The 104,813-nt window shown below is 42.2% G+C and overlaps 3 protein-coding genes across 9 annotated transcripts; 1 reads left to right on the top strand and 2 right to left on the bottom strand.

Moving 5' to 3' along the window:
- The first annotated feature begins 295 nt into the window (after positions 1-295).
- On the top strand, positions 296-34,601 carry TMEM63A (transmembrane protein 63A). Of its 3 annotated transcripts, none has more exons than XM_061991517.1 (23): positions 296-404; positions 2,536-2,732; positions 5,727-5,806; positions 7,315-7,378; positions 9,286-9,323; positions 10,741-10,883; positions 13,010-13,061; positions 14,236-14,344; positions 14,686-14,756; positions 15,617-15,697; positions 16,269-16,392; positions 16,748-16,881; positions 19,177-19,314; positions 20,746-20,899; positions 21,673-21,779; positions 23,383-23,469; positions 24,107-24,169; positions 25,198-25,360; positions 26,438-26,543; positions 28,734-28,901; positions 32,311-32,426; positions 32,852-32,914; positions 33,484-34,601. In XM_061991517.1, exons 2-23 carry the CDS (start codon positions 2,547-2,549, stop codon positions 33,652-33,654), a joined length of 2,418 nt encoding a protein of 805 aa, XP_061847501.1. In that variant the 5' UTR covers positions 296-404; positions 2,536-2,546; the 3' UTR covers positions 33,655-34,601. The 3 variants fall into 3 exon arrangements, with proteins under 3 accessions (XP_061847501.1, XP_061847503.1, XP_061847502.1); XM_061991518.1 differs by having other exon boundaries at positions 305-364; XM_061991519.1 differs by lacking the exon at positions 32,852-32,914.
- Positions 34,602-45,134: 10,533 nt separating this feature from the next.
- On the bottom strand, positions 45,135-77,044 carry EPHX1 (epoxide hydrolase 1). Of its 4 annotated transcripts, none has more exons than XM_061991512.1 (10): positions 76,632-77,044; positions 59,374-59,462; positions 57,648-57,832; positions 55,684-55,864; positions 53,283-53,510; positions 51,963-52,092; positions 51,291-51,505; positions 48,731-48,839; positions 47,669-47,794; positions 45,135-46,169 (listed from the first exon to the last, which is right to left on the bottom strand). In XM_061991512.1, exons 3-10 carry the CDS (start codon positions 57,825-57,827, stop codon positions 45,944-45,946), a joined length of 1,395 nt encoding a protein of 464 aa, XP_061847496.1. In that variant the 5' UTR covers positions 57,828-57,832; positions 59,374-59,462; positions 76,632-77,044; the 3' UTR covers positions 45,135-45,943. The 4 variants fall into 4 exon arrangements, with proteins under 4 accessions (XP_061847496.1, XP_061847495.1, XP_061847494.1 ...); XM_061991511.1 differs by lacking the exon at positions 76,632-77,044 and adding an exon at positions 68,532-68,831; XM_061991510.1 differs by lacking the exon at positions 59,374-59,462.
- A 99-nt stretch (positions 77,045-77,143) lies between these two features.
- Positions 77,144-83,350, bottom strand: SRP9 (signal recognition particle 9). Of its 2 annotated transcripts, XM_061991514.1 has the most exons (5): positions 83,188-83,350; positions 82,710-82,762; positions 82,325-82,405; positions 80,558-80,626; positions 78,258-78,277 (listed from the first exon to the last, which is right to left on the bottom strand). In XM_061991514.1, exons 1-4 carry the CDS (start codon positions 83,257-83,259, stop codon positions 80,572-80,574), a joined length of 261 nt encoding a protein of 86 aa, XP_061847498.1. In that variant the 5' UTR covers positions 83,260-83,350; the 3' UTR covers positions 78,258-78,277; positions 80,558-80,571. The 2 variants fall into 2 exon arrangements, with proteins under 2 accessions (XP_061847497.1, XP_061847498.1); XM_061991513.1 differs by lacking the exons at positions 82,325-82,405; positions 82,710-82,762 and having other exon boundaries at positions 77,144-78,277; positions 83,188-83,335.
- Between the last annotated feature and the right edge of the window lie 21,463 nt (positions 83,351-104,813).

Genomic DNA, 104,813 nt, shown 5'->3' with positions numbered 1-104,813 from the left:
GGTGGCTAATTAAAAGGGACACGGCGGTGCAGCAAAAATGACAGCAACTTTCGCCGCGGTTATTTCACTACAGGGTCTCTTCCCTCAGGGAGCGGCTTCAGGGGCTGGGAGAGGCCAGGGGCAGCGCTATCCCGAAGGCAGATGGCAGCCGCCTTTAGGGCTGTGCGGCTGCATGAGGCACGGAGGGCGGGAAGGCAGGCGGGCAGCCCATGGCCGCCGCCCCGGTCTGTAACCGCTGCCCCGGCCCGGCGCGGCGGCCGCGCTCGGCCCAGGCACGCATGCGCGGCTCCCAGGACTTGTTGCCGGGGCATGTAACTTCGGGGCCGGGACAGTGCTTGGGCGTTGGGTTCCGTGTGGTGACGAGGTGAGAGGGGAGGGGAGAAGCCCCGGCCGCCCCGGCGCAGGTAAGGGAGGGCAGGAGTGGCACAGTGTGCGGACGGGACCGGATGGGGCTGCGTGAGGCAGCCTCGGGGAAGGTCCCGCCGCGGGGAGGGGAGAGGGCGACATGAGCCCTGAGAGCGGGGGTGCCTGGGCGCGGGGTAGTGCTGTCGGGACCGGGACCAGGACCGGGGGCCGGGGCCAGCCGCCTCCTGCTCCGCCGCCGCCCGACCCTCCGGAGGAAACAGCCGCTTTTCCTGGGCCTCCCGTCAGCGGGGCCGCGAGCGGTGTCTCGGCGTGCGCGGGACGGGGGCAGCCCTTGGCGGCGTCCCCGCCCTGTGGAGGGGCGGTGCAGCGCGGCGGGGCGAGCTGACCCCTGCGCAGCCCACTCGCCCCGAGGCCAGTGCGGCGCCAAGGGGCTGGCTCCCTCCGCGAGTTGTGAGCCCCGGGGTTTCGCGCTGTCCTGGGGAAAGCGGCTCTGCCAGCCCAGATTTCACGCCCCTCCCTGGGCCAGGAACGTGGTCGGGGTCCCAGGCAAATCACAAGGGAGGCGGTTTCTCGTCCCTGGTGCTCGCGTTCCCGCGGAGGGTCGCGAAGTGCCGCTGGTCGCACGCTCGTCAGGCGGCCGCAGCGCAGCTCCACCCGTGGGAGGTCTCGCCGTTCTCCTTATCTTCCTGACAGCTGGCTTACTTAAAAGTAATAGCTTCCGAGTACTGGAAACTATGTCTGTTAAGATTCACCATGTTACTTGAAATTTAGCACGCAGTCTCTGAAGTTGCTGTGCTGAAGGTTTCCAAACTGTGTTGAAAAAGACTCTTTGTTTTTCTGTCAGCACTGAACTTCAATCCTTAGAAAGCAAGCACAGATTCATGGCACAAATTGTGTCTGTTTTGGGTTTGTTTTTTTTTTTTCCTGTGAAGAAACATGTCAGCTGGAACAACGTTTCTTCCTCCACCGAATTACACAGCCCAGCATTTAGTAAAAGTTGTTTTGGGATGAGTATTATCCATACTGGTTTTCTGCAGCTTAAAAGGAAAGCTTGTAGTCATTCGTATTCTTGTTTTGGTTTTGGTTTCAGCATCAGTATAGTGTTGTCAGAGACTACACTATATCAGCATCCAGTATAGTGTTGTCAGAGACTATCAGCATCCAGTATAGTGTTGTCAGAGACATGTGCATACCTCTTACTGAGGCATGGTATCCCAACAGTAGTGTCCTTGGATCTGTGTCATGAGGAGCTACAATATTTGCTTTCAAATGATAGAGTTTTTTGGGTATGATTTCTTTCTGAATTTATCAGTGAGAAGTGTGTTCTGCATGAAGTATGCTTTTTGCCCAAAATGCATGGGAATCATCATGTTAATAAGATACAAGAAAATAAATGTTTGAGTGGAAATCCCCAACATCCATCGGCAAATACCTGCCCTAGTTAAAAGACCTTTTTATCAATAGCCAAATCTTGTGCATTTTCTGTGTGTTACTACGTTATTTGAGCAGGTCAGTTGACTAAAATGAGGTAGATGGCTGTTATCTTAGAAAATAAGAAATATTCATTATTGTTCATGATATATGGTAATTACTGTGCTGGTCTTTCAGTTGAATTCTGCTTAAAAAGAGCAACCACAAAACATTCCCAGAAGCAGGTGAGCCTGTGTATTTGGGTAGTAGTTATTTTCTCTGGAACTAGTGCTGAATTTCTTAATAATATCGTGGTCTTGACATTTGACTATGAAGTTCACACATGCTCGTCAACTGGGAGCAAAATCTTAAAACTGCTATTGTTGGAGTATTTAATGCTGCTTGTTAGTCTTAGAATCAGAATCTGGGCTTGAATAAGTAGTTTGATGTTACAGATGAGAAGATAAAAGAAGTCTGGTTTTGTGTGAGACTCCTGTAGTCTTCCTTAGATGCCCGTAGAGAATGTAGTTGGTTAGATGTCTGGAATTCTTGCTTGGCCACTGCTAGTAATTGAGGCTGTAAGTTATTATGAAATATTTTACAGACAAAGATTGTAAAAGGTGACTTTGTTTCTGAAATAGTTTCCTGGTTTACTCTCCCTATGCTCTTATTAACTTTTAATGTTAGTACGTCTCTCAAATACCAGGCAGGCTTTTCACATCGTTGTTTCACTGTTTCTTTTCTTTTTCTTTTTTCAAGAGAAAGACAAGATGAACCCTTTCTTTTTTCTGGATTTTGGACATTCTCATCTAGTCTACTTCTGGAATAGAACTATACCTTTCAACTCAACAAATGAGACATACTGCTACAGCACTGCCCGGGGCAGCACGGTGCTCCAAGGAGTAACTTTTGGTGGAATCCCAACAGTCCTGTTGCTTGATGTAACCTTCTTTTTTGTAAGTCCATTTTTTGTTTCTTATACTGAAAATCCTTCTGGCCTTCTCAAAAGTTAAATTGTTTGGAATTCTCTTATTCTCTTATTTATCAGGTAGGAGTTTGTTTCCAAGAGTCTTCAGAATAATAAATGTGCCAAGGCCATACTGGGAACATAAAAGCAGTTTCAAATATTAGTAAAGATTCACTTACATATGGGGGTGACTGTGTCACTGTAAGTTGGATGTGTAGCTGTAGGGAGAGTGCAATATCATAGGCTCTGTTTGTGGGGTCATTGAGAGCTTTGTAGTGGTAGCTAAAACTTCTGTGTTTTGTCTTTCCTTACTCTGGATTTAAGTGCTGGGTACCTTTTTCAGGAAGGGAACACCATTGCTAACTTCTTCAAAATACAGTAGGGAAAATCTTGTAATTTCATAATTTTTTTAAATTGCATTTCATGAAGCTGTCAAGGAAATAATGTACTGATCAAGTCAATCCTGACCAAAGGAGGAACAGGGTTTGTTGCTGGTCTGGAGGCTCCAAAACTTGAGCTTGTGTGGAGGCTTGAAACTCCAATAAAACTTAGGGTTATTTCTGTGTTTGGTCCAAGTGTTCTTAAGCCAGCAGAAAAAGAGCTGTAGATCTGAAACTGGCCTGATAAGTGAGGTTTCTGGTAGTAGAATGAGACTAAAGGGATCACTTAGTTCCTGATTTCTAGAAAGCCATTGTGAGGAGACTTAAAACTCCCTGTGTAAGATATGAGCTGGTAGTTCTGCAGGAACAGAGAGGATGTTCATAAAAGTTATGTAAGTGCATTCTTTGCTGTTAGTTTGGTACACGCAGCATGCTTTCGTGAATCTATTTTCCAAGGATGTAGAGTATTTACTGCTCTGTGTAACTAATTGCACAGCATTTAATAAAGATTGAGTTGGAGCATTTAGGGAAATATATTTTATTTCATTAAAGCTATGGTTCAATTTTGAGATACAGAGTCTCTGTTTTTGAGTTCCTTGCCGTTGAACTCTCCTCTCAAACAGCATTAGGACAGAGTCAGATGCAACGTCAAAGGCCTCTCTTAAAGTACCGAGTATTGCAATTTATTTAGCAGCTCCTATATTCCTACATTGCTAACATTTTTACTGCAAATCCCTTCAGTAACTATCAGTTGATGGGTTTCTGAATATTATTTCTAGGCTGGTTTGCTAAGCAAGTGAGATTTATATATTGCATTGTCTTCTCATTTTCGTTTGGTGCTTCCTCCTCATAACTGTAGAATATGTTAGCCAATTTCAACCAAAATTGCCAAAGAGTCTAGAGAGCTTTCCTTCTTACACGAAGCTTAATGGCCAGATGAAGGAGGAAGATCTAAATTAATATTCTCTTTTGGGAGGAAGGCTCTTGCAAGAAGGTTTTGTTCGTTGTGAAATGTGGAAATGAGCCGTGTAATCTTGACAGAGATAATTTTGACATGTATCCTGTCTGGCCAGCTGTTATTTGCATAGAAGCCAAATAAGTTACATCACTAGAGCCACTTTCTAGCCAAACAGGTATGGGATGTAGGTGGGGCAAGGAGTAGAGGGCATATGTTATGTATGCATAGAAAACAGGTCTTGTTACTTCTGCTTCATTGCTTCAAACAGAGCAACTTGTTACAAAAAAATACAGAAAAAAAAAGTCACAGAACCACAGAATGGTAGGGGTTAGAAGAGACCTCTAGAAATCATCTAGTCCAATCCCCTGTTAAAGCAGGTCTACCTACATTAGGTCACACACGAACACATCCAGGTGGGTTTTGAAAACCTGCAGAGAAGGAAACTCCAAACCCTCCCTGGGCAGCCTCACCCTCACAGGAAAGCCAGGGCTACCTCACCCTCACAGGAAAGAAATTTTTCCATATGTTTAAATGGAACTGTATGAAATACATAGCAGTGTGGGTTTTTCTTAGCCTCTTTGAACAGGTGAAAATACAGGAGGGAGAGAAGAAATACAATGCAGAGGTCAAATATAAGTATCTAGGTTTTATGTAATAATAAATTGCTTTAACTGCAGATAAAAATAATTCTCATACTTGAGAAAGTTGTTGAGCTCCTTACAGTCTGTTTAGATCACTGTTTAAAAATAAAATAAGTTTTTAGAACATAAGTTCTATAAAATTAAAGCTTTGAGCCCCTCACTACAAGAAAGACCCTGAGATGCTGGACAGTGTCTAGAGATGGGCAGTAAAGCTGGTAAAGGGTCTGGAGAACAAGTCTGATCAGGAGCAACTGTGAGAACTGGGGTTGTTTGGCCTGGAGAAGAGGAGGCTGAAGGGGAGACACCATCACTTGCTACAACTAACTGAAAGGAGGTTGTAGGGAGGTGGGAGTCGGTTTCTTCTCCCAAGTAACGAATGACAGGACAAGAGGAAATGTCCTCAAGTTGCAACAGGGGAGGTTTAGGTTAGAGATTAGGAAGAACTTTTTCACTGAGAGAGTTATTAAGCACTGGCAGAGGCTGCCCAGGCAGGCAGTGGAGTCACCATCCCTGGATATATTTAAAATCTATGTAGCTGAGGTGCTGAGACATGGTTTAGTGGTGGGCTTGGCAGTGTGAGGTTAGTAGCTGGACTCAATTTAGTCTTTTGCAGCAGAAAGAATTCTATGATTCTAAAAACAAGTCTTCCATCATAGTTCTGGTCACTAAGTAATGAGTAATAGTAAAGGTGTATTTATGAAAGTTTTGACTTCCTCTGAAGTACTGCTTACTACTTTTCCTGTGACAAACCTTCATACAGTCGCAATTCAGAAGTATTTTCACATGCAGTTCTCTTCTTTCATCAATTAGAACAGGAAGGCAGATGTTCTGGCCCTTTGGTCCCAGACAAGTCAGTTTGTAGCATGGCAACCACTGGGTTGATTAACATATGACAGTTGGTTTAGGAGCTAGGACAGCATTTTCTGACAGTTCCTATGTAGCTAAGAATAATTATTATGAAGGAGAAAAACAAATATTTACAGATGTTTGGTTTTGTTTTCTAGGTTTTAATATTACTGTTTTCCATTATAAGAAAGAGATTCTGGGACTATGGTCGTGTCGCTCTGGTGTCAGAAGCTGAAAGGTAAAAAAAGAAACAATGCAGTCAGACTGATTTGTTAAAACCATTTTGGGAGCATGGAACTATGTAAACAGGGCTCAAATTAAGTGCATTTGTGTCAGATATGTTTGTGATCACATGCTTGTTTTTGTGAAAAATGTCGTCCTGCTGCTTTGTGTGAAGTACATCCCACTCACAGGGTTACCCTTTGTAGTGTCACTAATAAACCTGTGTGTTTGCCATTGTCATAAGTTTCATTCTACAGTTGTGGGTTAAGGAAGTGGAGGTAAGAAAATGGGCTACCTGTCTGCTAACGTGCCAGGTACCTACCCGGTGATGTTTACAGTGTGTTTCTGTGATAGAAGGATATTAACTGTTTTGTTTATCTTGGCTCAAACCCCAATATCTTCCCCAAGCTCTCTATGCAGCCTATGCCATAATATTTCCAAAGGGTTTAAAAAAAGAAAAAGGAATATGTCACTGCAGGTTTCTGAAATTCTCTACTGATTTGTAGTTTGGGCTGTTCAAAAGATGTCTCTCCCTCCACTTATGAAGTGGGTGAACTTTAGTTGCAAGCTTCTTCCTGGTGTTAGTGGTGTAACTAAACTGTGGTAAATTCACAACTGAGCAACAGGAAAGGACTCAAATGTGGTTTTAGGTTTTATTGGGTACTATTGTGAAAAGTAAATGGTATGGGGGGAAAAAAAAAACCAACCCAAAACAAACCCCTGAGCAATAACTGAGACAGCCAGCTTGGGCAGCAAGAATCGAGATGCTCTGGTACAGGCTTCCACATGGGCTGTAGGGGTCTACATGGGACAAATGAGTCTTTGAGCAGTCAAACACCTAGCTAGGAGCCTGTGTTATTTTGCTTGCTGAACTGAGCCAGCTAGATCAAAATTATCATAGATACACCTATGAATACACTCTGTTTTGACATGTATTGCCCTGTAATTATGGGCACATTGCCATCGCAACGGTTTTTTTAGCAACAACCTCAAACCAGGTACTTTTATGTACTTGAGAGTTTACAGGATCTCTAAATGTTTTGTGCCTTGCAACAGGAATGAATTTATGACCTTGCAAGCAAGGAATTTATTTGTGCCCAGAAATTCTGAATAGTGGCTGTAAGGTGAAGGAAGAGAGGTGAAAGTATAAGAGGTGATGTAATGATGCATATCTGAACAGGAAGCTACATTGCAAATCTGATCCTGGCTAGGCTTTCCAAACCTGTGTTACATTGTTTTGTTGGGATATTAAGTCACAGGAACATAAAACATTGTTTTCTTTCTAGTTCAGTTAAATGCTCCCACATCAGGATCCCATGTATTCTCCCTTTTCAACATGGGACAGAGAAAAAGTTTCTGTAGTTAAGTGTGTGCTACAAGGTGAAAACCACAGCTTCTATAAGCAAAAGTGGTTTTTCTAATACTTCCCTTAGTTACTTCAGAATTGTTGAAGTTGGTGTAATTCTGTGGAATTGTGTTATCTGTCATTAAAGATACTTAAAAACATCATTTAATGTATTTTAGTGAATCAAGATACAACCGATTGTCAACATCGTCATCGGTACCTGAAGATCTTGAATATGATAGGGTAAGTATTCTAGAGTGTTGATATTGTTTTGTTAATGTAAACTCTTAATGGAATATGTTGTAATTTGCCATCCCACCTAGCCTAGTGAACCAGTCATTACACTGGAAGACTATTTACGTGCAAAAATTAGTAACAGGTTGTGTGTTGTGCTTTTATGGAACCATAGGTAATCTCTCTTTGTTTCCTGACAGGCAATTGCCATATCTCAAAGCAGTATCTGGTGTCATTGTTTTAAGTCAGTTTTTAAGTTAAGAATTATGTTAGAGTTTCAAAGAGAAGGTAGGGAAGGAAAAAGACTGCTAAACAATTTGTGCTGAAATAACAGTTAAAAACATTACGTTATGTTCACATTGCAAGTAATATCTGGTTGGTCTTCATAGTACGTTATCTTCCTCATTAAGATGAAACAACTGGATGCAAGAGGGAGGCTAGTAATAATGCCATGTACTCTTAATGTTACAAGTGGTTTGGAATGGAAGATAATTAAAAGTCTGGCCAAAAAATTGGTTTCATGGTATGGTCTCTCTGGTATCTTTGAACCAATCCCTGTGGAACTCCACTGGTGACAGGCCTCCAACTCAATTCTGTGCCACTGATCACCACCCTCTGGAATCTGTCATTCAGCCAGCTCTCGATGCACCTCACCATCCACTCATCCAATCCACACTGTCTGAGTTTTATGATGAGGATGTGATGGGATACATTGTCAAAAGCCTTGCTGAAGTCAAGGTAGATGACATCCGCTGCTCTCCCCTCATCTAGCCAGCCGGTTATGCACTCATAGAAAGGCTCTCAGGTTGGTCAAACAGGATTTCCCCTTGGTGAATTCATATTGACTCCACCTGATAAAACATATGAAGGAAAAGATGGTTGTGATGACATTCAGGATGAGTTGTTCCATCACCTTTCCAGGGATGGAGGTGAGGCTGACTGGCTTGTAGTTTCCTGGGTCGTCCTTCCTGCCCTTTTTGAAGACTGGAGTGACATTGGCCTTTCTCCACTCCTCAGGCATCTCATCTGTCCTCCATGATTGTTCAAAAATGATGGAGAGCAGCTTAGCAACTGCATCAGCCAGCTCCCTTAGCACTCCTGGATGCATCCCATCAGGTCCCAGTGCTGGCAGCCTACATTTTAACATTTTATATGTGTATCAAATCAGTATCTGGCATTGCAACTAAGCGATTGTCTGAGCCTCAAAAGCAGACTGGTGTTTGATCAGGGTTGCTCTGCTAGTAACATTGCTTTCTTCATCTTTTTAAAAAACCCTAAAGCAACTTTATCATTGAAACAGTTGAGTGAAAATGTGTCTCTAGCTCAATATTATTCACTCAAGAGGCCTTTCAAGATGAGATGTTTTTTGAACCATACTGGAACATTGAGTGAGATATGATCTCTACTGTGCAGTTTCATAGGAGGATTTGTAAACCTAGACAAGAAACCTTTCTGTTAATGTAATCATAGCATTGTTTCTAACTACCATTTAACTGACTAAGCTGTATTAGACTTTCATGGAACTTATCCTTGAAACTGGGGACTCTCTGGAAATTGTTTTGGAAAAAAAACATAATCCTCTAAAAAAAATCCTTAGAAATCTCAATCTTGACTTCTCTTCATTGGGGATTGGATTTGGACACACTTGTGTAAATTTAAGAAGCCCAAGCAATAAACATGCAAGTAATAAAAAAAGCCTCTTAAATACTCTCTGGAGACAGATATGTGAAGTACTTTGTAAAAAGTGTATAGAGTATGAGATATTTTTCTGTATGTTTCTAAATTGTGATTTCAGAGGAATAAACTGCCAGCTTTTTAGCTAAGAGATTGGCTTAATAGAAACACTTCTCTTAATTGTGCAGAGGCTATGTTTTTTTTGTATACTAGCTCCTAAAAACTTCCTTCTTTATTTATAGGGGTTTTGTTCTTGGATGACAGCTGCTTTTCGCATGCAGTAAGTATATGAAACAGAAATAGTCACCTATGGTTTGTTTTGCTGCTTTTTAAATTAAAAAGGAGATTTGCATTAAAAAAATATGTGAGTTTTTTGGTTTTTTAGCTCGAGTAGATAGAATTTAGCACAGTGATACAGATGTGTCTCTGGTGGTGTGGAAAAAACAAGATGAATTTATGAGAATACAGTTGTCCTGGTGGCAGCCCAGAGACTTCTTGATCTCAGACAGTGTGTGAACCTAAGGGAATCTATGGCATGTATATGAGTTCTGAGCTAATAACTAGACTCTAGGCTTTTACCCTTCAAAGAGTACTGTGTGGGTGTTCTCCTGTTTGAAGCCAGTAGAGCCCCAGGCAGGAAACAGGCTTTCCCTGGAAGGATTTCTGTGGAGAACTGATGGTTTAGTTGGGGCTGGAATTGACTAGGAAAAGCCCACTCTGCTGTTTCCCAGACGCTGAGTGTTAGATGTGTGATGTTAGTTCTTTGTATCTCTTGGGGCTTAGTAAATAGTGATTTCTAAAAATCAGTTTCTAGCAAGGGCACCATCGAGACAAAAAAAGGGTGGGGACTGAGCATGTCTTTCTCCATTTTTGCTAGTTTGATTCCTTCCTTTTCCAAGGACTCCTTTTAATGATCTATCTTGGTAACAATGGATAGATGATGAGAGTTTATTCCAAAGCCTATTAATATCTTCTCTTAATTAGATCTCATAAGAGTAAGGTGATTCTGTTGTAATTTTCCTCTCGGGGAGCTTTTATGGAGATGAGTGATCACTGTCACAGGGTGATCTTAGTCTGAGAGCAAGATTTCCCACTTTTTGACTGTCATAAAGCAGGAGGTGACAGCAAATGACTTTGTCATCTTGTAGACTGATTAAAAAAGAACTTATATTTGCTTCTCAGATTACTTGTTTCCATCTTAAATGCCCTAATGTTAATTGTTGTATGTTGATATTGCACGAGGAAAAGACTCTTGGAACTGAAATTTATGCATGAAAGAATATAGCCATGTTGAAAGACTCAGTGATAGAACAAGGGATAGTGGAAAAAAGCTGGAACACAAAAAGGTCCATTTAAACATAAGGAAAAACTATTTCACTATAAGGGTGAGGGAGCCCTGTCACAGGCTGCCCAGGGAGGGTGTGGAGTCTCCTTCTCTGGAGATTTTCAAGAGCCAACTGGATACATTCCTGTGAGACCTGACCTAGGTGAACCTGCTTTAGCAGAGGGGTTGGACTAGATGATGAGTAAAGGTCCCTTCCAACCTCTGCCATTCTGTGATTCTGTGAAAATGGATAGGAATTGATGAAGATGTCAGTGGCTAGACAGAGAAATTAGTCTATGTTCAAAAATACTAGCACTCCCCCAAAGCCCCAAGGATGTGAAGCAGACTGAATGCTTTTCTGTCTGCCATGCAGCGACGACGAGATTCATGAGAGGTGTGGTGAAGATGCCATACATTACCTTGCCTTCCAGCGTCACATCATCTGTTTGTTGATTGCTGTCAGCATTTTGTCTGTATGTGTCATACTGCCTGTCAACCTATCAGGTGATCTGCTTGGTAAGTTGGAGTTGGTGTTTGGTTTGGTTGGATTTTTTTTCATATTCTGAGAAGAATTTAGCATTTAGAGTCGTTGCAAAAGCTTTTAGGATTTTTTGATTTTGATAAACTTTTGTCGTTTTAGTGTCCCTCCCCCTCACCCCCCAGTCTGATGTGTGTACTGTTTTTGGGAAATTTTTGAGAGAGTAGAGTGTTCTCTAAATGTCTGGCAAAAACTTGTCACAAACAAGATGGCAGATGACATGCAGACATAGGTGGCTACACCTAGAATGCTCAGGGCAGGATTAACTTAACTGGTGTTTAACTGGTGCCCTCTTAACTGGTGTTTATCTAGGCACTCTGTACGATTTTTATTGGTGGTGATTGCCAACAGAAGCTGTCTTCACTGTTGAGAAATATTTTTCCAGTGTCCAGTCTGAATGGCTTATTGCAATTTGAGATCGCTAGGGAGAATAGCTTATTCTTGTCCTCTTTGCAATATCCTTTTATCTGCTTGAGAATTATCGTCCATCTGTGCTTTTTGCTCTCTTTAATAAACCAGACTAGTTAATTTCATTATTAATGAGAAATGGTTTCCATTTGGCTGATTGTATTTGTTTTAAAATTGAGCTGGACTATCTCCTATCGCTTCTTTCTGTCTTGGTTTGCGGCTCAGAACTGGACACCAAGACTTTGTCAATGCTGACTAGACAAAGAATTATCTCACATTTCTTGCAGTCTGGTCCTGAGAAGGTCTTCCAGTGTGACACCTACCTCTTTCCATTACTAACTTACCCTCAACAAATGCAATAAGTGTGTCCTCTAGTTTGCCATTCAAGTTGCTGATGAGAATACTGGTGGACAGTACTCTGTTAAACCCTGCTTAAACTTTCTTCTTTTTTTTGATAATGAGCACTTACAAGCCAAATTTATGCTTTTTTCTATTGGATCTAGCAACAGGACAAGGGGTAATGGGATGAAGCTGGAACACAAAAAGTTCAACTTAAATATAAGAAAAAACTATTTCACTGTTCAGGTGAGGGAGCCCTGGCACAGGCTGCCCAGGGAGGGTGTGGAGTCTCCTTCTCTGGAGGTCTTCAAAACCCACCTGGACACGTTCCTGTGTGGCCTGATCTAGGTGAACCTGCTTTAGCAGGGGGACTGAACTAGATGATCTCTAAAGGTCCCTTCCATCCCCTGACATTCTATGATTGACTTTGTATCAGTCTTGTCAAGATGATGCTTAAACAGTTATTCACTGTTGATAATCTGATCTAGGTGAACCCACTTTATCAAGGGGTTGGACTAGATGGTTGTTAGAAGGACTTTCCAACCTCTACTCTTCTGTGAATAGATGCTCTCTGTTATTTCAGATGGCAGTGTGACTGGCCTTCTGAGGCAGAATAAAGCTTTGGTTTTCAAGCATTAATTTTTGTGATGCTACAGCTGAAGAGCAAAGATGAAGTTATAATCTCACTCCCCTTCTTCCTCCCATTTCGCCATCTGTGATTTTGTGCATTTGTAGTTCTGTCTGTTGTGATCACTTAACTTGCAATGTAATTTAGTCTATGCTAGAATATTGTTCAGCTTTCCAGATAAGCTCAGCTCTTTTTCCTTGGTGAACATGTACTCAATTTTCACTCACTTGCATTGTCATTTTTTTAAACACTTGACAGTCTAGAGAAACCATCTCATATAAAATGTATCACTTTTGACCTTAATAAGGTTACCAGCAGTGTTTTGTCAACGCTGCATTAATGCAGTTTTTTAAACTGAGATAAGAAGTCGGTGAAGATGGAATAAAAATGTGAAGGAAATATGTTCCCATCCCTAAACAATGTTGTTAGTGGATGTGAAGGGAGATTCAAGAGAGAAAGGGGAACTGTTGTGAAGATCTGGTATTCAGGTTTTTGAAATAATCTATTGTTTCTCTTGATGGGCTGAATGTGGGGTTTTTTTTTCCAACTTTAAAATGCAATACAGCATAAACCAACATGGACTATTCTTCTGAATCTTTTAAACAATGAACACTAAGAGGTAGTGTATCAATATTTAAAAAAAAATAGAATAAAAGCTGACTTCTGATAGTTTGCATATGAATGTTGCACCAGTTAATTATGCTGCTCGGGGTTTTTTTTTCTTCCTAGATAAAGATCCTTATAGTTTTGGAAGAACAACTATAGTAAACTTACAAACTGGGTAAGTAATCTTGCAGAGTACTTCTATTGCTTGTGTCTGTTTCCCAACATAGTCTCTAAATGTGTGAATTGATACTTGCAGCGTGGCTCATGGGGCAGGAATTACTTATTCATGCTTCGTCAAGTGAAACTGCGATATCTGCTTCAGGCTATGTAGTTACAGTGCTGATAGGAAATCTGGAGACTTGGCTTCTACTCTGTCAGCTCATACTTCTTACACCACTTGGTGTTTCTCTTGGCTAATGACTGTACATCTAGCAATGTTATTTTCAGAAATTTCTGAAGCTGTACTTCAGAAGGCAAATAAAGCTGACGGCTTTACTAGAATGTGTAACTCACATGGTTTAAATTTGCTTTAGATTTGTGTGTGTGTGCTTAACTCCTCCATCCAAGATCAAAATTACTCCAAGATCAGAATTAAAATTACTCCTCTGTGTTTTAAAAACAGTCTGTAAAATAGTCGTGACACTAAGATGTACAGTTTTTCTGGTTTATGACTTGATCAGTCCACATCTATCCATGCTGCTATGTCCAGTAGAGTTTCTGCCAACACACTTCGGGTTTCTTAACCACGTTATGAATTCTAGTGAGAGTAATGAGGATTTTTTGTTTGATTGGGTTTTTTTAATCTGTAAAATAAGTTTCCTCTACTTTAGGTTAGTTGTAATTATTAATGCTTTTTGCAAAACTGAAGAACTGTTCATAGAACAGAACTTCCTTAAGCTTTGAGGAGAGAGCTATTGGAAAAGTGGTATTTACTTCCTCTATTAGGCTGTTTTCAATTTGAGTAAGGATTTTGTTCAAGGAGAGTTCAGTCATCCTCTCAGCACAGTAACTAATGAGGCCAATAAAAAACATTATTGCAAATAGCACAGTGTGTGCTATTGGTCATCTGAATGAGAAGGTGCAGGATAAACACTACCTAAAAACATCCATGTCATAGGATATCTGTTTTCTTTGTAAGTTTGTAACCCATAGAATTTATGATAAGCAAGTAACTCTAATGGCTATCCAAGGGGTATGTGTAGTTGTGACTGACTACCAGCAACTATCTTTCTCTTCTTCTTTTGTGTTCAGTGAGAGGTTCTGATCTGCTTAGTGTTTTGATTGCTACTTGTATCAGTTGGACAATTAGGTTTTCCTGTTTCTTATATTCCTAACATTTTGTCCAACAGTAATAATCTTCTTTGGCTGCACACGGTTTTTGCTGTTGTTTACCTGATTCTGACTGTTGTCTTCATGAGACACCATATGAAGTATGTCACATATAAAGAAGAAAACATAGTAAGTTTCTGAAAAAGACTGTACAACATGTTTGCAAGTGGATGATGCTGAGAAAGCAAATTGCTAAGATGCCTTTTGCTTGCTAGAATGTGACATAAGTGTGAAGGAATTTGGTGAAAGCAAAGCTCCACTGAGTGAATTGTGAAAATGGTGGGGGGTCGGGGAGGGATTTGTGAAATTTTGTTGTAACCTGTTACCAATGTAGATGGTCAATGTGGTGCTGTTTTTAATTGATGCAGCTCATCAAAATAAAAATTTCCTACCTTTTTCTCCTCTACAACACAGCTACTTGTGCTATATCCCTGCCTTCCTTGAAACTGGAGCTGTGTTTTCTCTTGCAGGTTAAGTGCACATTGTTTATAACTGGTCTTCCAAAAAATGCAAAAGAAGAGACAGTGCATGAACATTTCACGTAAGTTCTGTGGTGGAGTAGTATCATTAGGAACAGGAGCCTTAAAATTGTCCTAGTAGCTTTACCTGCCCAAGCAGAAATGGTTTTAAGGTTTGGTTTTGTTTTTATTTTACTTTTGAATGGTTTGTGTTGGAAGGGACCTTAAAAAACATCTAGTTCCAACCTCCTTGCCATAGGCAGGGACGCCTTCCACTAGACCAGGTTGCTCAAAGCCCCGTCCAACCTAGCCTTGAACACTTCCAGGGATGGAGCAGCCACAGCCTCTCTGGGCACCCTGTGCCAGTGCCTCACCACTCTCACAGGGAGGAACTTCTTCCTTACATGCAATCTAAATCTACCCTCTTTTTAGCTTAAAGCCATTAGCCCTTGTCCTATCCCTACATGCCCTTGTAAAAAGTCCCTCCCTGGCTTTCTTGCAGGCCTTTTTAGGTACTGGAAGGCTGCTGTAAGATCTCCACAGAGACTTCTCCATATTGAACAACCCCAACTCTCTCAGCCTGTCTTCATAAGAGAGGACTGTTTAAAATTCATATTGTAGAATCCATCTTGTAAAAGCCCATCTTATTCCTTAGACAGAACTGAGTAAAGGCTATATTTCAATGAAGTTAATTAGCTGATCTTAAAATTAGAATGTAAGAAAGTGACTGTGCATCCACACTTTCCATTCATACTCCTGTGTGGCCTTTACTTGGGAATAATACTGCACGTCTCATCTCTATCTGGAAGTCTCTAGTCTATACCTCATTCGGAACTGAAATGAGTGGTTGTGATGTCAGTTAAACATCAGTTGTGCTCTTTGAAACAGTTTCTTCATCCTACTTTTTGTTCTTTATTGTTCTCATTTACTGTGTCCTTTTCAGTGCTGCCTACCCAACCTGCACCGTGGTGGAGGTCCAGCTGTGTTATGATGTAGCCAAGCTTATTTATCTCTTCAAAAAAAGGTATTTTTGTAGTCTATTTGAGTTTAACCTAATTTGATGAATGCCTTGCCAGTCCTAAATCAACAAATGCAGTGGTACAAAGCTTGCACTCGGTAGAAATGAATTCTGCTGTTGAAGTGTTGGCCTGGACTTTAGTTAGATTTAGCTGTGATTTTAGGTGACTTGTGGAGTTCAGCCTGTTTCTTGTGGGTGTCATAAGCTGTGTGCTGCATAAGATAAGCTTTGACTTGCTGCTTATTTATTTAGTTATGTATTTGATTATTATGAGGCAGTGTGAAGTGGAAACTATTGAATTAACTCCAGGACCGTGCTTCTTTGGCTGAAGGTGCTGGTCACAGGAGAAGAGTGTTACTTTCTGTGTTATACATTGTTGTATTTCATGGAACCCCACTACAAGTGTAGGCTGTATAGCGCTATTACACACTTGAAAATATCATATACTGAGTAGCCCAAATAAGTTATGTGACTTTGGTGACTGATTAATTTATTGCTAGTCCTTGACATAACTCTTTTTTTCTCTTGGGGTTTATTTTTTTCTTAAGCTTGATGTTGGTACTGTTTTCTTGTCCAGAAACCAGGCAGAAAAAAGCCTGACTTACTATGAACACCTGCATCAGAAATATGGCAAGCGGGTCCAAATCAACCCTAAGCCATGTGGTCAATTCTGCTGTTGTGAAATGAGAGGATGTGAAAGGGTAAGAGACTGTTCATTTTCAGCAATGACTAGGTAGATCAGAAGAGTAGAGAATAGGTTTTATGTGGTATCCTGTTGAGTTTCAGAAAATTCTTTATTCGTTTATTGCAGGTAGCTCATTGTTCATGTCCTTGCACAGTACAGCCAAGGAAATCCCCAAAACTTTTAAAATGTAATCTTAGTACAGAAATTGAAGTACAAGAAAAACTTCCTGTCTTTTTGTCTTCCCTTGTGATGTGATTTGTAATTTGTGAACGTGGCATTGGCAAGAGAGAGTATGCTTTGTGTAAGCTGTATTTTGATGAAGGTGTTAACCATCTGGTACTTGGATGTAACAGTCATCAATTTCCCAACAGGAGGATGCTGTAGATTATTACACCAAAGTTAGAAATGAGCTGCTGGAAGAATATTCAAAAGAGGAACAAGCTGTTCATAATAACCCACTGGGAATGGCTTTTGTAACATTTCAAGAGAAGTCCATGGCAACCTAGTAAGTTTTATCTGCTGTCTTGTTTGTTCACTTTTAACTGTAACAGTACTGTTTGTCTCACTTGTCAACAAGGTGGTTCTTGGTTCTTCTTCCATTTCTCTTCATAATTTTGTGGATTTGGTCTGCTTTGCTTTCTGGTAAGCTTTCCCATAAGTGTGCATGTAGCCTCGGTGCTTTGAGTGAAGAGAATATTTAAAGGGTTAAATGTCTCTGAACATTTATTGGGGTAAGAAGCCTTTCTCTTCTGTGTGGGATGCAATCTGTCAGCATAGATTAAAGGTGTAGGCCAGGCTAATTGGCCCTTGAATATGAGTTACTGATCTTTCCATTTTTGTCTGTGCAAATGGTCCAATTACCAAACTGTAACAGTGGGTTCAAATTACAGTGCTCGATGGTCATCTCAACAAAGTAGAGTTGGGGACTGACCTGGCCATAGGTGGTAGGTGCACGCTAGGTATCTCTTACTTGTTATTATAGATATATGTTGTAGGCCTAATACCAGCAGTTGTTCAGTGCTTTTTACCCATTGGTTTGTAGAGAAAATACATGTAGCCTCTTGTTTTCTATTGGCCCTTTGGGAGCATCTTTTAGTAACACAAAGCAGGTAAAAGGAAGCAGAAGAATGTATTATGAAAGTCACACATCATGTTTTGCTATTCTCACAGCCTCTATGATTTACATTGTCTGCATTCTTTTGATCTTTAAGTCACGTTTGGGAGCCAGTCTTTTCAGGCTTTTGTTTTTTTCAAGGAAGTCCAGAGTATGGAATTCCTTGCAAGAATTTGAGATGCTGGAGAAAGTTTTGCTTGCTGCTTTTAAACTGAGTGGTGATTGTGTACTGAAATCTGTCACCTTCCTGATTTTGTAATGTTGGACACCATATTTCGAGAATATAGACACAAATGACATTAGAAGATGTGAAACTGAAAGAAGAAATAAGCACTGAAGTTCTTTGTCTAGTTGCTGACTTGTCATATACAGTTTTGATGGGGGAAGTCTTTCTTTGGGCATGTGTTCTGAGTTGCACTGCACTCTGAGTTGAATTATCAAGAACTGGAAAGATTTCAGTTTGTTTTGCCTGGAATTGATACAGTGAACTCCATCCTCTGGAGGATTAGATTAGATTCCATGTGAGGCTGAAACTACCATTAAACTGGAAAATTCTTTGGTGCCTTTAGTAGGCTCTGCTTCACAGAGCCCTGAAATAGGAAGGGAGAAACAGGAAGGTCCATGGAGTCAGGTGCTCGTAGAAGCTTGGTAGGGCTAAAGCTTGCTCACATGTTTGTTTTGAAACATGAACTGTCAAAGTGTAATTAATTTTCTTAAATACTTGCTGCTGCAAGCTTCTGGCAATTTGACATCACTCCTTGAATTCTGGTAAGGTGGGGATCTGGGATTTGGGGGTTATTTGTGTTTCTTTGGTGTGTGTTTCTGTGGTTCTCTGTTTTCTTTATGTTAAGGGTACAACTGAGAAATAAGCATGTAGAGGAATTTTAGAGTCTACCCATTCAAATATTTCTTGTTTCCGTGCTTGTGTAATAGACCTTATCTGGAGTGGAACTTCCTTGACACAGTAATACACACACACTGGTACTGCCTCTGAATATGTCTCTCACTTCTGTTGCTGTGTTTTGAGAAGTCTTTGAAAGCATTTACTCTGGGCACGTTTAAATTTTGTTTCAATACGTCGATTGTCAATCAACTCTTAATACTAGAAGATAAAATTAAGTGGCATGATTATTTTAAGAATGGGTGAAAGAAGCCAATATTTTGAACTGTGAAGAGTACCAGAATGATGAAACAGTTTCTCAGAATTGGTACTGGAGACAAAACGAGCTAATTTTGGTACTAGTGTAGTGAGAGTGCAGACTAATCCTTTGGTCTGCTTTGATTTGAAAACAGTTGTAGTTACATAAAGAAGTGCTTGGAGAACTGACTGTCCTTATTTTTGTTTTTAAAATAATCTCAGGCTTTGAATTATTTTGTATTTTTTTAAATACATGTCACTGCTGTTGTTTGTGTTGGTAGAAGCTCTGAACATTTCAAGCCAAGAGTGCTTTTTGTTTCCAGCTTGCGTCAGATCTCCCAGACCTGTGATAGTAGCTTTGTATGATGGCCTTTGCATGCATAGTATAATGTTGCATTATTTTCTAAGAGCTATCTTGATCTCTGGTTAACTTCAAAACAACCCTTTATCATTTTTCTCTGTCACTCTCATTATATATACGCAGTGTTTATATATGCAGGTGTTAAAACTTGGAAAAATCCTCCTTTTCTTTCTTTTCTTCCTTACAGTATCCTTAAAGACTTCAATGCTTGTAAGTGTCAGAGTATTAAGTGTAAAGGAGAACCCCAGCCATCATCCTACAGCAGGGAGCTGTGTGTATCAAACTGGGAGGTTACATATGCTCCTTATCCTGAGAATATTTGTTGGTAAGATTCCTGTCTCGCATCCATTCTTTGATGATAACGTAGGTTTAAAATGGGGACAGGAGAAGGAGCTGAGTGCATTTTTCTTTAACCCTAAACTAAGGCTCTGTGTAGCATTTAGATGCGGCTGATCTGCATCTTTATTTCTGTTACTGGTGATTTTTATTGTTGTTGGGCCTCTCAGAGGCTGGCTAGAGTTTTGCCACCCCAAAGATGTGGTAACTGCAGTTCCTGTGAACTCAAAAAAACATTGCCAAACCAGCTCATTAGTGTCTGAGCCTCAGTGTGGGGTTTTTTTTGAGGTTAATGTATATCTACTGTTGAGATCTGAGGTAAGCAACTTGGTGATAGTGCTGAGTACTCTGCAAGCATGTATGTATTTTTGAGTTGCCACATGACAGATATAACTTGATCTGCTCTGTCAACCATGGTCTCTCTTTTAACGTCTTTTTATTGACCCAGTAAATTTCCCAGACTTTGCCCACTGCTTATAGGAGAGCGTCAGAAAATAGAGAAATGCTTTTTGAATTAAATGGTTCCTGTGCTGCCTTCTGTCCTTGCTTGTGAGCTAAAAATGACTATAAACCTTTTCCAATTGCTTTGCAAATAGCTCATGATTGGGTCAATATAATCCCCTGCTCCTGTAACAGTAGATTTGTTATGACACTTCCATTGCCCAAACCAGAACTGTGTGAGATGCAAACACGCACAAGTTACTGTATTTCACCTATATGTGACTGTTTTGTTTTGGGTTTTTTTCCCCAAGTAAACTTTTTTCCCTATTGATTTGACAGAAAATGACTTTTAAGGGGACTCTGCCATCTATTGCTAATAATTGGGAGGTTTTCTCTAGAACTACAATTCTGCAGCTGAGAACAAAGTACGGAATCTTTAATCATAAAGCGAACAACCATGAGTCTTAGCCGTGTCTTTCACAGCTGTGTTATTCTGAGACATGAATTGAAAACCTCTTGCAAGCTGCTTTCCAAGTAGGGTCAGTTTAATCCACCTTGTTCACAAAAGGGTTCTTGCACACACGGGCTTTGTTTCCTCATCTTTTTTTTCAAGCGCTGTCTTATGGACGTGGGAGATCTTTGAGACTCAGTGGGCTGAAGCAGTTACAAAGCTTTTCTAATCATTGATGAGAGGGGAAGTTGGTGAGGTTTTGTTGTGGTGTTGTGTTGTCTTGTTTGTTTTCCATTCTTTTTCTTGTCTCCCTTCCCCTTGAAGAAGAGGAGGCACAGGGATTTGCCGAATTACTAGGTCATGAAAAGAGTTATTTTGCTATATAATTCTGAGACTGTGAAAGCTCAATTTAGAAAAAAGCAAGGCCACCTGTTACTTGTCAGGTAATATCTGTATTTTTCAAACAGCAAATGCTTACTGCTTGGGGTTTTTTGTCCTTTTGATTTTTTTTGTGTGTTTATTTTCCAGGAAAAACCTTTCAGTGCGTGGACTGAAATGGTGGTTTAGATGGGCTTGCATCAATTTGCTGCTTTTTATTGTGCTGTTTTTTCTTACAACTCCTTCCATAATCATCTCAACCATGGACAAGTTCAATGTCACTAAACCTATTCACTACCTTAATGTGAGTATCACCATATGTTTGGATGTAGCTGTGTAGCAGACCAAAATGTTGATAAACTGATAGGTGTGCAGTAAGACAAAGGAACTGTGTCTACCATAGAATGGTAGGGATTGGAAGGGACCTTTAGAGTTCATCTATTCTCAGGGCTGTTTTACGTAACTGCTGATCAAAAATCATGTCCAAGAATCGGGTCTTTAGTCCTCTTTTGTCCCTTGATAGCAGGCTGAAGTAATTTCATCTGAAACTTTATAAGTGTCTTGTTTGTTTGCAGTAAAAACCTTGCAACCTAAATTTTGTAATAAAAACCCTTCAACAAAAGTGGAATTTCAAGTCCAAATTGTGTTTTGAGTTTTATGATGAGAAGGGGGGGAATTCAGATTTTAAACTCTGAAGTAAAATGCCATGGGTTTATTGTGCCTATTTTATTTAAATCCAAATGGCATATATGCCTGGTCCTAGTTCGACTGTAGCTTGAAATGTCTTGTGAACTCCTCATTTTAAATACTTTCCCAAGCTAGGGTAAGCTGCGGGGAAACTGCTTGTGACACTTAACTCTCCTGGAATTTAATTCCCAGTCCTACTCTTGTTTTCTATCTTGCACCCCTGTGCTGAGCACTCACTCGTTTTGAGACCATGTCTGAATATAATTCCCACAGTCCAAGCTGCTATAATTTACAAAAAGAAAACTATTGCAGCCTCAGTTCTACCACAGCTGCCTGAAAATGTTTTTGGTATTCATTCTTACTTTCTTTTCTTGTTTTTCCTCTGACTAGAATCCCATCGTCAGTCAGTTCTTCCCAACGCTCTTGCTCTGGTCCTTCTCCGCTTTGCTACCAACAATTGTTTATTACTCAACTTTGCTGGAGTCCCACTGGACAAAGTAAGCAAGATTTTTCTCTGTTTTGACCTTATCAGCTGAATCAGCTAAAGTAAATGTAGAAAGTGCTTGTCTTTCATAGAGCTATTAACTGCAGACCTCTTGTACTAGGGAATGTCACGTTCTTGTCTCTTTCTAATGTTAGAGCCAACACTTAGGAATTTAACTTGTAATTGACACAGCGAGTGCGAATCCTGTGGTCAGATTACTTTTTTTTCCCCCCTGGCTCCCTTTGTGTTCAATCAGAAAAATATGTATGAGCAGGCTCAGGGGGTGTAGCTTCAACAGGAACATGGAAGTGCTTCTGATCCCACTAGCCTGTTCTTTGGGAAGACAGGAGATATGAGTTTGGATTGCTTCCAGGCTGAGAACATCAGAGAAACCCACACTCTCACTTAAACAGAGAGTGCTCCAACTACTGGTAGGCTACTTATAAAAAGAGCAACCATCTTTCTTGTTGTTTTGCGTGGAAAAAAATGATCTGGGTCTAACTCTTGGTGCGCCACTGAGTTACTGTTGGATATTATTAGTGGTGATCCGAGGTGGGAACAAGGCCCAGGAGATGTATTGATGTGAGATTTCAGATACAACCAGTGTGCTCCGGAGGTGTCAAGTACAGTAACTTGGAGAACTCAGCACAGCTTTACCAGATTTCATCCCCAGTTTGCCTACAGTCAGATAAAAGCATGATGCTGTGCACTGAATCCCAGCTTTATCCAGTCTTTTTACATAATACCTGCAACCATTGTTTGTTTGGTTTTATATTCTAAGGTCAAAAAATGTTGGACTTTTTTTTTTTTAAGACTTCATGTTCAAAATCTGCTGGGTTTGGGGCTTGTTTTTTTTTTAGTAGTTGCAGTAGGCATGTGAGCTTTGAGCCCTTCTGAATTGGTTGCAATAGTTTTCTAAAGTCACTAGCAATCACAGATCTGATTTCAAGCCTTGATATGGTTATGCTACTGTGTCTCACTGTGCCTGAGGGCTACATAATCCTATAATAAAACCTCTCTAGGTTTAATGTCCTATCAGATACCACCTTTAACAGTCTGAATTGTTCCTAGTGATCACTATTGCACTTTTCTGGCAACAGTGTGTCACTGGATAGATCTTCCTGCTACTGTAGTAGGGGTATAGCATTAGTAGTGTCATGTTCTTCCCAAAGACTTGACACTTGGCAAGGACACTCGAGTAGCTTGTCCAAGTGTCTGGTTTCTTGGCAGTGGTGCCCTTTTACGAAGTGCCTAATCTGTCCTGGTGTAACACTTGAAGAGCTGTTTGTTTACAAGCTGCTGTGAGATGTGAGTATCATTGGATGAGAGACCAGCTGTGATTGTCACACATCCCCTTGCTTGTGGTGCAGACCTGATACAGTCCTAATCCAGAGTCTGGATTAATGTTCAGAAATGTTTTCTTTGCCAAAGGAGATACTGAGAGCCTGCTTGGTCCAAATTAGAGAATATTTCAAAGGTGTTTATTGTGTGAGTGTCAGGTAGCAGTGTGATATGGTAGGGGAAACTGGAAGTCTGACGGGTGCTGACATTCTTTGGCCATGATCCTTCATGTGTGGAAGTCTTTCCTATGAGTTTCTTACTTTTTATATTGGCAGATCTTCAGAGAACAGAATCATGATGCATAAAGTCTACATATTTTTGATCTTCATGGTACTGATTCTGCCCTCCCTTGGTCTGACCAGGTAAAGAATCATAGTTTAACAGAGTAACGTTTGAGTATTTTTAATCATATAAGACAATTTACTTCTGTTTTCTAGTGCTGGTTGAGGTATAGTTCGTGTACCCCCATTCCCCCCAGTGTGTATGGTTATATTACCATTACACATTAGATTTCAAGGCTCATCTTTAAGGCCTGTGAGATCCTCAGATGAAAGTTTTCAAAGGCTGAGTTTTCTTTTGGCAAAAAAAGGTGAGACCTTGTAAGATCAATGACTAATGGAAAGTTGCCCACACTCACCATCACAGCTGAGAGCTCAGCTTCCTGACTCTTATACTTTGTTTATAGTTGTCCTTTTCTACCACTTCTACAGTATTAGACTGTTTCCCTGGCTACCCAAGTAACATGTATTTGTCCTATCCATGTCATAACTGCTAAAAATGAATCATTAAAACTTCACACTGAAGTTTCTGTTTTGGTTGATCCTGTATGGTGTTTTTTCCTCATTTCTGACTACCAGTAACTGTGGTAAAGTAGCGTTCAGATTATTTGATTAAAGCCTTTCTATCCACTATCCTGTTCTGAACTACTTAAAAAGAGAGGCAATTTTACAGAGTACTGAGCTGTTGGAGACTGAATTATATTAACCATCTTTCTTTCAGCCTTGATTTCTTTTTCCGTTGGCTGTTTGACAGAGAATCATCTGATTCTGCAGTTCGGCTGGAGTAAGTATTAGCTGCTCTTCACCAAAGGAGTGCTTGGGACTTTTTGGGGGTTTTGCTGTTGACTAACCATGCTTAGTGTTCACTAAAATTTGCTCAGGGATGGTACCCTGTGGGATAATCATAGAATCATAGAATGGTAGGGGTGGAAGGGACCTTTAGAGATCATCTAGTCCAACTCCCCTGCACAAGCAGGTTCACCTAGATCAGGTCACATAGGAACATGTCCAGGTGGGTCTGAAAATGTTGAGCTTCTGAATAAGGGGAGGTATTTCTTGCTATAGCATTTCTTCTTGCTAGTTAACGTAAGCAAATATTCCATAAAGAGAGAGGTGTTTTCCCCAAACCTTGCAAATCTTGTAGAAGATGAGAAAGGATGGGATAATATGATGCAGGTGAGAGGGGACCAGAAAATGTACTGAGGATTTTTGCATGTCATGGACAGAGGATCTTCCCAAGGATTACAGTGAGGCCAGATAGCTGCAGCAGTTTTTCTGGATTCCATTTACTCTTGCTTTTAGCAAACATGAATGTTTTTACACCAGCATTGCAAATTTGCTGATATTATTTTAAGCTCTTGTGACTGTGACTGCAGGGAGAGAATAGAATCCAATTATTAGGACATGAGTTTCCCAAAGCTGTTTCGAGGTCAGTACCAGGAAGACAACTAGGAGTAGTACTGATCTAGGAGAGACAGTTATTCTGTGGTAGTCTTGTCCTCAGTTGCTGTTGCGGGCATCAAAGGATGCTCTTGTCAGCTGCCCATCAGACTGCTTTATCTTTTCTTGAGCAGTATATTCCTCATCTGAGCTGCAGTTCAGCCAAGCTCTTACACTGTATTATGCTTATTGAGTTTATAGCTATATGATACTCTTTTCCAACAAGACCATCAGGAGTCTTCTAGTCACTTCTTATGGTGCCCAGTGCTTATCCTTGCGGGAAGAGATTTCCAGAGGTGACAGGGATCCACTGTATGGTTGCTGTCTTTGCTTAGCTGCTTTCCAGTCAGTGTCTGATGCCTTTCCTTGCAGATGTGTTTTTCTGCCTGACCAGGGAGCCTTCTTTGTGAACTATGTGATTGCCTCTGCTTTCGTTGGCAATGGGATGGAGCTGTTGCGCCTGCCTGGCCTCATCCTTTACACCATCCGCATGATCATGGCCAAGTCCACAGCTGAAAGGAAAAACATTAAACAGGTACTGGAGACCCTCCTTAGCAAGAGGAAATTAAATATCCCATCCATCCAGAAACAGTGGGAGCTCTTGTCCCTCATACCATTAATTACAGTCTCCTGTCATTTTCTTGGGGGGCCTTTGTTTCACTCATCTTCAATAGATTCGTATTCCCTTCATTTGCACCACAATAGTGGGAAGGTATTGAATCAAGTCAGAGATGGTCAAAAATAAAAACCCAAGCTCTGTGTTATTCTCTTCAAAGCTCCAAGTCAGAAACTTAGGATTTGGATTTGATAGGATAATTCTGATTTGATTTTTTTTAATCATACAGCCTAAACTTCAGGGGTTTAAAATCTATCTATAGGGTTTTTTTCTGTCAGATTGCAGGTGTGTGCAAGTTATTTAATCTGAACATACACCTAGCAAAATAGATATTTATATATTTAAGTGGTGGACTTTCACTTCCAGATGATGTGTCACCTTGCAGCCTGAATTCCAGGTGTTACAGTAGGAACTTAAGCCTGTATACAGCAGCCCCTCTTTTTTTATTACTTCTTTTTTTTTCTTTCCTTTTTATAGGTGAGTTCCATTTTTAAAAGTCACTTCTGTTAACTGCTGCATATTACCCCTTGCACTGGTTGAAATGATTTATATTGATTTTCTCATCCCAAGAGGGAAAAGTGGGAATACTGACCACACCAAAGGCTTGAGATCTTGAGCCTTTCCCTACTGGGAAAGCAAACACAAGGAACAGCAGAGGTTCAGTGGAATCTGCAGTGAGGTGAAGGTTACGAGTTTGGCACAATTATCTTCTGCCTTATGGTTTTAAGTAGTTGCTTCATGTAAATGAAAACAGATTCCCAGAGGAATTACTTTATGGCTGTGAAAGAAGCAGCATCTTTTCTGTGAGTACAGGTGCTTAAAATACATAATATTTCATCCCTGTAATTACATCACTTACACCTCGTAGGGAACTAAGTGACCTCTCAGGGAGAGAGAACAAGAGATGGTGAATTGTTGCTTTAGTGAATCTGTTCTTGACTCCTGACACACTGGCAGATGACAAGAGAGTTTTGAGTGTTTTGTTTTTGATCCTAGCAACAAGCATTTGAATATGAATTTGGAGCAATGTATGCCTGGATGCTGTGTGTGTTCACTGTCATCATGGCCTACAGCATTACCTGTCCCATCATTGTCCCGTTCGGTAAGTTTTCTGATGAGCTGTGTCACTGTGTGAACAGGATGTGGGTACGTGGGAGCTTTGGAAGGCCCAGTTCTGCATTCCTATTCCAGTTCAAATGCTGATAATCTTTAGGACTTGGATCCAAGCTTCCTTCCCTTCTTGTGGAAAAATGGCAGAAGATGTTGAATTAAGTAGTACTGCTTTTGGAAGTTGAAAGTATATTTGATGTCTATTAGGTGCTTATTTTATTTCTCAAGTTTGGGTGTAGTTGCTCTGGTGGTGGTTTTTAATAGTTAAGTGTAGGAGTTTAGATCAGTTTGGGAATGAGGGGATTGTCCTTGAGGTCTGGGAGAATCGAGCTGCAGAGGGCACCCAGCCTGGAGGTTCGCCTTCATAGAATCACAGAATAGTAGGGGTTGGAAGGGACCTTTAGAGATCATCTAGTCCAACCCCCTTGCAGAAGCAGGGTCACCTCGATCAGGTCACATAGGAACATGTCCAGGTGGGTCTTGAAGACCTCCAAGGAAGGAGACTCCACAACCCCTCTGGGCAGCCTGTGCCAGGGCTCCCTCACCTGAACAGTGAAATAGGTTTTTCTTATGTTTAAGTGGAACTTTTTGTGTTCCAGCTTCATCCCATTACCCCTTATCCTGTCACTAGCCACTGCAGAAAAGAGGGATGTCCCAACCTCCTTAAGCAGCCAAACTTGATTTGAGATGTTCTGATCCTTGAATCCTTTAGGCATGTTTGAAATAGCTTTTGTCCTAGAGTTTGGCTGATGTATATAATAAGTACAATGAAGCACAGAAAGAAGTGTGTTGACCCAGTAGCAAGAAACTGGAAGACTACTTGTCCTTTTTGCTACTGCAGCTCTTCTGCATTGCAAATCTAAATTAAAATCTAAATTATCTAAAATTCCACACCCTGAACAAGAATGAGAAAAGGGTCTGTGATCCTCACTGTGCTACAGACAGCTCCATGGGGTGCTCCATGGTCCTCACCCCTTGGGATGTGCCCTAACAATGTGCTGACTGATATGCTGGAAAGTGGTCTTGGTGAACATCACAGCTGCCCTTGGATGGAAAGGAAAATGCTCTGGAAGATTTGCTGGCCTAGAAAACCAGTTCCTTGGGAGTTCTGGGCATGTGCATGGAGCACAGCTACCCTGTGTTGTAGATGGCATTGCAGTCCTATGGGCCCCTGAAAAAGTCTCCGGGTCTGAGTCACAGACATCCTTTTTCTGGGATGTTTCTCTTATTCAGTTGGCTTACCCCTGTCCCTTGAACAGGACTTAACATTTCTACCTTAAGTTGCCTGTATTCTGGCTTTGACTACTTTTTTTCTTCCTGTACCAGCCAGTAAATCCTGTGTGGATGTGCAGGGAGCCTAGCAATCTATCTAGAACTTGTGGATGGTTGTTCATCCTTAGTGACTGCAACCTGATCTACATCTTATTTTATTGCATTTTTCATTCACAGAGGTTCTGGACTGTCGTAAGAATTATGTATAAAGAATTATTTCAGCAGCTACAGATATTTTCCCTCTGGAAACCTGTTTATCAGGCACAAGTAGTACTAAATAATTTCTATAATTTTAGAGATACAGTATAATTAGCTAAATCAGATATTGTTGAGAACTGGTTTAATCAACAACCTTGTTATTGGGAGAATGTGGCCAATTTTTGGTAACAATGTAGTTGATATTAATTTATCCTTGGTTTTGTGTGCAGTTGTAAATACCTGAATGTGTTATGGCATAGCAGAGAGGGTGCAATTCATAGCTGTAACAATTTTTGAGGGAGGAGGATAAGAAATAGCTGACTTGAAATCCGGCTGTGAATCTGAAGACTGAGAAGCAGGCGTTAAACCCCCATCAGACCTTTCTTCCTTACCTATAGGGTGGTGGAGGAGTTACCAAGTCTTCCCTGCTGGCTTGGCCTCATGTGCCAGCACTGGTGGGGAGCTCTGGGTTCTCCTTGGGAGCAGGAGAGGTGCCACGGAGGAGTGTGTGGAGAGGAGGAGCGATGGGGAGACGGGGATGCCATAAGCTCAGGAGCAGGCTGCTATCATGCAGCTGGACCCCATTTGCATTGCAGCTGTATCTGCCATTGGTGCCTAGGCTTTCAGTCACTTGTTTAGCGTAGATCTCCTCACAGAATTGCTGCTTTTTATCAAGACTTCAATAACCTCTCCTTGGCTTTTTGCCTTCCAGGTTTAATATACATACTCCTGAAGCACATGGTTGACCGTTACAACCTTTACTACGCATATCTCCCTGCCAAGCTGGAGAAGAAGATGCACTTTGCAGCTGTGAATCAGGCCCTTGCAGCTCCCATTCTCTGCCTTTTCTGGCTCTATTTTTATTCTTTTTTGAGGCTAGGTAAGTGTTACCTTTTTCCACCCAGAAGCTGCTCCCAGCTGTCTGGCCAGCTTTCCTAAATTATGTGAGAAGTTTCACAGGCTTTGTGGGCTTTGCATTTTTGCTTCCATCAATGGAAAATCATGGTGGTTACCTCTGGTAATTGTTTAGAATTATACAACATTTGCAGTCTACAGAAGTTTGCATAAGATACTCTCATGAAGACAGCTGATACATTAACTTAAAACTGTTAGCATGGAGCTTCATATTTCATTTTATAGGTCATACGCTCCCAAAGTCTGTAGAGTTTGAATTGGCCACTTGGGCTGTGAAGTGACAGATGATAAAAATCATTAAATGAAACAAAAATCATATTCAAAATTAGCTCTCTCTAGTAAGATGGTCTCTGGCCTCACTACCTGCATTTGTGTAGCCTGTATAACTTTTAATTTGCCTAGGTGCTGCTGCACAGCTGACGTTTAGGAATAAAGCCCAAACCTGTTAAGGTGTTGGCTAATGCTCGTAAGTGCTGTGTCACTGCATCATCCGTCAGACTTCACAGGGAAGATTGCAGTGAGATGGTGATATATTGCAACTTGAAGCATGAGGTTTCATGTGTAATTTGTTTTTAAAATAGGGGTGTTCTGTGGTTTTTTGCAAATCCTTGGCATTGATAGAATTGGCTGTGGTGTGCCAACAGCTTTGACATCAGAAAAGGTAGGCGATAGCTTAGGGCTTGTTTCCGTGGTATAGGAGGAAGCATTTGGCATGGAACAGGGCTGCTGATGATGTTGGAAAGAGTTGAACTTCCTTTCTTGGGAAGGAGGCCCTTGGTATCTGACCGCATTTTGCCCTCTTCTCTGCTTTCACAGCACTGATGACAAAAGACCATGCCTGTGTTGTGTTTTTTCTAGCATACCGAGCAGTTAAAAAGATGTTGTTGGCAGGCTGTTGTCTGACTTTAGAGATAGGTCCCTGTGGATGTAAGAAGCACTTGGAACTATTGCTTCAGGCTGTCCTTGGATTTGAGCAGATTCCCTGCATTGCTTCTATGTTTGAAAGCTTTTTTTACTTTGTTTCTAGGGCTGTGTTTGCAACCAGGAAGACCAACAAATCTGTGTGCTCCAAAATCACAGCAGAATTTCTGGAGTGTGCTTTAGAAAAATGAACTCCAAAACACACAGCAATTGACTCTCTGCTTTAGTTGGTAGGAAGGAAATCCAGGTGTAGTAAAAAGTAGATCTTTATGATAATGGTTTCTGGTTGTGCATCTGTGGTAAAGCCATCATGAACCTTGGTAATGGAAAGCACAGGCTGGGTTACCATGTTTGGCTTGGTCAGTGCAGAGGGTCCTGTTTACAGGATGATGTTCAGTGATTTGTCAGTCTAGCCAAGAGCTATCTGTCTGAGAGGCAGGAACTTGAGATTTTGATTTCATTGCCGTCGATTTCATTGCTCCCTCTTGTGCCAAAGAGAAGGAAGGAGGGGGAAGAGTGCTCTGCTGCTTTATCTGCAAAATAAATCAGTTTATGGTGTGTGAAGTTTGATTGCTTAGTCATAGTTTGCCCAGCGTGGATGTTTCAGTCTGGTTGCAGAGTGCAGCGATGATACCGTGTTTTCTCACTCGTTAGATTAATTTAAGATTGGAAGCATTTCTTCCTCATTATATGCATTTAAGGCTGGAAAAACCTCTATCCCAGTTCTCAGTCGGGATCAAATCTCCCTTGACTGCACACAGAAGGTGATTAGGCTCTACTGGTGTCATCTAGTTCCTTCCTCATCTCTCATGCCATCCATGCACCCGACACCTAAAGCACCACGGGGCCTCTTGCCACAGTGGAGGCGATGGTGCTCTCTGCAGATGGTTCAACCCCTGTCTCCTGGGAGAGTCACTTCAGCCCCATGTTCTCCAGAGCTGTTGGCAGGGAGGAGTGCTGAGGGCACAGGGCAGGAAAAAAATTGGATTTTTTGAGGTGTTTTCTTCCCTGATCTCTGCTGGTTGCTTTGTGGGTCACACCATACGTTGGCTTTGGTGTAGATGTGCCTCACCAGCCACTAAATACTGGCATAGCCTACCCTTATAAAAACAACCTTTTCTGAAGGAAGCTCCAGAACACCCATAGGGAGGTTTTTTTCACTTCCCTTTTTGGTTTGAATAGTGACATGTTTGAGGGTTTTTTTGGCTTTGGTTTTTTGCATGTGTGTGGGTTTTCTCCCCTCGTGAACAGATCTGTGCAGGGCTTATATAACCTGCTGAAAAGTAAAACTTGGCTATTTTGTGCCACTGCATATGCTGGGGTTACCACAAAAATATTTGAGGGTTGGTGTTGCCTCTTTTGACTAAAGAGGCTTGGAAACACTTAGGTTTTGTGGTTTTTGTTTGGAGGTGGTGGGGTTTTTTTCCCCTCATGTCTTACTCAAGTCATCTTTACTGCAAAAGGAGATGAATTTCTTCTGAGTTCTTCTGACCGCGGTGGTCCTGGAGAACAATGTCACTGTGACCACTGTAACTTCTTCCATACTAGAGGCTGCTACCATGCCCTTTCCTACAGTTTTCTCACTTCTCTGAAGAAAATCTTCCCTTGCAGCTTAGTTCATGTTTACTCAGTTTTTTTCTCTTGCTCCTTTTCCTTGGAACCCTCCCAGTTCTGCCCATATTTTATCATGGTGTCATACACAGAGAAGACTGCTCGAGTGGAAGGCTCAGTGGCACCAAATAATTTTGTATAGGTTCCAGGGACTTGTGCTATTTTTTTCCCCTCTTCCTGTGTTTTGTGATGGCTTCACGCTGTTGTCTGCTTTCCACTTTGTAATCATCAGCTGTATTCTGCAGTGCTACAGGCTTATTATCCCTCTTATCTACGCTTTATTTTTCCTTTCAAATTGTAGTTACTTAGTTTTCTACATTGTTTCATCTTGCTCTTCAGTTTGGGGTTTTTTTTCCTTGAAAGAGGGTGGAATCATTAATCTAGCAAGGTAATTTTGATCTCTTTTCTTCCTTCATTCTTTTGAGTTGTTTGCAAGCTGTCCAGTTTGGTGCCATCATCATATTTCGTAAATGAACTCTGTTGCATTTTGCAGATAATTATTGAAAGTATCTTAGAAGCAGGTCCAGAGTAGATGACTGATGGGGAAGGAAGACAATTACTCCAAGTCTTGTTTATCGTTCAAGTGTTGTAACTGCCTTTCTTGGCCTTTAAGGAAGCTTGGAAAACAGCTTTCTCGGCAGTTTTACCAGTGAACGAGCTTTGTGTATAATGAGGTTCTCCTGTTTGTGGCTGGAATTGGCGTGCCCAGTCCCCTCAAAGCAAAAAAAGACCCAACAATGAGGCTTCTGAAAATGGGGAAGATAAAGGAAAAGTTTGTTTGGGTTTTGCTTTTTTCTTCTGCTGGGTATTTTTTATATTGTATTCTCTGGATATTTTTCTAGGCTTCAAAGCACCTACAACCATGTTTACCTTCCTAGTTGTCAACATCACAATTGTTATCTGCTTGGCCTATACTTGTTTTGGCTGTTTCAAGTACCTGAGCCCATTGAATTACAAGGTAAGTGATGGGTACCCAGCAGCTTTCAGCAGTTACCTGTGTGCCTGGTGTAGCACCAGCTGTTCCTACTGGGTTCTTTGTGCCTCCCTGTTAGTGGCATCTGTCCGCAAAGTCTCCTTCTGGGAAGATCACAGAATGATCAGGGTTGGAAGGGGCCTCTGGAAGTCATCCAGTCTCAACCCCCTGCTAGAGCAGGTTAAGGTGGTGGGCAAGGGCCGGTAGCAGAGGTTGGTGGTTGTCAGGGTGAGCAGGAGCCGAATTTGAGAGGAAAGAGCCATATGGAAGAGGTACACCAGAGGACTGAAGGAGTGAGTTATCAGCACTGTGCAGAGAGATCTGTCAGATTTTCAGGTGCTCATGACCTCTGCATATTAACTTACCAATTTGATGTCTCTGTTCCTTTCCCAACCTGTGGCTGGTTACAGATAGAAGACCCACAAGGTGAACGAGGAAGCGACACAGATGTACCAACCGGCCCAACCTCTTCTGTAAGAAGTGACGAGTTACTGATATTCTCTTACACGTCTCCTAGAAACCCTTGATTTCCCCACCCTGCTTACCGAAGAGCTTGTATAGGATGTGTTAGCTTGAACGGACTGTGGGACTTCCCATAGGCGTGTGGCACCAGAGGGTTCTGCAGCTGGGTTCCTGACTGCCCAGGCTGTGTTCTAGCGGTGCCTTTGGCTGAGGGTTTAGGAGTAGCTGAGACACGCTGCTTCCAGCAGCTCTGCTGTGGGCTGTGTGCTGGGCACAGCCTTACACTAGGCACATCCTTGCACCTGGGCAGCTGCCAGGCACAGGCAGTTGCCACTGCTTTGTGACTTGGAAGGTTGTGACGTGTAGCAGGTCTGAGCTGCCATGTCGCTCAAAAGTATGTACGTAGGACTGAGGTGGAAACAGAGGCCTTTGTGCAAAAAGGCCTTAGGTGTTAAGGTGAAGAATGTTAAATGGATAGGAAGAAGAGTGGTGAGGGTAAATACTATCCTAGGTGAAATTAACCCAACTTTACCAGTCTCTCAACAAAGTATAGTAAAGTCCCTAACACTTGTGATTTCAGATGTACGTGCCCCGAGTTTTGCAGCCTCATTCCACAGAAAGGACGGTGCTTGCCCCTAAGGAGCAGCAGTCGTACGGCACCATGGACACCACAAGTTCCCAGGCAGAAGGAGCCCTCAGCTGCCCCGCCGGACCTGCAGTTACTGAGCAGGCGTCGGGAGGTTCGCTCTGAGCGCCAAGGACTGACACAAGGTGGAGCACTTTGCCCAGGTTTCGGAGAACTAATTTCCACTCCCCGACACCTACTAAGTATTCTGGTTTATTGGCATACTCCTGCCTACAGAAGAGGTACAGAAATAATTCATCGTGTGGTCTGCAGCTGTGCTGGGAGATGAAAAAGCAGATGCCTTGGGACTAATTGTTTTCCACAGTCTGCTTGGTTTGTGAAACAAACACGTTGAACGCAGAGATGCTGATCCTCAGGGACTTCACTTACACGATCTCATCACTTGCCTTATGAAGATAACTTATGCTGCATATAGATAACCGGTCACCAAAGCAGATGCAGCTGGTACAGCTGTCATTTATTTATTCAAAATAATTACTGCTTTTTTTAAAAAAAACAAAACCCAAACCAACCCCCAATAAGCCCCTTTAGTATTTATAAACCTCTTGGGATGTGTTAAATCCTGAGGCAATGGCACTTTTGATGAAAATGCTGTTGGTGTGGGTGCTGAGAAAGGTGTGTGGGAGTCTCTCCTCTTGTCACCCAAAGTGGTGTAGACCCTGTTACTTTTTTTTTTCCCCTGAAAAGAGATGAGGGAGTTACTGTGCACTCAGGTATTAAGGGTACCAAAGCAAAGACTGGTGTAAAAAAGGGAGTGATTTATGTGATACAATTGAAATGTGGTTTTTTTGGAGGGTGCTTAGGTTCACTGTTTTTAAGAGCCTTCCACAATGAAAGCTCACCTGCCAACAATTAAGGATGTAAGCATTTTATCTTTCTTTTAATCTTGGGTCAAAGGGACAGGTCTCTGGGTTCCCTCTATAGTGCCAATTACATGAGCTGCAAGATGCTAAGTTTTAAAAATATGTAGTAGGTGCCAATTCATTCCAAAGTGCATTGTGTCAAAGTGTAACCAAGGATCACAAAGCAATAAAACACTGATTTAGGAGAGATTTTGGGCTGTCTTGATTGCTTTTTTTTTTTCCATTTGTGCATTGAAACAGTTCTTTTGCTAGATGCCTCACAGCAGGATTAATGTCATGAACTGTTCATAGGAGCACTGTCACGAGGCTTAGAATGACACGATCGCCCATGAGACATTTGAACACTTTTAACTTTCTCTAAGGGATGGATCTTGGCAACCTTTGAGGAGGAGGTTTGGTCCCTCCCAAGCCCCTCTGTTTGCCTGCTCATCATTAAACTGTTGGTTCCTAAACTTGAGGGTGATCTCATTAATGTTTACAGATATGTAAAGGGCAGGTGTCAGGAGGATGGAGGCAGACTCTTCTCAGTGATGGCCAGTGACAGGACAAGGGGCAGTGGGCACAAGCTGGAACATAAGAGGTTCCAATGAAACACAAGGAAGAATTTCTTCACTGTGAGGGTGATGGAGCACTGGAACAGGCTGCACAGATGGGTTGCTTGAGTCTCCTCCTCTGGGCACATTCAAAACCCACCTGGATGAGTTCCTGTGTGACCTACTGTAGGTGGCCCTGCTCTGGCAGGGGGGGTTGGACTGGATGATCTTTCGAGGTGCCTTCCAACCCTTGAGATTCTGTGATTTTTTTTCTGTGAAGCAGCAACATCTTAAGACTGGAGTAGAATTTGTGCCATAAATATGTGTGTCAGTGTCTTGCAGGACTGCCTTCAGCCCCTTGAGACCAGTACTCTGGACAAATGCTGAAAAGGAGGCCTGCCCTGCTCCAAGCAGGACCCTGCAGAGCTCTGCTAGCCCCAATGACAAGCCCATCCTGTTGACTGAAGGCACATGTAACTCCTGGTTCTTAAAAGTCCAGTGAGGAGCTCTGCCTAGTGGAAGGGCAGGGATTTGTGTTAGACATCTTTATGCTGTCACTTCAGTGTTGCAGTTTAGTCAGAGGCTTGCCTACGTGGTGGGAAGGGTTTTGATTTTAGCAGTGGTGGTATGACTAGAGATGGAATGCACGCTGAATATCCTGGGGTATTTTAGCGATGTGGTCAGACCAAAGGTGGGGTGTCCCCTGCCACTGAAGATTGTATTCAAGAAAAAGGAAAACCAACAGATTCCTCATTTTAAACTTGTCTCTGAGTCTCTTGTTCAGATATGAGGACAGGAGGAGACAAAGCCTGTTGTAATAATTAGATCAGAAGCCTGTGATTGTTCTAACTCGTTGCTAGCTGCAGTACCCCACTTCATAGAGGTGGCTGCAGAAGCAGTGGACACTTATGTGTATATTAATTGAGGAATCAAATGATTCAGAGACCATGCTTGACCCGTTTACAGTGCTGGCACTGCAGGGTTTTTACCTGCTGTGGTATAGCTTACTTTTTTGAACAAGTGACTTTTGATATTTGCTGTGAGGTTCTCTATGTCATATCAAGGACAAAAACTGTTCTGGTGATTGGGTTTCCTTATGCTTGGAAGGCTGCTGAGCCTTGCTAATGAAGCTCCTATGGCTGGCACTGGTTCAGTACAGCCAGGGCCAGCTCTCCTGTGAACTTGAATAAACCCACCTCCAGTCGTGCTAACGTGCAGCATGTGGAAAACCTGCTAGGTAAGGGGAAATTGCATCTTGTTAAATAGTCACTGCTGGCATCTGAGGAACCAGTTCACGTGTTTGATGGGGAAACCACCTGCGTAATTCATTTACCACGTAGCAGCCGTTTTTGTTTGCCATTGTACTCCGCTGCAGTTAAAGAAGTGGCTGTTAAGATGTCAGGACATGCACTAGTTTGAGTAAAGGCTGGAATCACCTCTTAGTAAATTATCACCAGGTCTCTATGTACAGCAAGACACAAATTGAAGGCTGGTGAATCAGCTTTGCTGTGTTGTGCTTGCTTCCCTAGTATCTTTTGGGTCTCTCTGTGAGAGCTGGAAGTAATTAGGAAATGGCACTAGCTCTAATTCATTCCTTCATGCCGGTGAATATCTCTGAGAGGATAAAATTAGATCGGCAGGAGAAACTCTTTGCATTCCTTGCTGAGCCTCAGAGAAAAGCTGAGGGATGGAAGCCTCAACAAATGTGGATATTGGCTGCACTGTATTTGAGATTCGTCTTTAAAGCCATTGCACATTCTTTACTGTTCTTTTTATAAGTCTTTTGGCAGGAAGCCTAAGCAAATGGCCCAGCTGGAGTTAGTGCTTGTAGCTCCCAGAAGCCATATTTGTTGAGACCCAGCGCCTGCTGCTTGCCTTGCGTTGCTCAGTTGGAGCAGCTCCGCTCCTCCTGCGCCGTGCTCCCTGCCGGGCTCTGAGGTGGGCTGCGGCAGCCGCCACCAGCCCCGCTCCCGGGGAGTGGGGGAGCCCTGCAGCGGGAGGCGATTCTCTGGGACACAACCCAGGGGACGACCTCTGAAAAGTGGAGGAATGGAGCTTATTCTGTTTTGTACAATTCACTACATTTGTGCTGAGACTTGACCATAGATGGTTTTCTCCTGTAGCAAAGGAAATGCTCTACGGTATGCTGAGGCTTAAAAAAAGCCTTGACTTGTTTTAGACACACCTGTGCCAGTGAGAGCTTATTCTGTAGGTATCCCCTGAACTGGTTCACCTCCAGCCCTGTTGCAAGACCTCCTCCACACCCAAGGATTGCTACTTCTCATTTGCATTGGGTGCACACGTTCAGGCCTCGAGATCCTTTGGGCTTTTCCCATGGCCGAAGCCAAAAGCAGATCCCTGTGCTGGTTCAGTTTTTAAATGTTTCAGTGTAGCACCAGACCGTGTTCTTTCTGTCCCTTTAGGGAAGTTTTGTTCCCAGCTCAGCTTACCTGCAACGCAACTGGGAGTTTTGTCACTCTGTGATTTACAAAGAGTTCACTTATTAGTGTTTGTAAGCCTTTTATGCTTTTCAGAAGTGGACTTGCCCTAGAAACAGCAGACCATGGAGTTGTTCTCCTGGCTCTTGGTGAGCATGAGGTGAAAGGCCCAAGAAGAATGGGATCTTTTTCTGTCACTAACACAAACCCAGTTCATTGAGTACAAAACACACTTTATTGTCTCTAAGCTCCAACAATACAAGGAAATTTTAATTCCAAATGGTGGCCAGGGTCATAACTTTCAAAGAGGACCTGTGTCTTAACTTCTTAAAGTGATCCTGCAAATTCCTTCTGTGCCTCATCTAGACAAGACTGCCCGACTGATTCTGCTCATCACCTGTCTGTGACAGCTGCAAATGCCTGTTTCAGATATTTCAGAGGTACAGAAGTTGCTCCTTCTTTCTGAGGACAGCTGTCTAACAGATCAAAACAGAAAAAAATGATCAAAAGTGGAGATGCTGAAGATTAATGTCATTAGAATGGAGCAATTTTCCCTCTAAGGTTTGGGTTCTTGGGTTAACTCCTGGCCCTTGCTTTGTATCTGACATCCCCTTGCTTCAGCCTTGCATCTCAGCTGCAGCAAGTGCAACTTCCCTACTTTTCTGTGCTTAAACACAGAGCCCCTGGGTTATCTTCACTTGTCTTTTGTCTGCAGAGTCTGTGAGCATTTGTTGCTGGGAGAGAATGTCTACCACAATCAGCTGTCTTTCTGCTGCCTGTACCATAAGTAGTTTTTAGTTCTTTTGATGAAACAATGAACGTATTAACTGGCATAGGATGTGAGGCTGCTTCTCCCTACTCAGTGTGCCTCTGTTGCTACTCTCTTCCAACCAGGAGCCTGTAGTCACCGTTGCAGGGTGACTCTTGACTCCTGGTTGAAAGCAAACAATTGCTTTCCTGGAGAAGGCTTGTTTGTTCCCTTCCATGGCAGCTTACTTCCTGCCTTCCTGGGTGAGTTCTGCTGTAGCAGGTGTCTGATCTTGTCACTTTTGAATGGATTCTAAGTCCCACCTCAAGACCAACTTTTATGGATAGTGGAAAGGAATATTCTGGGTGTTAAGTAAGAATTGCACTAACTTAAATGTATTTCCAGCTTCAGTTCTGGATGGAGTTCACTAAAGTTCTGCCTTGGAATTGTCTACAGATACCAAGTTTGTGGTCCTCAGCAGGACAGAGCCTGCTGCCCTCGTTACTGTTTCTCTAAGATGTGATAAATGCACAATACATATAACACACATTTGGTGGTGTCATCTTAGAGCCTTAAACCACTTTTATCTTCAAGACTGAACTGATGACTGTGGTGAGATCTTGAAGGAAAACAGCCTCTTCTGAGAAGTCACAGGACAGCGGTTGCAAGATGTGATGTCTTTGAACACTCTGTACTAGATCTGTGCTCGATATTCAAGTGGGAATGGGTGGGACTGTAAATAACCAAGGAGAAGAGGGAAACTTTGGTTATCTGTTCTAGACTCAGTTGGTTAAGGGCTGGTTAATGGTTAACAGTTAATGAATAGTTAATGAAGACACTCTTATAAAAAGTGGTGTTTAAAAATAGAGTTCTAGTGTGCCTTCAGGTACTTTGAAATAAAATAGGAGCCAGAATTTGTTGCTGTCTCCTATCCTTACTGCTGTGAGGTTGTGAACCTCCAGTTTTTATGTGGTGACACAAAAAGGTGAGAGTCGGTGACTGCTTTTGGAAGGGATCTCTCTGCTCTGCTTCTCAGGTGTTTTATATTTGGAAAAAAAGTTTGCAGTACAGGATGAAGACTGAGAGCAGAGGGAATGTCAGAGAGATGTATTTTTGTACACAGCTTGCCTTCCTTTGCTATGAAAATCCTTCCTTGCATTTAGCAGTGGTCTATATTTGGCTTTTCAGATCGATTGTTCCAGCCTGCTCTCCAGAAATGAAAAACACCAAGTTGTATCTTTCAGGTGATGTTAAATGACAAAACTTATTTTCAGTTCTGTTTTTTTGTTCTTGAGGCAAATTATCAGTATTTTTTTTCACTCCATCTATAGACGTAGACAAATAAAACCAGCAGCTCCTTCCACAGAGGAAAATGGAAAAGGAAGTGAGTCAAAGAATGGGTAAGTACCGTGATTTGATTGCAGGCATTGGATTTTTTTATTACAAGGCTCTAGCTTTAGAAAATGGAGTAGGGTTTTCCTGTTCTTTTATATTTGACATCTGTAACTTCAAAATTGTTCCTAAAATAGGAAGAATTCCTTCTCTTCGGAGACCAGAAATCAGAATCTGAGGGGAAGGGGGAAAAATGAGAAATAAATCAGTTGTGCACCTTTGAAGAGGAACTATTTAAGCAATTATTTCTGTCATGTAGCTTCAAAAGGGAGAAAAAAAAATCATAGTGCTGACCTGTACTTGGCACTGCTGAGGCTGCACCTCAAATACTGTGTTCAGTTTTGGGCCCCTCACTACAAGACAGATGCTGAGGTGCTGGAATGTGTCCAGAGACAGGCAGAGAAACTGGTCAAGGGTCTAAAGAACAAGTCTGAGGAATGGCTGAGGGAGCTGGGGATGTTTAGTCTGGAGAAGAGGAGGCTGAGGGGGAGACATGATCGCTCCCTACAACTACCTGGAAGGAGGTTGTAGTGAGGTTGGCGTTGGTCTCTTCTCCCCAGTGATGAATGACAGGCCAAGAGGAAATGGCCTCAAGTTGTTCCAGGGGAGGCTTAGGTTGGATATTAGGAAGACCTTTTTTACTGAGAGGGTTATTAAGCATTGGAACAGGCTGCCCAAGGAGGTAGTAGAATCACCATCCCTGGAGATACTTAAAGATGCACAGCTGAGGTGCTGAGGGACATGGTTCAGTGATGGGCTTGGCAGTGTGAGGTTAGTGGTTGGACTCGATCTTAAAAATATTTTCTAACCACAACGATTCTGTGATTTTACTTAGGCTCAGCTGGAGCAGGGCTGCAGCCCCAGCTTATGAAATCACACTGAGGGAGGGAGGCCATAGAGTGGGAAGAATGTTGCCTGGGCTGGGCCTGTCCCTTCTGCCGAGGAAGGTGTTGATATCCACCACTAATATGAATACCTCAGGATAGGACCTATCCACATAGTCTTGTGCAATGGAGGGCTAGGAAAGAAGCAACAGGAAGCAGGTCGTGTTAAAAAGGGAGGATGGGGTGTTTGGCTGGAAGCCAGTATCTGCTTGAGAGGCAGAAACTGGTTCTGCATTGAACGTGGCATGGATACCAGTGAGGAGCAAGTCAGGGACTGGGAAGAATTTTGGAGCTGAGGGTGCAGTTTCCCTCTCTAGGGGTAGCCAGAGCCCGCTGCTCAGCCCTGGAGGCAGGAGGCTTTGCCAGCAGGACGCCAACCCCTTGCAGCTGCAGGGACAGGCAGCAAGAAGTGGTGTGTTTCCCTCCTTGTACCTCTCTGGTGCTCTTGAAACAGTCGTGGGCAGTCCTCTCATATTGTTAAGTTTGGCATGTTGGTATCTCAGACTAGGTAGCCAGGCAGTGGAGTGCAGTTTTGTCTTCTCACATCTCTGCTCACCTTTCCTCTGTCCTGTGCTCCCTCTGCACTGCTCAGCTGCAGCGGATGGAACCATTGCTGCCAAGGGGGCTTATCTTTCATTTAAGAAGATGGAAACTCATCTCTTAAATCTCATTTATCATTGGTCCCATCCTCAGAACTGCAGACACTTAAGTTATGAAATGCAGGGACAACACGAGTATCTGAACGTCTTAAACTCCAATCCGGAAGGTATGTTGAAGGCTGATGTTTGGACTACATCTAGCGAGGGGAAGGAGCTGTCACTCAGAGCAGATCTGTTTAGAAATACTGCTCTCCTGAAGACAACTGACAATTGTAATGGGGCTAATTCTTCTAGCAGCATTGGCATAACACCAACAGGGCTGTCTGGCACTGCACAGGATATTTCTTCCAGGGAAGAAAACTAATCCTAAGATGGTTTTAGCGTGAGCTATGTTCCTTCAAGTGCAATTACAGCAAGTAAAACAAGTGGCATCATTTCTCAGTGTTTTAAAATAAGCTACCCTGAAATCAATATGGATTTATTCCTTGTGTCTTCCCACAGTATCCAGAAGGATCTTTCCATTCCTCTCTCAGGCAAAAATATATCTTCCTTTGATGCATATTATGCATTGCACTTGCTGTAAAACAGAATGCACGTTTGATTGACTGTCTTGAAAGGCTTCATCCCTGCCCCCAGGCAGTGCCGCTGACTCAGTGCTGAGGAGTAGTGCCCCACATGGATCTGCCTCTGAGATGTTCCACTTAACAGATTCTGTTTTTCACTAAATGATGGTTTCACTTCCTTTTTTCGTTCGAAAGTGTGATTTCCAGTCATATTTTTTCATTCATAATCTGAGTACCGCTTGACTTCTTGTTAAATGAACATGAAGACTTGTTTAGTTGTGTAAGAAAGATGTGTCCAAAGGCTTGGGATCGTCAGGATTTTATGGTTTGTAGTTGGAATATCAGAAGTCAAATTAATTTGGGGTGGGAGTTAGTTTTACCAGGGGAGTATGAGAAGATGGAAGTGTGAGAACACCTTACTCGTGTTTTTCCATCCCAGAAGCAGACACTTTCCAAAGCACTTCAGTTTTGGAGCTGGGAGGAAGTTCTGTTTGTTTTTCTGTGGTTCTGAACATCTTCTCTTGATGGGCTGTAACTGGCTAATTAAAAAGCAGGGTTTAGGACAGCTACTTCTGGTTTCAGGGTGGGATAAATGCATGTTTTGGAGCAACCTAAGGAGGAAGGGCTTTTAGGCCAGCAAGTTTCTTTGAGCAGAGACTTTGAGGCAACTTTGGTCCAGAAATGGAAGCATCACCAAGAAATGCTGAATTCACCAAGAATGATGCTCAGAATGTTTTGAACATCAATGTGTCACCAGATGCTGGGTTCCCCTGAAGGCCATAGCTACTCCTTCAAAGAAAGAGCCACGTTCCCCAGAAACAGTTCCACCAGGCCCAGAGCAGCCCCTTTGGCAGTGTTAGAAGAAACTTACTGTCTGAATGGCAGGTGCTCAGGTGGCTCACTTAAAACAACAGAGCAGGGAGTCCTTCCTTCCTGCTTGTTACTGTTGCAATAATCTGATATGCAGTTACTTGCTAAGAGGAATGTTAAAACTATTTCTGATTACCTGTTGCACTGCTCCCTGTAGTACTGTACCAAACAGTTGCCCATTAGCCAATACCAGAGTGTATCAGAAGCGAGTCTGGATTCACTCAAGGTGGTTATCAAATCCAAATCTGGGGCTCGTGGGAGAGTTGCTCCCTGAAGGATGAATGCAGATGCTATGACTAGCCCACAAACACTTCATTAGCATGAAACCTTGCACTACAGGCAGTGGGACTGACTGCATTTTGCTAAAAACAGATGACTATTTTGAAAAGGGGGGAAGGGAATAGATGGCAAGCTTTACAGCTGGCACAGAGATGAACTTTATACTCTTTCACAGTGTCCTAGTGTCTCACTGAATCTTTGTATATAAGTGTGGATAAGTAGGTGATGAACAACAGCTGCTGCTGGCTGTGAGCTTAAGGTTGGAGAAGTGTGACACTGGAATTCAGAACAAACTTTGCTGTATAACAGGTGTTTAATGGTCATTGTTAAGCTTCTACAGTCTACAGACTCCTAGGTGCAGATTTTTTCTCTTTGGACAGTAGGTAAACAAACACATTTTTGTGCTGGATTTAGTGTTTTGGTGCCTATCTTCTATCCTCAGCAAAACTGACAGTGGGGACTTTGTGGTAAGCTGAAGTGCACTTACAGAATCATGGGATGGTAGGGGTTGGAAGAAGTTTTTAGAGATCATCTAGTCCAAACCCCTGCTCAAGCAGGTCCACCTACATCAAGTCACACACTAAGGGATCCAAGTGGGTTTTAAAAGCCTCCAGAGGAGGAGACTCTGCACCCTCCCTGGGCAGCCTGTGCCAGGGTTCCCTCACAGTAACCAAGTTTCTCCTCAAGTTCAAGTGGAACTTCCTGTGTTCTACCTTGTGCCATTGCCCCTTGTCCTGCCACTGGACACTATAGAAAAGAAACTGGCCTTCTTCTTTTGACACCTGTCCTCTAGGTATTTACAAGTGTTGATAAAGTCTCCTCTCAGTCTTTTCTTCTCCAGGCAACACAGCCTCAGGTCTCACAGCTTTTCCTCCTAAGAGTGATGTTCCAGTACTCTCATCATCTTGGTAGCCCTCCACTTACCTGGCATGCAGAGTGAGGCAAGGAAGTGCTTATTTATTGCCTATTCCTTGTCTCAGATTGCTTAGCACCGTAAGGCATATTTAATAGATGGAAAGGTTCTGTCCAGCTCTCGCTGGTGCCTGAGCCTGGATGAGCTGCTGTAATGCCAGATCACAAAACAGCGCTGTGATGGGCCTCCTTTCATTAATGCTGGGCCTCTTCAAGCAGGTCTGCTCCAGAAGGGAGAGAGAAAATGCTTTGAGCCTTCTGCTCGCATCTGAAAATGGGTTTGGCAGGTATCACATAGCAAATTTCCTTCCCACTTACTTTATCTGCCTTGCAGCTGAGCAGTCCCCAGGGAAGTATTTGGTGATATCAGTATATGGCAGTGCTCCCCAGCACCACAGCAGATGTCTGCATGTGCATTAAAGAGGAGAGAGGATGATCTCCAGCTCTGAAGTATAAGGCCACACAGGGGAGAGAAGTGAGGCAAAACCAGACAGCCAGAGATCAGGACCTGTGCAAGAGGCAGCACAGGGGTGCCTGTAACAGCTGTTGTTGTCAGAGGTGGGTGATTCTTCCTGAATAAGAAACTTTTTTTCCATGTGCTGCACCTGAAAGAAGTTGGGGGATGGTCTTCCCTGAGAAAAGGCTATTTTTAGACAAAGTGGAGGGTTCTGTATTCTTGTCTATTCAAAACAGTCTGGCCTGAAACATCTAATATTTTGAAAATGAGAGAACTTTTGACTAGTGAAAGCATTTCTGAGTAAAGGTAGGATTGGCACACACTATGGGCCTGGAAGCAGTGAGCTGCCAAAGCATTTAACTGCAGCTTGAAGGTCTAGGGCCACACTGCAGCCACCTCTTGTAGGGCAGCCCGAGCACTATTGTGCCTTCCTCTACCAGCACTTGGGGGCAGGAGCGTGGGAGGCAGAGGAAAGGGAGTGGGAGGTCTCACCTCTGCTCAGAAAACTGCTCCAGGCTGTTCCACAGCCCCCCTTGCCCTGCCATGGTACAGAGCAGGTGTGTTTGAGCACTAAGATTCAAACATGCCCAGCAGAAGTGTCGATTTGCCTTCTGTGAAACAACTGCCATCGTATTCTTGAGTTTAAAGCCCTGTGGGATGGAGCAGGGCTCTGTTGGACTGGCTCTTATTTCACAGCTTCCATTTCAATTAATATTGGGAAATAATACTAATCCATGCAAGTGTTACTGGTGGATTGTATTTCCCTGTGCTTGCAGGGGTAGGGAAGTCTAGCAGAAGTGACTGGAGAACAAAACCAGACTCAGAATCAGTCATCTGGATACAGTTTAAGAGTGTTTGAAGCTCAGCTGCATGCACTAGGGACTGTTGCTGGCAAAACCACACAGCCCTTCAAATTCAATTTTCTTTGAGCAGTTTGCCTTCAATCTGACCTCTGTAACAGATACAGAATCGATAGGTTCTGGTTTGACACTTCTCTTTGCTGTCACCAAGCAAAGCCTCAGTTGTTATTCAAAAACGTAATGCACATTTCTTTTCATGTTGAATTAACCACGTTTTTATTCCTTAGTGAGAGGTATTTACAGTACCCTGCAGAAGCAGTACAAAGCCACAGAGTCCTCAGCCTAGCCAGGGTTATGATTTTTGTTAGGAGACCAAATTCAGTGTGAGGGGAATTTGGGCCATAATTCCTCCTACCCAAGCCCTGCTCCTGCTCCGAGCTACAGGCCCCTGGGTGTGTCAGTGGCTCCTCATGTCTGGCTGTCCCAGCAGCCTGATGTGGGAGAGCTGAGGTTCCTCACAGCCAGGAAGCAGTTTAGCAGCCCAGGCTGAAGGAGAAAGGCAGCCAGCAGTATCCAGGTGGCTGGTTTGAAGGTGCTGTAGATGATGGATGCTGATTAACCCATGCACTCCTGCAAGTCAGGTCTTGCTGGGCTGCTCCCCATTCTTTATGTGAGGAACGTCGCACCAACTCAGGTCTTACTGCTGCTGTGACAAAAAGCTTTTCATTGGTTTCATTGGTATTAGTTGAAAGGTATTTTCTTCGGTTTCAAAGCGAGAATCAGGAATACTGCAGAACAGATTTCAGAAGACTGTGCTTGGGGGACAAGGTAACCAAGTAATCTTCATGCTACTTTTGTAGTCTAGTGGAGCAGAAAAACCAACCCAAAATCATGACCATATCTCACTGAAAGACATTGCCTCTTTCTCACCGTCCTCTCTCGCATCTGGTCAAGAATGAGATCTGATTACATGGACTACTACAGAGGAGGATTACAGTAGGGAGGCCTGTACATGTGCTAAGCTGTAAGTAATTACCCTGCTGCACGTTAGGAGAATTATTCTCCTTTCTTTCTCCAAAGTTGCCCTTTCTCTACTTTCCCAACAAACTGCAGAATGTCTTCAGCAAGAAGTTTGGGTTCCTCCAAAGCTGCGAAGTGGCCACCTCGAGGCATGAAATGGAAGGAGACTATGTTGGTATATTTCTTCTGGGCCCAAGCCCGGGGTGTGTGCATGATTTCATTAGGGAAGGAGGCAACACCAGTAGGTACTTGTACTGTGAGCCTGAGAGAGGAGAGAGAATCATTTTAATCTTTCAAACACTTTACTCTGCAAGAAATGCAAACTCCCAAGGAGAAGTTGTTCTTAAACAGTTGGGCACACTAGTGTTAGGCAAGTGAAATGTGACTTCCAGATCCTAACGATGAAAGCTAGACAACACTCCCATTCCTGGAAAAACATCTTTCTCTGCATATATGAGGGCTATTTTGCAAGGGATCCAGGGCAGGAGAGTTAGAAGCAGAGCGACAGAGAAGAGAGCCTGAGGAGGTGGTAGGTGTTAAGCATCCTCCTGCTGCATTTGGGGCTTGTGTATCACATGTTGAGCAGAAAGCACACAAGTTGACAAGAGCTGGAGGGACTTTTGCAGTGAAAAATACAATTAGAACATGTTGAGCCTGGCAGGTTGTCAGGGGAAGAATTATCTCGAACTGCTAGAAAGGGGAGGAATAATAGTAAATCTAGACTAGTTCATAGGCAACATTTCTGAACACAAGCCTTGACCCTTGCTTCTAACTGACAGGAACACACTCTACAGAACACTTTGCACTTTATTAAGTGTAGGGAAGACAGTGGATGTGAGAGGAAAGCGTCTTAGAAAGATGTTATAAACAGAGCAATATTTCCTAGGTTTAAATATCCTGTACACATAAGCTGCAGCATCAGAAGTGACAGACTTTAAATACAAAAATTGCTGGGCATGTAACCCCTGAATGCCTGGGAACAGAGTGCCTGATTTTACACAGGACTTGGAGACTCCTTCCTCTGGCCATGTAGAAGCTCATATAGCTCATCTCACGTAGGCAGAACCGGAGCAGGATACTGCCCACAGTGTAGCCACAACAGCTTCAGGAACTGAGTCAGCTTGCTGGGAGCATCATTTCACAGCTACATAAATACCACAACACTGAGCTATAGCTGCAAATATCTCAGGGCAGGTTCAAGCTTTCCCCAGTACTCAAGCTGACACAAGTATATACAACCGAGCTGAGGCCTTAAACGTCTGCACTGCAGGAACATCAGCCTTACTGACTTTCAAGTTATGCAGTTTGTCAGTATACTGCAGTTGTTTTCAAAGGCAGGACTTAGGCCTTGTGCTCTTCTGTGGAAATAGGCAAACTGTGTCCAGAAAAGTACTAGAACTATAATCCAAATAAACCGTAAACTAAACTGACTGCATGACTCAGTCACAGGCTAATTTAGTAACTGAAGTAAAATCTGGAAGTTCTTGCACCTGCTCTTCCCTCATTGCATGCACCATGAATGGGAGGTCCTCAAGCAGTGCCTCCTGTCAGATCTCCTTGCTGCTCGTTCAGGATTCTTACCTCATGACCACGTTTTCCAAGCAAAACATGGTACATCAACTAACAGACCTGTCAGTTAGCAGAGGAACGCTCTGCTACAGCCTTGTTTTTCTGCAGCCTTCAGAATTTTTGAGCAGCTCAAAGATAAACAACAGAAATTCATTTCAGGGCAAAGTACTTGAAGAAAAAACTCCCACTTACCTTTCATGTTTCTGTGTGCCTATCCCCTTTTGAAGGTTTTCTTTGTAGAAACGCATTGAGGAGACTATACAGCCTGACACCCAGTAGATCATGATATTGGTGAGCAGATCATCCAGGTTAAACTTCCTGCATAGGTAAGCCCAGAGATTGCTTAGTTAGAACTTAATATCATCTTGCATTGCTTTAGCAGGAACTTTACTTGGGTTGGGTTGTAAGACAAAAAGTGACAGGGATAAAAATAGTCAGTTTGATTAAGAGAAGAGTTGAGTGGTGAAATGTGCCGCTCCCTCTGCATCAGCAGCCAATTAAGCACATGAAAAACTTTCACATACAAACTAGGAAGTGATATTTTCACTTCTTCACAGAGGGCAGACTCCAACAAGCACCTTATTCTCCAGTATAGGTGTCTCTACTGTCCCTAGACCGGGAGGGTAGGAGCAGAAAAACACGTGGGACAGCTTGTGCCATTTATTATTCATCATTTGAAACGCTACCACGAGCCTTCCATGGAGCTCTTGCACCAATGTGTGCTGTAATCAGCGTGTGTTCCCTACCCAATTATTAGCTGTGTGCAATACAAACATTTAACTCACATCCATTGTCACCAGACTTCTTTGTAAGTTGCCCCTTTGGCTCCATATCCCTGACCAAGTACCTAAGCAATTTTCAAAGGGGACTTTGTGTCAGATTTCTGCTGCCATACTGATCAAGCTAAAGCAAATTAATAGGGAGTTAAGTATTAGTATTAGAGTGGATCATGAATTCTGCTTCCTGGCACCTTAATATAGGCTAAACTTTTGTTGTTCTGTCCTAATGAGATTCTTCTGCCTAGGTCAGGTTTTAATACCCAGAAGTTGAAGGGTGCATCTCTTTCTGGGAGATCAAAGAGGGAAGGGAGTACATCAGCCTTCATGGTCTGTTTGCTTCTTGGCATGCTATGGCACAGCCCTACACCGTTTGTGGCCACTACAGGCTTGCTACAAGGTGCCAGGCCATCAGTTCCTTCGCTGAAATGCCAGGCTTAGTCATCTCATCCAAAAGAGTGTAAGAAGCAGCACTTACCTCTCCAGTCCTCCATCCTCTAAACTGCGGAATTCCAGATCAGTCCATGTAGAAAACTTCTCCAAAATGTATGCAGCCAGTCCCACAGGAGAATCATTCAGCCCACAGCCTGGAAAGGAGAAATAAAACTTCACCTAGATGGCGATATCCAGCTACTGAACTCAGGATGTTACAGGAGCGGCCCATTATAACACGAGGGTGGTAACAGCATAAAGCTGTTCCAGCAGCTGAGTGCTCACATAAACAAATTCAATAGTAGAACAAGTTGGAGCCATTTATTGTTGAATCATAAACTAATAGCATCTGTAAACCAACAGGCTCCATGTTAGCTCACACTGTATGTTTTTGGAACCGATGGACCGGTATTGGATTGCTGATGGCTTTTTTTTTTCTTGTAAGCTAATAAGATGAAGTTCTATGTGCCAAGTAGGGTTGGCTTCCATTAATCTGGAAGTTGTCACGTATTAAATAGCATCACAGGGCCCAACCCCACATGCCTACACATGACCGGGAGAATTTGCACCAATCGTCTAACAGCAAAAACATTTCAAGGATTACTAGAAAGTCATTAAGAAAGGTCAAGGCTTTCTAAAAAGTCTGTCTTCTGCATTAGCAATAGCCAACTGCCCTCAAATAGAGCAAAGCTAAATGCACTTTTTATAGTTTGTTTTTCTTGGACAGAAACAAACCCACACCTGCACCTGGAACTTTGCTAATGCATCCTAGTGCTGTGAAACACAGGGACCATAAGCTCTCCTAACTGCTCAGCAAAACCTTACATAGAGCTTTTTCTGAGGAACAGCAATATAGTTGAAGATCCACTCATGCAACCCAACCTCCCTGAAAGACGCCTAACGTTACAGCTAGCACCATTTCATCAGTAATTACTATTTAAACGTGACAGTTGAGTTCCAGTTATCAAACAACTAATCCTGGTAATTGAAAGACAAAGTGTTTGAAAGAGTGCTATCAGGCACACCTTCCAGATCTGCAGAATTACACAAGCAATGCTCTGTTCTTGTGTGCTCACTGTGGACAGAGTATATTGGTATAGACATTGATCCTAATGGTACCTGGAATACAGGCACTGCCTATTTCAGTTGAAAATTAATCCAAACTCCATTCAGGGAATAAATGCAAAAGAATAAATGTAAACTCTGTGCAAGCTAGTCTGATCAAAAGCCATCTCTGGAACAATCAAGAGTATAGTAGTAGCAAGCATTGTGTACGTATATATATATATATATGTGTGCGAGTGTATGTGTATATATACAATGTCTACATATCTATATCTTAAGAGCCAGAGGCAACTGCCCTGCTAGGACAGCTTGCAAGGTAGCCCTGTACCACCAGAAGTCTGAGTAAGACTAGGGTAGGCTCCACAGCTGTTCTTCTTCCAGCAGACTTATGCTGCCTTCTTCTGAGTGTTTAATGGGTTCCCTCTGGGAACCTGCCACCTGCTGTGCTCTTCTCTTTTTTGTCCTCAGAATTGCATGAATGCTTCTGCTCCAGCTCCCAAAACATGAACTGGCTACTGGTGTCCAGTCTGCACAGTCCACACGTTACTAGTGGGGACAAGAATGAGCCAGAAAACCAGAGCAGAAGGAGCATGGCTGAGCATCTGTCAGCTACCAGCTTCTTCAGCTTTTCTTAAAGCACCAAAGGAATGAGAGTGATTTTTAGAAACCAAAACTCAAAGGAAGCAAAGTTATTTAAAGTCCACAAAATCATTTTTTGGCCCACATATTTTAAGAATACCTGCTTCTGTAGGTAAGCTTTATGGAAAACCTTTAAGAAATGGTTTCCTTAGCTATGTTTTTAAGAAAATCTGGGAGTGAATTGCTGTTGCAGTAAAATATATTCAGTATTCTTGACTCAGTTGTCCAATCCAGTTGCAAAAAGGATGTTTTTAAAATAGAAATACTTAATAATACTCAGATACTTCAAGTAGTTAAGAAATCTGACTGACTCATCTAGAAAGAACGTTCATAGGTACCCTACTTTTTTTTTCCCTTTGAAAGCCTGCAAGTGATTCAGAACAATGAGTGAAAATGAAATTTGATTTTACTTTTCAGGTATTACTTATCCCTATAAATAAGCTACATGGTGTGCTGAGACAGCTGAAAGCTTCTTGTAGTTTACACCACTTGAATGTGACCCAGTCCCTGTGAAGAAACTACCTTTTGCTCTCAGCGTAGCTGCGCTTCAATTTGAAAACTGTATTTGAAACTACAACTACAGTCCCTTGTGAGGGTAGAAGTGGGAAAGTATTGAAGTGGTTTATTTATGAAACATGAAAATTAGGTCAGTGGCACTTGAAGCATGCTCAGTTCCCACGTGCAGATTTATTGCTTCGGCAAGCTAAAGTGAGCGCAATGCTGCGTACCCACAGGTAACTTTTATCGACTTGGATACAGGAAAGGAGCTCACTGTTTGAAATCTCCAACTTTCTCACTTCAGTTTCCCTGACAAAATCTAATTTTCTGCCTGTTTGAAGCAGTACATTTTGTTTTGATGAAAGCACAACTAAGCCAAACGGAAAAAGTTGTCTTTGTTTTACCGGCAGTATCAGGCTTCGTAGCCTGTATGTGAGAGTAGCCAGACTCCAACAGGATCCTGTAGAGCCCTTTTTCCAGGAAGGGAAACATCCTCCTGACATCTTCATCCCGGAAGCCAAAGAGCCCTGGGAGGTAGCGGCCCAGCAGAACCGAGAGCAGGTGAGTGAACCCCATGTTCGTAACAAAGGCGAGATTTAAATGGAGACCTTTCATACGGCTGGAAACAGAAAGACAGAAAAAGCGCCCCCCAGAGTAACACACAGTAACACACAATTTGAAGTTGTTACATTTCAAATGTCATGAACAGAAATAGACATAGTCAAATTCCAACCTGCTAGTTACGCCATGACCTTAGCTCCACTTTGTGGTGTGGCCTCCCACACAAAAGTGACAAGTCAAGGGGGCAACTGTCAGTAATTAACACACACTCCTGGGCACCAAGACATAAATCCTCCTTTGTTACAAATACTTCTCTCACTCCAGACCTCAGTGCTTCTGCACAACTGTTTGAAGGAATGGTTATAAACTAAGGTATGTAGTTTTGGATCACTGCTTAACGCTGAAGAAAGAAACTGCACGGTGCTCGTACAAGGACTTGGACAGGAACCCTCAAGCGGGTAAGAAATAACTATTCAAAGAATAAATGAGCTTTGCATGCCACGAGGGGTACTCACTCAGGAGCTATCTGGGCCAGGTTGGTGCAGATGAGCCAGCCCCAGTCACCACCTTGTGCATAGAACTCGTTGAATCCCAGTCTGAGCATCAATTCATAAAAAATAGAAGCAGCACTTACAGAGTTAAAGCCTGCATTAAAGAAAGAGTGTTGCATTAATTCCAACTACACTTCTGACCATGCAGCATTTATTCTCTGCACACAGGCAATGACAAACAAGTTCCTAAAAATCTACAAGTCCACTTTTCCTTGACTGACCAACTGTATGGAAGCCCTTGTCACATCCTCCAGGCAAGGTCTAGAGAGCCAGCAGAAACGCAAGGAGAAAGCCCAGCCTTTCTTACAGACCAGCCTTCTCCTAACCTCACCACTGCCCATGCACTAGCACAACCGAGGGACTGCTGGACTCACCTCAAACTGTAGTCACGCTCTAGCTGAGCCCTGACAGAGGCACTGAGCATCACCCAGGGAAAGTGCTTCCATTTTGTCTACTCTGAGCACAGTCTTATCTTAATGACAGTTGAAAGCTTCAAGTTTCTAACTAGAAGTGCCCTACTCCACTAAATGCTGATGACATAAATCAAACCAGGGAAGGAGAGAAAAGCAAAACCAACCTTCCCTGCATCATTCACCTGCACACAGTACACTTGGTAGCACTTAAAATACTAATTGTTCCAATTTCTTGCAGTTTGTGTTTGTGTAACTTGGAGCACAAGCTGAGGCAGCAGGTATGTGGCTGCAATCTACCATGTAGATACATGAATGGATTTGTTTCAACTGTTGCTTCTCAGCTACCCATAGAATCATAGAATGGTAGGGGTTGGAAGGAACCTTTAGAGATCATCTCGTCCAACCCCCTTGCAGAAGCAGGTCCACCTAGATCAGGTCGCACAGGAACATGTCCAGGCAGGTCTTGAAGACCTCCAAGGAAGGAGACTCCACACCCACCCTGGGCAGCCTGTGCCAGGGCTCCCTCACCTGAACAGTAAATGTTGAATATGGATTCCAAACACCCAGAAGGAACAGTAACAAATGAAGTTTTTTTCTTCCTGCTCACCCCCACACAATTCATTGAGGCACACTTTCATGAGTAGTCACTTTGTGACTTTTTATAACCCTTTGAAAATTACTTACAACCATTCCTGAAACTAATTAATGGTGTAACTTCAAGTCACACTCTTACCTACCTCTTCTCACTACACACAGGAACTTTGTTTCTACACTAGGAAAACACGACCTTTCTGTTACTGTCCTGCCAACAGGAGCTGTCTCTCTGAGAGACTAAGACTGTGTTAGTTCAGTTTCTTTCCATACATCATACCTTCTTTGTGAGGTGCTTCTGAGAAACCATAGCCAGGGATAGATGGGCAAATGACTTCAAAAACATGTTCATCACCGAGGCCGTGGCTTGCAGGATCCGTCAGGAGAGGGATAATTTTGTAAAACTCGTAAAAGGAACCAGGCCAACCATGAACCATTAATAATGGCTTTGCAGCCTGGCCTTCAGGCAAACGAGGAGGCTTCACGTGAACAAAGTGGATATCGATGCCTGTAAAAATAAAACAAACAATTAACATGCCCAAACTTACCATGGCACTGAAACTAATCGCAGAACAGATTCCAAAGAAATCATTTCTCAAGTCCTTTTTTGGTGAGCGTGAAAACACACAGCACTATGAAAACACACAGCACTTCCCCTCATTCACTTATCCAAGCACCTTAAAGTACTTTATAATGGAGGTCAGCATGTTTGGTTTAAAATAAATTGGTAAATTGAGACATGGAAGTTCCCTAATGGTAACACAGTGACTCACACAGCTTAAAGGCAGAAGAGACGATTACATCATTTAGTCCATGAGCCCTTAAATTTTACCCAGATGTTCCTATATGGCACCAGACAGGCTTCAGCCAGCCACAAGTTTTTCTTCTTGAAAGGCACACAGTTGCGATGGGAAGGCCTCAAGAGACAGAAAATCTATCATAACTAGCAGCTCTTTTGGAGGATATTAATCCCTTTCCTTGGTTTGTGTGGGCCTTACTTTCCATTTGAATGTGTCTGCCTTCTGTCTTCAGACATTGATTCTAATGTCACAGCAAAAGCTGTGTAAGCAAAAGTAAGTGTTCCTTGTCTGTAGAGACCTCCTGTAATCTTAACCGCTGAAAAACCACTCATGATGAATCAAAGATTTGGAAAAAAAAAAGGCTAGTTAAAGTGTTTGGTTTTGTAGCTCTTTCTACCTTTTCTCCAAAGCTTTCAGTGTCTCTTTAAGTGACTAAACCAAAAGAGGAAAAGATGTTCTAATACCAGTCTCCTCACTATTTTAAAAAAAGGTAAAAATTGCAGTCCTGTTTCCTTTGGGATCCTTCCAATATGTAAGCAGTGGGCTTCACACAGCACTGCACTAGTTGCTCTGGGTGAAGTGCTGTTCCTCAAATCATTCAGGATTTTGCTTTCCAGGAAACAATAATTTGCTCTTACTAGAGCCCAAATGCTTCACTTCTTCATGTATTTGAGCACATTGTACTCATATCAATTCCAGCTGACCAGCAACCCCATCCTCTTTCACCAACTGAGATTTCCCCATCCTTGACAACTCTGTAGATTTTTGTATTCTCTGAAAAACTTCCAAGTGATGACAGAAGCTCAGAATCTAATACACAGCATGTTTGATCTTGTCTTTTCATGTCTCATCTTCATAACTATTCCTAACACTGACATTTCTCTTCCTGTGCTATGCATAGTGCATTGTCCTCAGCTTCTTTTCCCTTTCTTGTCTCAAGCAACACCTTTTTTTAAGGAAAGACATTTTGCTTTTATCTTTTTCAGCACTAGCCATACTATATACACTTAAATGAAATCTTTATGTTCTAACCAATAAGTATCAACCATTTGTTGTCCCAAATCCATTTAAAATATTATGGTGAACTGCCCCATTTGAAGTGACATAACAATTATGGGTGCAAGTAAAAACATAAAGGCATAATCTCATGCTTGAATTTTGCCATCACATGAGACAATTGCTGCACTCTAAATCTCCAACTGTACCCTCAAATAACCCAAGCACAATCCTAATTCAAGCATTGGCAATGCCTGGTTTGACCGAGCTCCAGCACTAGCAGACCTTTGCTGAATGGCCTCTTTCAAAAGGTACCTATGCTTTGAGGAAAAAGACAAACTCTTCACTCGCAGCACATCAATCCCCAGGGAAAGACATTCTGCTTTTCTAGGCACACAAATACTTGAAGTGGTGCAGCAGAGCTCGTCTGTGCTGCCAAGCAGGGACAGCCCGAGCAGCCAGCAGGCCCAGCTGAGGAAGGCTGCCAGACTGATGGCATCACCCTGACAGCAGCAGCTGGGCAACTAGATGGAGCAAGAAGAGGTGTCTGCGGGTATTTTTGCGTGATTGCACGCAAGTCAGGGAACATGTGGACATCTTAGGATCCACTTTCATTTCCAAATGCCTGTGTTCAGCTCCTGTTAACACCAGCTGACAACCCATCCATGCATAAGGGAATTCCATTTGTCATTCCTTGTTCTCAAGGCTTCGGTTATAATGAAGGAGTTTGGCACTAGCGCTGAAGCAGCAAGAATGATCCATGCCATGGCAGCCAGGGAGGGAAGGCCCACAAGACACAGCCACAGCATTCCTACCGCTGAGATCCCTTGCAGACACAATCACATATTAGCATTTGTTTATTTTTTAAGGGGAAAAGCCACACACCTTGAATCTTAGTTTTGAATTGTGGGTACTTGTTGAGGACTTCAACTTGTTTCTTCCAATTGAACTGGTTTTTCCAGTAGGAGACAACCTTCCTGAGATACACCGAGTTCACCCCATAATGGAAGCAACTGTTCTCCAGTGGCTCAGTGAATCGAGCCTGGTCAAGCCTCCTAAATAAGTCCTATAGGGAAAAAGAAAGAAGAGACGTAACAAACATTTAGGTCTGCTATCTTGTGCTCTACCGTGCATGGTTTCTAGTTATTCCACGTGAAACAACAGCAATGAAAACAATATCTTTAAAAGTCAGATGTGCATTTTGCTGATGCTCTGTCAGCTGTTCCAATTATTTTTCTCCTCCAGATGGCCTCCTTCCTCTTCCACTTACAGCTGGTCTTAACACTGTCTTGTTTTTCCCAGGCCCACAGCCATGGAAGACACTACACTCTTCTGCCAGTGCTGTGGCTTCATAGCTTAAGTCTTCTTGCCTTTCCCATGTTACCTGTGAGCCCAGCCTCACAATCAACATATCAATCTGACCCAAACCTTTTGCTCTCCTTCCCAATCCAAGCAACTGGATGTCTTCACTGGGAAACACACTGAGGGATTTCACATGGCCACAAAGCTGGTGAAACTAGACTTGAATGAAAGTTTCGCAATCTAGAATAGCTACAGAAGTGACCTCACTGCAATTCAAGGCTACAGGGGATGCTGATGGTACTGCAGAGTCAATACAAATCACTCAGCAGAGGACAGCCAAGATGTGAACAGAACCACAGAATAGTAAGGATGGAAGGCAGATCTTCAAACTTCTGTGGGGTTTAAACCCAAAGAGCATCTTCTAGCACAGTGATGGAGATAGCTTTCACTGACTAAGATGAGTTAGGTGCACACACTGGCTCATGCCTCACACTGATCAGGCAGGCTCAGTCTAGACAAGATATTAGTATGTAAGCTCACTGTTGTGGCATTTGACGTGTGTACAGAAAGCATGGATTTTTAAATGAGGTTCTAACATATCTTAACATACAAGCTTTTTTGTCCATGCTTGACACCTTTTAAAGAATGGTTTAGTACCATACGTTAGCATAACTAACTTCTAGTTCATGTAAGAATATATATAGAAAGGGTTTTCTATCAATGGATTATGTTGCAATAGCTGTCATAATACGGAATTGCATGTTTCAAAACCATCTGTAAGCTAGAAATTACCTAGCTTTTATTATTGGCTGCAGTGTAAGGGGAAAACATACTGGAGATCAATGTCCATTGATATTACTAAAGGAGGGCAAACAGAGCATTAAAACCTCCAGGCCTTGCTGAGAAAATAGGAATCCGTTATAAACGAATAATATGAGCAATCCCATAAGTACTGTTTGGACCACACAGATCTATCAAATTGTGCAATCCCTGACTTACACACAATCGAAGTCTTGCTGTCTAACAAATTCTGTAACACATGTGTTTACTGTAATTATTACTGTGGTATTACTGTTGACCAAACTAGATCATTAATTCCAGAAGAATCAGCATCCAACACAGCTGCGAACATAAAGCAGACAAGAAAATGAGATATTTGTAATTGCTTTTGAAAGAAGAGGGGGGAAAAAAAAAGATATTGTTCTTAATCTGGTCTACAGAAGCAAACTGAGGAAAGTGCACAGACAGGAATAGAGAGTTATCTGCAATATGATTTCTACGTTTATTAAGCTTTTCAGAGTAGATTTATTTATTAGCAGCCTTGCAACAGCCATCTGAGAACAGAAATTGTATAGGAAGCTGTGAAATCTGCCTATCCATACCTATCTTCTGAAGCACTCAAAAACCCCTTCCCTCAAAGTCCTGGATGTCACTGCCCAGTCTCATAAATGTAACTATTGGTTCCATTTTAAAATTACTTCCAAAGAAGTTCTACATTTATTTTGCCATTTCTTTCTTCTTTCTCCCTATTATAGAGATTTGCTTACACTCAGCTCTTCTTCTGTAGTTTCCACTTTAAAAGGCCAAACAGTTGCATCTTCTTCAGTGTCAGGCTTTTGTCCCCTGCCCCACCATCCCTCTTTGAAGGGTAGTGGCTCTTCTTTCTTCTTGGAAAATAAGAAGTAGATGATGACTGCCCCCAGAACCAGGAATACTTCGAGCAGCATAATGCCTGCAAGAGCAGAACAGGACCCCGGTTAAGCCCAGACAGCGGAGAGACACGTGATGTACTTTGTAAAGACTATTGAGTTTTACTTGCTTTTAAAGACAGGATTCAATCCACATGATGTTCTGTCACTCACAGGACATCAACACTTCTATAGAGTTTCAGAAACAAGATGTTTTAACTCACACAACTTAAATAAAACATTTAATTCCTCCTCATTTAAAAGACATTTAGTAAAAACAGAACACAAAGCAAGTCAAGAGATCACATGGCTTGGTAATTAAATAGTCCTCTGATTAAAGGTGCCATGTTGGCTTCCTCAGTGGCCACTGATTGCTGCTAAACTTCAACAGTAAATGAGGTGACTATGGATATAATCCCAGTTTAATGCTTTCCCTTCCTCTGAGGATAATTCCTCTAGATTTCCCACAAATCCCAAAGCAGAGCATCTCTTGCATATCTATTGTTACAGAATGGGAAGGGGAAAAAAAACCCAAATTAAAACCCCAAGACATATATTGGAAAATAAAAAGCGAAGGCATAAGGACAACCACCTTGTACCTCCCAGTCCACCTGGGGAAGTGGGGCAGGGATATATTTACATAACCCTTGAACAGCAGAGCAAAGTTTAGAAGGACCTTCCCTTTCTCCCTCTGAATGTTTTAAAGAGAAAACAAAAAGCCATATGAGTGCTTCTCTTGGCTCCAAAACAAGCTTTCCCACGAAATTCTGTCAAAGTGAAGAAAAACTTGATTTGACAACAGATCTGCATCACAGGACTGTTGTGCTTTAGTCAAACAGAACACCTTAACAAAAAGAAAAATTCCATTTGAACTGTTTCATGCTGCAAGTAGGAAAAATAGTTACTCAGACGCTCTTTAATAATGAATGTATTCAAGGATCCCTTTCAGGATGAGAAATGTTTGTGAAGTGGTTTGGGGAACAGTGCTGTCATCATTTTAATGCAGAATTTCAAAAAAAATGCTGTGTTTCAAACACCCATTTGCTGGGGAATTAATAAGACATGAAGTATTTCAAAACCTCTGTAGGCCAAGGATTGTTTATAACACGTTAACAGTCTTCAGTCTACAGAGCTGGAAGGTTTTGTTGGTTTTACTGCTGTAATTTGATGTTCTGAAATTGCTCAAAGATATTGCTGGATCAAAACAGGAATTGGAAGGCAAGTAAATGGCAGTCCATGTGATTATAACAGGAGTAAAACTGTCTTGTCAAATGCCCTTATATGTGACAGGATGTATTTTGGTCAACTTCTTGAATTTAATTTTCTAATGCCTGACAATAAATAAGTAAATGGTCAAAATAAGCACTCACTAAAACATTTGTACACAAGTCAGGCACTATACAGACAGGACAGCAAGCCACAAAAATGTATTGTTTACACATGCAAGTGCTACGGCTTTGAAAAGTGACCTGGAATTCCTTAATGCTCAGAGGCTGGAGAAATGAGAATGATAGGCCCTGGAAGTTCTCTGGAGCACAAGACAACAATCTTTTCCCACCTCCACCATACCCGGGCCATAACTTACCCCAGAATTAAAAAGTTTGTCTGATTTCAGCCAGCCTCAGCATATAAACCAATGCAGTCTAGAAGCCTCCAGAGCACGACTAAATTTTACTGCAAAGTAGAATTGGAGGGGCTTTTAGAAACCTCAAAGCACTTTATGTAGAAATAATACCTACCACAGTATTTAATAGTATTTCTATTACTAAGTCTTCACAGAGAAGAACAGCTACTTCCCTGAAATCACAGCACAACTCAGGCCATGTCTAGACTACAGAGGTTCACCAGCATAACTATGTAAACACCACATACAAAAAATTCCAACTGTCAGCCAACTTCAGTAATTTTACAAAGCCCCACGACAAACAGCTGTGCCAAGAGACGAGCGCGCTGCTGTCAGCAGCAACCTCGTTGTTCAGGCAGGATGGTTGTGGTACCTAGAGAAACACAGGCCTCTTTCTTCTGGCTTATGTTGTATCAGCACCATGGCCTCTGCCAAACTGGTGACAGAAGCACAGCACCCAACACAGAACTGCTTTACCCAGAAACAGAATCCCAGCCCATGCTCCAGCAAAAACCTTCTATGTTGTAAGTCACTGTAGTATCCTGATCTACAAGAAAACCATTCCTGCTTCCCCCATCTTTTCTCAGGGAGACTTGAGAAACCAGAATTCTTGCAGCAGAAGACATGGGAGGGATTGTGTGCAAACACACGTTTTGCCTTCAGCCTGGATGGCATACAAAGAGCTCACTATGTGAAAGATATTGATTTGTGCAATTAGTTCCAAAAAGACTTTAGGATGAGCTTGTTTACAATCCAGCAATAAGCACCAAAATCAATTTCAGGTCTCACAAAGGCTCTGCCTTCTTCAGCAGAGAACTGGGGCTGGTGACAAATTGATTTGCATGAGATGTCATTTTGACTTGGAAGAAGCTGCTTCTGATACCGGTTGGATTACTTTTCGCTAACAGAGATAGATCCCAAGTTGCTCACTATATTCAATTGCTCTCCATTTCCTTCAAACTGCCTGTGGATTTCCTAATTACAACAAACATAGGGGCCTAGAGCTTGAACTAGGCTACATTTTCTTCCAAGTGCACAAGAGGAAGAGAGGGGGCAAAGCACATCAGTGGTATTTTAACTTGCACCAGTTTGTAGCTCACTCAAAAGGATCACTTTGCTAGTGATGAGTTACTGGAAGGCAGCATGCTCCTGCCAACCTCTCTGGCCTGTGCTGAGAGGAAACCACTTACAGCAAACGCATTCAGTGATTTCCCAAGTTTGCCATTCCAGTTAGTTCTCCAAAACTCCCGAGTGTTATTTGAACAGCACGCAGCAGCCTCAGCGGTGACGCAGCTGCACCAGAACCTCCTCTGCTAATCGCTACCCAGCTGTTGCGAGACAGAAGTTATTAGCCCCTTACACTCATTCCACGATACAGCAGTACAGCACCACAAATGTGAAACCAGAAACAGGTACAATAAATCCTTTCTATACTTACACTTTTCAGAGATGTAAACAACAAAGTGATTATTCTCCGAAGTCTCCTGATGCAACCATGCTGGTGTGTTGCCTTTAAAAATTACTACTTCAAAGGGAGATCATGGTTTGGTTTGGCTTTTTCCTCTTTTTATATGACCAAAGGCAAGACCTCAGATGGAAACATTTCCATTTCTTTCATGGTCAAGCACTTAGGCTCCAAGACTTTGCTGTACCCTGGGGCTGATATTGTTTGTAGACAGCACTTAAATACCTTAGACAGTACTTTTATCCTAGAGTCCAAGGAAGAATGTTTTACTTTTGCTACTTTAAAAACATGTTTTGAAAGAAAAATGTTGAAGCGTGATGGATTGAGTAAATGGCCCCAAAACTAGTTCCTCTTTAAGAAGGTCAAGTGTATCTCAAGAAATACACTGTTTGCAAGAAAGCCCCAAAACTTTTTTACAGTATGTTAATGCTCCTTGTTGAAAACACTCTTGACTTTTGGAAATTTTTGCATTCTGATTTGCACAGTTCTCTCTTGGTGCATTAACAGCAGTGCAAACAGCTCTCAAATTATTATTTACATCAAAGCTATCCCCTGTCTTCATCAGTATCCAGTAACAGATGCCCTAGAAAACAGTGCTGTTTAATTTTTAGAGAGGTCAACTATAAAATAGCTTAATGGTAAAATCGTCATCTTGTTCTAGTAATCCATTCACCTTTGCCTTGCAGCATTAGAATCCATCTGAAATGTGTCATTGGAGAAATAAGTGACTGGAAAGACTTGCAGCCTAACATCTGGAAACCCATTTTGGCCCAAACGCTACGCGACCCAGCTGCTGTAGCTTGAAAGATGCACAATACCCACAACTCCGAGTGGTGGTGTTAAACCCTGTCACTCCAAAGCAGGTAGTGCATGGATGAAGCAAAACCTCTGAGAGATCCTGCTGCTTTCAGACACAGGCGATCATGGTTTGGAGTTAATAACTTTTGCTTTCCAAGGTTGGTTTACTAGCAGACTGCGACGTAGCACAGAGCACTTAGCACACTCTGATGCCGTCAGATACAAGGTTTATTGATTAATAATTACTCTGCAGGAGAAATAATAGCTCCATTTAGAAGTGATGTTTCAGTTCATCTTTGTTCTGTTAGATAAACTCCCCTGTTAGGTTTTACAGAAAAGGCAACCCTCTGCCGCAGCATCTTGGTTTACAGATCAGTTTGTCTGAAGAGCAGCAATTGCAGGCTACTCTTCCCAGCAGGTCCAAAGGAAGAACAAACCACTGAAGGACATGGAAAAAAAACCCTCATGTTCCTTAGCACTGACAGCCTAAAAGGGAGTAAAACACAGCACAGTCACAGAAGCTTCACCATCAGTCCACGTCCTACCAATGCCAGGCATCACCTTTTTTGTCATTACATAACACCAGAAGCAGATAGAAAACATCTGTGTAAGAAAAGCTTTCTATTTATGTAGTTTATGGAGCATTATGACAACCTTCAAAATAGCTTAGCAACACAGGAATTGCTTTGCATACAACCGGTAACGTCTCCCAGGTGAGCCTAAACAGATACATTAACATTGTAGGAAAGGAGGAGAGGTAGGCATCGGATGAAATAAAGCATCCTACGCAGGGAAGCAAATCAAAGACAGGAAATACAAAATCAACAGAGTTTCTGACTTGTCTCAATAAGAAATATAGCATTTACATTTTTTATTGCCACACAATGCTATCTCCAAAACAGCATGAAGAGATGATATCATTCTGTTCCACAGTCTTTCTCTAGACTGTTCACAATCAGGAATTAGTCAGTACAGCAGGAACCTATTTGGAAGACAATTAGGTTCCTAAGACCTCCCCAAAGGAGGAGGAGCCACGCTCCCTCCCAGGGGCATGGCTAGGCCTCTCCCTAGGGCAGCGTGCCCTAGGATAGGGGCGGGAGTAAGCCTTCCTCCTCACACAGGAATGCCTCAGGCCTGCGGCAAGGAGGTACTGCTACCCTGCAGCACTTCACCTGCTCTGCCCCTTGGACAACAGGAACAATCAACACAGAGACAATTCAAGGCTCTGGGAGCACCCATAGGCAGCACCCAGAACTCATACTTTGGGCAGTTTGTCCCCAAGACACTTCATTTCAGGGGATTAGTTGAGCATCTTATGCAACATATTCCCACCTGATTTTTCCTAGAATACTACCACAGTCGAGTGGTCTCATCTCTTTAGTTCTACACTGAAATCTGACAGGCATCAAGATCCAAACCTAGCTAAACGTAAATGAAAAGTACTAGGGGGCTAAGTCCACTGTTACCCATGTTGCCTTGCCCAGAGGCAGCATATTTCTGCAACCAATGAGTGGTCAAAGCCTGTATCACAATCACAATACTGCAGACAATGTTTTTAAAAGGAAAAGATTTGATTTACAAAAATATGTGTTTAAGCAACATTACTTGCTCTTTCAAATCCCTGTCCAACATATTATTATGTGATGCTTAAAAACAGGTCTTGTTTATCTCAGTGTCCATTATTTTGCTTCTATTATGCTTGAACAAACCCACTTCCTTGAAAGACTCTAAAAAAACTCTGTGGGCGGCATAAACCCAAACTGGCAGAATCCATCCTAGGATCTGTGTGATGCCCATTGTTGTGATCTAATGACTATCTGCACAATTCAGGGCAAAGGTGATCCACTCTTCATAGGCAATAATTTCTATTTAGGACTCTACACATGAAAGAGCTGCTACAGGATTCTTACATCAACACTGGTCACGATAACCAAGGGTGAAAGAACTGTTTAAACTCACAGAAATACATTTGATAGCTATAACATTCGGTTTAGATCGTGCAAAGATTTCATCCCATTTATCCTGTCCAGCCTTCACCCTATTTAATGACCCTCAAAGTCCAACAACAACAGAGGCTTTTTGCACACATATAGAAAAGTGACAGATGCCCGGCATACAACTCGGGAGTGAATACAGATGAAAGCTGAGTCTCCTAGACAGAGTGCTCTCAAATGACGTTACAGTTAGAGAAGGATGCCATCGTAGTAAAAACGTTTTAAAACAGTTCTTAGCCACTGTCCAGCCAACTAAATGATACAGTCCCAATACAACAGACTCCAAAGCACATCTTGAGCTTTACTTCAACATTTAATTTCTAGCATCTGAAAAGAAATTATGAAGAGCACATTGTTCTGTTTCTCCTTCCACCAGAGTTTCTAGCAATAATGAGGTTAACCTCCTCATCCTATGCCAATACCCATATTTTATGGAGGGGGTGGCAAAAAGTGCAGATGAACCAAAAGTGTTTGGTATTACAGACAAGGAAATGAGATTGAGGTAATTGTTCCTCAGGCCCTAAGGGAAATTTGAGCTCTATTTTTAGCTTCCCCAAATCCTCCAGGACTAAAGAGTAAAAGGTTGCCTTCCTCCCCTACCTCAGTATTCTTGCCAATGTTTTGCCAAGTCTAATCGCTAGATAAGACTCAGATTCATCCTGAGTCTTATCTAGCTTGGTGGTAAGGCATAGCGTGTGTCCTTCTGTTTACTGTGGGATTTTTCCATTAGTCTAATTCTCTTAAGATCATTCCATGAAATCCGAGAGGGAAAGATCCTCTCTAACTAGCAGCTTTACAAGCTTTTTGTATTAGCACCATTAGAAAACCGTGTTACTAAAACCTTCAATTATTAACACATGCAAAACTGACGTATACGTGGTGCCTGAGAGGGGGGAGAGGAACAGTGCAACCAGTTTGAAATCTTGCACTCCCAAGTACATAAGAACAAAGTACATGACAATCTTTCAGTTAGAAGAAAGTGTGGAGATGGAAGTGAGTATAAAGACTACCAGAGGAAATTTCTAGCAATCTGCAAGACAGTAAGCTGAGGTACATGCTGTAAATTTAAATTAGGGTCACGACTCCAAGTAGTAAGGGCAGCATAGAATGAAAACGTGTATGACAGTGTAAAAAGGAAAAATCCCATTTTTTTAATAAATTGTGACTATGGAAACAGGAAGAGGTAGAAACTTGTTATCTCTCTATGAAGACTTCCTTCTCAAAGAGAAAAAGAACTTTGAATTGTGAGAGAGGAGGAGAACAGATGGTAGTCGTCATTTTCTGTCAAATACTGCAACACCAAAAGGATGTGCCAGAGTAAACATGTAACAAGAACAATTCTTGCTACTTCATCTCTCTTTCAATTAAAACTAAATATTTTAATTCTTTTTGGATTTAAGGACTTCAACTATTAAAGTGTACTACCTGTACCCACCAGATTAGAGCAATTGACATTCATGATGAAGCAAACAAGATAACTAGGTCATTCAAGGTAGCTGTATTTTTGATTTGTAATACATAGCCATTTAACCCAAGAGAAAGAATTGTTTTCTATAGGACAGCAAAGTAGATCCAGGATACAGATACAGTAGGTAGCCAGGGCACACAGAAGAAACTGGTAGAGTACTAGTTACATGCTTTTAACAGCAGAGCTCACAGAAGAAAATATAAAAATTAAAAAAAGAGAACTGCTGGGTGCAATAAATATGAGAAGAATTGCTTGAGGTAAGGAAAGAATTACAAAGTTTTCTTCTTAAAGTTGCTTTTACTTGTCTTATGTATTACACCCTATTCATCTCCAACAGATATGTTTAAAAAAAAAAGTCTGAGGAATGTTGGAGAACAGCTCACTTTTCAGAGGAGAAACCTAGACAATGGCTCCTGTTCTTTACTCTAGCAGGATCCCTCCATAAACATGACCACAGACTGTTTCCTCATTCTGGCAAATGCACTAGAAGACGGCATCATAAGCTGTTGGAAGTAAGCAAGTAACAAAGCATGGCCACCGTGATGTCCACAAAAATATTCCCAGATGTGTCAATCAGAAAGCTTTTAACCAATAGCAATATACTTAAATATATATCAAAGCTGATAATGCCACTTTAAAAAAGAAAGCCCAAACATAAAACCCGGGGTATACTCAAATCATTATGTTAATCACTCTGCAATGTCCAGCATGACCAAGATAGTAAAGCAAATGCCACTTTAGAAGTAGCTTTTCATGCTTTGTTCTTTATGTAAATATCCATTTACAACGATGCTTTTCATTAAAAATAATGTCTTCAGAGGAGGAATCCAGGACTTTTTCAGAAGGAGTATTCAGAAGGGGAAAAAAAAATGTATTTTCAACATTAATTACAAGCAGACCAAAGCTCTTCAGAGAGAAGCCAGACGCTCCACTTTCCAAGTGACTTTTCTTCAGGGACTTCAACAGTAATTAGAGATCTATTTGCCACAATTGGAACTTGCACATTAAAGATGACTGCCCTGGTTCTGGGATTGTGCACTGCACCAAGAAAATACTCTTGAAGGCTCAATGAAGCAGTGCACGCTTTTTTAAAAGTAAGGCTTTACCTCTGCTCATCTGGCCACAAAATTTCAATACTCCAAATATAATACAATAAATACGCATAGGAATATGAAAGATAACCAATTAGTTTTGCCTAGAGCTATATGTTATAGCTCACCTACCACCCCCCCATCCCTGCTTTGCTACTTCTTCACTGGCAAATTACTTGATGAACTGTTACTGAAGAAACAAGGAATTTCTTTGAGTATTACCTTGCTGGAGTTATTACTCCAAACTTTTTTATTTACCTGTTGTAATTACTTAGAACAAATTGTCCATGCATATTCTACTAAGAATGTTGAACTTTTTTCACAGTACTTACCATATTGAAATACTCTGGTTCTATGTTTAAAAATACTAGGTAAGTGTGAAAGCTTTTCTGAAACCCCAACTAAACAGACAGGCTGAAAACATGATATTAACTCTACAGAATGACGAAATACAAGTAGTAGATCAGCATCAGGGAGGTGGGTGGGGAAAGGCCTCTTGAAACACCTAGTAATCCAAAACCTATTTTGAGTCATTCACACAGACAAATTGCATGTGGATTCTGGCTGTGCTGGTTATTACCAGCTGTGCTCTATTTTAAATTATTTACTTAAAAAAAAAGAAATTCAGAAGAAATAACAAGCAGAGTTTAAGTAAATCATACACAAGGTTTTATATACGAATTCAGGATGGAAAAGATGTAGAACAAAGAGTCATAAACTTGACACTAGGCCAGAACTTTGCCCACAACGACTTCAGCTCTGACGAAGACCTAATCCTTGTCCTTGGACAACTTCAACTGTGGATTGATTTTTCAAAGCTGCCTAATTGCTTTTGGTGCCTATCTTCCATCGATTTTCAGGAAGCATTAGTAATTTGTGCACTCAAGTCTCAGTTTTAGCTTACTTCAGACAGGAGTAATATCCGTTTCAGAGAAGCGCAGAATCTCAAAAGAATAGTGCCAATCAAAATATTAATCCTGCATTTGTGGCTATGTAAGTGAATTTGAGACTGTGGCTTCTAAGACCGATTCTACCTCATGGTTTCACCTATAGCAGCTAGGCACTTTTTCTTACTTTGAATAAAGCTATGCTATGAAAATAAGTAAAGAGAAAGCAGCCTAATTCAATAGAACTGGAAAATTAGGCAATGCACTTGATGATGATATGTTTAAACAAAGTCAAAATCCTAACTAAATTCTGACAAACTCAGTGAAACTTGAGGAGAGAGTGGTCATTTGCTTAGTCTTTGCAGATTGCTCAGTTATGCAACAAAATACGGTCATTAAACTTGAAAGGTTTTGCTCTTATCCTTAAAATGCTTGCTCAGCAAAAGGAACTATGTATATGGACCTCATTCAAACAATTTTCAGATTTGGCAAATGACCCGTAAACAAACAAAACAGTTCAATTTCATCTTCCCCTTTAGAGATGAGGAAAGGAAAATCCAAACTAAAACCAGACTAAACCATTTATGCGCCAATAGTTAAAGCCACTTAGTCTAACTAAACCAGGAAGCCTGGCCAGATTCCCAAAGAACACTACATAAAATTCTTGTTTCCATAAGTATTGTCGGCAGTTAAGACCAGCTTATCAAGAACCTTAAACTGGACAAACAACCTTGGCTCCAACAATCTGTCGGGGAATGTCCCATCTACTCTCCCCCCAGAGAAAGATGATTAGTGCCTTCCTGTTCCTGAAATCAACCCCAAAATCACCACCCTATTATTAATACTTTAATAATGCCCATCGTTAAATGGTATTTCGATACTACCAGCTTGGTAGAGGAGCACACGCTCCTTAAAACAATGGTATTTAGGGCACGTAGGAGCCGAGCCCACTTTCAGCAGTCCCCGCTTCCCCTCTCTCTCAGTTCGACGTCTGCTGGCTTCGGCAGGAGGCACAGCACGCAGAGTAACTTGTAAAAACTCATTTAATTTGCTGCATGGAAAGCGGAGGCCAGCGCCCTGCCCTCGCTCGCTCGCTCCCTCTCCCCTCGGCGGTGTTACCGCTGCGGCTCTGAGGACAGAAGCACCATCTCACCCCCCAGGTCTGGAACTTCATAAACACTCACGGTCCCCGCCCTCAGCGCAGGATGGCCCTGCCCGCCGCTACACGAGCGAGGCGAAAGCTGACCCGCGCGTTAAACAGTTGCCTTGCCGGGCAGCTGCGGAGCGGCTCGGAGCGCTGGCCGACTGAGGCATGGCGCGGCCCGGCCGCGGAGGGGTTTCGCGCCTTTCCCCGGCGGCTGGGGAGGAAGCCCGCGGCGTCCCCTCGCACCCCGCCCGACAACCACCCGCCGTTACCTGCCGCGGCCGGAGCGGGGACCGCACACCCCTCTCCTGGCAGCGCTGCGCTGAGCGCCGGGCCGCCTACCGGGAGAGGGACACGGTATCGGCCGAGCCCCTTCGCCCAGAGCCCGCTGGGAAATGTAGTTCCTGCGGCGGGGACGGTGAGCGCCGGGCCGGCACCCGGCCACAGCTGAGGCCCACCTCGGCTCGCCACAAGCTGGGCGTTGCGGGCCGCCCGCCTCAGCGACCACCACAGCCGGCGACGAGCAAGCGAGCGGCCGCGAAGACACCCGCTGCCTGGGCGGTGGGTAGCGACGGGGCTCTGAGGCGCAGGTGAGCACAGAGCGTAACCAGCTTCGGCCCAGCAAACGCTCACGCCCTGTTGTAACGCAGGGTTAGGACACAGCCAAGCAGCAACTATTGAGTGGCACCACGTGTGAGCTGCCTCTATAGCTTCTTGACCAATCTCACCAGCACTTGCTGCACTGTAGCAGGACTGACTTAAGAAACACATTTAGACTTTTCCAGCTCCCCAGCTACTGCCCTGTGTGGGACACCTACGTGCCTAACAGAATGAGCACGCTGAGAAGGCGTGCAATGGGTGCTCTTTCTCTGAACCTGTGTTCTCCAAGGCCTGTCTTGCAAACTCTGTCAGATCAAGCCTCAGAAGGTCAAGCTGTAACAACTAATCCCATCAGTAAGAATGTAATAAATAAACAATTGAGAGGTTCTTCCATTCAATCTCATTTCTCTTCTATCACTTCCCTCCTAGGCTCCAATATCAACTTTTTTTGGTTTTTGCTTGTCACCTCCGTATCATCTTAATTCTCCTGTTTGGATTGTTGAAGAAAAATCGTAACAAACAGACTTACCATCACAGACAATGATTCCTTTCACATCTTTCAACCTCTTCTACCTAATCACTCCTAACAGCTCAAGCAGGCCTTTGCCCAGAGAGTATCTGGTGCAATCCTCATGCAGTTTTGCTATGAATAGCCATAGTTGCTAAATTTAAAAACTAATGTTTTAAAGCAACATCTGCCTAAACTGTTTTGTAAGTAAGGCTTGTCTTTTTGTTGTTGTTATTGTTTAGTTCAATGCCAAACATGCTGGCTGTGAGCTTGGGGCATTTAGCTTTGCCAGCAGCTCCATACTAATTTGCTTGAGATGCCAGGGGTATTAGTAGCATCCCATCTTCCTTCTGTAGGATTACAGGGATTCCACAAGCATACAAGTAGGACTGTGTTGAACTTCATGGTGAAACATAACTTTTATCAGATGATAGGTAAAAATGCAGATGTATTATTTCTCACCTTGTTACAGCACTTTATTACAGGTACCAAATAGATACTGTATCTGACTATTTTAGGTTAACAGTTGCTTTTCTTCTATCCCCTATTTGTTACAAAATGCCAACTCCAGCCTCTACAATTTGTTAAAAAAGTGGTTTCATCCTTTATCCACGCTGTCCCACATTCTTAGACCTTAGGTGTCTTCAGTCCTCCAAGAAGGCACCTTCTTGCCTCCCTCTTTCTTTGCTTTTGTGAAACTGACAGGGTAGTTCATAGTTTGAGGCTCATAAGCTCAAACACACAGAGAACAAAGGAAGGTTACATAAGATTTATTTCTTTACATTCATTTCTCCTAACTAAAACTGGTTTGGCTGCGTATTGGAAAAATTGCAGTTTGCCACAGAGATGCAAATAATACTAAAGCCAAAAGGACCTGTGGTACTGTGTCCTGTAGTACATCAAGCAGAGCATAGCTAGCTGGTCAAGGGACATGACTGTCCCACTCTATGCTGCACTGGTGTGTCCCCACCTCAAGTACTATGTGCAGTTTAAGGATAAGAAGGACATCAAACCATTACAGTGTGTCCAGAGAAGAGGGACCAAGATGGTGAAAGGCCTTGGGAGCATGACTTGGGAGGAGCAGCTGAGGTCACTGGTTTGTTCACCTTGGAGAAAAGAAAGGTGAGGGGTGACTTCATCACAGTCTACAACCTCCTTATGGGGGGGCAGCAGAGGGAGAGGTGCTCATCTCCTCTCTCTGGAGATTAGTGTGGTAGGAGACAAGAAAATGGAGTAAAGGTGTGTCAGTGGAAGCGCAAATTGGACATTAGGAAAAGGTTCTTCAGTGAAAGGGATGGACAGTCACTGGAACAGGCTCCTCACAGATGTAGTCATGACCCCAAGCCTGTCAGAGATCAAAGAGCGTCTGGACGATGCCCTTAGTCATATTGATTTAGTTTTAGGTAGTCCTGCAAGGAGCAGGGAGTTGGACTCTATGATCCTTGTGAGACTCTTCTGACTTCAGATATTCTATAATTCTGTGTAATAGAAATGGAAAACATCATCAACTCTGTGGTCCAGTATATTTAGTTTTGCTTTGGAGCTGAGGTAGAAGCACATTACCTAGCATTATATCCCTCTTTAAAGCAGCTGGAGCTTGTTACAGCAAACGGAAATTAGGTGAAAAATGTGGCCATGATAGAAACTTCTGGGACTACTGTTGTGAAGGAAACTTCAGAGAGTCCTGACAAAGGTTCATATAAGCACAGAGAGACCAAAGCAACAGATGTGGTTGGAGTGTTTATCTTACAATATAAAGAACCATTTTTAAAAAGAGATATTGATGATTAGTACAGAGAATTGCTGATATCTGATGACTTGCAGACTGGTAGACAGTCATCAGATAAGCAAAATAACATAAAGTAGTATGCAGTTTGCATTACAGGGAAGTAAATGAATTGTTACAATCTGTGTAGATACTCCAACACAGAGTTTGAGCTGAAGAGTCTTCTCATTCACTGAAGCCTACGTGCTCCCTTTGATATCAAGAAAAGCTATATTCTTATACTATTATTGGATAAACAAGTTGGTCATGCAGTTTATTGTTAATGCTGCTGCAAGACCTACACACACTTCATGAGTGTGACCACACAAAATCCCCCCCTACTGAAGCTCAGATTTGAGAAGCAAATTGTCTCTTAACACCCTGTCCTGGAGAGAGTTAGTTTTCTTCCTAATAGCCTTTTTTTTTCTTTCCTAGTACTGTGTTTTGGATTTAGTGTGAGAATACCATTGATAGCACACTGATGTTTTAGGTGTTGCTAAGTAGTAGCTTCCCTAAGTTAAGGACTTTTCAGTTTCCCATGCTCTGCCAGCAAGCAGGTGCACAAGAAGCTGGGAGGGAGCCAGGGCAGCTGACGCAAACTATTATCACTTTTCTTGGGTTTTATTTCTCCCTCTTTTTGCTATATTCCTTTTCAGTACAAATATTATTAGATATTTAATTATATTTTATTTCATTTTAGTTATTAAACTTTTGTTACCTCAAAGTTTCACCTTTTTTTCCCCTCAATTCTCCTCCACATCCCACTGGAAGTAGGAGACGGAGAGCGACTGCCTGTTGCTTAGTTGCTGGCTGGGATTAAACCACAATACACCCATGAGTAGAATGTAGCAAAGATGCAACTGTAAAACAATCCTCTTCCCTCAAGACAACAAAAAAGTCACTGTAATCAGCTAGAGGAAAATAAGATGAACACAAAGAGATCTTATTAACATTTACAAATATCCAATATCCAATTTAACTGCTGGCTCTTCCACTCCCATCCTTTTCCTTGCCCCTTTTGGGAGCCCTCAACCACTCCATTTCACCTCCTGTGGCACTTATTTGATCTTTTGTGAAGCCACCTCAGCGCACTAACCAGGCAGAACACCAAACCAGCAGCTCTTCTGAACAAGGAGTTTTCTGATGCACTGGTAGATTCAAATGGTTCAGGTGAAGCTCTGAACTGCACTAGGATTGGGGTAAAAGAGACAACAGCTGGCTGCTGATTCCTGTTGTATCTACTAAAGCTGTTGTGGAATCCCAGTCTTTGCACATTTATTAGATGATCAACAGGGAATATTGCTGCTGTGGATAAGAAGCTATTTGCAAAGGAGCTGTTTGCACTGTTAAAAACATGGTTGGTTATTTGCATATTTAAATATAGTTGTATGTTATGTGGGTCTGCTGTGTGACCAACAGAGAGGTTTGCCTCTGGGCACAAAGGAAATATCCCTGGTGAACTTGTTCATTTCTTTGGTCACTGCCCTTGGCCATAAGGTAGCACTCCCACAGCAAATGTGGTTTTAAAAAAATAAATGAAAAATTATCAGTCACTCACTCAAAAAGTCAGTTTCCCTTCTGCCCCAAATTTTTAAGTAGGACATTGACTTTCACACGGACATGTCCGAGGCATTAGTTCATCCTCATGCCTGCCAACCCCTTCAAGTAACAGATGCCTTTGGGAGGCAACATCTTTAAGCCACACACAGAGTTTGCCGAAGCTCATTTGTCAGTGCCCTGAGGCAAGCCTTTCATCTTTTAGGCACATAATGATAGCAGAACTGTATTCTAGATGGCTGTATTTACATGCATGAGCAATCCCATTAAAATACATACTTTTGCTAGCCAATGTGAACAGCGAATTCTCACTACCAGCCAGCAAAGCAACTCTGTTCATGTCCAGAAAACTCAATCCCTCCTCCAAGAAACCAGTCTTTGAAATCTTGCTGTAAATGCATGTAAGATTCTGCTCAGTAGAAGCAGAACAATGTCAATTAGTCCTTTTATGAACAGATACTACTTCTAGACCAAAAAAAAAAACCAACCCAAAACACAAACAAAACTTCAAAGGAAATTAAAACGCCCGATCTCTCCCAGACCTCTTAGTATGACTGATGTTTTAAGTTAACAAAATGACTAAGAATCACCACAAAAAAAAAAAGGGGTGGAAGAATGTGAGCACAAAAATCAAAACCTGATAAAAAAACAAAGCAAAATATCCCCAAAGACGATCTGGATTTAAATAAAACCCACTTTAATAAATGCCAATGAGCAGTGTAAGAGAAATGCTACACTCTTATACTATGATTCTATCAACATGCACACCACCTATGGGGAGCACTAATGGGCTGAGTGGCTGGGTTCCTGCTAGAGAGCATTTTTACCTAAGAGCACTCAGAGATAGCACTTGTGACTTATGGTGTTCTTAAAACCACAGAAAGTAATTGCATTCCCATTACAGGGCTCTCAGAGCACACACCTATAAAAACTCTGGCACAGTTTAAGAAAATTAGCACGTACTTTCACCAGAAACAAAGACTACATTCAAAGACAATAAGGCCTGTACTTGCATGAAGTTAACCACTATCACACTGTGACCATGTTCTTCTTGGCTTGGCTCCCACAGACTTCAGTTGTAGATGGTCCAGTTTAAGCCCACATTCTCCTGAGAGCATCAAGTCTAATTGGGATCTCCACAAACTCGCATAATAAGCAGGGGTTAGCAAACCACTGTGCTTTGTCTTCTTCGAAGTAATCTGCATTTACAATACCATGGCACCATTCTCATCTCAAAGTAACATTTCTACAGGCTAAAAAGCCCAGATCTGCCTTCAGTGTGTAGTAATTAAATACTTCAGCCTAGCATAAAGGAGGGGAGGTTTATCTGGAAGCCAGTCTAAAGAGCCTCCTTACTGTAAAAGGAATAAGAGATGAAAGGCGTGTTTTTATGCCATCCCCAGCAACAAAGACAATCCAACTCTTGCTTGTATTTAAATATTGGTCCTTGAACTCTCAAAGCCTTTGTAAAAGATAAAATCTTTACAAACACTTGTGCTACCTTGAGTCATGCAGCATCTATCTTTAAGGTGGTATCAGCTTTTCAGAATAGACACCCCCACATACATCACTAGTAACTTAAGCAAAAAAGCAGATGTATTTCTTTGTAGACTAGTTTCCTTTTAAAAAAAGGTGAAGATCCTGTAAGAAAGTTGTTTAACAAGAAGGCTCCTTAGATATGCTTGACCAAAAATAGCTGTTTCACTTAATTAGATTTAAAAGTCACCTCAGCACAGAGCATTGTGTAAAGAATAATAGTTTTCAGCTAGGCTCCTATTCCCTAAGGTCACCCTCTAATGCTTACACACCCTTGAAATAAACTGGAACATGTGCAGAATCTACAATCTAGATGAGTAAAAAAACTCCTAGGTGGAGAAAAAAAAAATACACCTATTTGCTAAATATTCATTATTTTACTTCAGATTTCAAACTTAATTTAAAACATGTCTAGAGTATTATTTCTGTGTTATAGTTTTATCTTCCCTTAAGCCAGGAAGAGAAGTGAAACAAGCACAGGTGCATTAGGGGACAGCAGCGTGTTACTGTTCTTACTCGGGATGAAGTTCTGCCTGTAGCAAGACGGCCAACACAGTCTACAGATGACAGAATCCCTATGGTAATAAATGATCGTCTAAGTCATACTGACCACATCTGTCAAAAATCAGTGTTCCTTTACATTTATTACAGCAAAATGCTGAATATTACCCCCTTTTATACTGCAGGAAGAAACTTACCAGGATGAAATATAAACAACTTTGACAAGTTAAAACATTTTTAAAAGCACCTGCTGGGCTTCAGTTCCATTTCCCATTTTGACAGACACAGGCACCAAAGCATTAAATTTTCCAGGATAAATCTGTTACTCTGAAAACCATTAGGACAAGACCTTAGTAGAAACACAGACCTCTTTCATAAGGATCTCTAAAACAAGGACTTGATACCAAGACTCTCACTTCTACAGATAGTTTAAGGATCATCCTGTAATCCAGAGCACACTTGCATAATGGACTACATACAGGGAAACTCAAGGTTAAAACGCCTGAAGGAAAACAGAAGTGATGTAGTTACATGTAAGAGAGAGCTTGGACATCAAGTCAGCTTCAGTGCTGTGCACTGAGGAAAAGCTGAAATCAAGACACTTGGAGAATCCAGGAAGTGAGAACACCAGAAAAATAACTTCCATGCGTAAAATAATCCAATTGCTCTCTACAATAAGATGACCAATATTCTTCATTAAACTACTCTTAAAACCAATTACTGAAGATAACTAACACACAGCACCAAAATTAATTATAGCAAGGAAAAACATGCTTTTTTTAAATACAATTCAACTTCTGCAAAGGAGGGTACCTGTCTGTGACTGCACAGGTTGTGGATCTGCTCTGCGCTGCTTGCAGCCTGCAATTGGCACAAACACCTGGCTGGTGATCAGAAACATTTGCTGATGTGCTGGGCTGCCAAATTCAGAAGCAATGTGCTCAATCAGCCCTTAGGTGCAGCAGCCGTACAGAGATGATTTTTTCTATCGTGTACCAGTGGACACTTTCAAGCAACTGGCAATATGATGGCTTAACTCACTGGAATAAGTGTATTAGGAAAGTGATCAGCGTACATATGCACACACCCACACTCTCAACAAGAGTGTAAGCATGAAAAAGCAGAGTCTTGAGTTCACAGGTTTTCTATTATCTCATGAACATACTATTGAAGTTGCTGAAAATTCCAGGACAAAGTTAATTTCCAAAAGTCATCTGTTTTTTTTAAACAGTAGCTTTATCAGTGTTCTTGTGTATTATTAGTGCACGGAACTACTCTAGTTTTTCTGTGAGTTTATGGAGAACAAACTTAACACATACTCTTATGAAAGTAGCATTAATATTGCCCTTCTTTTTTACAGAAGTAATTTCTGAATCTAAAAAACTAAAAATCCGTTTCTCTGCCTTTTCTGCTTAACAACTGCTACTCTAATATATGTTACTCTAATTGTCCTCCTCGAAAATCTGAAATATCTAGCTTAAGCCTTTCAGCCACTTGGCATGCCAAGTCTGTCTAGTCTTCTCTTCCCCTTTATCTTCTGTGCAAGAGCAAATACTACTCAAGCCTTCTGTACTTCAGTTCACAGAACACATCTGCACACCAAACTAATTTATGAAATGGCCAAAAAAACCCCCAAAGTACCACACTGAAAGAACTGCCAGCTTCTCAACTGCCAGTTGAACTGCCTAAGCCTTTGCTTCTATGACTTCGTATAATAACAATTCCTACTGCAGGACAGTGCTTTTGACAAAGAGATGCCTTTACTTAATATTGCAAATACCAAGAAAATAATTTGTATCATCAAGGAAAGTTTTCAGAATTACAGTATCTTATTAAACTATGAATAAAGTCTAGTCTTGTCTCTGGATTTATTTGTATTTCAAGAGAAAAATATTATATACATACCAGTCACTCCTGTAGTCTCGAACTGGAGTCGTCATTGGGAATTTAGCACCGCAGTATTTTCCAATATGCACCACTGTATGTTCATCTGAAAGGGTACTCTAATGCAATATTCAAGTCTGGGTTTTTTTCTGAGCTCCTTGGCAAATGTGGGAACTCCGCTGCTTCTGAGTAGCTCAATTATTTTTATGTAAGTGACAGCAGGTAGCTATTTAAGTACATTGTTTTGTTATATTTAAATTAAACTACAGTCAAGTCTTTGTATGGCTCTGCTTTACTTTGGTGGCTTGGTTTAACCCAAAACATTAGTCCTGGAAAAGCCTAGTCATATCAACAGCATAATTATATTAAAATATTAATCTGGTTTTAAGTATGCAAGACCTAGTCAAAGCAGGTATCAATTTCAGCTACCAGGTTTTCAAGCAAAAAGCCTTTGCAAAAGACAATTAAGGCTTCCATTACCCTCCCAGAGGCAACAATGAGAAAAAAGTCTAAACCATGGGAGCACAAGTCTATTTTTTGATAGTGGCATTTAAATATTTATTAAGCTGGTTTACATCTATTTATTCAGTTGGCTGACATCCATCTGCCACACATAACATTTGGAAATGCACAGTTAGCAAACTGCTAAAACAGGCGAGTCTGGACAGTGTTTGGTTGCACTTTCTCTATTAACATAAAAGGCAGGAGTTTCTAGAATGTGTCTTTCTGATATACTTCAAACCCTGCCTGAAGCAAGGGTGGAAAAAAGGTACTCCCACTAGTATAAAATAGTTCAAGTATGGAAAGAAAGCCACTGATTATTTTTAATAACAGTATTTGCATAAGCAGAAAAGAAACTCCCAGTTTCTCGCCATTCTCTAGCAACATTCAAGCAAAGTTTTACTGTAATTTTTAAAATACACAAGTTTTGTTATTTAGACAATATAAGAGTTCTAGAAACTGCATCATGGACAACATTACACAGTTTATGACCAATATCAATTCTAAAAACTAAAATCTTGCTAGTGATAGTGCTAATACAAATTGGCAATTTTAACATTTTGGTTCAGAAAACATCCGTTCTTCTAAACCCCACTGATGTAGCTGATGTAAATACTCCTTAGATCCAGTCATCATGCTACAGTACCAGTCAGGTCAATAAACCTTCTCACTGTGAGAATATGCCAGCACAAGGCACAAACACAATGAAATCTGTATGAAATTTTTAGTAACTTTCCACAGCTATGCCTGTGGCCCACCAAATTCAGACTTAAGTACTGTAGATGTAAAATGTTTGCTTGTCTTCTTAGCATACATGTAATAATAGTTTTCTTGTTCGATTCCTAAAAATAAATATAAGCTTTCCATTGAAAGCATTTATTTTCTTAGCTTTCCGAAACAGAGTCTGGAGGGAAGGAAATGCTTCAGCCTTGCCATCGGTCCACTTCGGTATGTAAAAGCATCTCCTGTCCCAGCATTCATTCAAATCCAAGAGATATTTTCTTCCAGTGAAATGTGACCAGGGCACTCCTATTATATCCAGCTACTCAGTCTGTTTCCATGGCAGCACTGCGGGATTCTTTTGCCACCATCAGTCGCATCAGCTGACTGTGGAATTTCTCTATCTTCTTTACATCTTGCGCCTGGTCCGTTCTGTACAGCAAACACTGCAAGAGAAAGTTTCAGATCAGATTCCACTCAAACTAATTTTATCCTATTTCTAGTGTTCTCAGAACACATAAAACAAGGTAAGTACTTAAACGTTCACTGTGGCACGTTTTGCCTGTGAGGTAGCATCAACACATGCCTGCCCTGTTTTAAAATATATACACATCTGTGTTTACACTTAAGTTTCTCTGGAAGGCTCATGCCCTCCATTTTGAAAACAGGTAAGCTCAGGCTTTAGCCTAGTTTCTTCTCTCATAAAGCCCTAAAACTTGGGGCTTAAAGCTGTCTTTAGAAAAAAAATCTGTTTGTTGTTTAAAAACAGAACCAGATTTTAAACATTAAATTTCTTTCCTTTTCTCTATATTGTGAAAGTAAGCTTATTTTGCCTCTCACAGGCCTTAATGTTACACTGTAAAGTCAGTTCAGTTATTTCCCACTGAAGAGGACCCCTTCCCCCAAGCAAAATCTGTTTCCAAGATAATCCTAAATAAGGAGTATAGCATCTGATTAGGATAAAGAGGAACTCCTTCATATCACAAGCCTATAAATGCAAAAGTAATGACAGCAATACACCAGTGAGTTATCACAGAAAGACCGCTTAATCTGGGTTTTTTGTACAGACTAAGTCATTCCCAACACCTGTACTATGACTGCCCTGGCTGACTTAACAATGAAAAAAAACCCAGAATGCTCTGTTCTTAAGTGCTGTCACAGTAACTTTTGCTAGCATTAAACTCCTACTTTAATTCAGAGATGAACAGGAGAAAACAGGGGTTTTTTTTTCCTTCAGCTGTATTATTTCTACAGAATGAGCATCAAGGAAAACTTCCTTTCCTGCCTTTAGAAAAAAATCCCTAACAAAACAAAATCTGAAACCAATCCCCTGTCCCCTCACTGGTGTAACAGCTTTCCATGACTGGAAACAGGTAAGAAGGCCTATCACTGAAAAGCATTAACATTCATAAATCACCTGACTCCAAACTCCCCTATGGAAGACTTCAACTAAACTGCCTTTCACTTCCTCTTGTTATCAGTGCCCTACACTCAGCATCTCACTCACACTAAGCCCTATTATCCTAACAAGTGCCATTACTGGAGTTTCACATCTCTCCCAGGCATTGGAAACACCAATGCAAGACTACTTTCTCTGGAAAAAAGAAATTCGATTTTTTCCAAGCTATGAGAAGAGCAGACTACTGTTGCTTACTCTGGACTGCAGAAAAACAACAACTTGGCTATAACATCACAAACACCTGACATGTCTCTCTCCCTGCTGCCCACTATCTCACATCCTAACCCCCGCCACGCTTCTCAGCGCCCTCCCAGACTATTTAGAAAAAGGACAATCAGTAAACACAGCTGCTCCATCTCCTTGTGCAGCAGCCCTCAGAAGGATGCCACAGAATTCCATGTTCTTTACAAGTTCCACAGTTTTTACTGAATGCATAACTGACACCATAACAGTGATGTTACCATGTCATTCAGAAAATGGGACCTCTGAACTGCAAGTGAACCTTGTGGCCCAGTCTCCTCATCATTCCACTATCTCATCACATGACAGGAGGTCAGGGCATCCCTTTTTTCTGTGGTTACCTAGCAACAGGACAAGGGGTAATGGGATGAAGCTGGAACACAAAAAGTGCCATTTAAACATAAGAAAAAACTATTTCACCATGAGGTTGAGGGAGTCCTGGCACAGGCTGCCCAGGGAGGGTGTGGAGTCTCCTTCCTTGGAGGTCTTCAAGACCTGCCTGGACATGTTCCTGTGCAACCTGATCTAGGTGGACCTGCTTCTGCAGGGGCATTGGACTAGATGATCTCTAAAGGTCCCTTCCAAGCCTATCATTCTATAATCATCATGAAGAAGGAGCTTAACCTACAATTGGAAGTTAGCACTGCTCACAGCAAACAAAAAGGACCACACTCACAATAGTATACACATCTGTTTGAAGATGCTTCTGAAATGCTTCAGCAGAAACTATCAAGTCATTCCATGAAGCATTTTCACATAGAGGGTCCAAGATGTTTGTAGCACTCACTTTCCTTCTTTTCATAGAATCCTAAAGTGGTTATGTTGACACTCATAAAGAACATTGAAGTGTTAGAACTTCCCCCAGAACACGTCAAGTTGAACCACAGACCAATGTAAGTCACAGACACAGCAACTAGAGGTGGCTGAGCACAACAGGTTTTAGAGAGCTCCCAAGATGACCAACAGCAAACTGTAAGCCTGAAAGAGGTACAATAAGCCCTGAAAGGAGAATATATTCTGTACTTACAGCTACATCATCCGTTACTTTGATACAGAGGTTCCCATCACAATGTCGGTATTTGAGAACAACCCGTACCTGAAATGACAAACATTTTAAGAATTCACATTCATGGCAAACAATTCTTAGAACACATATGAAGGAAATCTGCCCCAATTCAGACCACCTTTTATTGCAATAATGTACTGCTTCACATTTGTACCACCTCAGCTCTGGTGGTCACCAATCCTACGGCCCAGATGGTGTGGAAGACATGAAAGAGATTAACTGAGTGGGGTAAGCTCAACATTTTTACTTTTTTCTTCTATGGAATCTAAACTGTTATGTAAAAAAGTCACATTTCCAGTTATTTCAGTTGCACTGCAGATAGATTTGAAATGTTCTGATGTTCTTGAAGTGGAAAGGGAAAATAAAAAGAATAAGGCTTAAAGAATAATTAAAATTAGAGGACTTAAGAGAGTTCCTCCAAACTACATTGCTTTCAGGACTCAATAAGATTAAATTTGAAGTCAGAAAGCAAGCATTCAACTTCTCACTAAAACAATTACTACAGTAATCACCTATCCTAAGCTTTAAGATATACAAAGTCCGTCGGGACTCTCAAATCACCAAAGTTCTCAAAGCCACAGTGATAAGAATCAACACCCTCAGCAACTGACTGAGCTTTAAATGCTTCCTCCTGAATAAGGAACTGGCCACAGACTTTGTATGTATTGTTTCTAGCCTCAGCAAGCATCAGTAACTAGAAACAGTGTCCCTTTGAGAACATTTTGAACTCTCACTATAAACAGGTCTTTGTTACACAAAGCCACTCGTGCTAATGGTCAACAACCTCCCTGACTACAACACTGTTTTGAAATTCCTGCTCCAAGATACATCTACACAGATTTATCCTTGTTTGACAAACTACTCTTCTGACCACAACAGCTGTGTCATGCACAGTACAGCTCTGGACTGAGCAGGCCGAAAATCCAATGAGAGGCTGCCAGAAACAGCAGGCAAGGACTTGATGGAAAACCTGCTCCCCCAGAAGACAAGGCCACTCGCCACCAAGTGCCAAGACCCCACAAAACACACATACCAATGCTGCAAAATTCTTGTTCTGCCTTCAGCCTCTTGACAATCCCCAGCCTATACAAAAGCTCCTCAGGCTAATTCTCTGGCAATTTAAAAGGGGACTTGTGTTGTGACTCTTGGGCCTTTATAAAGCCCTTTGTAAATAGACAAATTTATTGCTCTTGGAGAGGAAGAGTTTGTCTCAGAGGCCCCTTAGAAAAAGGGGAAAAGCATTCCTGGCTGCAGTGGCATCCCTCCTTTTTCAGGTAATCAAATGTTACAGAGCATAAGAAGGTAAAACATGACAATGTTATCAAGTAAATTGGTGGCAATTGTGTATGAGATGGTCACCTATGCCAATGAAAAGATGCTGGAACACAAAAAGTTCCACTTAAACTTAAGCAAAAACTTCTTGGCTGTTCAGGTAAGGGAACCCCTGGCATAAGCTGCCCAGAGAGGGTGTGGAGTCTCCTTCTCTGGAGGTTTTCAAACCCACCTGGGACACGTTCCTGTGTGATCTATCTAGGTGAACCTGCTTTAGCAGAAGGGTTGGACTAGATGATCTTTAGAGGTCCCTTCCAACCCTTCCATTCTGCATGATTCTGCGTGTGTGCTGTTAATCATTACTTCTGAAGGTTTCTTCATATCCCCTTATTTTTGAGGGAGAAAAATCAGGCCTTTATTTCTGAAGTTTTCTCAGGCATATGAATTACACATTACCTTTTATGCTGCTTTCTGGCCGAATTACAATGCTTTTTCTGAAGGCTGAAGTTATGTTTAACATTTGCAGAAACTACACTCCTGAAAAAGTTATAGAAACAAAAAGCAGCTGTACTCCAAGAAGATAATTCCTAGAGCAGTAACTCTTTAGGAAACAAATACCTCCCTGATCAAAATGAGACTGCAAGCAATAATGCAGTGTAAGAGCTAATGAATGCTTTCTTTCCATTTTTTAGTAAGACAAACATCAATTACAGTCTTCAGTGTTACAAACTCATAAATCAAACCAATTACCGATACACTCTTCAGTCTACAGAACTCTTAACCCCACAAGTATACACTGTAAATAAGCACAAAATCTCTGAAGCTCGGTTCTCGATAATACCTGAAACACCGGCCCCTTTGTACGTTTTCGGGGCGCTGAAGGAGAACTTCCTCCTGCTTCGTGGAAAAGATGGTCAGCTGCAGCACCAGCAAGGAGCCCTCTTTCTTGCTGGTGCGCCTTCTCTCCCTCCCCGTGCAGGCCCATATAACTACAACTCGGGAAGCCCTTCCAATCCGTCCCCGCCAGCCGCCCCCGCGCAGCCGGGACGCGTTCAGGAGCGCTGCCGTCAGCAGCACAGCCCCTGCGAAACGCCGCAGTAGGCTCCAGGATCCGGCGAGGGCGGCCGTTTGGTGCTCAGGAGCCCGCTGGCCTGCCCGGGCGACCAGCGTGCACAAAGCAGAAGCGTCAGACTCAGCAGGCCATGGCCGCCCACCGCCTCACCCCAGAGCCGCTCCTCCTCAGGCTTACCAGGAGCGGCGGAGGTCGCCCCGTTCGTCCCGCCCACCCACGAGGCCCCTCGGCCGAGCTCCCACCCCACCTTCATAGGGTCGGCGAGGTAAAGCTTCTCGGCAGCACGCATGAACTCCTCCCAGGCCTGGTAGTGCGGCATGGCGGGGCCGGCCCGGCGAGGCGCTCCACTCCTCCCGCCGGCAGCAAGATGGCGCCTAAGGCGGGCGCTCCGTCACCACAAGCCGGCACCTCCCATTGGTCGGCGGGAAACTACGGCCCAATCGCAAAGCGCCTGGCTCAGAGATTCTGGTCCAGCCGGCGGAGCGCGGCCGCCGGGCGCGGAGACAGGGCGGGAGGGGGGAGCTGGGCGGGCGGCGCGGGTGCCACAGCGACCCCTCCAGGCGCGGCGGGACGCCGGCAGCCACCTGCCCGCCCACAGCGGAGGTGAGCGCTCCCGGTTTCGTCGAGGTTCGAGTCCCGCCGCCGGCGCAGCGGCAGCTTGCCTGCCTCTACCTGGGCTCTCCGCGGGGCCGGCACCAGTACCGGCAGCGGCCGGGCTCTGCCAGGCCAGATGTGGGACCTCCCTCACTCAGGCTGCCGGTCTGGGGCCTATGGGGGGAATTTAGGGGAGCAAGCGGGTCAGCATGGGGATGAGGGGCCCGGTCCGGCGTGGCCTAACCAGGAGAGCCCACGGGAGGCAAGGTCAGGGGCCGCAAGCGCGGAGGTACTGCAGCTGGCTTTTACAGACGAATCTAGTGCAGGTGGAATTTCTCAGGGTGGAAGGGTTTTTGTTAAGCTGGAGGTTGGCTCCACGTTGAACAAAAAGGACGTTTCTGAGCTGGCAGCTGGTTAGTCCGGGCTGCCAGGGCAGCTACAGTCATTTCAGGGGGTTGCTGAGGAAGAGCTTGGCAGTGGAAGCTAAGGTGCTGGTTTCAGAAACAGACTGAGGTTATAAAAATCTCGGGGAACTCTGCTTTTCAGATTTATATGTGTGCATGTGTGTAAAGCATTTACATAAAAATGACAAAAAGTCATTTCAAGAGAGAAATGGAGGAAAAAACCCTCCACATTTTAAAATGTTCCATTTTAAAATCCCATTTCCTGAAGTGACTTGTGATTTTTGTTCCTTCATTGCACCAAGACCGTAGCCAGCCACGATGCTACGCTCTGACCATGTTACACAGCTTGTCTAACTGCTGCGATTGCAATAAACACATAAAAGTTGCAATCTTCTGTTTCATTGGGAGGTAGTGAAAACCCAGAAGCTCCTGATAATGACTCACAGCTTCAAGTTAAGTGTTACTGAACTGAGCAAACCTCACCAGTGTGGCCAAATAAACTGGAAAGTTTAGGGTAGATCTGCATGTAAAGGGATAAATTATGTAGGCTGTTCCAGTCTCCACTAGCAATATGGGGAAATACTAGCTGTACGGTTTTTGACCACAAAAGGTACAATAAGCACAAGGGAGAATGAAGAAGCGTGGCATAGAAATAAAAGTGTGGATGAGAGGTAAGGGGAGAAAAACTACAATGAATTTCCCTGAGTCAGTAAAGCAGAAAATATTTGTTACTGTGGGGATCAACTCTGAAAAAGTCTGAAGTGATCAGACTGCCAAACTTTAATAAATTGCGACTTGTGGGTGTTATGTGGTCTAAACAATTCTGTTAAAAGGCTTTGCACCAATGAGTGGAGCCTATGAATAGTGGAAAGACTTACATTTTTTACTTTTTTTTTCACAGAACTGCTCACAGAGTTTAGATGCTGCTGAGAACCCAGCTTCAGAAATGTAAGAATTGCCTTTCATAGAGTCTGATAATCAATAGCTCTGATTAAAGGTGTGTTGACAGAGCCTAAAGCAGTTATCTCAAACACAATACCTAACCTGAAGGGAGTGCTTCTCCTGATTTTGAGTTTTCAGTTGCCATTTGTAAGAGCAGAGTGGGAATTGCTTTTGGCAGTTTTTTACAGACACATAGAGGATGTAAATATATGCAAATGAAAGCTGTGAGGAGCACGAATCCTGTAACATCCATAACATTTCAAGAACCACTGCTCACTGAATTTGGATCCAGGTTTTCAAGTGGGACATGGATATTTTCTTTCTGAAAGAGAAGTCCTAATTTTGGGCTGCCCAGTCATAAGCACCTTAGGATTGCTTTTCAGAGGACTTCAATTTTGCCTCAAATATTCAGGATTTTATGTGTCTTTTAATACAAGAGCTGTCTTTAGAGCTTGCCAGTGGCCAGTCACTGGCCCTGTAATTCGCAGTTTCTGCAGCTGAGCAAATGCAACAGAACAAGACCAGAAAACAGACCCATTTTGGTATTTATTTTTCCATAACCTAGATTATTTCTGTGATCTAGTTTATCTTAGCTTCTAAATGTTTAGCAAAAGTTTAGCAGCTTCTAAAACTATTCGGTATGCACAACTTTGTAAGTAACTAACTGCAGCAGCCAGGACAAAGGAAAGGGTGATTTTGTAATTGGCCTTACTTCTGAAGAAAATGGGATGTGTCAGTATTACAGTTACATACAGCCCGATACACAATTCCCTGTAGCCTGTTCTGGTCTGCAGATCTCAAGGATTTAATCTTCATATGGGCTCAGAGTTGTGCTGCCACAGCTGTTCCTAACTCTATGCTGGGGATCAAACCAATGCTTGGATTGAAAGCAGCACCGTTTTTAGTAACACTTTTTTTTTAAGCGAGATCAGTTCATTTTTCCAGTTTATTGTTTGGCCTTACGTACTGTTGTGCTGACACAGCTGTTGAAAGCGTACCTTTTTTGGTGGCAAGACAGGATATGGGAATTCCTACTATTTTTGCTGGCTTGCCACCAAAAATGAGGGGGGCTGTATGTGAAACCACCATCCCCGGCTCCCCTGAAAGCAAGACCAGTTGCTGAAATCTCAGTAATTAAAATGAGAAGCTATTTCTGAGCCTCAGGGAATGTCTGATACCTATAGTTATCGTGCTGCTTTTCTCTGTTGTTCTTCTCTTGCCTGGAGAACAGAGCATTTTCTTGACATGTTTGAAAAGTAACTTAGACCACTGCAGTTATTCAGAGGTAAGTTGTATTTGATGTGTGTCCAAAGCTGTATTTTTCAAGTGAGTTACGGTGAATGCAGTAATAGCAGAAATCTTTCAATGGGCTTTTTGTTTAGCGAAATAAAATGAACAGTTGTTTGTCACTGTGTGGAGTGTTTGATATCCAGCCAATAATAATTTAGTAGTTAGTAAGAATTCTGCTAAAACATACTTACTTATCTTGCTTTCTGGAGTTTCTGTTTTCTGCCATGCAAGAAATCATTCCAGCGGTCTTAACGGCCATTCCATCACTTGTAAGTGAAATCTGGAGTGCTATAAAACCTCATTTACCCCTTCCTCAGTCCCTCCTTGTATATCCTTGCTATATTCCCTAGACCACCATAGATAATGTCTTTTTTAGCTTGGATTTAAGGCCATAAAAAGCCGTGAAGCAATAATGTTAAGTACTTGCACGATGAAGACTTTTCATGTGTTTTTTCCTCAGGCCTCATCCAACCTGTATGTACATGATTAATGATCTCTCTTTGATCAAGCTTCTACATGCATTACCACTGCAAGTTCTGCTTCGTATGGTTACGTTCAAACATCTGGTTTCCACATGTTAATTTCTTTAGCTTTTTATCCAGTGTCTTCCCTTGCATAAATGACAAAATGAAAGAAAACAGTAAAAAAAGACCTTGCACTCTGTCTTAAAATGCCATCCACAGAAATCTTGAGTTTTGGTGACTCCTACAGAGTTCATGGAAGTTGCAGCTGCTCAGCATCACTCAAGGTTAGATATTTCGTTTCCCGTTCTTCACATTAATGCTTTTATTCAATCTGAAGCAGGTGCCATACTCTTATTTGGAAATGTACATCTCTTTCCTGGATAAGGAATTCACATAAGAGTATTATAGAATCATAGAACTGTAGGGGTTGGAAGGGACCTTTAGAGATCATCTAGTCCAACACTCCTGCAGAAGCAGGTTCACCTCCATCAGGTCACACAGAAACATGTCCAGGCAGATCTTGAAGGCCTCCAAGGAAGGAAACTCCACAACCCCTCTGGGCAGCCTGTTAACTGCTCCATCACCCTCACAGTGAAATAGTTTTTTCTTATGTTTAAGTGTAACTTTTTGTGTTCCAGCTTCATCCCATTACCCCCTGTCCTGTTACTGCCTACTATAGAAAAAAGGGATGCCCCAACCTCCTGACACCCACCCTTTAGATATTTATAAATGTTAATAAGATCTCCCCTCAGTCTCCTCTTCTCCAGACTAAACAGCCCCAGTTCCCGCAGCCTTTCCTCATATGAAAGATGTTCCAGTCCCCTGATCATCTTGGTGTCTCTGCACTGGACTCTCTCCAGCATTTCCCCGTCCCTCTTGAGCTGAGGAGCCCAGAAATGGACACAGCACTCCAGATGAGGCCTCACCACGGCAGAGCAGAGAGGGAGAAGAACCTCCCTTGACCTGCTGGCCACACTCTTCTTGATGCATCCCAGGATGCCATTGGCCTTCTTGGCCACGAGGGCACATTGCTGGCTCGTGTTTAGTTTATTATCAATCAGGGCTCCCAGGTCTCTGTCTGCAGAGCTGCTCTTCAGCAGTTCGACCCCCAGCCTGTACTGGTGCATGGGGTTGTTCCTTCCCAGATGCAGGACTCTGCACTTGTCCTTGTTGAACCTCATGAGGTTCCTCTCTGCCCAACTCTCAAGCTGGTCGAGATGCCGCTGAATGGCAGCACAGCCTTCTGGGGAATCAGCCAGTCCTCCCAGTTTGGTGGCAAATTCAGTGAACTTGCTGAGGGTACACACTGAACAAGACTGGCCCCAGAATCGATCCCTGTGGAACTCCACTGGCCACAGGCCTCCACCTCGATTCTGTGCCATTGATCACCACCCTCTGGGCTCTGTCATTCAGCCAGCTCTCGATCCACCTCACTGTTCACTCATCCAAGCCACACTGCCTGAGCTTTCTGATGAGGATGTTATGGGAGACAGTGTCAAAAGCCTTGCTGAAGTCAAGGTAGATGTCATCTGCTGCTCTCCCCTCATCTAGCCAGCCAATATAAAATTAATTAAAATAGTTATCTGTCATCATGACATACTACTGGTGGGTAAAACAAGCTGGTCCTTCTAGCTCAAAGAAGCTTTGTATAGAATGCTATTCATTATTATGCGAAGTTATGGATTTGATGGGAAACAATAGGACAAACTCTGGTCTCAGTTATGCTGCTGTAAATCTAGAGTCATTCAATTTATTTTAGTGGATTGTTTTTTTAATTGGGGTTTTTTTGTATCTGTAACAGTTTAATTAAGCGGAGACTTTGGTGCTGAGATGATAATCCTGTTCTTGGACCGGGAGCAACATAAAGTCAGCACAGTCATGCAGGTTTAAAAGAGTGTTAATGAGGAGTTAGTTATAAGGCAATTATTGCTGCCAGGAATGTTTAATGCTTAAAGAAGGAGATATAGTCACTTCTTTCAAAATAGCTTCCACCCAGCCCTCAGTAAAGTTAAGGAGAAGGCATGGGCATGTCATTATACATTCCATTCTTGTGCATATATGGTCTAAACCAGCTTGGGATTTGTACTGATGCAAACTTCAATCACAGAGGTTTGGTTTGTTTTTATTTTTTTTAAATTAAAAGAGTATTTATGTGCCTAAGGATGCAGATGGATCTTGAGTACTGTAAGATCTGAGGTCTTTAACATCTCACTGGCTTCTGAACCTCAGTGTCCACGAGAACCAAGTGTGCAATGAGAAGCAGTTTGTGCTCCTGGATGGGTTATAACATGCCAAGCCAAGCCACAAGTTTTCACTCCTCAGCTCCTGAAGGAGCACAAAATATAAAGCTCCTTTCTATGTGTTTTATGTTTTAAGCAGCTTGGGTAATGGTTTTTAGGCTGAGCCATCTACTGTTAATTACGTCAACACTAATTTTCTACTTCTTTTGCACATGAGCCACTTACCAAGTGATTCAGACTTATACTGTCCTAACAGGGTAATTAAATATTGGTGTGGCTTGGTTGTTAAAATCCAGTTCATGACAATTAAGACTGTATGTGGACAGCAGGATTCTGTGGCTGTGTCCTGATGCCTGTCCCAGCTAAGTCACAACTTCAAATCAGGATGGGACCTGGATGCCTATTATTATCCTCTTTCTCTTTTCCTCAGTGCTCTTGCTCCCGTGCAAGGAAACACACTGTGAGCGTGTCCCTGATGGAGGCCACTGGAGAGCTTGCAGCCTGGGCACACAGTGATCCATGGTTGCCATACATTTTAGCCATAACCTTTCCCAAGGCAGCATTGTTTCCTGGTTTGCTTTAACCATTATAAAAAACCTCCAAATCAACAGCCCTGTCATTTAATATGGTCTAATCTAATTTACTGTATGTTAGAGAGTTTATATATGTGAATGTCAATAATCATTATACTAGCAAGAGAGCTGTCCTTACGTACGGCTATGTTGCCAGTTTGGCCATAATAGAAACTGCCTTTTCATTTCTGGGTGTTGTTCTGACAGCATTCTGATTAAGCTGTTTGCTTTTGAAACCAAGAAAGATAGATGCATCTCTTCCTATTAAGTGGTCAGTTTAGTCCCTTCAGCATAATAACATATTCGAATTAATGTGCTGTCATGCAAGAGACATATGTTAGAGAGCAGACTCTATGCTGTCACAATATTGACTGTTGAGATTTGAGAATGAAATAGCAGTCCTCGTGATGGCCTTCAGGGAAAAGCAGAACACATCTGGTAGCCAGCTCATGAACCGGCATCTGAAGCACTCTAGAAGCAGGCAAGCGCTCTAAGCGTTAACATCTCATAGATTTTGTATTACCATTACGTGAAGCTTCGGAGCATGCTTAAGGTTAGATCATCTGCTGGCACATGTTGGAAGCACATTGATTTCTTACCTTAATCTTGAAATAGAAAAGCTTATTCTTTGATCGGCATGACTCAAGGCTGGTTTACCTGTGCGATTCATGCTGCCGTGGCTGGTGTAATTGAAGAGTACAAGCCACCAGCATGGGCGAGTGGGATTAGAAGCATATAGCAATGCTTTCCCACATCCTCTGGAGTTTTGTAACTACATCTGGGGCAGAAGGGCTTTCGGTACTTTTAACTAAGTTGACTTCTAATTCTAAACCACGTGTCTCAGCCCAGATCAGGTGGAAATTGCTGCCACCTCAGTTCAGCCTGCAGAAAGAAAAATGTGAGCTGTTCCTAGTCTGCTGAAATGCTGAAGCTTGAACCTTCCTGGCAGGTGAACCCTGCTGACTTCTCACTGAAGAGAAAGACTAACAGGCATCCCCTTTTCCCTATGCTGTTGCAAGAGCAGCAACGTGCAGCTGGTGAGAAATAGAAACTTCTGCTGTTTGCAAAGTTAATTCATTCCCATCCCTCAACTTGTACAGCTTCATTTGAGTATACTCTTGCTTTAGCATGTCAGTAAAAGAGATTGGTAGTCTCAGCTGCTTGTCATAGCCTTTTCCCACAAATTAATGCCCCCTCATCATCTGTTTGCAGAAATGCTTGTGTGAGTGCCCCTTAACCCACTTCAATCAAACCAGGTTAGCAGAAACCTCCTGCTTAATCCATTTAGGCTAAGTCTGGCTCAGATTGACCAAAGTAGGTTAGGAGGTGTCCACACGAGCCACTCTGCAGGCAGATCCGAAGAGGTGGTAATTTCCACATGAAGAAGCAGGACGGGCTGAGCAGGAGTGGATCTGTATCAGCAACTTCTCTCGTCTCCTCCGCAGCAGGCAGAAGAGGGTGCCAGCCACTGCCCTGTGCCACACACACACACTGGCCTGTTGGGCAGCTTGGCTGGCAGGCAGGACTTGGGAATCCTCAACACTGCAGCTGTTTTCACATATACCTCTTCCCATGGTTGCAATAGCAGAACAACTTTGTGCAGAGCAGCTGTTGCTGAGATCACCCAGCCGACTAAAGCCTCTGCAGGCGCCTTGTGCTCTCCTGTTGGAGCATTTGTCCTTGGTCAAGAGCTGTTGCAGGTAGAAGTCCAAATTACGGTCAAGTTAGTGTCAAAGTGGATTCTTGGCATTTGCCTTGCCAATTCCTGAAACAACTGCAAGCACACAAGTTCCTTTGATGTTTACACTACAGCAGCTTCCTCTGTGAAATGTCAGATACAGAGCTTGTGTAGCTATTGGACTTGCAGAGCCACATAAAGCATTTGTAAGAGCTGGGATCTGTGCTGGGGCGGGCTTCCTTACTTTCAACATGGTATTGCTGTTGCGATCCTTGTCAGACAAGTTGCAAGTATTTACCTGTCCCTGTAGTTGGCTTGAGCCTGCACAGAAGTTTTAACCTCAAATCTGTAAGTTTAGTGTTATCATAAGATTTGGAGTACATTAAAAAATTAAAGGAGATCTAGGTGTTCTAGGTAAACCTGCTTCTGCAGAGGGGTTGGACTAGATGATCTCGAAAGGTCCCTTCCAACCCCTGCCATTCTAGGTGGTGTGTAGGAGTGGGGGCAGGGAGACTATATGTATGAATTACATGCCAGGGCTGTGACTTAATGTTGAAGGTATAACTACGTACAAGATTAGATTGTGTCCTAACAACTGCATTCTTGCTGAGGTGTTTTTCTCTGTCCATTAGCAACTTTTACTGATCTCATTAATTTTTTTAATGTGTATGAACTAAGTCAGAAGTTGAAGTGATCTTGCCACTTCAGGAAGAAATTACAAAGTTCCCCTTTCTTTCAGGTGAGGCAGAAGTTTAGAGGTCACACAGATACCAGAAATACATATGCAAAGAATGTGAATGAAGGAAGTATTAACTGCTGTCATTGCTTTAGGGCATGGGGAAAGATGAGGGGCCTTCAGGCAATTCCCAGCCTGATTCTGACCCTTCTTCCATGTCTCCCTGCCTCTTACCCACACCTGGCTGGAAAGGAGAGGAACTGGGAATGGTAGCTGAATGTTTACTGTGGAATCTCTAGTTATCAAGATTCAGTCAATCTGTGTTTCCCTTATGCAGCACAAATTGATGAGGCAGGTCAGTGTGTCTGCTCATCAGTCTTTTTTTTTTTCTTTATGGTCGTTTTCATTTTTATTTGAAAACAGGGTAAATCTGGCTGGTCTAAAGCTAGCTCCTTTTTATGTAGTTTACTCTTGTTTATTTAGAAACAAGAATTATGAGAAAGATTTGCCAGTATAGCATTTGCTATGCGAAATTTACATGCAGCTGCTTTGAACTAAATTCCCAGCAGAAGTGAAAGGATTCCAGATCTTAGCATACTACTGGGTTTTTTTGCAGACAGAAATCTGTATGATATGTACTTCTTCAGAGATCCCTCCCAGCCAACTAGGACTGTACTATCCTTCTCCTACCCCACTGAGATGTATTATCAGCTTCTGGGAGGGGATCCTTCTGGAAGTAGAAAGTTAATTAGCATTGCTTGAGGATGTCTGTCACTGAAGTGACTGATTACTTTTTGGAGGGAAGGAGAGCTGTTGTCTCTAGAGTAGAAAACATGCAAATCTGTGTAAATCTTGCTGCATATTTCTCTTCTGTGGGGCAACATGCTTCTCCATATGTAGGGAAAATTTTCCTGCAGTTCTGTTTCAGTTTCTGGAGTTTTAGATTGAATCTAGTCTTATACATCACCAACACAATCAGGAGAGTTTGAAGGCCATTTGCAAATCAAGTGCTGGTAATTTCAAGTAAGACAGTCTTGCCCTGCCTGACTCCAGCCTGATGAGTTTCACAGAAGCTGAGGATCCGTTGACACTGATAATGTTTTTGGGTAATGAAACCATGATCTAATCCAGGGCCAGAGCAGTAACTGGTTGGCCGTTTAGACATGTAAGGTAACTAACGCAATTAAGGTGATGCATGCCACTCACAGTTGAGGTGAAGATGTTTCCTGCATTGACACAGGAATCTCTTCACTCCTCAGTGGCAGTGTTAACTTCAGTGAGTAGATGCTTTTCTCCTTAGGAGCAGGATCAGTTTGATGCCCCAGAAATCTTATTCAGTATTCTGTTCATTCCTCAGAGCAGTATCATGAGGGTTAATTATTTCTCTACTCTGACTCAGACAGTGATTTTGTGCCAGAGGATTCTGGCAGTAAGTATAATCTTTGTGATACCCTCAGTGAGGAAACCATTGTTAACGATGTTGATGAGGAAGAACTAATGGAAGCTGAGCCAGAGCCTGATATAGAAATTGAGAGACCTAAGGCAAACAAAGGAAAGAGGTTGGAGACCTGACTGTTTTCATTTTCCGCAGCAGATCTTATGAAAAATAACTCTTTGTCTTCTTCCCCCTTTGCCTCCCATCCAAATGCAGGCTGCAGAATGGCTCTCCTGAGGCTGAGCTGTGTTGGAAGGAGGGAGGAGTTGTGCTGCTGAAGTGCTAGTGTTGATCATCATTCCCCTGGGAAGACGTGCAGCAAGGAGCAGGTTTCAAATAGAGCATCTCTTCGGCAAAGCTGGGTTGACAGATGGGGGCTGAGGCCCTCAGTCTGCCCAGGGTACAGTGAGGCATTGCTCCAGAGCCAGTCAACCCTGTGAATTATAAACACATTGGCCATGTTCCTCTGTTTAGGACCGGTGCTCTGGAGTTAGATGTTGCACAAACAAAACATATTTTGTGCACTGTTTTCTATCAGTATTTTATGAACTCAGGATGAGAGATCAGTGTTACCTGCTGTGTAACTTTGCTGTAAGGGGAAGAGGGCTCTCTGTGCCAGCACACAGAGCTAAGCACGATTTAGCCCTCAAAGTTTCCCTTGTGTCAAAGAAATTATTTTCCTCTCCTAGTCTCGTGTGGTTTCCAAGGCCCAGTTTAAACACATACAGTGACATAGGACAGATAGCTATTTTCCATACATGGCATTGGTTGTTCAGCAGGAAGCATTCATTGCTTTAAGACAGTACTGAAAGGAATTCTGTTCTGCACTCCAAAAGAAAAGCAGGCAGGATTATCATGGGTGACATCTTTCTTCTATTAGTCAAACGTGAAACCAGACATCTGAGTTGTTTCAGTCTGTGACCTTACCCTGTGCTTCCTGATCTCACAGCTTTTCGGTTTTGCCTAGTTTATATGCAGGATTCTTCAGTCCCCCTGGCAATCCACATTCTTTCTTGAACTTTTTCCTGGTATCTTTGGCCCTTGGGAGATCATGGCCTTGCCTTGGTTTCTATGAGGCTGCATAGCTAACCATGCCAGTAATTCACTGCCTTCCTCTGGATCTCTCACATTGAACAGGCTTAAAGGTATTCATGGCCTTCTCCAGTGTTTTTGGTGCTATTCAACACATACTCTGTTCCTTCCACTTGCATTCTTCCTGGATGCCTCCAGAAGCAGAACAGCAGGCTCCAACATTTCCTGACTCTGTGGCCCTTTATAGCAACCAGCAGTTTACACATTTGTCATTCAGCTCACAACCTGCTTCACTGTTTCTGGCATCTTATGGTTGCTCTCTCATTCCCTAACAGGCTGTAGCCTTCTTCAGGCTCAGCAGCTGCTCCAAGGAGGTTTCTAAGACTGGGGAGTTTTTTGCTGAAAACATTTCTCAGATTCTCCCTCATGCTCTCTAGCAATGATTTTTCTTTTTCTATTTTGTAATATAATATGTTTTTCCTTGTCATATTTCTAATTACTTCTTCATTTATCTTTATTGGTCCCTGATCTCCAGCAGCAGGTGTTATTCCCTATAAAATCTGGACATTCTGTGACTTTATTATTTCAAACACCCCTGTAGCTATACCCAGCAGTTATAGCCCTTTTTGATGCGATCGCATTCAGTAACATTCCCTTGCGTTAGCTGACTGTGTTTTGTGTCCTCAGCAATTCTCAGCCTTCCCTGGTTTTCATCATCATCCCGAGGCTTGCATCTCATAGCATTGTGAGGCTTTCTCAGACAGCTCTGTCATGATGATGTGTCCTCTGGTTTTCTGTATCACCCTGGGACCTTTCTTGACATGCATATCTTATTCAACTTCCCTTATGTCCCACAGCACTACACAGGCTTTTCCTACATCCTCAGCAACTTTCATGGTACTCTGATGTCCCCTGGCTGTTATCTAGCTCTCTTTGATCTTTCCCAGCTGAATTGCAGCACTCTCTTAATATCCCCTATGATCTTCACAGGCACCTCTGCCATGCTAAGTGTGATTTCCACTTCTTTTTAAAGTTTGGCTCAAAACATTTTCACTCATCTTCAAACCTTCACAATCATGCAGCCAAAAAGGGCTTTCTGGTAAAGTAGGAGTTCAAACATTCACTTTGTTTATCTGACAGTATTAAAAAAATAATTAAAAATACATAGCTGTTATAATGAGTTTTGACAATAGGAAATTGTTTACAGCATTTACAGAAGTGTATATGAGCAGCCTGAGGCTCTTTTAGTAAGTGACCAAAATAGGGATTATACCGTGGTGAGCTTGTCCTGTGTATAAAGACTCTGGAGAGAAAAAGGCTGGCAAGGCTCTTGAAAATTTGATCCAGAATAGCAGGCCCTTTACTTCTTTTTGATAAGGTGCATATTGTTGTTTAATGCAAATTCACCTAGTAGTATTTATAAAGTATTTGAAATATTTTAGTGATGGCTACTGTGGAAGTTTAGAATGTTGCTATTCTTACATTGGACATCTCCACACATAGTGATTAATATGAAAATGCTGATATGATAAAGCAATTTTTACTTGCCTAATATGTGGCCTCAAAACTTGTTTGAGGTGCCAAGTTTTCAAAAAGAAAAAAAAGAAAGAGATACTGAAGTTTACAAAATTGACTTAATTCTAAAATCACCTCTTTTGAAAATATAAGATCAGGAAATAATACGAGTTACATTTCCTATTAGGTATTCATGTAGTAGCAGCAGCAGTGCCAGACTCATCTTTACTGGTCCAATGTAAGCCAACTGCATCCATTCTTTGTAGATATGATTATAGACTGAATATTTATTCTTCATAAAAATCCCAACTCTCAAGCTTGTTTGTTGACTTTGACTTTCTCCTTTTCCCCAGTGCTTCGCTTGCAGTAAGAATCCTAAAATAAGTTCAATCCTGTTGTTTGTCTTCTGCAAACATGTGCACCCATTCCTGGTTTCCACTTACAAAGATTACAAAAAAATCCATGTGATATAAATCATAGAGTAGTCCATTACAGTTTTATTTAGTTCCTTAGTCAACCCTGCTTTTAGTTATACCCAGCAGTAGGTGCCATGTTTAATTGTGCAAGGGCTACATGCTTAGGTGCTTACTTTATTTCCTTTACTGCTGAAGTTCTAAAGCAGTCAACAACACTTTAAATATGGATTTATTACTGCTTACATACCTCTGAACTGCAAGGGAGGGAGGATAAAAATGTTACCAAGTACAGTCGGGTCAATTTCTTTTTGCATGAAAAGAATGTTTAGCAGGAGGGGAAGAAGCTGAGGCTGGTGCCAGCTATTTTTACACTGGCCAAGTCTCATCATCAAAACTGTGCAGGGACTGGGCTAACTTAACTGTAGTAGAGTAAAGTTAACTTAAACTTCCAGATATACACTTCCACAGGTCTCTAGTCCTTCCCTTTCTCTCTCTTTGCTTTGGTCCCTGCAGCCCCTTCTAGGACAAGTGCGGAAGCCATCTCAGAAAGGTGGATGTCGCCAGGTGAAATCTGTGAGGGCAAGTGATTCAAGTTCAGTCATAGCCTAACTGGGTATAAATATTTTTTTTTTTAGAATGAAAGCTGAGCTGGACCTGGCAGTTTTCAAAATTGAAGATTTGAGGGGAAAGGAAAACAAAAAAATACTGAATATAGGCTGTATTACTTTTGCATCAGATAGATGTTTCTTTAATTGTTTTTCCTTGGTAGGATTTTCCCCAGCGTGAAGGATTCACCCCATGGGCACAGAGCAGGCATGGCTGCCTTCTTTCCAGATATAAGCTATCATTGGGGAGGCTGGAGAATAACCAGAGAATAATTCAGGCTCAAAAGGACCTTCAGATGTAATTTGGTCCAACCTCCACTCCAAGCAAGGCCAAGTAGATAAGTCTGCTCTCTGATAATCCTTCTCTGATAGATGGCCCATGGTGAAAGTAAAGCCTTCAAATTTAGATTAGGAAAGCACTTCTTAAACATCTTGTGAGCATAGACCCCTCCTGAATCATTTGTCTTCCCAAGATTTTCCTGAGTGCAGCATTTCTACCCTGACTAGGGAACAGCTAACTTCCACTAACTGGTAGCAACAGCTCAAATTCTTCCCAGGTGAAGGAGCGAGAATTGATTATAATTTACTTGTTTGAAGTGTGAAGATCCATTTCTTTGTCTTGGGAGAACTGTGCTGCAGTGAGCAGTTAGATGAGCTTACATAAGTGCTTGCAGACAGTTCTTATGCCCATATTCTGCAGGAAATGAGCAGTGTCTAGTAAGGAGATTAATTGCTGTTCTCTATTTTGTTCTTTACGGTATATTTTTTTAATTTCTGTAATTTACCTAAATTTGTGGTTCATACTTCTTAGTTAAGAAGGAAAACATTTTTTTCTCTCTCCCTGAAGTGTTTCAGACTCCTTATGATTCTGTTTGAATCATCTTTCATTGGAAAGGATACTCTGAGCTGTCTTTGGCCTACCACTGGATAAGTACTAGAATCAGAGAACTGTCGGTTAACAAACAGATTGAACATGAGCATTGTAAAACTAAGTTTTCTGTTGCTTTTGCTTTATAGTTTGCCTCATGGTTGATGCAGCAGCATTACCTCTAGCAATGCTCGTTCTCTCTTCAGCCTCTGTATTGATATTTCTCTCAATAAGTGAGAAATCTATTTTTGTGAGCATCTTATGACAATCGGCTCAAGTGACATAAGCCACTGAACAGCTACTGAACAAATCTAGGCTAGATTCAGAATAGTAAATTAGAGAGAGAAGCCTCCACATTCAAATAGTAACAACAGATTAATCTGGACCACATTTTTGTCCTTCAGCTTCTACTTTGTGTGACAACTGTCCACTTAAAATAGAATTGGAATGAAAAAGAGAGGAAGCTGTGAGGGTACTTTCGGTCCCCCTGCAGAAAAGTGTTGGTTCACCCCTTATGCATAATGCACAGCCTCTCCAAAACACACATCCCATCAGTTCCCAGTATCCGCAGTGTTATAAAGCAGTTCAGAAAAGAAAGGGAAGAATAACTTCTCCAAATGCAGCTAGAGAGAGAAGTTTGTGAGAGCCCTGGATATAATTACCTGAGCTGGAGCCCAGCCAGGAGAATGCTGAGCTAAGGAACAGTAAAGTCCTGACTCTGCACAAGGGATCCAGACAAATTTGAAAGAAACTGCAATAACAGAAGTGGGATTTGAGCATCTGGGAAGACGTTTGAGAGAGTGAATGAATACAAACTAGAGGCCTCTAGAGAGTCTGATAGGAAACAAAAGGAGCAAAATTAGGAACAGAGGAGTATAATGGTAATGTATGTGGCACTGACTGTCTTATACTCAGTCAGTGCTACCTGATAAAACTGTATCTCGTACATGATCTAAGAGAACTAACTTCTCTGAGTTCATTCAAACCTCTACCCAAGCCAAGCTACATGAACAAGGATGAAAATAAGGCAAGTTATCTCAGTTCTGTTCTTGAATAGTGATGAATAAGAACTGAGTCAGACCTGATAAATATGGTAAATCTTTAACGTAACACCAGGTTAATTAGCTACCATTAAAGGAAAGCTTGTGCAGAAAGAAGGATTTCTCTCTTGGGCTGTTCCCCAGCTAAGGAGACCTGGTCTTAGCCTGCAAGGGTTTTACCTTTAATCCCAAATTCCTTCAAGGGTAGTTATTATAACACTTGGCCACTGTTTCTTGCTAGCACTGGTATCAAATAAACATTTCAATTTTCTGCCACTCGTACTCTTTTACAAAGACTTCACAACTCTAGAATCAAAAAACCGGTATACTCAATGGAAGGACAGTAAGGGTCTGCTGTCAACTACCTTTCCTTTTAAGACACTATTCTGTTTTACTTAGTATTTGCTGGGAGCTAAAAGCATACTCAGGCAGCTACCATTGATCAGACCATGCACAAAGCTTTTTGTTGCTTCTGAACTGTTCTCGCTCAGGCACTCTAAATGGTTTATAAGGTTTGTCAAAGAGAAGCAGTTTAAAGAGGAGTGCAAATGAACATGCAGAGAGATGAGCGGGGAAGGTTGTCAGAAGGTAATTTTAAAAAAAAAAAGAAAAAAAAAGGAAAAAAGAAAAGGAGAGGCTGGAGGGAAGGTGGAACATAAGGAATTTCAAGTGAGGTGGCGTCAGGGATTTGAAACTCTGCATTCTTCCCACTGGCAGGTTTTGTCTTACTTTGCCTTAGCTCTTTCTTTTTTCACATTCCTTTTCCCCCAGCTCATTTGTTTTGTGCCAAGAGGCTTATTTGTCTTTCCTGGCTTATTTGTAGTGGATCTGGATTTAGGCATCCTGACAAATCAGTTCCTCTGAAGACTGATCTAGAAATGAATGTTGAGATGGATTTTGAGCTAATTTAAACTGATGTACATCTGATGAAGCGAAGTTTAGCAATGTAAAATTCCACTGCTTGAGCAAATGCATAAACAATGAACATTATTCCCCTTCAGTGTGTCAGAAGAAGAAATCATGTGCTCCTTCCAAAGAGGTTACTTTAAATTTGAAACATGTACCTATAAATGTCTGTATTTTGCAGTTTTGAACATCTAAGCATGTAAATAGTACCACGTTAACATATTCTGTGCTTCCAGAGATTGTCTTCTACTGGGTACATTATTTTTGAGAAGTAGTAAACCTTTCAGTAGTTTTCTCTGCCTGGATGTATTGATTTAATTGTATTTTATTTGTTTGTATAATATCATGTGTGCTTACTGTGCTTTAGCAGACAAATGTAAGCCCAGAGTCAAAGTGCAAGCTCAGACAACAGTCTGCAAATTTCAGCACCCTGCAGGATTCAGCATTTCATTAGTATTTTTTTGTTTGTTTGTTTTATTTTATTATTAAGCACAGAATGAGAACACCATAGAGCTGATTCATCTTGGTCACTGTTCTTATATGACTGGCTTGGAATTGAGAGAATATATTTTAGAGACAGCTTTTCTTCTGATCTTAGGGAAGGCACTGATGGGAATTAGTTAGGCACTGCTACTTAAAAAAAAAAAAGGGCAGATAATTAGAATCCAAATTTTAATCATGCTGCCTTTGAGAGCAAAACAAAATCAGTAACCATCTGAAATCTTGTCCCTTGCCACTTTTCACTTCAGTTAGAGGATGCCTGATTCCCAGCAACATCAAGAGCACTACTCTGTGTTGAGAGATGGGCTTTGGTGAATTTTGCTGCAGCAGCTACAGCAGTCGCTGCCCTAGGCTTCCCATCCTGCTGCTTTGCTGGAGGTTATCACCACCCAGTAATGTTGGCAAAAAAGGGCATGTCACACCTCAGTTTCTTCACGTAAAGCCCGGTTGTCTACTTACATTCACTTCCACTGAATTTTAAATGGGATTTGCCCTGATTCCCCCATGGAGGTGGAAAAACAGGCTTCCTGCTGTGCCCTCAGCCATAAGGTGGAAACATCCATTAGGAGGATGGGGAAGGTGGGGGTGCCAGCTCTCGATGCTGAGCAATACTCATCTGTCAGTGGTGGGGCAGGTGTCAGATTGCCAGTTTATGACAACGGTGTGGCAACAGCAAATTAGGCCAGAAAGAAATCAGGGACTTGCATGGCAAAATAAATAAAAAACAGGTAAGACAAATAACAAAAAAAAAAAAAAAAGAAATAAGAGCAAGGCAAAGGAATTTACAATCAAAACAAGAACTCATATGATGAATAAAATGACAATTCATTGGAGAGATACAGCTCAACATCTTCCTTTTCTAACAAGTATGTTTTTCTCATAAATATGATTTTCTCTCACTTCAAGCTACAGTCTGTGTTTTGCTGCTTTGTTTCAACAGAAAGCAAAAACCCCTGAGATAGCCACTGGACTAGTTGGGGGCTTCGCAATAGGAAATGGGGACTTTCATCTGTGTATCTGTAGCTGCAATGCTATCTGGATAGGTTTTGTGTTACCAGGTAATACAGTTTAGTATCTTCTGTGAAATGGTTCACTGATGTCAGACCAGATCTTAGTGACAGCTAATGCTGCCTTGCCACCAACTGGGCATTCAGAGCAGAAAGGACAGAGGATGAGCAGCTACTGGATACTGAGTTATAAAATTGCTTTCCAAATGGCAACAGGTAGTCAAGTGGAACAAATAATGGGGTAAGCAGAAAAAGGTTTGTGCTTTTACTGTTATATGCGTGAGGGCCAAGTGCCAGCACACCAGTGATGCTTAAGCCTTTTGTTATCTCTGAAGATAAGAGAATTCCCATGGAATAAAAGTGCAAGAACACTATGAGTTCCACTGGATCTACCACCTGCCATTACAGTAAAAAGCTATCATCAACTTTAAACATTTGGAGTTCAAAGACACAGACATGCCAGCCCTAACTAACCAATCTTGTTTGTTGTCCTTTCGTCCAACTGGAAGACCAATGTTTAGACATCTAATTTCTTAATTCTTTGTTGACCTTAATGCTGACTAGAAGCAAAATACATTTGTCCAGCAAACTGTGTGGATTGCTCTGGGAACTGCGAGCTCCTGCCTTTTTGGTGTGTTGTTGAAAATCAAATTATATAGCTTTAGCAACAGAACTATAATTAGGGTCAATGGAAAACTGTGGGTAGGATAATATTGTGGTTTCTGCAATTTTTGTCATGTTGCTCCATAATATGCTAGAACCTAGTAGTTTCATTGCTCCACAGTGCATTAACACTGTCAGTGAAACATCCCCTGCTTCCTGACATGGAATGGGCCCTTCTATGAGCACGTTGCCGAGGCTGGTCTCAATTTACAGGCATCTGCAACTGTGCTCCTCATGGAGTCAATGGCAAAGCTCCTGTAATTTCCATAGGTGCTGGGCATGCCTAGGCAGGGAAAATAGGGATGGATAAGGAAGATGACAGAGCAGAGCTGTGAGAGAAAAAGAAGGCAGGCTATTGTGTTTCATTATAATCTCTGCAGTTATCACTGGATCTCATTCTTATATCACCAGGAGGCTTATTCATAGATTTAAATTATGTTGTAACTAAAATTTAATCAGTACTTATTTTCCTGTTCTCCATCATACTGAGAAAATCTCTCCTCCAGGCTACTGCTGTTTCTGCCTCTAGGCTCTTAAGTTCCTCCTTTTCCTCCCGAGGTTTTCTTCTCTCTTATTTCTCGTCACCATTGCACATCTTTCTTCCAGCCATTTCCAGATATTACCTATTCTAAGGCTTCACTCTTTCCCCTTGCACTGTTTCAACGCCCAAAATAATCAGCTGTGGGCAGGCTAATGACTGTCTGCGATGTGCCGTTGCTAGCCCTTTCAGCCAGGAGAGAGATCCTGAGATCATTCTTTCAGGATGTCAGCAAACTCAGGTAAATGTTATAAGACTGATATCATAGTTGGAAGGCTTCCCACAAGAAGTTTTAATCAAAAATATATATTAAAAATAATTGAGTTTTAACCCTAGTGACTATAGAGGTGGTCTGAAGATGTAATACAGGTTCAAATAATTACACAGGTAATGCAAGATCCAGGCTCATGCTTCATTCCTTGTGACAGAGAAGGGAAGTAAAAAATGAAGAAGGAAAAAAAAGAAGTGAGGTAATTGTGGGAAAGAAGCACAGAAACAGAGGAGGTAGAAAGGAAAACGGGAATGGAGAAATACAGAATGCTCTCATTTTTTATTGAAAATGTTAAACAAACAAACAAGAAACAAAAACCTTGGGAGTAAAGAAAAAATAAAGGAGGAAGAGGAGGAAGACTAGCGAGATAAGCTGCGGGTTTTTTGAATTCAATTTGAGCAGTGCGATCAAAAGTTCCAGCTGCAGAATTACAGTCCAGGTTCTTTAGACTGCAACATTGTCTGTGAAGTGACTGGCTTTCCTTTGTGCCTACACAACACCCAGTGACTCAGGGACTACCACCACATGAATGCTTACTAATGCTAATAATAAAAAGTTGAGGTAATTCTTGTGCAGCAGAGGACTTGGAGAAACCTCTACATGAAGAGGCAGAAATACAGATTATCAAAATAGAAGTGGTCAAACCTGATGAGCCATAGTTGAGCTCCAGTGCCTGTATTTCCTATTTTCTGAGTGCATTGAACCACAAGTTTGCTTCAAACAAGTTTGTATGTGTATTTACACACACACACACACACACAGAGGCACACATATAAAAGATTTTCTTAGCTTTATAAGGAAGGAGAGTCGATGTCCTTTCATGTGTTATCACATTTAGTTCCCTTTGTTTCATTGAAAGGGCTGGAATTCCAGACCCACAGAATGGAGCAGAGGTCCACAGACACCTCTTTAGTATGTAGAAGTGTCTCATCCTCTGTGCAGGCTATAAAGAGACAAGGCATTCATTTTTTTAGTGGATCTCAGTAGGAAAACACTGCAAGTAAGAAATGCTGTGTTCTATTGCAGATTCTGAGAGGAACACATACAGGCAGAGTCAGCTCTTAACACAACTTTGAAGCGTTCAGCTTCTAGTCCCTCTAACTTTTCTTTCTTACAGTCCTAATTTCTCCCCCTCTTACCTTTACGTTTCCTGTTTCTCAGTCTCCTTTCAGCTTCATGGTTTTGTCCTCACCATTGAGCTGCCAGGAGCTCCTCCTAGTCCTTGTCCTAGACTCCCCTGCTTCCAAGTTCTCCAAGTCACTCCCTGATACTTCCAGGGACCTCCTGGTTCACCTTGCCACAGGGCTGCTCCCCATGATCTCTCACCGAGCCCTCTGTCACCCTGCACAACATTAATCTCTACCTCTCCATTCTTGACTGAGTGCAAAGAAATTTTCAAGGATTGGCCAAATGGGAGGCTTGTATGAACAGCAAAAAAGGCCTCCTTGTTATCAGTATTTGTGATCCCTTCCTCCATCAGAATAAAGATGGGCTAGGATTTCTACAGAAAAAGATATGAATGCTTTTAAGGCAAAACAATATCCTTATTTCTTGGCTAGAATCATCCAAAAGTAGTCAGGTGAAGTGGGCACCCAGCATGGTACCTTTCAGCCCACACAGTACTTGCTAATATTGTAATACTGTAATTCAGCTAGAAAACAGTGAATCAAATGGAGAGTGTGAAAAAAAAAACAGCTACAGGAAGCCTTATCTTTGTTACCCATAATGTCACCATCTACTTTATGAAAGACCTACAGTTACTTCAAAAATTGAACTGAAGAGCTCAGTTCACATTAAATATATTTGCAGTCTTTCAGCCTCCCTAGGAGGTGGAAATTGTTACCACACAAGCAGAACTGGATACACAGAAGCATTGGAGGGAGGTTTTGGGTTACCACAGGGGGAATGAACAGATCCCATGTTACCCTGAATTCCTATAATATGCTAAATGTTATAATTCCTTCCCCCAATTGTCAATTGTTTTAAGGAATTAACAGTAGATGAAGTATGGTGTGTGCATCACAGGTGTGCCAGGAAAGGCAGCCATCAGAGAAGGCCTTCTTATGCTATACACTGGAAAGACACAAACAGTTCTTTTCCAAAAGACCTTTACAACCTAGGATGCTGTTTGCTGTTCTGTCAGTTATGCCAACAGTTAACTCATGCATGGCAGAGCCCAGCCTACTCAAAGATCCTTACAACTAGCAGGATCATGG

Source organism: Colius striatus, chromosome 2, assembly GCF_028858725.1.
Source record: "Colius striatus isolate bColStr4 chromosome 2, bColStr4.1.hap1, whole genome shotgun sequence".
In the NCBI taxonomy this organism is placed as follows: Eukaryota; Metazoa; Chordata; class Aves; order Coliiformes; family Coliidae; genus Colius; species Colius striatus.
This window is presented reverse-complemented; position numbering and strand designations above follow the sequence as displayed.

What these genes read in the sequence shown, in the direction of transcription:
- TMEM63A (XM_061991517.1), top strand. Translation starts at nt 2,547, where the DNA reads ATGAACCCTTTCTTTTTTCTGGATTTTGGACATTCTCATCTAGTCTAC. An exon ending in TTGATGTAACCTTCTTTTTT is followed by an intron (nt 2,733 to 5,726) that starts GTAAGTCCATTT and finishes TTTGTTTTCTAG; the next exon opens with GTTTTAATATTACTGTTTTC. An exon ending in ATTTATCTCTTCAAAAAAAG is followed by an intron (nt 15,698 to 16,268) that starts GTATTTTTGTAG and finishes TTTCTTGTCCAG; the next exon opens with AAACCAGGCAGAAAAAAGCC.
- EPHX1 (XM_061991512.1), bottom strand. Translation starts at nt 57,827, where the DNA reads ATGCTGCTCGAAGTATTCCTGGTTCTGGGGGCAGTCATCATCTACTTC. An exon ending in TACGAAGCCTGATACTGCCG is followed by an intron (nt 48,840 to 51,290) that starts GTAAAACAAAGA and finishes TCTCCTTTCCAG; the next exon opens with GCTGTGGGCTGAATGATTCT. An exon ending in GAGGATGGAGGACTGGAGAG is followed by an intron (nt 47,795 to 48,730) that starts GTAAGTGCTGCT and finishes TTACCTATGCAG; the next exon opens with GAAGTTTAACCTGGATGATC.
- SRP9 (XM_061991514.1), bottom strand. Translation starts at nt 83,259, where the DNA reads ATGCCGCACTACCAGGCCTGGGAGGAGTTCATGCGTGCTGCCGAGAAG. An exon ending in ACCTCGCCGACCCTATGAAG is followed by an intron (nt 82,763 to 83,187) that starts GTGGGGTGGGAG and finishes TCCACGAAGCAG; the next exon opens with GAGGAAGTTCTCCTTCAGCG. An exon ending in GCCAGAAAGCAGCATAAAAG is followed by an intron (nt 80,627 to 82,324) that starts GTAATGTGTAAT and finishes TTGTCATTTCAG; the next exon opens with GTACGGGTTGTTCTCAAATA.